The sequence below is a fragment of the Saimiri boliviensis genome, chromosome 2, assembly GCF_048565385.1.
Source record: "Saimiri boliviensis isolate mSaiBol1 chromosome 2, mSaiBol1.pri, whole genome shotgun sequence".
NCBI classification, from domain to species: Eukaryota; Metazoa; Chordata; class Mammalia; order Primates; family Cebidae; genus Saimiri; species Saimiri boliviensis.
Genome location: NC_133450.1, coordinates 74,111,332 through 74,233,227, shown reverse-complemented (window position 1 = coordinate 74,233,227; position 121,896 = coordinate 74,111,332). Strand labels below are relative to the sequence as shown.

The window sequence follows — 121,896 nt, the reverse complement described above, 5'->3', positions numbered from 1 at the left end:
TCTTTGTGCGCCTCCTGGCTGGCTGCTCAGTGTGTTTCTGTCGTGGGGGGCAGGGCCAGAGACAGGCCATGGCCCCTCAAGCACCTCAGATGGGGGTTCATTCGGGGCCCCTCAGGGTAGTTGGTGAGGCTGCTGCTCCTCCAACTGCCTCCGTCTCATCACAGGTGGGTTGGTTTCAAACCCAAGCCCGTGTCTGACTTCGGAACCTGTATTCTATGCACCAAGGCAGGCGCGGGACACAGGCAGGCAGCTGTGCCGATCCACCCAGAGTGCCTCGGGAGATGCTGGGGTTGGCTCTCTGGCCAGGCCTCTCCTGGATCCCCAAGGTCTGGAAGGAGGAAACGGGCTTCTGCAGATTTTGTAACCCAGGGACTGCAAAGGCCTGGAGCCCCACCTTCTACCCGTAACAAAGAAAGGGATAGTTTCACAACTGCTTTTATTTGGATAACTGACTGAAGGAGTCTCATTTGTAACCAAGATGGAATTCACAGTATGTTGTTACATTCACACTTAAAAAATATATCTCTATGTACAGGAATTTGCAAATAGATGTAAACATACATTACTTTCCAAATACATTTCTCCCCTTCTCCCTGGAGGAAAAAGAAAAAAGCCATCCAACAGGCAACCCCTTCAAAACAATTTTAATACAAAGGATGCAAACATCTATAAATGAAAAATGTGGTTCTTCTGACCCTTCTGGGTGTCATGGGAGAGAACGTCATTGAATGAAAATGACAACAGCTTGACTTCAGATGGAATTGGACTATTTAAAATTGAGTTTCCAGGAAAAGTAGGCACTGATTTCTAGAAGGAAATTAACTCCTTACCGAAGCTATTTATTGAGCCAATATGGCTGGTTAACATCTTCACTAGTATAAAGTAACCCAGTGCAGGACTCAGACGTGAGCTGAACCGAGTGTACACGGTCAGACTGCAAGGGCACTGATGAGGCTACTCTGAAAGCTGGCTGTCCCTGTCCTCCAGATGAGGACCACCCCATTCTATCCCAGGGGCCTGGTCCATTCCTCCCATACTGCAAAGTTCACGCATTACACAAGGTACCCTGCTGCTTCCCCACTTCAACTACTCTGCAAGTCGATTACAAAAACTTTTTTTTTTTTTTTTTTTAAAAAAAAAAGGGAAAAAAGGCTCACGTTATCTCATCCAGGCTGCCCGCCCCAGCCCCCCAACTGGAGGCATGCCGGGTGGGGGAATGGGTGGGGGCACAGGGGGCTGTCCTCCAGGGGGCACAGCAGGAGGTGGGTAGCTGGCTGGTGGCAGGCCCAAGCCTGGAGGCGGGTGAGGGGGCACTGCGTGGGTAGGGGGCAGGCGTGGGGGTGGGGGTGGGAAGTTGGGGTTATAGGTGGGTGGGGGTGGGGGGTAACCAGGAGTAGGGGGTGGGATGGCAGGTGGGGGGAAGGAGGCCGGGGGAGGAGGTACGGGTGGCGGGGGTGGGTTGGGCGGGTAGACGTGGGGGTGGTAGGGCAGGTGTGTGGGCGGGCCATAGGCAGGGGGCAGGGCGCCGTAGGAGGGCCCCTCGGCCTTCATCATGGACTGCAGGCTCTGGTAGCCCTCTCCAGACATGTAGGAGCTGGTGGTGGACATCCCCGTTATGTAGCTGGAGGGGGGTGGGGGCGGGGGCCGATGTGGCAGCGGTGGTGGCTGGTGCACAGGAGCCGGGTGGGCCGGAGGAGGAATCTGGACTTTGGGGAGGTCAGTGGCATCCACAGGGCCTGGCGGCTCAGCCTCACCTAAGGCAGCAGCGAGGGGAGGCTTCCGGTCTGCAGGAGAGAGATGCGTCAGTGCCTGGCCTCTGCCAGCAACGGCTGCTCTTTCAGTGCCTCCCGGCCCTTCAGGGCCATCTTTACAGAGGAACAGGGAGCAGCTGCCACCTCTGTGGCCCAACGCATGGGCCCGTGCCCCATGTCCTGAGGCCACCAGATGTCTCCCCATCATCTGTCAAAAAGGCCCTCCACTCTGTCTGGGATGACCTGGGGTCTTCCTTCCCTCAGCCCCGACCACACCACCCACAGGCAGTCTCCGCAGCACGCAAAGCCCCCTTGTGCCCTGGCCCCGGTCCCCTCTTCCTAGTGCAACAAGCGTTTTTCTGCCCGTTTCTGCCTTCAGAATCTGAGCCCAGGAGTCAGGACCATAATGAACTGCTGTCTGCAGCACTGGCATTTTTCAGATAGCCTAGACGTAGTCAGATGAATTGATGGCATTTAAAACAACTCTGTACAAGCCTCTGACACTCCCAACATATCCATCAACGAAGCAATTCAGGTTCTACTCTACTCAAGACGGGCTAGATACACCCCACTTCGTGCTCTCAAGAGCAGTCTCCTTGAGAGAAGTGTGTCATGCGTGCTGTGTCTGCGTGTGCAACGGGGACAGGTGGTACCAGGTGTCAAGCACTCCTGAGATACCTGTGCTCAGAACCAGCCACAGGCCCCTCCCGAGGTGCCTCCCAGCCCAGGAGCCCTCAGGCCCACTTCCACCAAAGCCTTATCTACACGTTTTGGCCCGTGATCCCTTGGTCACCATCAGACCCCTGGAAAATGATGTCGATACACCCCACCACAGAGAGCCAAACAGAATGAGTGTCCTTTCCCAAGGCAGCCCAAGAGACAAACCATAGGAGCAACATGAGAAGAACATATGGCTCCAGAGAAGAGCATAAAGCGGGCAAAGGCCATCAGAGGCTTCTGTTCCCCAAGCACTTGGGCTGGGCAAGGCACAGCATGGCGTCCTGGTTGTGTAGACACGAACACTGGTGCACAACCTGTCTGATCTCGTCAAAGTGAGCATGAGCAGGATTTCAGGTCGGCAACAGGTGTGCCACCGGGGGCTGCCTGTGCAGACCAGTGCCCCCCAGTCCACCAGGTCGGAAGGTCAGACATGCCTGACCTTAGAGAACTGGCTTCGGCTCCAGGTTGGGGCCAGGTGCCCTGGGGTTCTGGAAGCTGACTAAAAAAGAGGTGCAGAAAAGTGCCAACACCCTTTAATGCTTCCTGGGTGTCACTCCACAGCCACCTGCGCCCACAGGCCCACTCCTCCACGTCGCAGAAGCCAACTCTTCCAACACTCAACCCCGAGGCCTAAATCTTCACGTCACCAGTGCGCCCGCCCTTGTCCTTTGCCACTGAGCTGGAACAGCAAGTGTGGGTCTCCCCTTGGCACACCATTCCCTCTCTACACACTTGCTCCTGACCCAAGTGCCACAAACGGCCACCAAACTGCCCCCTAAACATCCCTCCTGACCTGAACATTTCTTCCCTCAGCCTAGGCCTCCCAGGAGCTACGCTTCCTTCCCTTCGTTACTGCCCAGCTTTGCTGCCTCCACCTTCGGAGGCGCCGTGACTCCCAGGCCCTGCTCTCTTCCCCATGGCCTCCTGGCAGTGGCTCTGGCTCCCAGGTCTTATTCAATCAAGTCTAGGCCCACTCCTGGCCAACTGTAATGGGGGAGGGAGCAGAGCTCTGAGGCCTCCACAGCAGCTACTCAGGCCCTGGAGGCAGCAGCACCCCTCTGGCCGCCCTGGGCTCCCCACGTGAGCCACCTGTCTGTCTCCTCAGTGCAGGGGCAGCCTGACTTGGACCCGGGGAACGGTCCCTGGTGAGGTGCTCCCTAAATACTCCATGAGCAACAGCAGGCGCTGTTTAAAGTAAGGTTCACATTGAATTGGGGGTTTTGGGATTTGGCCCAAAGTAGAAAATGACACCTCTGTCTTCCCAAAGCACAAACGCTATCATGATTGAGTAGAAACAGAAATGTCATCTGTGGCACATCTGTTAGGGACACACGGTGCTGTGAGCCCCAGTGTGAGCCATGTGCACCGACCAACAGTGAGTGCAGCAGGTGGCAGAAGCCGACAGAGGCTCGGAAGCCTCCGGAGTATCAACCACCTTTCGGAAAGAAAGCACAGGTCACTCCGGCCTTCTCTAGTGCTTCACCTTCCGAAATGGTCAATGGAATGGCCACAGGCAAAGAATGCCATCTGCTTTCCAGCTTTTCTCCTCTATTTCCACTGGGATCGGAGAGGCTTTCCGGCGTGCCACCCACCTGTGGAGAACTTCTCACTCTTTCATTTACTCTGTACAACTGCTTCTTCGTCCAAATGCACTAGAACGACACCCTGCCGACAGGAAGCAGGTGTGGGAGGCTGGAGCCTAGCACCCACAGTAACCCTGCCTCCATCTGGATAAACGCTCAGCTGGCAGGGTTTGGCTTTCTTTCTTTAAACTGATTCTAATACAATGTGTAGTTTAGCATTTCTGGATGTGAGAGGTCGGAGAATAGTCAGATATACTTAACAATTTACAACATTCTCAAACTATCTGGTGAAAATGAGAATTTTTTTTTTTCCTTGAGACAAGAGTCTCCTCCTTACCCAGGCTGGAGTGCAGTGGTGCCATCACAGCTCACTGTAGCCTCCATGCCCAGGGCTCAAGCGATCTTCCCATCTCAGCCTCCTGAGTAGATGGGACTACAGGCGTGTGCTACCACACCTGGCTAATTTTTTGGACAGGGTCTCACTTTGTTGCTCAGGCTGACCGGGAACTCCTAGGGTCAGGTGATCCTCCTGCCTCGGCCTCCCAAAGTGCTGGGATCATAGATACAAACCATTGTGCCCAGCCCGAGAACAATTTTTCAGATTCCTGCCCATAGCTGACGCTGTAAATCTGGCCCCACAGTCCCCCTTTTCTAAGCTCCCAGGACCTGCTGTGTCCATCGTTCAGCGGCAATGTGCACAGCTGGCCAAGCTGCCTCAGCAGATGCTTACCTGGAGGTGGGTGGGCTGGAGGCAACGGTGGGTGAGTGGTCTCAATCTTGGGAATTTTAGGTGGTGGTGGTTCTACAAAAAAAAAAGCAGATTAGAAAACCACTCAGACTTCTTTACACAACTAAGCATGTCATAAAGAAAAATGTACTGGCAGAGATTTCTTTGGGAGAAGAAGAACAGGGATGAGCAAGGCTTTAACTTGAAGAAGGTTCTCAGCTAAACCATTATGCATGAATCCTGTTAACAAATTAAATACTACCTCCCTCCACAAGAACTGCAAGCTTCCCGCAGGCAGCCCGTTCTCCACCCCTACCTGAGTTCCCTTACTGACCACTTCACACAGTCCCTCCAACAATGTGAGGCCAGCACAGTGACCTCTTCATGAGCACGTATTACCTACCTGGAGTCCTCCCTGGTACAGAGACACCAAGAAAGGTCCAGAGTAGCAACATCATGTCACTCAGTTCCCTGGGGGTTCACAAGAGAATCTCTACCTTTTTGTAATTTATTTACTCTCTCCCAAATACTGACTTCCCGTTGGCAGCATGTCAGAAGCAGCGCATTAACTGGGGTCAGAAGAGCTCTGGAGGCTGACATGCTGATGGCAGGAAGAACGTGCTGCTCATAAAAGCCCAGCAGTCGGGACCCCCTGAGGGAAACAGCCCACCCTTCCAGGGTCAGGCAGCGGTACGCAGCCAGGATCCACAATGGCGGCACTAGGCCTCCAAGGCAGCCCACGAAAGTCCAATCTCTTCCATTTAAGAAGGCAGCGTGCACATCCCAGCCGAAAAACAACCTGTCTTTCTGTTTACATGTGGAGGCTTTTTCTTCCTGAAATGTACTTTCTTCTGGCTTGTACACCACTTAGATCTGAGTCCCCTCTCTGGATTTCCTCCATCTCAAACACAGGCTTGATTCAAGGTCCAGGGACCTCCTCTCTCCTCACCCTCTTCCTCAGGGTCCAAAGGTACTCTAAGTGGACAACTACAAACCTACCTTTCTAGTGTCTATCTTGCTACCAAAACCACGGCCCACCCCTAGACCCATGGACCAGCACCTCACACTCTACCTTTTCCCCTGCCTCCTGTAACTGGTATTGCTCTCACCTCAGGAACCTACCTCCTCCCTTTTTCCACAACTGGGAATAGGTAGCTGCTGCTGTCTACATCAGGGCTGTCCAACAGCAATATAACTGAGAGCCACGTATCTACAATTTTAAACTTTCCAGGAGCCACTTTAGTTTTTGAGACAGGGTCTCGCTGTCACCCAGGCTGGAGTGTAGTAATCATGGCTCGCTGCAGCTTCAACCAACCAGGCTCAAGGGATTCTGCTGCCTCAACCTCCCAAGTAGCTGGGACCACAGATGCGGCACCACCACGCCCAGCTGATTGTTAAATTTTAGGTAGTGATGGGGTCTCCCTACACTATATAACATTCGAGGCCCAGGCTGGCCTCGAACTCCTGGACTCAAATCATGCCTTGGCCTCCCAAAGTGCTGGGATTACAGGTGGGCCAGGAACCACTTTAACAAGTAAAACACTCCAGCCTGGGCACCAGAGCAAGACTTTGCGGGGGGGGGTGGGAAGTGAAATGGATCAAAATTTATTTAACCCTACAGATCTAAAATTTTATCTCAACATGTAACCAATATAAAGCTTTACTAATGAGAGGCCTCACACTCTTCTTTCTTGGAAATCTCTGTGTATTTTGCGCTGATGGTGCTTTGGAGTTCGAGCCAGGCTCATTTTGAGTGCTCGTAGCCCTCTGCAGCCAGCGGCCTATACGGCACAGCACAGCTAAGCTCCATGAAGCTGCCTCTGGACCCACCCTTCCTGCCCTGCAGCCAGCACGCTGAGGCCATCATGTTTCACCATGCTTCCCGTGGGTGTCAGCAAGCTTCTCCCCATTCCCAACCACTTGCTGTATTTACTGCTGCCAGGGGACTCGTCCTCAAATGAATTTAGATTCTTCCATTTCCCTGCTACATCTGCAATGGCTTGCCCTGCCTCCGCAAAACTCATAGTCCTCCAGGTGAATTCTGATCTGGTCCTAACCCACATTTTTGACCCTATCAGAAGCTATTGCCTTTCAATCTGTCGCGTTCCAGGAAGACTCCTCTCCATTTCCCCAAGGTCCTCAATTCTTTTGCTCACTTCCGTCCTTCCACCTTACTGCTCCATCCATCCCCTCTGCTCCCCTGCCCAAAGGCAGCTCCTCCTTCAAGGTCACATGCAGCTTGTTTCCTGCCCCACTGACAGCACATCAGCTCATCTCAAATGCATCCCACGTGGCACGGAGCACAGCCCATTCTTGTGTCTCACATTTAATACCTGTCAATTTGAAGCTAATTAAAAAATTCACCTGTAGGTCAGGAGCAGTGGCTCATGCCTGTAATCCCAGCACTTCAAGAGGTTAAGGAAGGCAGATCACCTGAGGTCAGGGGTTCAAGACCAGCCTGGCTAACATGGAGAAAACCTGTCTCTACTAAAAATACAGAATTAACCGGGAGTGGTGGCACAAGCCTGTAATCCTGGTTACTTGGGAGGCTGAGGCAGGAAAATCACTTGAACCTGGGAGGCGGAGGTTGTGGTGAGCCGAGATCACACCATTGCACTCCACCATGGGCAATAAGAACAAAAGTCCATCACACATTCACACACACACACACACACACACACACAATTCACCTGTACCTAACTCATCATTCCCTCATATATACTGGGGAAAAAAAAAAAAAAAAAAAAAAAAGCTCTATCATAACTGGAAGATGTCACAGCAGTTTGATGAATAATTCACTGGAACTAAGAACCAAGTAACAAAGAAACAGAAATGAGTCAACCTGGTCTGTGCCTTCAAAGAGTTCAGTATGATGGGTGGACTGACCCTATGACCAAACATTTCTAATTTTCTGTTCTGTAACTGTTCCAATGTTGCTCACTCCTTCTGTTTATTTCCAATACAGACATGAACTAACTTTGGGTTCTAGACTTCTGACACCCCCCTCGACCCAAGTGTGTTTAAAAGAGGCCTGGCCTGCATGTGCAGCCAGGCCGGGCTGGGCCGTGGCTCTCTGGGCAGCACACCACCCACCTACTGTGGCTTAGTGTTCGGGAGAGGACTCTGCTGCTGTGACGGGGTAACTAATCTCTAAAACGAAAACTGCAACAACAGTTCTCCTACACCCATCATTTTATTTTTATAGATGTTACTGAGTACATTTTTATTGCCAATAACGTTTTCTCTATTGACGGCTTCGTAAGAGCACAATTTTAAAATGTATGCTCAGGTGATAAACAGACAATGCAATTTTGCTGATGAAAAAAAGTTCTGGATGAGCCCTAAAGTTAAGACTTAAGGCCAGTTTAGATCTGAAAGGAAACAACATTGGCGAAGAATTTAAAGTTTTGCATATGAACACATACAACTAAAAACAAAACATCCGAACAGGAAATTACCTGCTGCTTTGTTCTCTTCTTTGGGAGACACAACCTGTTATAAAAGAAATATACAACTGTTAACTGGGATCCTGAATATAATGAGAAAAAATGGATTATCCAGGTACCACCAGAATCAGTGACAGTAGTCACTGTGAACAGCCTCAGACAAAAATTATTTCTGGCCTAAATGCTCAGGGCAAACCAGGGCACCTACCAGATTGTCATTTCTGCTCCCTTCCTCTTTCCATTTACCAATATAAGACAGAATAACTAGCTTTCCTGAATGGTGATTTCCAAATAACAGTAAGTTTCAGGACCACTTGGGTGCAGGAAACAGGAGCCGGCCAGAGGGCCCTCCTGGTTCTCAGAGGCAGCCTGTCCTTGGAGCACCTTCATTTTCAGGCCCCCCGCCGACACACAGACTGTGAGTCTGGGTGGATCACCCCTGCTTCGGGCATTCCCTGCGCTCGCTTAGAAATGAGAACAGTGCTCAGGTGTGGCTGCCACCTGGAAAGCCCGCCCTGCTCAGGGCCTACCCTGGCCTACTCACCACGGCTCGCTTAACCTGTCGGGGAGAACTGGGCTGTGGAGAGGGTTTCTTGGGCTGTGGGGCTGGCTGCTGCTGCTGGGCTGGCTGCTGGGGGTCCTTCTGCTGGGGCTGGGCTGGTTCGGAGCCTTGAGACGGCTGTGACGGCTGTACTTGCGGCACTTGAGGTGTAGGCTGAAGAGACGGGGGCTGCTGCAGCTGATGGGGGGTGTGATGAGGCATCTGTTGTTTTCCTTGTGAGTAAAGATCCAGGATTTGGTGGCATATGTCTAAATGATAGCCAACAATTACATTTGACACAAATTGGCATTTTACATAAAATTGTACCTGGATAAAGAATCAGTTATAATATCCCCAGGAGGACCCAGGCATGAATCACATCTGCAACTCACCCCATCTTGGTTGTGCACAAGACTGGTGTGCATTTTTAGTTTGCCAAAAGATTGCGTTTGGACACTCTTTTCAGATAATTTAATTAAAGATGCTTCTGAATTATTGCTTATCTATGTCTATTTGGAAAGATCCACTATTGGGACTCAGGGTACACTTGGAAGAATAAGCTAAACATGGAACACACTCACAAGAAAGCTTAGCATGCCTGATACCTTCCAAAACGTCGACTGGGACATCTTGAACAAACTGCTCCCACCATCTCCTATACATGGGTTTGGAGGTCCATTCTTGTATTTCGAATTTGCACAAACGTCCTGCGAGATACATCACTGCTACTGCTATGATCTCTGGTTCCCACTGCAGTGACAAGGTGGTGCAGAGACTAGTTCGACAAGAACAAAAAAGGTTGGATTATACGATCTGACATTTATCATTAAACCAGTGCATGAAGATGTCATAACTAACCATTAATTTGCTCATTTGCCCCTAAATTTAATTAAAGTACTATACATAAAAACACTCAAGTCTTTAGTCTCCTAAAGGTACCCAAGTTACTTTAACCACAGTTAGTAATGTATCTATTCCGTAAAGTATCAGAAAAATTCTCTAGCACATCCAAAAATTGCTACATCATGAAATCCAAATGAAAATGTCTTATGTTATTTAAACTGTTGAAGTCCTAGCCACTCAACTGCTTCTTCAAATGAAAGCTTACGGGGGAAGTCAAATGTGAGAGAAGCTTCACTGACTGCGGTGGGATGGGGCTGACAGCCACCCTATCCACAGGCATTCTGTTTCCCACCATGGTACCTCATTAGATCCCTGGCCTCTAAAAAGCGTGTCAAGGCTCCACATTTTTTATACCAGGAAGTATATTTTTGCAGAAAATATACTCTAATACTTTGCTTTAAGTATTTAGTTTTCAAAATTTTCCAGTGTATTGTTTTGGACTTCTGTTTCAGACTGGTGATAAAATTTCAGCATCTCATACCGTGACACGGCAAGGGAGAAGGAAACCCTCTGCTGGGAGCCCCAGCTCTGCCATTCACTGGCTCTTCAAGCCAGGGCCAATCAGTTTCTTCCGACACAAAATGAGGGGTTTAGATGAAATGGCCCATGAAGTCTCTGCCTATTTTAAAATACTATAATTAAACAACATTTGAACATGTATACCTGTCATTTACAAATGTCCATGCCATTTGAACCAACTTTTGAATTTTGTTTTTATCACCTAGAAATGGGGGGAAAAGAGGTAAATTAATAGCAATAGAAAAAAATTCCTAGGCAGAAGCAAGTATTTATTGAAAACCTACTACGTGTTCAGCACCACTCAAATACACGGCAAAGAGCTTTCAGCTGGGAAACAAGGATGAATGATGTGGGTCCATGTCCTGCCCCTTCTTCTTCCTCATGACCTATGCCGAACCACCATGTATGGAAAACCTGGCTCCAAGGCTAAGTTTATTAGGCTATTTAAAAAATTCTGACTCATTTTCCTGCCTCTCGTATCACTCGGCAACTGGATAGCAGAGCTTGTTTATACATAAAAGGAAACAGCATTAATGGCTGCAGTACTGAATTGACTGAGCAAACCAAGTCCTTGGTATTTTACACACAAACTTTGTTTCCTCTTTTGAGAAGTGTAATCTGAGTGTCATCAAATTCTAAAGACTTGATTTCAGAATGAAAAAGTTCTTCTGAAAATTTGGCTTCTTACCTTTGAGTTGCTTTGCATATTTGAGTAGGAACTGGTATGGATGTTCCACCTGTAAATCAAACTTGATGGTCTGCAGTAAGATTCTCTCCAGAACCATTACTTCCTCCTAAAAATCGACCACATGTTAGGACAGTAATTACAATCACAGGTCTCAATCAGCATTACAAAAGTGAGCTTTCCCATCTATTTATTCTCTCTTGAACTTGTATTTTAGCAACTGTTTTTCATTCCTTTCTCTTCCATTCAGACTTTTAACATGCTCAGAGACACTGATAAATTCTGAAAATATCTCAAACAGGAAGACAAATCAGAGGGTTCATGTAAGAAAATACTGAAAACAAAATAAAAGATCCTTAAAAACATTATTATCTTCAATACATACAAGAGTCTCCCTTTACAAAACAGATCTTTATGTTATTGATAATTTGACTAAACTGTAATTTCTTTCAAGACCTCAAATTTTAAAAATGCAATCTTTTAGGAATATTCACTGAAAACATTTTAAGCAAGAAAGAGTTTATGATAGCCTCATGAAAACTCAGAAGGAGAAGTTGTACCAGCGTGTTATGTGTGTGTGTTTGTATATACACTCATACTCACGTACACATATAGTGTATTATGTGTCAATAGGGGCAAATCAATTTTGTGCTTAAATCTTTATTTGAAATAAACTGTCCCAACATCACGTACTGAATGATCATTTCCAATTTTATTTAAAATGCCACCTAAATCATCTCCTAAACTATGTGTGTACGTCTGCATACACACACACTATCTTTTCTGTTCACTGATCTGTTTGTCTACTGCTGTACCAGGATCAAAGGGATTTGGGTGGAATACAGTAACTCCAGTATTACTTCTCTTTTTCAAACAGTTTCTTGGTTCTGCATGTCCCCCTCGCCCAAATTCTTGTAGCCATTTTACTTAGTATCACTCCAGAAAACATACATGCTACTAATATTCTCACTGGGAACTCACTGGATTTACAGAATAATTAGGGAGAATGGAGATTTTCAACGATATTGAATTTTCCTTCCAAAAATTTATTAATTAAATCTTTTCAGTCCTTTAGTTGTTTTAAAGTCCTCCCCACCCTACTAACAAGGTTTCCACAAGGTTTATCCTTGGATATTTTACTGCTGCTATCATTAATGAAATGTCCTCTTTGATGATACCCTCTAACTAATGTCTTGAACTCAGCCTCTGTAGAGAGGAACTGTACCTATAACTTAAAGACAACGTAAAGCACAATCAAGACACTGTGTGGGAAGGACAATTGCAGAGAATTCCTTGTTTGGCATCAAAGAAACGGCACTGCAGAGGACTGTAAATCTCATCAAAAAGTGCACAGACCTATAGGTCACTAGCTTTCTTTAAGAGCATGGTATTATTTATAGGATATGGAGGTAATTCTATAATGATTTATTATTTCAAATTACATGGCAAGATTAAGGTTTTTCAACCCTAGTTTCCGAAGCATTTTCTCATGAAAGTTTTAAAAAATCTTAGAAACTTCCACACAGTATAAAAAAAAATTGGGCCAGACATGGTGGCCCATGCCTGTAATCCCAGCACTCTGGGAGGCCAAGGCAGGTGGATCACTTGAGGTCAGGAGTTCAAAACCAGTTTGGCCAACATGGTGATACGCCGTCTCTACTAAAAATACAAAAATTAGCTGGGCGTGGTAACATGCACCTGTAGTCCCAGCTACTTGGGAAGCTGAGGCAGGAGAATCGCTTCAATCCGGGAGGCAGAGGCTTCAGTGAGCTGAGACTGTACCACTGCACTCTAGCCTAAGTAACAGAGTGAGACTCTGTCTCAAAAAAAAATTATTTTTTTTTCTTTGCCTGTCATTGTCACCACCTGCTTCCCAGAAGCTTCAGCATTTCCTATAAATTTAGAAAGAATTTTTTTTTACCAAGTGTATCCTTAAGTACAGCTTGCCACCAATGGGCTTGCAGGCTGTAGCCCATATACTGCTACAGGATAGCCCAAGGCCTGCCTTCCCTCTGTGTTCCAAATATTCAATGAATAGGTCATTACAGGTGTTTGAGCAAACATCATTCCTCAGGAAAGCTTTCCTTCAGCCCCATATTTATCTGGGGGGCTTGCCTGGGTCCCTGGGTGGAATGCTATCACAGCACTTAAATGATCTTTTATAGTGTGCATCACAACCAACAATCAAGTAGTTACATACTTATTTGATTCAAATGTATCCTGACACTCAGCTGTGAAGTCCATGAGAGCAGAGACTGTGTTCCTGTCTCATGTCTAGTGCCTAACACAAAGGCTGAAACAAATACTGAATATTACAGGGAAAACAACACAATTAAAGCAAAGCTAATGAAGGCAAAAAGTTTCATGTGACTCATGATCTTATTTTTCCTAATTACTTATACTGCCTCCCCAAAATAACTGCCCTCCTCTCTGCCAAGGAAAACATTTTCCACAATGTCTTCACTGCTCCCAGGTCCAGGGGGTTTTCCTTTGGCTCCTGCGCTCCAAATCATGTCAGGGAAGACTGCACGAGATAGAGAGGCAGGGGCAGGCTGCAAAGTCCCCCTCGCCCATTCAGGTCTAATTGATATGGTGACCCCCTTTTCTTATTTTCTGGGGCACAGGGGCTGCAGAACCTCTACTTCACTGTGCCTGGATCGGGGCTTGGTTTCCTGACTTCATGGTACAGTGGGTAAACGCTGAAAATAAAGGGGGACTTCTCCAAGGCACCCCGGGATAGCACAAACCAGCAGCTGCCATGATTCCTCACCCTGCCGTGGTCCCAGATCTGTGTGATGCCTTATCCTTAAGCACAGCTTGCCAGACACAAGGTTCACCTGCCAGTGTGACCAGGGCATGACTGAGCTACAGCATGTTCCTACCATCGGACTAATCACATCAGGACACAGGGCCCCACTACTCAGTAAAAATCAAATACTCATGTGCATTGAAAACATTCTCTGACGGTGAAATTGTATTTATAAAACTGCATTTTCGGTTACTGTTACTATGAGTTTCTAGTAGGTTCAAATTTTTATAAAGAGGTTGATGGATTTATAATTAAGTTCAAAGGAGTTACTTTCATTGGCAATACTTACAAAATATTAGTGTTAATCACAACCACAATATAAAAGTGTTCTGGGCCCTTGTTAACTCCTCGAAGCAATGAGGATGAGTATACATTTTGTATATACATCCATACTGCTCGGCGAGACGAAGATAACTATTGTGAGACAATACAAGCTAGTTAGAAAAAACATCACCATGAACGGTGCTGAACTTCATCGCTTTAGCTTTCCTTTAACTGATTTAGAAATTTCCTCTTAACAATAGTTTGACATTTATTCCACAAGGGCTTGTTGAATGCCTACTCTGTCCTGCCACTGTAAGAGGCACTAGACAGACAGTCTTTGCTCTCATGCATCTTACAGCTGAGAAGGGGAGGGAGTTATGTGTGTGATAATTTAACAAAAATCTATCTAATGGATGCTACTATCTAAATGCATACCACTAAGTGAAAGAGACCAATCTGAAAAGCTACATCCTGTATGGTTCCAATTCAATGACATTCTGGAAATGGCAAAGCTATAGAGACAGTAAAAATATCAGCTTGTGATATTTTTACGGTCTTCCCCACTTTCTTACAAAAGCACAAGACTGGTTGCCAGCGGCTGGTGGGGAGAAGGAGACAAAGAGGTACAGCATAGAGAATTTTTAAGGCCATGAAAACAGACTACATGATATTATAATAGCGGCTACATGTCATTATACTTATGTCCAAACCCATGGAATGTGTAACACTGGAATGAACTCTAATGTAAACTTTGGACTCTGGGTGATGATGTGTCAATATAGGCTCATCAGTTGTAGCAAACGTACCACTCTGGTGGGGGGATGCTGAAAATGGGGAAAGCTGTACATGTGTGGGGTAGGGGGTACATGGGAAATCTCTGTACTTACCATTCATTTTTGCTGTGAACATAAAACTCCTCTAAAAAAATAAAGTTTTTATTTTCCCCCTGAGAAGGAGTCTTGCTCTATCTTCCAGACTGGAGTGCAGTGGTGCGATCTCAGCTCACCGCAGCCTCTGCCTCCCAGGCTCAACCAATTCTCCTGCCTCTGCCTCCTGAGTAGCTGGGACTATAGCTGCATGCCACCCTAGTAGCTTTATGCCCAGCAAAAAGTAATGCATACTTCATGCCCAGCTTAAATAAAGATTTTTTTTTAAAAAGAAATATTAATTTTTTCTTACATCATACAGATGTGGTTTCACTATGTTGCCTAGGCTGGTCTTGAATTTCTGGGCTCAAGCAATCTGCCCGCCTTGGCCTAAATAAAGCATTTTTGAAAATCTGTTTAATTGCAAACTGTGATAAATGTTATGAAGGATAATTAACAAGCCCTACAGGGATTGCAATGAGGGGAACTTGATGAGAATGGGAGTGGAGGAACACTGCCATGGGTCCCTAAAAGTGGTATTTTAAATATACAATAAAAGAATATGTACAATTATTTGAGCACCACATGCTGACACTGGCGTGAGTTGTATGGAAAGGACAGGATGGGTGGCATGACCAGTATCAAGCTCTGGATGCACAAAAATGCTGCAAATGTTGATACTTTCCAACACTGTTTGGAAGTAAAAGACACACAGCATACATAGGCATGTGTATGTGTACACATAGCACACGCACATTTGTTTGACCGGGAAGCTAGCCGGAGTTGTAACTCTGCCATTGCCACTGCACCTAAGAAGTAGAGTCCTAATGGTCATTAAGGGGATTTCTGCTCATAACCATGAAATGTGTCATCGCCCCAGAGTGCTCAGAATACTGTTGGGCACATAGGGAAGCACTGAGTAAGTGGGGGCTACACGGTCTTCCCCACCTTCTTACAAAAGCACAAACTATCTTCTACAGAAGGCCCTCCTAGGAACTCAAGAGACTGTCAGACACAGGGGCCACAGGCATTGCGAACATGTGGGACAGTATCACAAGGCTTCCGTGAGGAATTAAGACTTGAAGGCAGAAGTTATTGTTCTTACCTTTGGGTCATCTCCAAACTGGCCAAACTGTACATCATTTAATAAACTACGAGCTGTTTTGATGATATCTTTACATTTTTTTGGTGTTTCTTCTACTTTCCCAGCCAGAAAGAGGCAACAGGCTCCTGTCACCTAAAAGAGAAACAAAAGCTCTTGATTTTTGTTATCAAAAATCACATAGAAAAAGACAAAATAAATTTCGGCCTTCATAATGAACTGGTCTTCCTCATTCCTCTACTTTCCTTTTTCTCATTCACACACAGTCTGATACTCTATAAGCTTGAAGGAAATTTTATACATATAAATCCCCCAAAACTCTGGCTTCATAAACTATTTAAAATTGAGTTTTAACAAGATGTCATGTAAACAAAGAAAACGCCAAAAAGGAATACAGTCACATAAATAAATTTTCTTCTTATATTCCAATCTGAAATTCACTCCCTAAACAGCCAGCTTTGCTGTGGAAAAAGAAAGAGCACAAGTAAACGCAGTCCTGTGGAAGTCATCTCAACACTGCTCCCCGTGCTTCCTTTTCTTTCTCCTCTGGTCTGAATGTTTACGTCCTAATTCCCAAGATGGTGGTGAGGCCTTTGGGAAATGATTCTGAATGGGATTACTACCTTTCTAAAAGTGGCCTAAGGGGCTTGTTCCTCTCTTCAACCATTTGAGGATGCAGCAAGAAGGAGCCTTTCTGAGGAACAAACCCTTACCAGACAAGGAATCTGCCAGCACCTTGATCTTACACTTCCCAGCCTCTAGTACTGTGAAGAGTTAAGTTTCTGCTGTGTGCAAATTATTGGGTCTAAGGCATTTTGTTATAGCAGCCTGATTGGATGAAGAAACTGTCTCTCCAGTTACCTGAACCTTAGCTCAGTCCCTGTATCACTGGGGGCCGAGCTGCTCTGTCTTCAGCTTCTCTTTGTCTGCTTCAATCCTTCCTACATGCCACTGTCCTCACATAATCCTGATCACACCAGATGTCAGACACTCTGCCAGGGGTACAAAACTGATTCCAACATGGCCTCCTTCTTCAAGAACTTCACAAACAGCGAGGAAGACACGTATACAAATCTGACTAAAATCTCAGCAAATAAATCAACACAACGATTTTCCTGTTAAGTCTGTCATTTTCACGAAACCTTTTAATAACTGGAATGATCACCCACTAAAGTCAAATTTCTAAAGTCCGACATTCAAGGCTTATCCTGCTCTGACCCAGTCTATCTTTTCACCCAGGGTCTCATCATTCCCTTCCTGTCAAATGCAGTTCCTGGCTGAGCTGACAATATGCCACATGCTTCCCCCTGCCTCTGCTCATGCTAGCTTCTCCTGGACCACTGACCTAGCCCATCACGGCATGGCTATGCCCTATGTATGTTTAAGGCTTACCTTACTGCTGGCACCTCCTTCCTAGCACTTTCCCTGATCTCTCCAAGATGTTAATTAATCTCCTCCTTGAATGCCACAGCTCTCTATCAGTATTTTCCAACGCCCTCACTTTCGATCATGTGTTCTGTGAATGTCATACCACTTACCCTAGACGGAAAGCTACTCTATTTCCCACAGAGAGTAAGACGTAATGCATGTCCTGAGGAGTGACCAAAGAATGAGTGATATGGCACAGACAACTTCTGTTCCATTTTGCTTTCTTGGTTCTTTGTTGAGTCTCAATTATAAGCCTAAATTTATCTTGGGAAAGGTAACAAGGGAGTAAACTTTCACACAAAGTACAATATGACTATGGTCCATATTAGCCTAAGTGAACAGATTTGAACATGGCTAATTGGAATAAATAAAGTGCAAACTTGATTTCATTTATATACAGTATATACTGTATAATAAGAAATACTTTCTGGAAAATATGAGAAAAAGAGAGACTACAACTAGTCCAGCAAACCATGTGGAAATAATAACATATGACAGAGAATTACAATAAAATTCAAATACTTACATATCTTGGGAATTGCTTGAAGGAATGAAACATATAGAAGCGATGAAAATAAATTATTCCAGTTGCCAGGGTATCATAGTGTCTGTTCTGGTTAAGGACGCTAACCAATAACTTTTACAGGTTATATTCTTAGTTAAATGTAGAAAAATAATAAAGACAAACAACAACAAAATCAGTGGTAAACAATATTAGCGGCAAAGAAAGGAGATGGGAATCTCAGAGTGTCAGAATTCTGGCATGAGAATTAGCAGGTTGAAGTTTATACTTTTAACACCCTTTTAGAAACATTTCACTGTGATCTTTTTTTTTTTTTGAGACAGCATCTCCGTCACCTAGGCTGGAGTGCAATGGTGTGATCTCAGCTCACTGTAGCCCAGGCTGGTCTTGAACTCGACTTCAAGGGATGCTCCAACCTAGGCCTCCCAAAGTGCTGGGATTATAGGCATGAACCACTGTGCCCAGCCTCAACTGTGATCTTAATAATGGGTGCCTCATATCCTCCTGGCTGGCCCCACCTCCTCAGTGGCAAAGTCTACACCTTTAAAATGACAAACCAGAAAGAGAAAACTCCCCACCAGAACAACATTCAAACAAAGATATTTAACAACTGCTCTAGTATGGAGAAATTACTATCTGTTTTGTCTATAGAATCTAATTATTTCTTGGTGGTGGGTGCAGAGCCTATCTGTAACAGATTCCAGTGAGAATCAGGATACAGCCCCAAACGTGTGCCCACATCGAAGATGAACCGAGCGCCCTCTCGGCGGTACCGGGCCTCAGTGGCTGGATCAAGTCCTTCAAGTTGTGAGGGTGTATGAGCCAAGTCTTTCTTATCCCAGTACCAACATGGTTTTGTGTGGTCCAGGTTTGCTGAAGTTACTGAAGGGCTTGAATTTTCTTTATTCTCCTTCATTTATTGAAGTAGACTTGTGCTTTCCAAAAGGTTCTCTGAAAATGTTAGAATCCTATGAGAAAGAGAAAAACAAAGTTGGAAAGGAATACTCTATACTATAAGCAATCTACAATCACAAATTGTACCTGGTTTGGGATCAATATTTCCTATAGGAACTATACTGTCAGTTGCCAGTTAGAAGCCCAGGCTAACTCCGGAGCCAATTGAACACAATACTGTAAGGTGACCCCAGTACTGATATTAATAAATCCCAAATTTCATGGTAATTTAAAAAGAAGAGTATATCCCCACCCTGAGATTAAAGGGTTAAACCTATCTGACAAAGTTTTGGAAGAAACCAAGTACATGTCACTTTCTTCTGGTTTTTCTTCATTAGACACACAGGCCCTCTAATGATGGTCCAGATTCCTTTCTTCAGTAAAACCCAGGCCTGTCTTAATCTTTGCAAAGATTTATGTTCCAAAATTAACCATCTCTTCAATCCAGCACTCCTTTTCAGTTTATTCCACGTAGGCACTTTCACTTAGACAAGCCACGGGATTGACTTAATTCACATCTGCACAAATCACTGAATTCAGTGATGTAAACCAAATGTGCATATTGTGATTTGGGAGTGGGTGGACGGAAGTGGTCCATGAGAGAAGGAACTCCTTTAAACTGTTCTTGCTTTTTCATCCTCTTCCCTTTCTTTCATTCAGAATAAAGACATTCTCCAAAAGCTCCATGCTGAGAGAAAGAAAAGAAAAAACCACCAAACCAAACCAAGGATCTCATCTACAGGCACTGTTACAAATAAGTCATTCATAACCTGGATCAGAGACAGCAGAAATTTTCAAATGAAGGTTCCAAAAGAGCTGGCTAGACCCACGTTAGTCTGGTTGGCAAGAAAACAGCAGCTCTGTGGCCATGTTCTGGGCCAAGGCTCCCACCAGTTCATCTAGAAACCTAACCTTTTCTGTGTACCTGCCTCATTTCTGGTGGGGAAGGTGACATGGTGGAGCTGAGTATTGTCTTCCTTGCACCTGGTAGCTATGAAGGAAATCTGATCTTTCCTCCAAGAAGAAGAATTAAGTACCCGGAGAAAAGCCTGAACTAATAATTTACATTTTTCTGTGTGATTGATTAAACTAGGCACTTTTCAAAGGGCAGGGGGGAGACCAGTTAATTAAAACCTTAGAAAATATAAACTGTTCATAATCAGATATCACACTGAGATGCAATTCTCACCTATTGGATTGGCAAAAATCCCAAAGTTTGACAATGTATTCTGTTGGCAAGGCTACAGAGAAATAGGTGATTTTATGAGCTTCTGGTGGGAATACAAAATGGTCCAAATCTCACAGAGAAGTTGACAATATCTAACAAAAGTACACATTCATTTGCTCTTTGACCTAGCAATCCCACTGCTAGGAATTGAAATTCTGAAAATACTATCAGAACTACGAAATGTCACAACCATGAAACAACATGTGCACTAGGTTATTCACTGTAGTGTTATTTACAATGGCAAAACTATAAACAACCAAAACGCCCATTATCAGGGAACTGGCTGAGTAAAATACAGCAAGCAGATGTAGCCAATACCATATCCCACAGCTGTTAAAAAGAGTGAGAAAGATCGTTAAGTACTGGACGGAGAGATTTCTAGATGAGCAACGTACATATAGCACAGTGTACACAGTATGTTAGCATCTATATAAGAAAGGAGGGGAGAAAACAGATATCCCTATTTTTTTAAAATTAAAAAAATTACCAGTAGGAAATGGGGAAAAACAGGATGAAAAAGACAGGAATGGAAACAAGACTTCTATATGTATCTATCTTTTTATACAGCTTTGACTTCTTATGAAAACTTTTACTTTAAACTAATTGTAGACTTACAGAAGAACTGTGAAGATAAATGAATTTTTGTCTATACTCTTCACTTAGCTTTCCCTGATGTAAATGTCTTTCATAACCATGGTTCACTTATCAAAAATAAGAAATTAACTTTGGTATAACCACTATTTACACATCATATTTGGGTATAGGTGGTATCAGAACGACTTACTACTGGTAACCATTATCTCTTGGTTAAGATGGAGCCTGCCAGGTTTCTCACTGTAAATTATTATTTTTCCCTTCCTATTATCTATTCCTGAGATGCAAGTCACGAGGTCCAGTCCATACTTAAGGGCAAGAGAATTAAGCTCCACTTTCTGGAGGGAGAGGTATCAAATAAAATTGTGGACATATGTTAAAACCACCCAGTGGTAAGTAAATATTTTGGGGGAAATATTTTACAATGCAAAATACTATACAAATGCTGGTTTCTCCTTCAAGTTTCATCTACTAATTTTAGCACTCACTAATGTGAGTACTAATGTTAGTACTGGGGTGTTCTAATGGTGATAACCTTCTATTTCCTTCACTGCTTCAACATTTATTATTTGGAATAGTTTTGTTAACATTTGTTCTTTCTCTCCCATTTATTTATTTTAGTATAGACATGTACTTTATTTTTTGGTTTATAATCCAATATTACCATTATTTATTTTGTTGCTCAAATTATTCCAATGTGGCCATTAGGTGCTCTTTCTGCTTGACTACCAAGTACTTTTATAATTTTTGATGTTTGAATCATGTAAATATTTAACATACTCATAAACTTAACTAAAAATAAAAAAGCAAATCCTAAAACTCAAAATAAACCAAATCGGCAACAAAACCACATAGAAAATTGCTTCAAGTAATTTCTGATCTTGTTACATCCTTAGTGAGATAAATCCTAAGGAAAAAAGGACCGAAAAAAAATTTATTTATTTATTTATTGAATCAGAGTCTTGCTCTGAGATATATTCTATGGACAAAAAGAACTGAAAAGAAACCTATTTCATTTGTGTATTTATTGATTGAGTCTTGCTCCATCACCCAGGCTGAAGTGCAGTGGCATGATCCTAGCTCGCCACAGCATCAAACTCCTGGCCTCAAGTGTTCCTCCTGCCTCAGCCTAGCAAAGTGCTAGGATTATGGGTATGAGCTACCATAGCTGGCCCCAAGAAAGCCTTAAAACTTCATTAATATACTATTAGTAGTGTCACTAATTAAAACCAAATGTTAAGAAAAAAATCTGTAATGTTAAATTTTAACCAAAGATATCAAAATAAATCATGGTTAAAAATACATCCAGATATATCCCAGTTCCCTCCTTTTCAAGCACCAAGAAGCAATGACAATCCTAATGCTGAAACCTTAACTTTTTCAACACCATTACCCTCTAAAAGGAAGCAGGGTTCTTTCCAGTCTGGGGTTGGAGCCTGCCTGGAACGTACTTAGACTAATCGAAGCTTGTCAAGACATAGGACTGCTGAAGGAATGATTTGCTAGGGAAAAAAAAGACATAGGAGCCATCATGATGAATGCTCATTGGACAAATGCAAGGTAATCTGAATAGTAAAAAGAAAAATGACAGTAGTTGATCATAAAATAGTGAATATACAATCCATGTGTCCAAATAATATTAATATATAGAGAGAATAGCCCTTTGTTGGCACTGATAATAAAAGCTACTTTGCTAGCACTGATATTAACTACTGTGAAATAAAAAATACAGTTTATCCTTAACAAAAAGATCACACTTGACAACACTAAGGGTGAAAATCTGTCATTATGTAGCTTCTGATGCGATGTAACATGAAATAAATATCACCACCCTATGTAGTCTTATTGTCCCCCAAAAGCTTAACTTAAATTCAAGCAAACCTTAGACCTAACTTCCAGTTTACAATAAATACCGGAGGTAGAAGAGTAAGTGAAATAGCACAACATGGAAACTATCAGTCACATCCGAAAGATAAGACACTCTACTGAAAAATTCACTGGTCTCTTCAAAAAAGTCAGTGTCATGAAAAAAGAGAAAAGAGAGACTGTCTTAGATTTAAAAAGGCTAAAGAGGCCTAACAACAAAATGCAATGTGTGAACCTTGATTAGATCCTTTAAAAAAAATTTCAAACAATTAGGAAATAGTTAAGTATGAATTGTATTATCATAAGATATTAGGGAGGGAATTACTGTCAGTTAATTTTCTTTGGGGCTAACAATGACATTGTGATTACACAGGAGAATTACTTTATTCTTAGCAGATGAAGGCTGAAGTATCATGATGTCTGCAACCTACTTTTAAATGGTTCAGCTAAAACACAACCACATGGTAAACATGGCAAAAAATTAACATGTGTCCATAGGTAAACAAGTAGTTACTGCACTATTCTTTCACATCTTAAAAAAGTCGGGGAAAAAGTCAGATGAGACTGCATAGGAGACCAGGAGGGCTTCTTATATCCTTAACTTCATCAAGCCCTCAATAAACAAAGAATACTTGCCTAAGTGTGGGTAGTAGTTTCATAAATTAAGACATTAGCTTTGAATTATAGCATACAGAAAGAAAAGTGCACTAACTATAAGTGTATGGTTGATTGATTTTCACAAAGTAAACACACCTGTGTAACACTATTCAGCTGAGAAATAGAACAGCACCAACATCCCAGAAGCTCTCTTCATTCTTTTCCTAGTCACCACCCTCCCAAAGATAACTACTGTGACCTCTATTTCCATCAGTTAGTGTTGCCTGTTTTTGAAGGACTGTGCGATGACACAGTACCACTCTTTTACATTTGGTTTCTTCTGCTTGATATTGTGTTTGTGGGATTCATTCCTGTTACTGCATAAAGCGGTATTTGTTCATTCTCATTGCTGCATAGCAGTGGTTTCCAAACCCAGGACAATTATGCCCCAGACAGGACATTTGGCAATGTCTGAAGACACTTCTGGTTTTCCTAACTGGGGGTTTGCTGCTGGCATCTAGTGTGGGTAGAGGCCAGGAATGTTGCTGAACTTCCTTAGTGCACAGAACAATCCCCCCATGGCAAGACATTACCTGGTCCAACATGTCAATAGTGCCAAAGCTGAGAAAGTCTGCTGTATGGTACAGTTTTATCCTATGAATATTAACACACTTTAACCATTCTACTATTTGGTTACATGTTTGGGCATGTAAAATGTTTCTGGTGTTTGATTATTAATAAGTGTTAAACATGCACTACATTCTTATAACAGAAGGCAAATGGACAGTTGGCTGAGGGAATCAATATCTTAGCACAGTTTAGCAATTTATTTACAGTTGGGAATTGTTACTTTAAGATACATACACCTAACAGTTTTCCATGTACTTTTTCATTTAAATATTTGCTGAGCATTTACTGTCAGCCAGGACTTAATGGCATGGCAGGGAACAAGACAGGCAAGGTCTTTGCCCCAGGAAACTTACATTCTAGTGGGAGAGACAATAAGAAATAAAAATATGAGTATCTGTCAGGGAATGGTAAGTGCCACAAGTAACAATAAAGCATGGTAAGGGGAGAGAGAGTCATGGAGTAAGGGCTGTTTAGAGGTATGCAGAAAGAGGACCAGTTAGGAGACTATAGTAGCAGTTCAAGTAATGTCTAATACATACCTGTCTCTACACAGTGGCAGTGGGAAAAACAGGTGTGTGTGTCATAATTGGCCACAAGGCAAAGAATGGAAAAAGATGACTTCAAGTTTGACTGACACAGAGGGTGACAACCAAAAATACAAGAGAAAAAGCTGGTTTTGATAAGGAGGGAGGAAAAGAAGATTTCGGCTCTATAAATACTAAGCTTGAAGAACTTTAAGGTACTTTCGTGGAAATATCTATCAGACAAGAGAAATAGGTCAGTTCAAGTATCCAAAGAACATACCTACTTGGGATTCATCTATACAGAGGTGACAACTATGAAGTCATCTTGACAGATGGAGCGAAAAGAGAGTGAAAAAAGGAGTCTGGGTACAGAACTCTGTCAATTTGCACTAAGTAGGAAGAATCACCAAAGGAGAGTGTTTGCCCAATGACAGGAAGGTAAAACAGACTTGAATGTGCTTATGATTTATTCATTTGCAGAACTAAGAATCACCAACTTAGAGAAAGGGAAACAGACTGGTCCAAGAGGTAGGAAAACCTGTAACCTCAATTGCAAAAGAAACCAAGGGATGTCAGCTTTAAACCAGAGATCGTAGTCAACAGTGACAAATGCTAAAGAAAAGTCAAAGAACAAGGGACTGAGGAAAGTTTACTTGAATTGGTGATTAGCTATTTATTAGAGAAAATTGTGATGGTTGCACTACTTTGAAAATACTAAATACTACTGACTTGTACAGTTTAAGTGGGTAATACGTATGGTATAGAATTACATTTCAGTAAAATACATACACACACATATAAATAAAATAACATTTTTAGAAGTGCAATAGGGCAGAAGGTGTAGAAACCGTAAAGAATAAACAAGCTAGGAAATAGGTTATTCTTTCCTAATTCATTTTTTAATTTTTGAGACAGAATCTCCATCTGTTATCCAGGCTGGAGTGCAGTGATGCTCACTGCAACCTCTGCCTCCTGGGTATAAGCGATTCTCCTGCCTCAGCCTCCTGAGTAGCTGAGATTACAGGCATGAGCCACCACGCTTGGCCGGAAATAAGCTATTCTTTTGAGACATCTGTTCTCAAAGAGAGTAACAAGGAATAGCAAGAGTAGGTTTTGTTATTTTGTTATTCTTTGGTTTTTATTTATTTTTCAGCATAAAGGAGAATGAAAAACATCTGCAGCTAGGGAAAAAAAAAAAAAAAAAAAAAAAGGAATCACCAGAGGAGTCAGAACAAGGGAGGGTGACTGGTCAAGGGATAATAAAAAGCACAGTAAAAAAGTTTATCTTAGAAAGAAAGCTCGCTCCTTCCCTGAGAAGGGAAGAAAAAATTTGAGAAAGATATTATTAAAGAATCTGTTAGGGGGGAGGAAGTAACTAAAAAATCTCAAACTACCGCCATATTATCTAGGAAGTGGAATGCCAAGATATCTGTTGAGGGGAAAGAGGCAGAGTTGGGAATAGTATTAGAAATAACTCAGTAGGGACGTAACTGGAATGGAAAAGAATCTCAGTCTACAGGTGGATAAATCATAAGTATATTCAATATTCTGTTTTACCTTCTGTCACTGGCCAAACTCCTGGTCCCTGCAGATTCCAAGGCAGAATGAACAAATTCGTGAAATGCAGTGAAAATATTACAGACATAAACAGAATAGAGACAGTCCTCAAAATCGTACAACTCCCTGAAAAAGGTCTTGCCTCAGTTCTACAAATCTGTTCCCTATTCAATTATTTTTTCACAAGACCCTAAACTTATAAATTTTCGCATTAGCAGCTCGTGATTATTGTGAAAATGACTGAGATTTACGAACTCTGCAAAATGAAAATCCATAAACGAGTAACCTGTCAGGATGTTTTAGCAGCACCTTTCAGAAATGTGCTTCATAAATATCATCTTATATCATAAAAGATTAAATATATTCTCAACATTTAGAATTATGGAAACAATAGTAAATGTCACTACTCAAATCTCTCACCCAATATTGAAATCCCCTCTTAGTACTATTTGGCCACTTATCAATGAAATCTCATTAGTTTATAAAACAACCTATGCCATTGCTGGGTATCAATAACTGGTGTTCACATAATTCCTGTATTCCTATGTTGATTTTTATCCGCTCTGCTCATCCCCTAGATCTGCTACACAGATGGCATAAAATAATGTATGAATAAAATCTACCTTTTACCAACTCTCGAACTTCCACCAGGGTCCCTAAACCAAGCCTTGAAAATACGCTTCCCTTAACTACTGATTGCCTTTCAAATAGGTAAAAGCAATTTTTACATTCTCTTCTCTTCTCTAGGGTAAACAAATCTAACCATTTTCCTCACCATGATTTTTTTTTTCAGTGTTTCAACTTCCCCCTAAATATTAGGAATCAAAACAGATATCATGTGCATAGTACATGGGAGGAGGGCAGTAACTAACACTCAGTAACGCATCCATTGTGTGTCTGCTGTGTTGCAGCATGTCTGCAAGTTTACTTATCTTCACAATTACTGAGAAAATGGAGCCAGAGACACAAAGCAACTTGACTAATTCGCAGCTAACAAGTGGCAGTCACAATTTGTCTTACTTTATACCAAGATACTGCCTTCCCTCAATCTAGACACTGCTCTGCTTCTGTAAGTGGAACATTACATCCTAGAACCACTTTTGTCAAGCAAGAAAAATTGAGTGTTTGTAAATTTAATCACTCCAAGTAAACTTATTTATTTTTAAATTATTATTTCTGTAGACAATCTTGCCTAGTAAATTTATATCTGGTCAGTTCTGGCCTATTATTATATTTCAGCCTTTAAGAACTCTTTGATTCCCGAGTGTCATCTAATGTGCTGGCCAATTATCACTACATGGTTTGAGTGTATTTACTAACTTGAGAAGCATGCTTCTTATATATTTAAAGTTGGTAATATAAAAGTGCTAACCAGGGTCAGGGCAAGACCAGAGTCCTGTAGTATATCTCCAAAGACATCTCCCCAGGCTTACATCAACCCATTAATCAACATTTTGGGTTTGGTGATTTGAATGGATATAATAAATCCATTTGCACCTAATCCAATGCACATTTAGCTCTTCTGTCTAGACACAGAATTATGTTCAGTGTCCTAAATAAACTTAAATGAACTTATGTCCAGCAATCCCCCATCACCACCAGTCTAGTAAACCATAACAAAAGGAAATATTTGTGTCACCTGGCTTTTTTTTTTTTTTTTTTTTTTTGAGACAGGGTCTTGCTTTGTCGCCCTGGCTGGAGTGCAGTGACACAATCACAGCTCACTGCAGCTTTGATCTCTCACAGACTCAAGTGATTCTCCTGCCTCAGTCTCCTGAGTAGCTACTACAGGCATGCACCACCACATCTGGCTGATTTTTTTTTTTTTTTTTTTTTTTTTGTAGTGACGAGGTCTCACTATGTGGCTCAGCATCATCTTTAACTCCTGAGCTTGAGTGATCCTCCAGCTCTGGCCTCCCAGAGTGCTGGTATAAGAAGCATGAGCCACTACCTCTGGCATCACCTGTCCTTCTCTTATGAAACTTTCTGCTGGCTTGAGGGAATCAGCTTTCCTTTCCCAAGTTCTTATAAACTTGTTGGCTCTTCCAACAAGATTCCAGAATAGATTATTAATAGGTTCCTAGCATCCAAGAGCCATCTAACGGCTCAGTGAAAACTGAGACATTTATCAGACACTAGTCTTCTATCATTAACTGCATTTTTAGGATTTTTTCAAAATCTATCAATAATGATTTTACAATGTCATCTGCAATTATTCTGGTAAACAATTTGAGCTTAAAAATATGATCACTCTGTAATCTCAATTACCTTGAATTTAATTCCTTCTAGATTTTTTTTGTCCTTAACCAGTTTTAAAGAAAACAAGCAGAAAACACTGCCCTCCCTCTTAGGCACTCAGCAGAGTCACTGCTTTCAAATGTAATCTCCTGAAATGAACTAGCTCATTTAATAAGCCACAAATATGACCAATTTTTCTTTATGACATTCAATTTTAGAAACAGCATTTAAAATTTAAGAACCTCATTAACAACTCCAATAGTTTTTGTTGCTTGTTAGTGCAAATTACATTTTCAAAATGGAACAAATTTAAACAGAATTTGCCCAGAAATCAACTTATAAGCATGAATAATGCATCACAATATAATCTAAATGAGATAAAAGGGGGTAAAAACCCCTAAAAGACACCAGTGGTAGTCACTCTGAATAAAACAATCTTGGATAATCACTATATTTACAGTCAGGATTATTTAACAGGTAAGCATCCTAATCCTGTAACTTTAATCCAAATGTCTGTCAATACTACCTATCACTACTATCATCTATCGGTTTTTTCATTGAGCAAGGCAGAGGATTTAATAAACGTCAGGCAGTGTTCTGGGCGCTGAAAGCTCCTCGCTTTCATTCTAGCAACATCATTCATACAAGTCTTTAACTGGCACCTAAAATTGCAAGGCACTGTGCTAGACATCTGTAAAGAGAGATTTAGATCGAGATACACAAACATCACCAAGTTTCCCTTAAAAACATAAAAGACCACCCTTAAGAAATGCTCTTATTAGTCGTTCCTGGCCGAGCGCTGTGGCTCATGCCTGTAATCCCAGCACTTTGGGAGGCCGAGGCGGGAGGATCAATTGAGGCCAGGAGTTCGAGACCAGCTTGGCCAATATGGTGACATCCCGTCTTTACTAAAAAGTAGCCTGGCCGCGTGGTGGCGCACGCCTGAAATCCCAGCTACTCGGGAGGCTTAGGATGGAGAATCGCTTGAACCCGAGAGGCAGAGGTTTCAGTGAGCCAAGATCGCACCACTGCACTCCAGCCTGCGCAACAGAGACAGACTCTGTCTCAAAAAAAGAAAAAGAAAAAGAACAAAAAGTCGTTCCTAACCTAAGATGACTTAGCGGAAGCTCCGCTTAACTGGCAATCTAAATTTAGGGAGCATTACCGAGCGTATCTTGGGCAGACAATAGTTTAGGAGCTGTCAGATAACCTCTAGACTTACGGTCCAATTTTCTAAATAACAATTTTTCTCATAACAAACCAAATTAACCACCAGGAGTGGGTCTGTAAAGACGATGTCTCCATGAGAACGAAATCTAATCGCGGAAGTGCCTTTTCCTCATTCCTAGTCGCACCCTCGTTACGTGGCTCTTCAAACTCCAAAGTCGGAGTACCCTAGATATGGAACAATCTCCAAAAAGTCTCAGACCTACTCAAGGTTGGGACTAATACGCCGCGAAATAATCGGGGAAATATGAGTACTCAGTGGCTATAAGATTGTGCGCGGGTGACACCCCGTCCCTTTTGCCCAAGCCCTAGAAAGTCCCCTAACTCTGACTGACCCCTACTGCGAGGGCCGCTACCAGTTCTAGGGTGCGCCCGGCTCCCTGCCCCGCCCCAGCGCCTCGGACCCTCTCTCCCGCCCCGCAGCCCCGCGCCGCCCGCTAAGTTCAATGTGTACGAGAGGTTAGCGGAGGGAGGCGGAATCCGAAAAGAGAGACTCTGCCAGTGGATGGCGGCGGTTAGCCATAAACTACTCCGACCTCCGGATACGCGGGAGATGGGCGGTGGTGGCCGCAGTCGGTGGGTCACTCACCCCTCGTTTCAGGCAAGCCCCTTAGCGACGTCTCTCCTTGCCGACCGCGGCCATCTTGCATGTGGAATGTCGGGGAATACGTCATCACGCTGCGTCTTGAGACAAAAACCAAGCGACCGGAGGGGCGGAGAGAGTAGGATGCCTGTCAACCAATGGGAAGAAAGCAGAGCTCTCAAAAGCGGAACGGGCCGCCTCATTCCTCCTCCCCCGCCCCGCTGGTCAGTGGCGGCTGCGTGCAGGGGGAGGAGCCAGCCACAGGGCGCATCCCGTCGGTCCCGCCCCCCGGGGCGAAAAAGATTCTGGAGCAACCGAACCTGCTAACGGAACTTGGGGGTGGAGGCGGGGTCCGGGTCGCGCTTCGTCCAATCAGAGCTGGGGCGGGGGCGAACACAGCCAATTGCGACCTCGGGGTTGGCGGCGGCTGAGCAGGCCTCTCTCGCCCCCGGGAGTCGCCAGCCCACTGGCTGGGGAGGACTCCGAACGGAACGCCGGCTTGGCGGCGGGGCGGGTCCGCGCCCATGCGTCCAAGGCGCGGACCAATGAGCGGCGGCGGCGGCGGCCTGTGGGCGGGGTCTAGGGCGGGCGGAGCGGTGTTGGGCCGCGGCGGCAGGGCCGTCTCAGGCTGCCGTCCCGCCCCTCCCGTCCGGCCGCCGCCGCCGCCACCGCCACTGCCACCGCCTGGGGGTTGGTTGAGGCGGACGGCGGGGTCCGGGCCGGAGTGCGTCGTTCCCGCTGCGCTAGGGGAAGCGGGCAGGTGAGTGCTGGCGGCGGTCTCTGAGCGCCTGCGGCCCGGGGGCTGGGAGAGAAACTCGCGCTGCCTCCCCGAGCGTTTACGAGGCCGCCCCCCGCCCTGGCTGGCGCCCCTCTGCCGAAGTCCGGCGCGCGCCCCCGCCCGAGCCCTGCCGGCCGCTCCGGGCCCAGGGCTTGAAGGGGCGGGTGTGAGCCCTGGAGCTGGGGTAGGGAGGGCCCTGCGGGGTCGGAGGGCGCGGGTCGGCCTCTGCCCTGGCGTCCTGCGGGGAGGCGCGCGCTCGCTGCTGCCGGTCCCTTCTGGCGCCCACACTCCCGGGCTCCGCGCCATCCGGTCCGGACGTGGTGGCAGGTGCAGGCAGCGCTCTCCCTGCGCTTTCCCCCCAGTCCCCGGCCCTCGCGCCCTCTCTCGGGTGGGGCCCGGGCCCCTCGCGCTGGTCTGCTCGGCTCTGCGTGCGGCCGGGTCGCGCTCTCATTTCCTTCTTTCCGTCACCCCGCTGCCCGGGAAAGGCTGTGCGGTTTTATGTTCCTCTCTGCGAGTCCTCGGTGCTCACCGGGGTGCCCGAGGACCAGCCCCCACCTCCCTTCCGCTCTGTCCAGTTAGGAAGACGGTCGTAGGAAATAGGTCGTCTTTCTTCCCACGCGACGCTGGCCGTGCTCCACACGCGCAGTGCCCTACTAGGGAGAGGCATTCCGTACTTAAGAGTTTGTCATTCCGCCGTTAAACTCTTCCTCCTCGTGGCTCCAGCCCGGCGATGCAACTCTGCCTTTCCCCCGTCTCGGCTCGGGGAAAGGAGCTGACAGTGACGCGCGCCCCTAGCTGCGGGGCTCACCCCCGCCGGGCCGGTGTTGGGAGGAGGTGTTTAAGTATTGCAGAGGCATTCACGCGTTGGGATCATTCGGACCGTGTTATTTTGCTTTTCGAAATAAATGAGGTGAGGTTTCAAAAGCAAATATACTTTTAAAGTATACCGACAAATTAGTTTTGCTTTTAAGAATCCTCGAAGAGTTAACTCTGTTCGTAGCCTGATTGTTGTGCTGGTGAGGTCACTATATATGCGTTTGTTAAAACTCAATGGAACACTGAAAAGTGTGAATTTTTTATCTCGTGTAAAAGATACCTCTCCCTTTCCCATTTTTATTCTTGAAATGAAGCCAGTATTTCAAAACTGAGCTAACCATAATAATCTCGGAGAAGTGTTCATTATTTTAAGTGAAAACATTTAACCCAAGAATATAGAAAAATAAAAGTAGTCTTGCTCTCCACCGTTAAAATTTGCCAAGACTTGTTTGAACCATGCTGTATAGACTGTGTTTATATGGGCTACCATGCGTGAAAGTCCGGCAGTACCAGATTAGTCCCAGGGGCTCCCGTGATTGATTCTTTGGTGAAATTCCAACAGTTTACGGAGGAGTTCTTCTCTGGCCTAAGAAAGTAGTTTGCAAAGCCAAGTTCTCAAACAGCTACAGAACAACCTCTTTATTGGGACCCCGGACAGCCTTGGATTTTAGCCTTTTGCTACCCCTTTCCTGTCCACCCTCCTTTCTGTGTGTTTAAGATTGTAAGTTAATATCTGAGATAGAACTTTAGTTTGAAGGAGTAAAATGGTTACTTCTCCAGTGTGCTAACATCTCAGTGCTTTTTTTCCTGGAATTGGAGTGATGTTGGACTTAAAGATTAAAACATCTGTATGTGTGTGTGTATGGTAAAAGCGAAAGCTTCTCATAAGAGCACGGTGAGACTGTCAATAAGAAAGTGATGGTTGCTGAGCTGCTCTTCCTTGCCGTGGACATTTAGGCCACATTTTAAATGATAATTAAACTTTTGCTTTAGAAGCCACTGCATAATGAGAAAAATGTGGAGGTTGTGCTCAGATATTTTTCCTATTTAAAGTTCAACCACTGGACAACTGTTTTTGTTTGAGAGTTCTGATAAACGGTCACAACAGCCTCGTTGAAACGCGGTACTCTCCTGCCTGGAGGAGAATGACAGGATAACAGCACTAGGGAAAATATGACCATCAGCGACAGAGCCTTGCTTGGAGTGAATATTTATTGAAATCAATGAAACCAGGTGCATAGTTTATGCTGTGTTTTAGTAAAAATCCTACCTCCGAGTCAGGGTTACTCTGAATGCTTTGTGACTAGATGTCAGTTTAGTTTGAGGCTTACCAGATTTCTTAAATGTTTGAATTACATAGTCTTTTTTCTTATCACAAATCCGAAGTAGGTTTTAGAACTGTAACTAATAATACTATTATCTTTCTTATGTGTAGTTGGACGCATATCCATCTCTGAGAGGTTATTTATCTTTAGAGACTGGTTTGCCTTTTCCCTGGCTGCTGTGTCTGGTGCTTCTGTTGTGGGTGGGGAGGAAGAGTTTCAAGTGTGTTTCCTTCCCTTGGACTGAACTCCTGCGAATGGAGTGGGGACTTTGTTCCCCCAAAGAGGACTGGGAGTCATTTATTACTATGGCATTAAATGTTTTTAACAGAACAGTGAACATATCTTTATTCTTATGTTACTGTGGATGTTGCTTGTGGCCAGTTATAATATTTTCTTTCTCAATTACCTATCATTATCTTTGGGCCCTTTTTTTAATCAGCAAAAAATCCTTTAATTAGCTGTGCATCTTTTCTCTCCTGCTGCAGTCACAGAAGTGTTTATCTGGGTAACAGTTCATTCTAGGTCATACTTACCAGTCAAGAGTGTTAGACTAGAGTCTTGCTTTTACAGTTTGCTACAGTTTTCACTTTTGTTTCCTTTACAATGGATTTCTGTCCATTGGATTTCTTTTTATCATCTGATTTTCCTATTCATAACATTGGAGAGCTTAACTGTTTTGATAGGCAAATAGAATTAATTTGCATAATATTTACTCTCAAGGTAAAAATAAATTTCTGTCAAAATATTAATAGATATGATGTGTTTTCCTATTACAAAGAAGTTGTGACTTGACTTTTTTTTTTTTTTTTTTTCTTTTCGAGACCAAGTTTTACTCTTGTTGCCCAGGCTGGAGTGCAGTGGTGCAATCTTGGCTCACTGCACCCTCTGCTTCCTGGGTTCAAGCTATTCTCCTGTCTTAGCCTCCCAAGTAACTACGATTACAGGCATGTGCCACCATGTCTGGCTAATTTTGTAAATTTTTAGTAGAGGTGGGGTTTCTCTGAGTTGATCAGGCTGGTCTCGAACTCTTGACCTCAGGTAATCCTCCCACCTCAGCCTCCCAAAGTGCTGGGATTACAGGTGTGAGCCACCACGACTGGCCTGAGACTTGGCTTTTTAAAAAGTCACTTAATAGTCTTTTGAAAAAAAAAATTAGCATCTGCAAGATTAAGAAGTCTTGCTTTTTAACTCAAGTCAGAGATGAGCTGTGTTGACACCATTTCCACTTGGGAGTCTCCTCTAAGTTTTGGAAATAAACGGATCATAAAAACAAGAGGTAAAAACACAGATACGGAACATTTTTGACTGAGATAAATTTGAGTGGAAGAAAACTGATTCCAAATGATTATAAAATTCAAATATCAAAGTTAAGACTTTGCAATTCTTTATTTTCTTATATCAAGTACTTTCCAAGTAGAAGTGAACTAGTAAGTCTAAACAGTCTTCCTTGACAATGGAAGACAAATCTGTCTTTGAAGGTAAGATTTTGAGAGGGATGTACTGATTACTAAGCCAAAAAGTGAATTCTTAGCCTTTTATAAGTCTAACATCAGTACTGGGACGGGGAAGTTGGGGAGGACACAGGGACAGAGCAGGAAGAATGTTTCCACTGTTTTTTAGAAGGACAAAAAAAATTTTCTGGAGAATGTAGATAATTAGGTGTTTCCACAGAACTTTTTATTTTTAATTTTTAATTGATAAAAATATATGATACACAGAGCTCTTAATAAAATATGCACCATCTTAGCTTTATCATTAACTATGATCTCTGAGTTTCACTTTCCATTTTTTTAAGAATACAATGCATTAGGACATAACAAGCCTAAGAAATTCTTCCTACTAAAATGGTTAACAATATTCAGTCTCAGAAAATAGACATGCCTTTTCAATATCAGCAGTTTTCTGTTACACATAGTTGAGAGAAAGTAAGGATTAGGGTTGAAAAATACTTCCTAAAGCTGCTTTTACCGTAAAATATTTACTAGTGTCTATAGACTAATAACACTTTTGATTTGTTGGTTGTAATTATTTAGCATTGCTACATATCATGATCACCTCACGGTTCTGTGTTTTTGCCCCACAACAAAAGTGTGGCATTGTGCTGGATTGGGTGGAAGCTCTTTTGGAAGTTTTGCCCATATCCCAAATTAGAACCAAATTTAATCTCTTCCTATGTATTTGGACAAAGACAGCAAAATAACTATTTTTAAAAGGCCAAGGAGATAACACTTTCACATGTGTATGTTTTACCTTGCAAGGGAATAGTATTATTTTGAGTATCAGAGATAATAGTGAACCTTTGGAGCTCTCATAAGTGGGTTGGTTTTGAGCTGAACTCATGAAATATTATTGAGTATCAGTAAGATATGTCGTTGAGGTGTGCTGGTGAGGCTCTGACACAAACTGAGTCTATCATTGTGCATAAATTAACCAGTCTCTGTAAGTGTCAGCTTTCTCATCTGTAAAGGGGGCATAATACCTATCTTATATTGTGTAAAATTCTTACCTCAGTTTCTGTTCATATAGTAAATGCCCAAATGACTGATTGTGATGGGGACAATTGTGTTGAGAACTGCCACAGGACACAGGTCATGGCAAGGATGGTGCTGAAATAAAGAACATGACAGCATGAATAATTGCATTTAGGTTCAAAAACTCAGTTGTTTGATTTATCTTGCTGAACATCACGAAAGTCTTTGATTACTGTCTTGTCCTAAAGAAAATGGGACCATGCTGCTTTCATCTTTTTATTTCAGATTAGATTCTCAAGAAATGTGCAGGAATGAGGGAATGAATTCACTTGGCTCATAGAAAAGCTAGGGCAGTCTTAAGAATATTAGTCGAATGTCTTTGAGTTCCAGGAAGGTGGTAGTCCATCTCAGAATACATCTGAAGGGTTTCACTGACTTTAAAAAACTGTTCATTGAAGTATAATATGCTTAAGTGGTTTTGCTCACTTTTGGGAAATATGTAGTAATAAGGGGTACATTAAGCCTGGAGAAGACAAAACTTTGGGGAGACATGAAAGCTGACGGGTCAGAGAGGATGGTGAACTTTTCCGCAATATAGTACTGGAGGGGCTGACAAGGCAGGAGGTTGCCTTGGAATTAAAGGTGCAGCTCTGCTGGCCACCTAAAGGCGGAAGCTTTGGATCTGCCCTTTTCACTTAACTGGCAATCTGCCTTAGGCCATGTGTTTGTTAATCAGGAATAACAAGCTGTGTCCTGCCTGTCTTCTGTCCTTTTCAGACTAGATCAGGTGAAGCCTGATCCTGACTGCTCCACAACGTCAAGCGCCATTGTCTTAAACGTGTGGGGTTGAGAGGTACTATAGGTAACCCCGGAGGTCACCTCTAATCCTGATGCTCCTTGGTTCTAGAATCCAGAATTGTTATGTTAAGGAATGTGGGTGATTTGAAGGTAATTTCTTGACAGATTATAGCTGTTTCTTCACACATAATATTGTCTTTTTTATTTTAGAAAGATGTAATAGGAAATTTCTATTCATGATACCCAATGAATCTTTGCTTTACAAAAGGCTTTTTTGGTAACTTCCATTAAATAGGAGCCTCATGTTAATTTATTTACAACTTCATTCAACAGCAGTTTAAAACTAAAACCTACTATGTAATGAAAAGTCAGAAATGGTTTAGTTATCTCTAAAATGACATTGTGAAAAGCAACAACTGTACTTTTATTTATTTATTCATTTTTGAGACAGAGTCTTGCTCTGTGGCCCAGGCTGGAGTTCAGTGGCACCATCTTGGCTCACTGCAACCTTTGCCTCCTGGGTTCAAGTGATTGTTGTACCTCAGCTTCCCAAGTAGGAGGGACTATTTGTAGTAGAGATGGGGTTTCACTATGTTGGCCAGGCTGGTCCTGAACTCCCAACTTCAGGTGGTCCACCCACCGCAGCCTCCCAGACTCCTGAGTTTACAGGTGTGAGCCACTGTTCCTGGCCAACAACCGTATTTTTAAAATCTTAAGTTATAATACTTACATGGGACAGCCCAATTTGTTTTGTATCAAGATTAAATTTTAATAAAATTTACAGATCTGTATACATCCTGGTACTTATTAAGTAGTTACTGAGTTGAAATTAATTCCGCCTTCTTCCCTGCCTGCTTGCCTTGACTTCTTGGTACTTTTGAGTTGTGGCATATCAGTCTTCTTTTATTTTTTACTTATTTATTTATTTTTGAGACAGAGTCTCACTGTGTTGCCCAGGCTGGAGTGCAGTGGCTGGTTTTTGGCTCACTGCAACCTCCACCTCCTGGGTTCAAGCAATTTTCCTACCTCAGCCTCCTGAGTAGCTAGGATTACAGGTGTGCACCACCACACCTGGCTAATTTTTGTATTTTTAGTAGAGATGGGGGTCTCACCATGTTGGCCAAGCTGGTCTTGAACTCCTGACCTCAGATGATCCACCCACCTCAGCCTCCCAAAGTGCTAGGATTACTGGTATGAGCCACTGCCCCTGGCCCAGTTCCTGTTCTGATTAGAAGATTAAAATGATAGGTGCCGGTTAGTCATGTAAACTGGTAAGAGTTTAGTATGGGATGGCACCGCTACGAGGCCCTGCTACTTTGCAAAGTCAGTACACATTTCTGGTATGTATGAGTTTCAGCTAACGTGGTTCCATGGCACTTGATCAGTATCTGCAGGAAAGGCAACATTGCGCAGTTAAATACTTTTCAATTTCAGAATGCTTTCATTTTCCTAACTCATCATCCTATAATTTGTGCATTTAATTCTGAATGTAGTAATCTGATCCTAATGGCCAGCAAAGTATTTTAGTAAGAGTGAGAAAAGAGTGTTTCCTATTCTTTCTACAGGAAGATTAGGCCCTCACACTCCCTCAAGTATTCTTTACAGCTGGGAGCTTGAGGTGGAGGAAGCCATCCTTAGGACCATTCTCTCCCTTAGTCAACCCAGCTGTGAAGTTGAGTCAATGCAGGATACATTGAAAAACAGATGCTGTGCTTGAGCTAAGGTTTCCTGGATAAATTGCCAGATAAGTGTAATCAAAAATGTTTATTCTAGTTCTGTTTAGTTGAAAGCAGCAATTTCAAGGGAATGCAAGAAATATAAAATAAATATCCTTTCCATTTAGAATGTTTGAAAAAAAAATGCAAGTGAATTCCATCCAAATCTGTTCATTATATATGAACTATACTTTGTAAAAATGGGTTAGATTTTTAGCACCTTTTACCCCACCTTCTCCCCCACTCCCCACATTAGCCAAGGTCACTAAATGTGCTTATTTCTCTTGACCCACTTATTCCACGATTCAGATTATATGGAAAAGAATCACTTGACTGACAGAGGTGGTGGTTTTGATTACAGATGCCCCTGTATATTATGTCAGCACTTTAAATAATAATTGAATATGCCATTCATTTCTCTGTCTTCTAAAGCCTTTCTTGTCTGTTAGATGAGGAGGTTATTGATGGACTTGTAAATGGTATATAGTGTTTTAAAGGGCCAAAGTTTGGAGATTCTGTACATTTTTAAAATATCTTGATGGTGAAGAAATGTAGATATGTGTGAAACTCTTGGCTTAGCTGTTCCTTTTTATAGATACCCCTTCCTCTGAGTGACTATGATTGTATAATTCATGTATCAATCCTGTATTGCTACTTTTCATAATTTATTTTGCCTTAATTATTATTTAAATCTTTTTTTGGTCCTATTTTTCTTAAGATAATGCAGTAAGTATTTGTAAATTATGCCTGATTTCAGTCTAAACTTTGGGGAAAAACATTGAACATTGTACCTTCTGGCTAATATTCGTAAGTGAGTGTGTGTGTGTAAACGTATCTATTTAATTTAGGATGCATTTATATTTTACTAATATAAATATTGGAAATAAATATTGAAAGTAAACATTTGGTCTTTGTGGGAACTTGATGAATGTTTAATAGATTTTTTCATGAAGAGCATGAAGGATGTTCAAAACACCTATTTGTTTCATTTGTTTAAACTTGTTATTTAGCCCCAAATTCAGCTGAAATGATTATGAAAATTATTCATTGTATGAAACAAACCTTTGAATCATAAATGAAAAGGGTAGTTATTTAAATTTACAAGGTTGGGGAACTTCCACAGAATGAATCTTTTTTGATAGCTAAAAGAAGGCAATGTGGGGTGAATTTAGGAAACCACACATACTGGATACTAACACCTTCTCAAACTGAATCTTAAAATTTAGTCATCCTTCTTGAATTGTACTTTATTCCTTGCCCTTCTATGTTTAGTTACTTATGTGTTTTAGGAATTATCCATGCTGCTTTATTTTGAGTGTGAGTCTTGGTTTCCCAGTCTCATCCTTGAGAACTGCAGGCCTGCCTGGTTCCATTAATTTTGTTGTCTTCTGCGACAGCAAACATAGTATGGGCACAGAGACGTTGCACAGCTTGTTTAATCAAGTTTGCCTGTAGAGTTTACCTATATTGCTGGAGCTAATGCAGGTTTCAAGTTGATGCTGTGGGTCTGCTGCTTGGCACCTGTGGTGTCTTGGCCAAGTCACAGCCCTCTTTAAGCCTCCTGACAACTGACTGTGGTCACTGCCGGCCTCAGTGGGCTGTGGTGGGAATGCAGGGAGGTCATAGGCAGATAGATGCTTGTGTCTTTGGTCATAAGTGCCCATGGAGCTGTTCCCTGTGTTTGGGCTATAGGCTTTCCTTTCCTTTTCTAATTCCTGCTTTATTGCTTTCTAAAGACCAATAATGCTTAAAAAATTCAAGTGTGTTTTTCAGAGTTTCTCTTATTAAATTTAATGTCCTAAAGCTTTTCTATCTAAAACTGGATTTTGAAAAGAGATTATCTTTCAAAAAAATTATTTTGAGACAGAATTTTGCTGTGTTGCCCAGGCTCTAGCCCAGTGGCTATTCACAGGTATGATCATAGCTTGCTGCAGCCTCGAACTCCTGGGCTCGAGAGCCTCCCGCCTCAGCCTCCTGAGCAGTTGGGATGATAGGCATGTGCCTCTATGCCCCACAGAACTGTCTTTTAAGCGTGATATTACATAAGCGTAACCCTAACCCCTGTCCTTCATGGTGTGGCCCATCTATCTATCATTATCTGTATCTCTACATATACATTTATATTTTTACTTTTAAGAATTACCATATTTCCTTAGTAGAATTACTCAGTAAATGTCTCATTTTGACTACTGTTTAATCACTGTTGGGAGGAATGTCAAAATTAGTAACACCAATATATTCAAGTATGCTGTCCAAAATTTTTTCTTTTAGTCAACAAGTATTTGACCTTCTGTATGTTTGTGGCACTATATTAGAACCTATAGATAACATAGAGATGGAAGCTTTGGGTTTTTTCCTGCCACAAGACAGTGGGTAGAAGAGTTTAGACCGCAGTAGGTGAGGTCCCGGGGGTTCAGGGCCTGTGCTGTGGAGGTGTGGGGCAGAGACCTTGCCAGTGAGGTGGGGTTTTAGCCAGGATTTTAGGTGGAGGACCCTGATGTACTCACCAGGGGTCAGGGCATTTAGGCTGAAGTAACAGAGCAAAGGCTGCCAGGGAATGACAGCCAGGCCAAGGGAAGGCAGGATGTGGGGAGCTGGGAAACAACAGGAAAGCCTGATGCTCTAGGGGTGAACGAAGTAAATGTAGGGTATCTGCCTTCAAGGTGCTTTGAGTTAGGGGTGTCCCACAAATACTAGTGCCAAATCATACTGAACCCAGAGTTGCACAAAGGAATCTCACAGACAGTGATGGCCCCAAGTTCATAGTAGGTAGGTTACAGAACTGGTACCAAGAAACACTTGCCTTCAGTGACTAAGTTCTTAAAGTCATGCTAAAGGCTGGGCGTAACGCTCCTGACTGCCTGGGATTCAGGGTACAGGGGACTGAGGAGAGCCCTCGTACAGGGTGGTCTCAGCCAATGAGGAGGCTTACTGGGAGAGCCCTGGAAACTCGTTTCTGAGTGTAACAGATTGAGGAGAGGGTTTGGGTCTAGGGTTCTGTGCCCTAGGGAGATAGATTTACTGGAAGAAGGATAGGCAACTCCTTCCCCAATCCTTAATTAAGACAAAGATTCTTTCTGCCTCACCTAGGCTAGCCACTTTTTCTCCCTTACAGCTGTATCCCTGTGGGAGGGAAACAGTCCAAAGAAGCTGCCAAAGACAGAATCCCAAGATAAGCCAAGCCTTTAGCATCTGTAATAACCTTGAATTTGACCCTTTCTTACTGACTTTGTTGGGCGTGAGGGTTGCATGGAGGAGTCTAGAGTTTCCCTCAAGGCAACGGGGGACATTTTGATAGAGCTTCAAAGTATGTGAAAAATCTTGCCAGGAGAAGACAAGGGGACAAGGCAGTGAGATAGCTGCATTCCAGAAAAAGGAAGAGGAACAGTCAGTCTCCTGTAGCTGTATTGTGTAAAGGTAGGATGAAACCGGACGTGTAAAATGGGGTGAGGTGGTTCAGTCCTCAAAGACCTTGCCGGGAGGTTAGGCATTATCCTATGAGCTGGGGAAACACATGTGAGCAAAAGAAACCTACAAAATGTGTAATTCCACCTATATGAAGTTTAAGAATTGGAAGAACTGATCGATGGCGATAGAAGTCAAAATATGGGCTACTGGGGGATGGACTGATTGCGATAAGGTTCATCAGGACTGCTGGCGATGACTGGTATGTTTGCTACCTTCTCCAAGGGTGGGGCCTTGCATGAATGAGGATGAGTCAATGAATTCGTGTACTATGTGGTTTATAGGTTTTTTTTTTTTTTTTTTTTTTTTAAATCAGAGTCTCCCTCAGTTGCCCAGGCTGGAGTGCAGTGACCCCATCACAGCTCATTGCAACCTCCACCTCCTGGGTTCCAGGGGTTCTCCCACCTGAGCCTCCTGAGTATCTGGGGATTACAGGCTTGGGCTACCACCCCCGGCTAATTTTTGTTTTTTTTTGTAGAGGCGAGGTTTCGCCATGTTGCCGAGGTTGGTCTCAAAGTCCTGGGCTCAAGCAGTCCACCTGCCTTGGCCTCCCAAAGTGCTGGGATTGTAGGCGTGAGTCACTGCGCTAAGCCTATGCAGTTTGTATTTTGTACCTCAATTTATTAAAACTAACTTGACATTGTGGTGGGGGAGGACTTGTAGGCAGGGAAATGAATCAGGAATGGATTGAAAGAGATGGAGATGAGGGTCTTAGCTAGGAGTGGCTTCAGTGACTTCATAAACATCATCCTACAGGACCTTTGAAGATTGCATTCTAGCATATCTCCCCTCCCAGGGGTTAATTTATTGGTGTGTTTTGAAGTTATACCTTTGCTGTATTTATACATGTATTACTCATTTCTAAAAGCCAGCAATTTTCTGGCTTAAAAAAGAAATCTTGAGAACAATTGGAGTTATAAGTACTCAACTGTAGACTGTAAATGGAATGTATTGTGTTTTCGAATCATTGGAGCCATATTTTTAATGGTCTTCTCTCACATGGAGCAGGAACTAGACATTTTCTGTCTATTCCAAGGGGATAGAAACTTGGGTAGAAGCTTCAGAAATGGAGATTGTAACCTGACCTAAGACCTGTGCAGATGCTTTTCCTGGGAGCTCAGAGTGGTATCCTCTGTGTAGCACCTGCCGTGTGCTGAGGCCCGGACTGTATGTTGGGGTTACAAATAGAAACAGGACGGAGAGGATGTCCTCAAGGAACCTGTTATCTGAAGGGAAGCTGGTATGTGAGCAAATCTTTTAGTACAATGGGGTCCTTCAGTATTGGGAGAACATACAAGTTGCAGGGGTGCAGAGAAGAGAAGATTGTGATTTGGGGGACCAGGTAGGCTTTAAGGGGATTCCTGGGCAGGATTTTTAGAGAAAACCAAGAGTTTGTGAATAAGTGACTAAAATACTACAGTCAAAAGGCAGATGGGGAGGCAGAGAGATAGGAGGTACATGACTATGTCTGTAGGGGGTTTGGGAGCCTCGGTGTTGTGAGAGGGTGGTGGCAGCGTGAGGGTAGATTTAAGCAGCAGGGACAGGCTTGGGCAGGGAGATGTCTGAGACTAGTGTTAGGGTCTAACCATGAGGATGAATTCAGGAGGTGCAGGAGGAAGTGGTTGGTGCTGCCCAGGTGTGGGCTGAGCGGCTGCTGGTGGGAGTGTGGAGGGTTGTGCTCCATATCCCATGGTGTTTGATCTGGAAGACCTCCTGCTGCCATGTACTCTTTTTATTTATTTTTTTAAATCTGTATTTAAACAGAGGCAATGTCGTAGTGGTTCTGGGTTCAGATTCTAGCTCTGCCTCTTTCCTGATCCATGACCTTGGACAAAGAGAAGGGACTTAACCTTTTTGAGAATGCTATCTGAAAGATAAGGATAATATCTACAGCCTAAAGTGTTTAGGAAGATCAAATGGAGAGCTGTGTCTTAGCCCAGCACCTGACAGGGTAAATACTGAGCTCCAGGGAACAGCTGCTGTTATATCAGTGAGCAACTGGAGTTGGGTGGATCTTGGGTGGATCGCTGAGGGAAGACTTTGGGGGAGGTGAGGGGCTGCCAGCAGAGCCAGTAGAGCCTGTTTTGTAGCTGTTGGTGGCACCCCCATGAGGGCTGGTTCGGAACAGCCCCACCGTCCCAGGCTCACTGTTAAGAGAAGAGAAAGGGTCTTGGAGCTCCTCATCAGAGTGATGTTCTTGCATCATTTACAGGCTCCCACAGCAGAAGGCCTTTGAGGCAGGGCCGAAGGGAGAGGCCAGCTAAGCCATCACTGACAGGATGCTTCTGCGTCTCCTCCTGCCACGCCAGCAGACCCACTATATTTGGAAGTGTGATTAACATCCTTATTACCAGACTCCTTGGTGGTTTTAGTTATTTTCAGGTTAAGTTCAGTGGTCCTCCAGATATGCCTTCGGCAGATGTGGGAGGCCTGAAATGCCCAGAAGGGTGGAGGTGCTCTCTCCAGGCTGTGCCCTTGCTCTTGGCTGTGAGCCAGAACCATGGGGAGCTTTTTTATCTTCTAAGAAGGTAGTCCTTAAGTATAGGAAAAATAGGAAAAGGGGCTTAAGCGGTCTTTCATCCTGCCCTCCCCTCACTTAAATTTTCTTTGGATCGCGGGAAAAAAATTCCTTTTGTTGCTGCAAAAGTTTTACGTCTTTTCACCAGTTTCCTTTTATTCCAGGATGACTGACACTGTGTATTTTACACTGATTTTTAGAAGACTTACTATAATAATGTGTTACACATTAGTCTTTATATATTAGGTGCATAAGAGAAGATACACATGTTAGCCTGTTAAATAATGTGATTTCCTACTATTTTCCCCATATATGCATGGATTCAGTTACAAAAGAATCAGTGATCATTTGTATAGTGGGAGAAAATGTTTTAAACCTTTGTCCTAGCCTAGTTCTTCACATGATCATAGTTACTTCTTTTTGTGAAAAAGAAATGGATCAAAGTCTGCTTTTTAATTCTCACTTGAGATGAAGTGTAACTGACTGGTCAGGGCTCCTGGAGGCCATCCTCGTGCTGGTTATTATTCATTAGGTTATGGATCGCTCTACCAGCTTCTTGGCTGGATGCTCCTGGGTCATCGTCTTAGCCTCAGACTCCTCAGGCAGTGACTCTCACCCTCTTTTGAGTGGCTGCCTTGCTGGGCTTCCCGGAGACCCCCTTCCAGATGGCTTCCCTTCCTCACTGTGCCTCTCTCGCGATTCTCCTCATCCTGTCCCTGTCTTGGAATTGCCCCGCTCGCTCTTCACACATCCACGTCCCTCGCTTTCTTTGAGACCTACTGTGTTAAAAACACTTTGAAGCAAGCGTTATCTCATAGGGGTCTTTACCCAGGACACCATGATGTGTCTGTGCTACATGGTCTCATCTGCCTGTGAGAATATGCTCCTCATTTCTCACGTGCCCACAAATGGAGGACCCGTTTGTGGCACACCGGAAGGCAATGGGAGGTCTTGTTCAAGTCTCAGGTCTGCCATCAGCTTCCCGTGAAATCCCAGGCAAGGCACTTGGGATTTCCCAAGGAACAAAATGTAGGAGTTAGACTAGCTCGCCAGTTTCTTCCAGCTGTAAAACATCTTCAGCATTTGCCCAGAAAATGTAATCAGTTGCCTATGATAGAGTTATGGTTAATGGGAAATGATTATTTTAAGGCAAAGTGGGGAGAGAATACATAGGTCTTTATGCTCATGCATATATGAAGTATACGTGATTTTTATCTCTCTAGTATCCTGGAATATGTTAGTATGCAGAATGAAATCTATATAATAAAAAAAAATCTAGAGTAAAATTTGCTTCTACTATAGTTTTTGTAGGTGAAAAAGAACGAACTTTTCTTCTGGAGACTACAAAGCAGATTTTTTTTTTTCCCATTTGACAACCACTAAATACTAATATTACACATTTATTTTTCTGGAAGAAAACTTCAGGATATAGCACACGTAAGGTAGGATCTTAGTTAGCTTCTGAAGACTAACACTGCCATGTATTAGACATGTTTTATTATTGATTTTGTTCTTTGGTAATGTAATTTTTTCTTTTTTCTTTCTCTTCTCCGTAGTCAGAAAATGGGTAAGAAGAGTCGAGTAAAAACTCAGAAATCTGGCACTGGTGCTACAGCAACTGTGTCACCGAAGGAAATCTTGAACCTGACCAGTGAACTGTTGCAGAGTAAGTCCTCCTCTGGGCTCTCCTCACCTGGATGCAGTGGCTGTGCCTTTTACTTCTTTGTCACAGGATGGGGAAGCGTGCATCAAACAAGCTGATATTCAGGTCTGAGCTTACTAGCTGTGGGCCTGGGCGAGTCACAGAGCTTCTCAGACTCGTAGTCCCTGTCTGTGAGCATGGAAATGCCTGTTGGAACCGTGTGGCTGTTAATGAGGCTCAGATGAAATAACAGATAGGAGCTTTCATAGCGCAGCCACCTGGAACCCTGGGGACCCAGGGGCAAGAACAAGCACTGCTGCTTTTCCACAGTGTGCCCCTTGAGAGATCACTGACCCCTTCTGAAACTCAGTGTTCTTATTGGTAAACATAGATAGTAACCATCTCAGGGAACGAGCCAAGGACCTTTTGAGATGTGGTGCGTGAAGGTGCTTCATGGGCTGTTAGCCCCAGGTAAGTCCAGCGTGCCTCTTGGAGAGCCAGCCTTCAGAGCTCTGCCTCACTGGGATGGCTCACCTTTCTTTTTGGTGATTCAAATGATAGTGCTTCTGATTTTTTTTTAGGTAGGGTCCTGCTCTCTTGCCCAGGCTGGAATTGCTGTGGCACAATCACAGCTCACTGCAGCCTTGACCTCCTTGGCTCCTTTCAGTCTCTTGAGTAGCTGGGACTACAGGCCTGTGTCACTACACCCGGCTAATTTTTTTTTTTTTTTTTTTTTGTAGAGATGAGGTTTTTGCCTTGTTGCCCAGGCTGGTCCTGAAGTCTTGGACTCAGGAGATCCCCCCACCTCTGCCTACCAAAGTGCTGGGATTACAGGCGTGAGCCGTTGCATCTGGCTTTGTTTCTGATTTTTACATGCTGTAGTTTGAGAGTTCTTGGTTTAAGGAAATGGAGTATCTATTAAGTGTCTGTACTTGTTTTAGTAAGTTAGTGTAGTTTGGTAACTTTTAAAAACTATGAATTTGAATTGGTGCAGTTAGTACCTTGGATGTAACTGGGGTCACTCCGTTGCCTTTAGCCCATGTTTAGGTTATGTGGCAGGCCAAACCTCAAGTAAAAATGCAGCTGTCCCTTCGAGACAGAAAGCAGGCTGTAGCCAAGTTGGAGTCAGGTCCCTCCTGAGTGTTCCCCTAGACCCTATGGGCTGCGGGACCGTGGCTGTCCTTACCATTCCTCGCCAAACTCCCCTGCCTATGGGCAGCTTGAGGACAGGCTCGCTGCTGCTTTACCTCTGAAACCTGTTCCAGGCTTATTGTTAGAAACTGAAGTGAGACTGGCTGCACTTCATAGTTAAGACTTGGCGCGTATCTAGTTATCGTTAGTTATTTGCCACATATGCTCTCTTAATAGAGAGCAAAGGAGCCCCAAAGGTTTAGCAGGAGCATGGGAAGGGGCTCTCTAAAGCAGTGCAGCTGTGTGAAAAGAAAGAGCTGCCAGTAGGCGGGGTGCCCAGTGTGCAGCCTTGCAAACCCACACCTCAGTCTCGGGTGTTGGTCTTTTGCTTCTGGCCCCACAGTGGAATCTTAGCTTCTTTTTTAGCAGTGACTGTGCCGTCTCATCTTGCAACTCCCCCAGAGTGCTGAATATAGTGCCATACACATGGATGTGAAATGTTTGTCGACTAATTGTCCTTATGTCCAATTTAACTGGTTTCCTTAGGAAATCAGTGTTATGGGGTTTAACTAAAAAGAAAAGTCGACTTTTACTATTAACTTCTTTTACCATATAGAAGAGTTTTGGGGGGATAGTTTGCATTTTAGCTTAGCTTTTTATTAGGGTTTCCTGTTAGTATATTCTAAAAAAAGTTGACTAAGAATAAGTTGGATGCGAGCTAGGTGTTTGCCCAGTGCCGTCTCTCGCGTACATTAAGTGAGGGGCATTTTTATGATTTCCCAGGGTTTGTCTGCTTTGGGAAGGGGACCTGCTTGTACTTTTCACATCATTATTATGGCTGTTGTATGTCTGTCTTTTAAAAATAAACCAACCAGAACAGCAACAACAAAGTCTAAATCCTCTTTCTTCCGCAGACTAGTAGGTTAAGTTGAAAGAAGTGTTTCAGTACCATACCTCTTACGTTACAGAATGCAGCAGTCCTGCGCCTGGCCCAGGAAAAGAGTGGGAAGAGTATGTGCAGATCCGGACTCTAGTTGAGAAAATACGGAAAAAGCAAAAAGGTAAAATTGCTAGAATGATAACCATAGTTTAATAGTGTCATGTAGAAACTTGGTTAGGCCAGAGGGTTGATGAGTAGTAAAATTCTCTGCATCATTGGTGTCACTCTGAAAGGTCTTGTAGTGGGGTTTGCAGACTGGGAGAGAGAGCAGTTAGGATTTCTCTCCTTTCTAAGATGCTATGACCTGCTTCGGAAAGGGTGAGAATGTTGAGCTTAGGAGAATAAAATATTTGTATCTGGGGGCTAAAATGACAAGATTGTATTTATTTATTTATTTTATGCAGTATTTATTTAAATCTGGTTTTTATACTGTTATTTCCTTTTGAGTTTCAGGACAGTACGTAATAGTATGTATGGTCAACACACAAATGCTGATTGGTTAATGCATTAGCAAGATTTTTGATGAACTCACACACATCTTAGTTAAATAAGAGGTCATATTTCTTAAGCTGTGTTTTTACAGGATGTATGCAGTAGCCATTGTAATGATTCTCATCCAGGCTGGCATGGGGCTAAGTGTGAGTTTGAAAAAGCTCATTCAGTATACCTATTGTTTTTTTTCTGTAAAGCACAGAAAGTAAAGATTATTATGCAGGACCACGTGGAAGGGAGAAGCAGAAAACGTCCTAAGGAGCATGCATTGGACTGTGGGGCAGTCTTCTGAGGCTCCCTTTCTTATTGTCATGAAGGGCGTCAGGAGGGGCTTGTTTCTTATTTGCTCTCTTAAGTAGTAGTTTCACTGCTATACCATACACATCTATAAACATGTGGTCTTCAGCTTAGATGGTCTCAAACTCCAAAATGGTGAGTTCGTAATGGGTGTTTTCAAACAAGTTCCTTCATAATGGGTTTATTTGCACTAAATGGGAGTCTGTGCTAATCCTTTGTCACCAAGTGGGTAGCCAAAAAATTCTGTAGCGCCTTAGTTTCTCTTCTGTGTAGATATTATTTGCTCCACCTGACACTGAGGATAGAGCATTTGCCCGTTCTCAAGGAGTGAAGAGGAAGTTCTGTCTTCGAACAGTCGTCATTCTGGTTATTTTCACCATTTAGCAGGTGTCTTTGTGTGCCCAGCATGCGCTCTTTACAAATCAGGTTGACTGTTGACAATGCTGTCGTCAGATGGCCATGGGCGGCTGAGCTACGCCCAGCTTCCTCAGAATAAAGTTCCTGTTCCTCTCCTTTAACTCATCCAAATAGAATGGCTTTTTCTATGCATGTCTTTTTGAATATTTCGGGCAGGCTGAAAAGTTCAGAAATTAATATAACGGATTCCCAAGAATCGACTACCCCAGCTGAGCACGTGTCACTGTGTATTCACATTGTCCTTTCTTTTTTTCTCATCCACTGGTCAGCTTTCCTTTCCCTTCCTCAGTCCTTGGTTTTGTTTTTGTATTTGTTTTTAACAAATAAAATATTATAGATACAGCTAAAACCTCACACATTCATCCCCTTCCATTCCCTACCTCCTTGTGGGGTGTTCATCTTCACTGTGAACTGCTTTGTAAGTAACCTCATAAAAATATATGATTTTAATTGATATTTGAAAATTTTACCTAAATGGTGTCATACTAGGTGATTTTTCAAAAACCACAATGTTACATTTAGTGTTAGACTTATGTTGATGCACACAGCTCTAGTTTATTTAAATTGCCTTACAGCCTTCTGGCTTAGAGCTCTACAGTTTTGTTCTCTTGGAATCAGGGCTTACCCATGTCTCCTTGCACACACATGTGAGCCACTCATTTTTGTTTTAACAGAAATTTTGTTAAAGCAAATGTGAATATGAGAGATGGCATGTTGGACTTTTAAGGAGAAAACTGCTCTGTAAATCATAGTAATTGTAATAGACGCTTTCTTCCATTTGCCATTATATTACCTAATGTACCTAATAGCCAATATTTATATTACCTAGTGTCAGTATATATTTCACTGTAACTGACAGGGAGTTTAGGATTTTAATTCTCCTTTCCTGTCACGAGTTAATTAAGGTATGTACTCTGACCATCTGGTGATTAGTGTTGATTTCAAGATTGCCGTGTTAAGACACTTTCCAGTGTTAGTTATGGCCTGTTTTTATTTTCTGAGAGACGTGTGAATGATATGTGTCCTAAAAGTAGCTCTTGTTTTCTAAAACGTGGATTAATATAGGTCTGTCCGTTACTTTTGATGGAAAAAGAGAAGATTACTTTCCTGATCTAATGAAATGGGCCTCTGAAAATGGGGCTTCTGTCGAGGGTTTTGAAATGGTTAACTTCAAAGAAGAGGGCTTTGGTTTGAGAGCAACAAGAGATATCAAGGTGAGTTTATAAAATGTTGGTCTGAAGGGGTCTATGTGTGTTTGAACTGTGGTGTGCCCTAGAGGGCGCAGGGTGAGGAGGTAGACGTGTGGTCGGGGAGAGCTGGTTCTGAGCCCTGTGGGCAGATAGGCAGCCTGGAAGGGCCTCAGGCTCCTGTTCTAAGCCGCCCCTCCTAGCTTATCTTCCTGGGGAGCCAAGCTGCTAACCAGTGACTGGACAAGTCAGTTCACATTTCTGAGCCTCTGTTAGGAGGCCATAGAACATACCTCACAGGATTTTGAGATTTACTTAAAGACAAGGAGGTGGACTCATGGTTTGGAGAGAAAGCACACAGGATCTTGTGACTTACTGGAGGTGAGTGGGTGGAGGACTGGTGGTATGGGGATGCCTGCCAGTGTCTAGAATGGATGACTGTGAGGCTGAAGGTACTAGGAACTCACTAAAATGGCAACACCAGTGGCAATAGGGAGAGAAGAGAGAATCAACCACCTGCTGAGGGAGAAGGGCTTTTTCTCCCCTCTTGGTTCTTGGTTCTTCCTTCCTCATGAAGGGAGCAGCAGTCACTGGACATGCCCGGCCTCTCCTCATCCCTCACTCATGCCTCTTCTCAAGAGGAGGCACTCCTTAATCTCTTGGCTGAGTTTGGGGGAAGGAACTGAACTTGGCCTGTTTCTCCATGAGAGCTGGTTGCCCGTACGCTTTCATTCCACTCTGCTCTCCGCCCTGGAAGCTTTGCAGGGGCAGGCCACACGTGGGGAGGGCAGTGGGGATCCAGCTCTGCCTGTAACTAGGTGGGGGAGTCTGTCTAATTCTGGGATTCAGTAGGTGATATTTTGGGTGACCATCTGTTGTATTCTCTCTCTCTCAGTTGCTTCAGAACTTGGGTGGAGGAAAGGGTGTTACTTGGGCCCCCTCAAACCTCCAGCAACATTTTTGGCTAAGTTGTAATTAACCTTTCATTGATATATTGATAAATCACATGCTGGTATATTAGATACCTGTTAAATGTCTACTGTGTGAATGGTAGAAGTACCTTGCTTCCAAAAAAAAACCAGTCTCTTCCTTCATGATGCTTATAATCTGTATAGTAAGGGACAAGACACATACAAATAATTCAGTAGTTGACATTGGTGAAGGCAAGATGCCACATGTTCTCTCGTATCAGATTCAAAGCAGCATTTGTGTGGATGCTGCCCAGAAGATCCCAGCTGTAGACTTTTCTCACTATGTGCTTTCGTGGGGTGGTGAGGACTGGGGAGGAGGTCTTAAACAACAGACATTTATTTCTCACAATTTGGAGGCTGGATGTCCAAGATCAAGGTGCTGGCATGGTCTCTTCTGGTGAGCGCATTCTTGGTTTACAGGCAACTGCCCTCTTGCTGTTTCCTCACATGTTGGAGCACCATGTACATGTTTTATGCAGTGAAGATACACAGGACATAGCAAAAGGAAGCATCCTATATTGCCAAAAAATGAGATAATGCTTTGGGAAAAAAATGTGTAAACCACTGTTAACTGTTGTGCTTTAAAGATAAGTGTATAGAGGAAGGAATGTTACTCTGGCTTCAAAACTCAATAGTAGTAGTAATTCACACTGACAGATTAGGGTTTTTCTCGGAGGCAGGAATTTTGTTTTGTTTTGGTCTGGTTTTAGAACTTAAAAGTACAGCAAAGAATAAAATAAACACCTTTATGCTCTATTCCAAATGTTATATTTGCTTCAAGTTAAAGTTGAAAGTCCCTGTTTTGATTATTATTTCCTTCTCAGTATATGTAGGTTTTAGTGTTTCTGTTGGAGACAGGGTTTTAAGCTCTGCTTCTGCTCATTTAACTGTAATGTCAATGCTTACATTTTAAAATATATTTGAATATTTATTTGAAGGGCTGCTATGCAGCCTTAAGTTGTACTTTCTGTGTGATTGGATTTCTGACCATAGATATAGTTGGATTAAAGACGATACCATGTTTTGATGATTCTCCTATTATTTTCTCTCCCTAGGCAGAAGAATTGTTCTTATGGGTTCCACGAAAATTACTAATGACTGTTGAATCTGCTAAAAATTCAGTGTTGGGTGAGAATAATTTCTGACTGTTCAAGGCAAAGTACAAATGGCAAAAATATATAAAATTTTGTTTTATGGCACTAAGGATTATACTTGGTTTTCTCGACTGCTGAAATACTCCCTCAAATATGCATTAAGTGTTTCTCATTTAATGTTATAAAAAAAATGCATATGACTTCTAATCATTATTAATTTTTTTTTTTTTTGAGTTAGGGTCTCATTTTGACACTTAGGCTGGAGTACAGTGACACCATCATGGCTCACTGCAGCCTTGATCCCTTAGGCTAAAATGATTCTCCTACCTCAGTCTCCCGAGTGGCTGGGACTACAGGTGTGCACCAGCACACCTGGCTGATTTTTGTGTATATGTGTATGTATGTGTTTTGTAAAGACAGGGTTTTGCTATATTGCCCAGGCTGGTCTCAAACTCCTGAGCTCAAGCAGCACAGCCACTTTGACCTCCCAAAGTTCTAGGATTACAGACGGGAGCCATTGCACCAGCCTGTACCTGACTTTAAATGTTACAAGACCTTTTTAGTTTGTCTGTAATTTGTAAATGCATATTTAAATGAAGTTTTAAAGAAGTTTGTGGAACTTACACTGTTAACTTCTGGGTTAATTCAGGGCCTTTATATTCTCAAGACCGAATCCTTCAAGCCATGGGAAACATCGCACTGGCCTTTCATTTGCTGTGTGAGCGAGCCAGCCCTAACTCCTTCTGGCAGCCCTACATTCAAACTCTCCCCAGTGAATATGACACTCCTCTCTACTTTGAAGAAGAAGAAGTTCGGTATCTGCAGTCCACACAAGCTATACATGATGTCTTCAGCCAGTATAAAAACACAGCTCGACAGTATGCCTACTTCTATAAGGTCATCCAGGTGAGGTGCTGTTTGCTGTTTATGTTTCACAGAGTGGGAAGAAAGAGGAATTGAGTCCATAAGTATTCCACTTGACATCTTATTAAGGATACTTAAACATTTGCCTTTTTAAACGGAAAATATAAAGTACATTTTATCGTTTCCGTTCTTATAGAAATATCAGTGAAATATGGTAATATGTATATCTGATTTTATCAGTGCCCAGTGTTGATAACAAGCAGCAGTTGTTCCTGAGTTATTGAAATCACTAAGTTTTTTTGTAAACAAAAGATCACAATGAAATTTTAAAAACTACAAAGCATATCTAATACAAAAAGTCAATCTGTTTAAATTTTTTAACAAAATGAATGTTAATTTTTTCTATATATGTTAGTACAAAATATTGACATTTAACTTAGCAAATTATAATATTTATGTTTTCAAGGTGTACTGTGTATTAATTTTAATTTGTTCTCAGTAAAAGTTCCTCACAGAAATCTCTATAAGGCTGCAAGTACTTGAATTACCTGTGATGACACCTTTCTGTATTTTGGTGGTTTGGCCACCGTTATCTTTCATTTGCAGTTGAACGGCAGTCACAAGGAACAGGGCCGGTGCCACAGTCCCTGCCAGGTCTGAGAAGGGATGTGGCTCCTACTCCTGACTTCGCACAATCTAAGTCACTCAAGAATCAGCTCCTGGGCTGCCGTTCTTGAGATGGGGCAGGAGGGCAAGTGAACTACTTGCTCACTTTCCTTTTCTTTGGGCAGTGTGACAACCTGAATTAGGTCTGATTTGGTTGTTCCTTAAATGGTCTATCCCTGCTATGTTTTATTTGCAAGAAGTGGTAACCTCATTTCATTGCTACAGGTGATACTGTTTTCCATTTATTATTTTCACTTTATAGCATGCTTACTGCACAAAAATGTTACACTCGAAGTTATATCTTCTTCTCCACCAAACACTTCAAATATGTCAAAAATTATACATGACTGTTGTCTTCAAGTCGAAATTAATCACTTTGCTTTTCTAAACGTTAGAACGTCCTTAAGAATGGGTGTACAGTGTATGTATATAGCTTTTATTTCAAGTTGGCTTAATTTAAAAACTATTGATGAAGCCAAATCAAAATTTACTTCTTCCTGGAGTGTGCTCCTACAGTCCTGCAGTCAAAGGTTGGTTTGGCTCTTCAAGACCTGGAAGGGTTATACTTTTCTTCTTAGTTCTCAATGGCGTATCTTTTTGACTAAAAGTTAAACTGACTTTAGTAGGTCTAAGTATTTGTCATTTTCTCTTGCTGGACAGTGAACTATAACCTAGCTCTTTTCACTAATGTGCCTCCCAAATTTGAGCTGTTACTAGTTTGCAAACGCTGGTAGCCTGCTCTGAGAGGACTCTCTTCTTTTGGTAGGTTGGAGGGTCTAGGATGGTGGCAGGTCTTCAGATAACTGGCTTGGTGTGAATGAGCTTTGGATGTTTCATTGTATTCACTGGTCTTTTTACTTCCGTATTAACTAAGCAGTGTGTACAATATCACAAACATTTGCAGATCATTTGGTGGGGTGCTCTGAATTCAGCAATCTCATTTGCAATTTTTATCTGTGATTTCCCATTTAAAATAATTTTCTTGGGGGCCTGTACCAAACTCTGCATCTGAATTGAAACCTATTTTTTTTTTTTTTCCAATCTGCCTGCTGTCTTGGAGGTCTACAGGCTATGGCTTGCAGCCCCTGTCTCTGGGTACTTTGGGAGTGACAGCAAGCACAGTTCAGTTCTGTGCATCCCCAGTGGTGATCCTGGTTTTTGGGAGAGGATCATGGAGAAGTGACAATAGTCCATTCATCCTTACAGCTTGCTTCAGGCTTTAGGGTTTTTAATTCTAAAAGCACCAGTACTAACTTCTGGTATTTGTAAATTTCTTTAGATTTCTCTGTATTGCATTTTTTATTTATTGTTTTTCTCTCTTTGGTGGGTGGTTACCTAAAAACTAGAAAAATAATCTCCTGTCCTCTGTCCTCCCAGCATATTCCCTTGATCCAGGACCTTTTAGTGTAGGCACTTAGTTCGGATTGCCTTCTGTCTTTAACTTGTTTTTATAGCTTGTTTAAAACAAAGTCTTGGGCCAGGCATGGTGGCTCACACCTGTAATCCTAGGACTTTGGGAGGCCGAGGCGGGCAGATCACAAGGTCAGGAGTTTGAGACCAGCCTGGCCAACATGGCGAAACCCCATCTCTACAAAAATTACAAAAAATAGCTGGGCGTGTGGTGTGTGCCTGTAATCTCAGCTACTCGGGAGGCTGAGGCAGGAGAATTGCTTGAACTCAGGTTGTAGTGAGCCGAGATTGCGCCACTGCACTCCGGCCTGGGTGACAGAGCAAGACCCTGTCTCAGGAAAAAAAGAAAGTATTTCTGGGCCCCTGCTCTTCCTCATCTGTGTGGTAGGGGCTTGGACTTTACAACTTTTGAAGAGTTCTTTCAGTTTTTACATTGTAAAATGTAAAACACCTGTATGAACACCTGAAGGATACATACAGTGTATGTCAAACATTTTCTTGGCATCTCCTTCATGAGATGTTTGACATACACTGTATGTATCCTTCAGGTGTTCAACAGATGATAGTGGGTAGCCAGAAGCCTCAAGCGCCAGGAATTCTGAGAGCATTCCTCGTATTGAGATACAGCACCTGGGTCAGGTGCGGTGGGTCATGCTATAATCCCAGCACTTTTGGGAGTCTGAGGTGGGAGGATGGCTTGAACCGAGGAGTTTGAGACCAGCCTGGGCAACATGGCAAAATCCCATCTCTACTAAAAATACAAAAACTAGCTAGGCATGGTGGTACACGCTTATAGTCCCGGCTACTTGGGAGGCTGAGGCAGGAGAATCACTTGAACACAGGAAGTTGAGGCTGCATTGAGCCATGATCATGCCACTGCACTCTAGCTTAAGTGACAGAGTGAGACCCTGTCTCAAAAAAAAGAAAAAAAGGAAAAGAAAAAAGATACAGCACCTGCTGGTGAAACATCATACTGCAGCTTGATGGTTGACGAATGTCAACGTCCAAACTCCAGAAGCTAAGTTTAGAAATTGTGGCTGAGCCAAAGGCTAGAAGAGGCTAGTATGAAATGGGGCTAAAATTTATGTCAGTTTGTGAAACAGAGGCCGGGAAAGAAGAGAGGGCTCATGATGGAAAGCTGAATTTGGCATTTAAAACTGTTGCAACTTTAATCCTATAAAAATCCTAGCAGACCAGAACATACCAAAGTTCAGCTCTAAGTTCAGACTTTTGCATGGAAATGGATGACCAGTTTTGTGATAGAAATCAGTGGAAAAGTAGGGTTTGGCTTAAATCCAGCTTTGAAGTAGTATAATTGTTTGAAAGTGAAGTATAGCCTATCAGATTTTACTTACTTTAACATAGTTGAATGATTAGCTCAGATGTTTTTCACCTATGTCAGTGAAAAAGAAATTAATAGACCCTGTGAATGAACTGCTTGTTTAATTGGTAATCAGTGCCATGTAATGGGCCTGGTGCTGGGACATGGGGTGCCAACTTGTCTGAAGATTAGCTTATCTTAGAGACATGTAAATTTTTCTATGTTGTTGAGATTGAATGTAATGCTTTTAAGTAAAAGCAAGCATACAGGGTTTAACAGAATAGAGGCATATCTATTAAATTGATTACTACTATTTTTCAGTTGATCTCGTCACTTAAGTGATTTGTCACACCTTACTTGGATTTCTTCTTTTGTGTTGATCCAACCATTTGAGAGGTGCAGGGGGAGGTATGGAGAGGGAGAAACTCATTTGTGCATCAAATGCCGTGAATTTTGTTTCAAGGCAAGCATCCATTGCAGCAGCCTCCTCCCTTTTCCTGCCTTATGCTTCAGAATGGAGTAAGGCAATTTCAAGTTGGCCATCTTCCTTGAATAGGCAACTCCTACCTAGCCAGGGCTGAGTGGCAGAAGAGACAAGCAGCCATGTTCACAACTTACTGTTGCTGCAGCCTGTCTCTGAAAATAGGGCCCGCCAAGAGGCAGAGGAAGATGTCACTTTTGGTTCTTGGCATCCTGTGGCAGTTGTGGCTAAATACAAACATTTCCCGCTGTTCTACTTGTCTCTGACAGAGCTACACAAGAATAGCACAAGATGTGAATTTCCAGAGATGTATTTAGCCTATGTTTTCATAAAGCTCTCATCTACATTTAGAAATCTGATAATACATAAGGCCTTCAGGAATGTGTACCAAGTTAAAATGAAAACCTCTGGGCATCAACTTAAAGATCCCAAGTCCCTGACATTTACGGAAAGAGTTTAGATACACAGTTGCATACACTGTATATAGCTACATGTCCTTCAGCACTGTAAGAGAAAATACGCATATGCTTTATATAACTTTGACTTCTGTGGTGGCAGAGGTTGGGTACAGGAGTGTCCCAGTTTATGCGCAGATTGTATTCCAAATTGTCACTTTGAGTTGGCATGGGACTTCTCTCCCTATTCAGCTTCTTCCATTCCGTTGATTCCTCTTAAGTGTGAGGTGTCACACCAGGGCTAGGGACTAGTATTTCTGGGGATATGCAGTCTTTTTTTTTTTTTTTTTAAACTTTTTATTTTGGAATAATTCTAGACTTACAAAAAGTTGCAAAATTCGTTCACAGAACTCCTGTATACACTTCACCTAACTTCACTTAAAGGTAACATCTTACACAGCCTATAGTGTAATGATCTGAACCAGGAACTCAACCTTGTACGGTACTGTTAACAATCTGCAGACCTTGTTTGAATTTCACCTGTTGTCCTAGCACGAATGTCCTTTCTTCCTGCCTATTTTGCATTTAGTTGTCAGATCTTCTCAAATCACTTCAGCCTGGGATAGTTCCTTGGTCTCTCCTTGTCTTCCATGACCCTGACACTTTTGTAGAGTATTGCTGGCCTGGCGGTTACTTTTTAGAAGTCCCTCAAAGCTTGTAGAAAGATTCTTTGAGACTATGCAAATATCCTGTTTCTCCCCATCTTTTCATTCACTGATTTTTGTATCTATCATGATTTTTGTCTGTAATAGTTACTACGGTAGTGTTTGCCAAGCGGTGATTTTCTGTCTCTGTTATTCTTCTGCATGTATTCATTGGAGTTTTACTAAAAGGAAGAGCTGTCCGTTCTTCAACATTAATTTACTTATTCAGCTATTCATATCAGTATGGACTCATGGATATTTATTTTATTTGATAGATTATGTAATATATCACTATTTTTTTGATACAAAAATTGTTTTAGGTGGCTCTTCATGTAAAAGATACCTGATTTCCTCATCACGTATAATTTGAGAATATGTGTCTTATGCAGTATATGCTGTAAAGTTAAATGCATGGAGGTACTTAAAAAATTGCTAAAACTGATTGATAACACAGCAGATCATTTATAAAGTTCACTTGGCCTCAGAGTTCAAAGAGTGCTTCCTACTTGCCATTTTCCTGACCTCAGTTTCATTTAAATGTTTCCCTAGAGGCAAACGTGTTCTATATGTGGCATTTTTTGTTGTCAGCCATCTTCATGGTAACATTGCTTCTGCTGACTGAGGGGTATGAGCTACAAATTGAGGAGGGATGGAATAGAGTCAGAGATGATGGTGAGGGTGCGAGGGGGCCAGATTCGTAGGCTGGAGGTGTTGAGGGTGATGAGTAGTGATTCTAGATTGAATCTTTGCATTCTATGGTCATGGGAACTGGGCAGATATTATGGGGCATAGGAGGGAAAGAATGAGGTCTGTTTTCAGGTTGTTCATCTGGGTTGGCTGGAGGACTTTTCCAATGTAAGTGGCATTCTTCACAGTGTGCCCTTGGAACCGTTTTGTGGGAGTGGCTCTTTTACACATCATAGGAAACCCATGGCTGCAAGTGGAAGACACTGCATGAGAAGGGGGCCGAAGCTGCGCTGAGAGCTGCCAGACTGAGCCTGTGCTCCTAGCCCTGGGATCTGCGGACTACTGTCTTAGTCTTTAAAGTTGTTTCTCATCTTAATTTGGGAACAAAGAAATAGTGCAGTTTTAAGGGCAGAGCAATCTTGTTTAAAATCTCCCCTCTTGAGCTGGTATTTCACAGAAAGCTTGGGTGTGGCCCTGCTGGCTGAGGATTGGGTGCTTGTTAGGCCAGCCTGCGAGCCTGCTGACAGTCTCTTCTGGCTCCCTAAAGGAGATTGCTCCAGCTCTTACTTTTACTCTGTGTTGAGATTGAAAGATACTCGTTCCTAGAGGAAGTGATAAGCCTATTTGCTTTCTTCCCCCAAGCTATGAGGAAGCTGGTTGTGCTCTATTTTTTTTTTATTGTTATTCTTACCAATTCAACTTCTAGCGATATAAAAACTGAAAAAACTAGGACTTAGGACATCAGTCCAGGCTTGCCTGATCTTTGGAGAGTTGCTGGTGCCTTTATAAAGTCTGGTTGAGCGGCTGGCTGTCTTGGTGAAACGCCCTGACTCGTGTCCTTGCCTGTTCGTGACAGCTGACCTTGATCGTAATTTGTGTTAAATGTGTGAGCACTGTCTTTATTGTGTCCTACTTAAGGTTTTCAATTTTGTGAATTACTCATTCTAAACATGTATCTCATTTTCATCATTTCCATAAATGAAAACTGTAGATATGTCATTCGAAAAATCTGTGCTTTTAGCCGTGTTCTTGTTTTGTTAAGTTATAGATCACATGGAGGCTTCACCTTCTGAGAATTTAGTACTCTTCATTTTTTCTATTTTGTCTAGCTTTAGTTCTAGTGGCTTTTGGAGGACTGAAGAAATGAAATGGGCCAGGTACAGTGGCTCATGCCTGTAATCTCAGCACTTTGGGAGGCTGAGGTGGGCGGATCACCCGAGGTCAGGAGTTCGAGATCAGCCTGACCTACAGGGTGAATCCCTGTCTCTACTAAAAAATATAAAAATTAGCTGGGCATAGTGGCATGCGCCTGTAGTTCCAGCTATTTGGGAGGCTGAGGCACGAGAATTGCTTGAACCTGAGAGGCGGAGGTTGCAGTGAGCCGAGATTGCACCACTGCACTCCAGCTTGGGTGACAGAGTAAGACTCTGTCTTTAAAAAAAAAGGAAAGAAAGAAATGAAATGCTTTTTCTCTGTATTTGGGGTTCTGCCCGGCCTCGGTGGTGTGTGTCCCTGCCTTGGAGTCTGGGGGAGGGTGCCTGTAGAGTACACTGGGGTATCCACCTGAGGCAGCTGTGAGTTCCCGGGTCAGATGCCGGCACCTCCAGCCTGCCCTGGGGACTGGCGATGCTTCTGCTCTGTCTTCCTCGCTGACCCTTCTCACTGGAAGCCCTCCTGCTAAACCGTGGCCGCCTTCCTCCTCCTTATCTCTTTACCTAACTATGGTCCTTGGCCCCTTTAGGAAAACTTTTGCTTTTGTCAGTCAGTTTGGGAACTGATGTCTAGCAAAGTGATGCACGTTGTCTAAAAGCTTTGCACTTTACCTGTGACCCAGGTGGTTGCAGGCACCCAGGGAGTAGAGGCACCCATAGGGGCACAGAAAACAGACTTTAAGGGCAAACACTTACCATGGAGTCCCGAGTGATGGGACTTGGGGCTGGCATCCTAACCAAGGAAGGAAAGAAAGTGACTATGTATGGCAGTGCCTGCTATGTGCTGAGCACTGTGAGACTTTTCTTACTTTCTAGTCTTATATAAGGAGGCATCTGGAACTACACCTTCCTAGAATAATCTCAGACAGAATTAATCAAATTAGAAGAAACCTCCAATACCAGGTCTAGGCTTCGCTGATACTTTAATTTGTGTACCGAGAAATCAGAACAGAGGCCAGAAATACAGGGCTTCCTTCTAAGACAGTGTTGATCGGCACTCCGAATGCCAGTGGTGGGCTTAGGGCCCTAACAGAGGCTCCCTAACCCTCACCATTCCTCCAGAACTGGGCATTATCCCCATTTTATAAGCGAGGAAGCAGGCGTAGGAACAGGAAAGCTCGCCAGAGCCACCGAGTAGCCCAGTCAAGGCGGAAGCTCAGACCTATCTGACCCTTGACACAGTTTCTCCTCTCTGTCTCCTCTGTCTCCACAGGCCTGTCCTGTTCTGTGAGTCCTTCTCTCTCCTACTCCAGCCCCAGCTTTACTCATCCTGGGTCTTCCCTACAAGTCTGATCAATGAGAACTTTGTGAAAATCCCTAGAATTTATAAACAAAAGAAACTTCAAAAAATTCCTTTTTGAAACCTGCTTTAAAACAGAACCTAAGATCTTCCCTATCCTCTGGGACAGAATTTTTAGACCTTATTTTTAATCTGTGTGATAGAAGAAGGAACCTGCTAATATTTTTGAGGTGACCCTGAATAAGTACCCTATGAGAACACTTCCATGTTAAACACATTTGTAATCACTCACGTTTGTTAATATTGGTGTGTCCACACTGGTGTCCCTGAAGAACTTTGCTGTTTTTGTCATTTCTTATGATCTAAATGATTTAGACTGCAACCATCCCATGGCCTCCCTTTGTAGCTATCATCTACTCTTAGGGAAGAAAACAGAGGTGATAAAAGCATAAAAAGGAGGAAGGGGTAGAGGAACCTCCAGGACATCAGTTATTATTAATATCTAACTTTGAATCTGGTGGAGTCAGGGACCTCTTAGCAGCCCAGTGTGAATGCACAGTTATGACTTTTCACCCCTACTGCATTTTAATGTCAAGTGGCTTAACTAGTTGAACCTGAGTGAATTTATAGTGAGTTGGTAAAATGATTGCCTTAACAGAAATGGTGGTGCTTTGTAGACAGAGAGTGAGGGCATAGCATATTCTGTTGCCGTTAGTTTATAAGGTGCCATTGATTAGACCATGTTCAGGTCCAGTCTTCCTGACTTCTTTGAATTTGAGAGCCCAAGTATTGGTGAGTCTTGGCTGCTGGTATTCAGTTGGGATATTTGCAAAGGAGGATTAGATAACTTTCTGCATTTGCATCACATTATCACCTTTACTGGAATTGATATGGCCTGAACACTATTTTTGAATATTTTTTGCTTAATTTGAATCCTTGTGGGCTTAGAGTCTACTCCAGGTGGACCATATCTTTTACCATCATGGAAGTTTTAAAAACTTTCCTTCTCTTATTTTTTCATTTTTTCAAGATTATTAAAAACATTTTCTTTAAAGTCTGGCTCTATTACCCAGGCTGGAGTGCAGTGGCCCTGTCTGGGCTTACTGTAGCTTCTGCCTTCCAGGCTTAAGCCATCTTCCCACCTCAGTGCATACCACCATGTCCGGCTAATTTTTATATTTTTTTTGTAGAGATGATTTTTTACCATGTTGCCCAGACTGGTCTCTAACTCGTGAGCTCAAGCGATCCGCCCACCTTGGCCTCCCAACGTGCCAGGATTACAGGTGTGAACCACCGCACCTGACCCCTGGGTGGTGTTTTGATACATATAATGTATAAGATCAGATCAGGATAATTAGCATAGCATCATCTCAAACGTTTTCATTTCTTCGTGTTGGGAACATTCAGTATCCTCCTCCTTGCTCTCTGAAACTATATAATGTATTACTGTTAACCATGGCCATCCTACAATGCCATGGGACAAAAATATGGAACTCTTGACTAGTTTATGTGTCATCCATGTGCAAGTACCATGTTCATCTTCCTGTTATTATTCCAATTTTAGTATATGTGCTGCCTAAGTGAGCACGGAAATTCATTTTAGCTGTAAGTTTTTACTGGGCAGATTATCCAAGAAAAGTGCCCATGTAATCCAATAGTTCTGAAATAGCCTTGTGAATGGCAGATCCTCTGACCTCTCTGTCTGTTCTGCACCCAGCCTGCCAGCTTTGGCTTTTCCACTTAGGTTTTTTTGGAATGCAGTGGACCCCAGAACAACAGGACTTTAGATTTCAAGCTTGTGACCCAGTAGCTCAGTCTGGCCAGGTTAAATTGGAATCTTAGATTCCCTGTAGAAAGGGTCTATGAATGTCTGCCAACAAGGCTGTGTGGGAGTAAAGAAGGTGATATCCGTGATGGGCCTAGCGTTCAAGGACTGAACCCTGTACTGATACAGGAGCTGTGTACTCCTTCCAGAAGTCATGGCTCCACTCATGATCTGAAATTTTGCAAGGCAGCCCTTTCCAGTGTGAGAAGACTATAGTTAGAAAGCAGTTCCTTATGTAGAGGCAAACTAGGCCTCCCTGTAACCTTCATCTTATAGTTTTGTTTCTGGCTTTTAGAGCAGGAGAGTGAATCTCATCTTCTGCAGCATGAGAGTTCTTTTTACTCACCAGCTGAAGCATTCATAACCTCTGTCAAGCACCTGCTTGGAATTGCACGTTTATACAATTAATCAGAATAAGTCCTGTATTCTGTTGCTCACATTCTAATCATCTATAATTAATTCAGCAAAAAGTGATATGTCAGGACACAGATTAAAAACAAACTCATGGGACCTGGCACAGTGGCTCACGCCTATAATCCCAGCACTTTGGGAGGCTGAGGTGGGCGGATCATGAGGTCAGGAGTTTGAGACCAGCCTGGCCACATGGTGAAACCCCACCTCTACTGAAAATACAAAAATCAGCCAGGCATGTTGGCGTGCGCCTGTAATCCTAGCTACTCAGGAGGCTGAGTCAGGAGAATTGTGTGAACCTGGGAGGCAAAGGTTATAGTGAGCTGAGATCGTGCCACTGCACTCCAGCCTGGGCTTCAGAGTGAGACTACATCTCAAAAAAAAAAAAAAAAAAAAAAAAAAAAAATCATGGGAGTTCAGAGAAGGAAGACTGCTTTTATGGAGAAATTTGAGGAGGATGTTTTATTTTTGTTTTCAAATGAAAAAAAGTGGCATTTGGAGAAAATTTTCATGATGTAAATAATAACCCACATTTGTTTAGAGCTTTGTAAAATGTGTTCATATCCAGCTTCACAGTTCGTCCTCATGATAACCTTGTAATATAGGTATGTAACTCTCAGGAGATAAGAAAGTGAGGCTCAAAGCGGTGACTTGGACAAGGCAGATGGGGTCTGTGCCACAACATCAGAGCCCCTGTCCATGTCAGGGTGTTTGGTCGGTGGGCGTTCTTTGGGCCGTTGTTCAGTGTCTTAGAGATGTGCCTGGGTATTCACTCCCCTCTTACCTGGCAGTCAGTACCTGTCAGCATGTACAGCTGACTCTTGAACACCCCATGCAGTTGAAATCCATATAACTTCTAACTCCCCAGAAACTTAACTACTAATGAATACTGTTGGCCTGAGGCCTTAGCAATACAGTACCGCCAACAGTTGATTAACACATATGTTGTCTGCTAAATGTATTTTATACTGTATTCTTGCAATAAAGTAAGCTGGAGAAAATCATAAGAGAAAATATATTTTCTGTTAATTAGTGGGAGTGGGTTATCATCAAGGTCTACATCTTCGTCATTGTCACATTGAGTAGGTGTAGAAGGAGGAGGAGGAGGAGAAGGGGTGGGCCTTGCTGTCTCAGGAGTGGCAGATCTGGAAGAAAATCTGTGTATAAGTGGACCCACTCAGTTCAAACCCGTGTGGTTCAAGGGTCATCTGTATATTCTTTCATTTGTCTGACTTCCCCGTTTGAATGTAAGCCCACCGAGGACAAGAACTTAGCTTTTTTCTCATCTAGAATGTGCCTAACACAGAGATGGTGTCCATGATTGTCTGTTGAATGAATAAATCAGTCAGTAGCCAAACAGCAAACAACTAATATTTGATAAAACTCAGCCAGAAACTGTGTATTTCATTTCATTCTTTTAATAACTCAGTGAGAAAGTATGACTACTTTTCTTTTACCGAGGAACTGAGACTCCCTGAAGTTTCTCAGCCAGGAAGTGGCTAGGTTGGGGATCCTTCAGATCTGATGTAGAGCTGGTGTGCTCAGTCAGCATGCTACGCCCTCCACGGTTGCTTCATACTCAGAGTTCATTCCCTGGGCATCTGCACACTAAAGGTCATGGTTTTTTGGTCCAGAGAGATTGGGAATGTTTAAAATGCCTGGGGGCTTTCTTACCATGATTTCTGTCACTTTAGATTTGTTTTCCTTAGCCATGACTCTGTCACCCAGTCCTGGCCACTCTTCTCTCTTCCAAAGGGTCTCTGTGTTCTTGATGTCAATGTGGCATCACTAAGGGGCTCTTTTTGGAATATAAATGGTGGCTTTTCCTTACACTTAGAACAAACTCAGAGGGCTGGGCTGCCCGGATGGCTGTGCCCCTGCTCCGGTCTCAGCAGGGGCTGCGGCCTCAGCAGGGGCTGCCTCCTCCCTCACTGCAGTCCACTCCTCCCTCCGGACACAATCAGGGTCCAGGACTCCCGAGCCTCTTCTGCCTCAGGGCTTTGCTGTGGACTGCCTGCCTGCCTGCCGCAGGCTTATTTGTGTTCTTCTAGCCTTGGCATAAAGTCTTTTCTGACCGCAAAGAAGTCCCCCTGATGTCTGTGCTAGTGTGCTATTTTGTCCCTTTACAGATGTGTCACTGCCTGTGATTGCTTTTGTGTTTGTCATCTGTCCCCTTCCCTGGAGTTTGAGGTTTACGAGTGGGGCCTTTCTCTCCTTGGGCACCATGGTGGCACTGCTGCCTGGCCTAGTGCCTAGGAAGTGGACTGCCTTGAGGGAGGAGGCAGCACCTGATGAGGCCGCAGCAGGGGCACAGCCATCTGGGCAGCTCAGCCCTCTGAGTTTGTTCTAAGTGTAAGGAAAAGCCACCATTTATATTCCAAAAAGAGCCCCTTGGTGGCACCTCACACAGGAGGGCTCAGGCAGCACTGGTTGAGTGGGGAACCGACTGCCTTGTTCTCCACGTGTAAGGCATGCTCTCTGAGGGCGGTGAGCCCTCTGTGCACACAGAAGCGCCTGATTAGGTCCTGTGGTTCAGTCATGCTGTAAGGAGATATAAAAGGAGTGAAGTCCAGTCCATCCGCTGCACCCCATGCTGTGTTCCCACCAGGCTGGGGCCTCACAGACAGACAGCTTTTCTCAGGTTGTACAGAGGTCCCTGTTGGACACTTTTGTCCCTCTATGATGGTTTTACCCCTACTGGGATGAACACTTAAACCTGAGAGGATCTCCGAGAAGCAGCTTAGGTGAGGATTGCTGAGGGTGTGACAGTGTACTTTCACTCTGCTCAGAGACCTCTTTGGCACTGAGCATCAGTGTTCCTGCCCTTTCTTTCTCTGTCTTTCAAGAGATGAAATCCACAGTGAGGGGGGAATTTATCAGATCCTCAGCTTTTAGCAGATTTAATGGAGCAGCTCTCCTGATAACTGGTTTGTGTTCTTGTGGGCTATTGTATTTTTCTCTTTGCTTTTTTTTTTAAAAAGTGCTTTCTATATTCTCCAAAAGATGGGGTGATATGAAATATACTTAATTTATATATAAATATATAAAACACATTTAAATTTAAACATTTATATGTATATTTCATATATTTATATAAATTTTTATATTGATATAAATACATTTTAGAATATATACGTAATGAGTTTTGCTGAATGGTTCTCCTGTGGTTCAGTCGTAGGTGCTATAAGGAGATAAAAAATCAACATGAGGTCCTTGCCTTGTAGAAGTTTACCATTGGAAATAGAAGGAAAACAAGCAGGAAATGTTGAAGAGCAAAAATGGTAAACAGAGGCAGTGCTCTGCTGTCTGATCTCTGTGAAGCATGGGGCAGTCAGGTGGGACCTGAGTGGGGCTTGAAAGGCAAAGTTGTCTGGTTGGGGGAAACATGGGCAGCAGAAGTCTGGAGTTGGGGATGAGAAGGGAATGTACGGAAGAGCGTGAGAAGAGCAACCTCCGCCTCGCAGAGGGCACAGCCCTGTAGCTGAGAAGCCAATTGTGAATTTCCAGCAGGAGCCTGCTCCCGTGAGTCTGACGCCTGAATCTCCCAGGGATGCCTGGAGCTCCTGTGGCTCCAGCCAAAGTTGGGATGAAGTGGCTGCTGCATTAGCAGTTCTCTTTGTGTGACACCTGCTGAAGCCACTCAGATGCCCTGTGTCTCAGTTTCCATATTTACAGTTTACCCTCTCTAATGGACTTGCAAATGTAGCTTAGCTATAATGAATATAAATGTGTTTTTTAAATGTAATCTTTCTTCTAATGCAATTAACCTGAAGCTGGATATGAGCACCTTCCTATGATGTTGGAAAGCAGAGTCCCTGTATTGGATATAAAAGGCAAGAAGATCAAACAGAAAGGCCTGTTCACAGTGAGGGGGAGAGGACTAGGCCCTGAAGAGCCTTCAGCAAGCCTTGCTAGGCAGTTGGGAACTTAACCTGCAGGGGACACATGGTCAGGCTGGCACTGGTTTGTTGCTTGCTTAGTGACAGCCCCAGCAGCAGGGAGGTGGAAGATTTGGATGCCACAAGACCAGTTAGCCTGGTGAATCTGAGAAGCACCTACAGGTAGAATGACAGGATTTGGTGACAAACTGGATGTGAAGAGTTTAAGAGATGAGGATGATCTTGAGGATTCTGGAATAAATTGGTTTTAAGTTTATCTTGCTCATAACATGTCTCTACTAACCTTTCTCTGTTTTGAAGCTTTATGGTGTAGAAAAGAAGTCTTCAGTGCTAAATTCCTAGCTTATTCTAACTTGTCTAAACCCGAGACACACGCGAGAAATCTGTGCTTTGCATCTGAGCTTTCAGTTCAGACAGGTTTATTTTATTCTTCGGAATATATATTTGAAACCTTTTGTATGCAAAAGTAAATCCTGGAGCAAATTTTTATTGTTAAATTACAAGCTTCCGAAAGTGAAGGTTTTAATGCAAGTGCTCACCCAACCTTAACCATAGTGACACACACATAGTAGCACATCTGAACGAAAAGCTGTCAGAATGAGCAGATTTTAATTTAAATATATCAGTGATTTCAAGACCAGCTCTAATGAGTTTTAAAATCTTTATGTCAGTCTCATGTTTTTTCCTTAAATGCTCTGAAGTCATCTAAAATTAATAAGCCAGTTTTTATTTAATAGAGTTTACAACAGAAATGCTGCCATCAGCTTGGAAGTCCTTGTTCTTGTGTGCTCTTTCTTTCGGTTAAAGTGAGTTAGTGGTTGTGGTTTCTGGAACCAGAAGGACATTGGCTTCTCATTAATGGGCAAGTAGACTGACCTGAGGGACTACTTAGGTACAGTTAACTGGTATCTAAAAGCAGACACTGCATCAAGTGAATAGAGATGATACAGTGACAAAGGAATTTCAGTAAATGTAGATGTGAAGTGGAGTATCTTTGAGTTACTGAAGTGTCGGGCCAAGTTACATTGAGGCTTTTGGAATAGTATTCCAAAACTGAAAGAGATTTATTGAGAAGAATCAATCTTTCTCTGTGTCACACACACACACACACACAGACACGCACGGGCACGCATGCACACACACACACATCGTATCACACAGTCACACAAGTCTCACTGATCTAGTGCTTTTTCTTTTTTGGCAGTACCTACTATCAAGCACCACTGATGTGTGAAGAACATTGTTAAGTACTGGAATTGCAGAGAGGTGCTGGTGTAGTTTCCGTTTGCAAGGAGCATTCAGTCTAGTGGAAAACCCAGTGCAGTACATGATGTAATTGCACTGGGAGGCGGTGGGGGGAGTCACCCAGAGGCAGGGAAAGCAGCAGAAAGAGGGAGTCAGGAAGACCTCACAGAGGTAGGACTGGTGACTGAACCCTGAAGATGACATAGGAGTTAGCCTGGTGGAGGGTGGAGGGCGCATCACATGGCTACACAGTGGGACTGGAGTGTGGGGTGCACAGGGAGGTGGCAAGGTAGACGTGGCTGGAAGGCAGGGAACGGAACTCTGGAGGTAGCACTTTACTCAATGCCAAGATCCACACTGACACAATTCCACTGAATCCTCCACAGGCCTGTGAGGTCTGGATACTACTGTTCTCACTTGCCAGTAAGGAAATTGAGGCCTATTTGCTGTCCTGTTTCAGGACTTCAGTTCATACCTGGTTGGTGATAACGCCCAGACTTAATCTCATATCTAGCTGAACTATCTTCGCTATCCACTGTACTGTGCTGACTTCATCATGTAACCATGGGAGCTGGTCATTCATTTCATAAACATTTACTGAGTACCTTCTGCTCACCTGCTACCGATTTGTATTTCAACTCAAGCTGTAGAAGTGTTTTAAACAGCGGAGGGAGGTGCTCACGAATCCTGCTACAATGGAAGGCCCTAAACCAGTGCTGGCACATAGTAAGAACCCAGGGAACACTCATTGGATAAAAAAATACATCTGTGCGGGGTCATGAGTAGTAGTGACTGTGTTTGCAAAGTCAGCACTTTTCAACACAGTGCTAGATTTCTTTCTGGTGTGTGGGTAGGTTCTTCCTTCCTAGAGAAGCTGCCGAGAGGAATGAAAAGCACCCTAAGAATACGATAGTGGACCCCAGCAAATTTGGGTTAAGGAAAGGTCATTCCAAGCCAAACTCACTTACTTTTATTATTTTGAATTTAAGGGAGTGCTGCTTAATCTCAGCATAACACTTCTCCCTGTGCTGTAATAGAGAATGCCGTCCGAGCCTGTCTAGGGAGTGCTAGTAGATGCTGTCGGGCCAGTGAGGTGCTTGTGGCCATGTCCAGGCTCTGTCCCTTACCTTGTCCTGCCTAACGCTTCTGTCAGGAATGCAGAAGACCTGTTTCTGGATGATGGAACACTCAGGAGAGCTCCTATGTAAACCAGGCCCTTCTGGATTTAGAAAAGGTCTGTTTGACACTAGCTGTTTGAACTTTCCCAGGAGTCATTTGGAAGGCAGAAGTGCGGTGGTGATCCGGTTAGGCTTTGTGTTTCCACCCACGTCTCATCTTGAATTGTAGTCTCCATCATCCCCGTAATCACCACATGTCAAGGGAGAGACCAAATGGAGGTAATTGAATCACAGAGGCTGTTCCCCTGTGGTGTTCTTGTGATAGTGAGTGAGTTTCTTACAAGATCTGATGGTTTTATAAGGGGCTCTTCCCCCTTTGTCTGGCCCTTCTCCTTCCTGCTGCCTTGTGAAGAAAGTGCCTTGCTTTCTGTTCTTCTTCCACCGTGACTAAGTTTCCTGAGGCCTCCCAAGCCATGCTGAACTGTCAGTCAATGAAACTTCGTCCCTTTTTAAATTACCCCGTCTTGGACAGTTCTTTATAGCAGTGTGAGAATGGACTAATACAGGTGGGAAGACTGATGACCAGACATTGGAGTCCAGGAGTCATCATCTTTCTTTGTCAGTTATTCACTGTGTAACCATGGACAAGTCTCAAGCAATTTGAGCCTTGGTTTCCATACTTATTAAAAAAAAAAAAAAAGGGAAACCTGCCTTGTTTCTCCTACAGGAGTGTGAAGCCAGCTGTGAAATGGAAGGAAAGATAATTCTAGATATAGAGGATTTTATAAGTGCATGTTTTACAGATGAAGCTTCCTGTCATGGCCTTTTGGGTGTGTTGAAGAGTGGATTCTTGGACTAGGGTGTGAAAGAGGTTGATGGCCTGGGATAGTTCTTCCCAGTTCAGTGTACTATTGAATAACTGTTATATTCAGGGCACTCGTGGATGTTAAAAGTACCAGCTTCAGCTCTGTTTTCTTGAATCCCTAGTTCACAAGCTATTGGGAAGTAAGACACATGGAGAGAACCTAAATATCAATAAAACACTTGAATAACAGCTGATCACAACAGAGGATTTCACCAGTAGACAAAGGATTAATTACCAAAATTCTAGGCAGAAATTGCTAAGAAAACCTTAGAGGCAGGAAAGATTCAAATGATTTATGAGTTTACTAAGTTAAAAAAAAATAGCTATACTTCAAAGCAGGAAGCTATTAACGATGGCTTCCAAATATAGAACATCATAAACTTTTAAAGTAAGGTTTATTCATAGTCTATCCAGACAGTATACATGGCAAATAATACAAAAGGGTAAAAATTTGTGCCTGGTGGTAAATGGTATCAGAGTAATAACGAACAGGCTTTTGACTACTTTGTTAATTCTTTTAAGATAGCCAGTATTAATAGAATAAAAATATATTAAAAGGCTGGGGCCAGTTGGTAACCTCCTGTAGCGAAGATGAGCCCATTTGGGGAATTTTATGTCAACTTCTAATTTAAAAAAATTTGAGATTTAACTTGCACATAATGAAGTACATGTGTATTAAATATAGGCAGTTTTTATTATCAAGTAGCACAACCCAAATCAAGACATGGAACATTTCTAGCAACCTGGAAAACTCCCCACTGTTCTTTCCCTGTCCGTGCAGGGAAAGCACTCTTTCCCTGGGGTAAAGTGTCAGAGGTGAGCACTCATCTGATCTGTGGTCTTCAGGTGCTTTGTCTCCTCGTGGACTTTGTGTCAGGAGGAACATGTAGTAGAGGCCCCTTGACCTCAGGCTTCTTTGGCTCAGTCACTGAGATTCACCCATGCTGCTGGATTTAGCTGTTCTGAAAATTTCTGTATAGTTTCTCACTGTATGAATGTACCACAGTTTTTTATCCGTTTCTTCTATCAACGGACATTAGAGTTGTTTCCAGTTTTTGGCTATTACAAGTGAAGCTGCTAAAAGTAATCTTATGTTTGTCCTCTTGTGGACATTCATTTCTTCTGGGTATTCTCTTGGGAGAATTACTGGGGTATTGGGTGGTTATATGTTTAGCTTCAGTAGATGTTCATAAACTGTTTTCTGAAGTGGTTAAATCAATTTATACTTGCACCAGCAATCCACAGGCATTCTAGTTTCTCCACTCCTTCATTAGCGCTTGGTGCTTTGGGATATTCTGATGGACATGTAGTACTATTTATGATAATTGATTTCCATTCTTTGATGGCTAATGGTGTTGAGCATGTTTTCGTTTGCTTTTAGCTATTTAGATATCCTCTTTTGGAAAGTGCCTGTTCAAATCTTAACGGTCATTGAAGAACTTTAAAAATATATTTCGTTTAAGTCAAGATAATCTGAAATAGCTGTTAAACATGTAATCAGTATAAAAATTATTAATAGATTTTACATTATTTTTTATAAAAGTCTTTGAAATCCAGTGTATATTTTGGGGACGTATATTACATTATTAATTTGTAAAATTGTAAAGCACACATAACATGAAATTTGCCATTTTAACCATTTTTAAGGGTGCTATTTAGTGTCATTAGTTGCATTCACAATGTCGTGTAACCATCGCCACCATAGTCATCACCTCAAGTAGAAACTCTGAATGTTAAACATTAACTCTCCATCTCCCCTCCCTGCTACTGCCTGTCTTTAACTTGGCTTTTTCTTCTGGATGTGTGTCCTTTACAAGATACATATTTTGTGACTATCTTCTAGTCTGTGGTTTGCCTAATCACTTTCTTAATGATATTATTTGATGAATGGAAGTTCTTACTTTTAACAAAGTCTAATCTATCAGTTTTATTTTTTAAAGATAGTGCTTTTTGTGACCTTTATAAGAACTCTTTGTTTAGCCTGCTAGTTCTCCACCAAGAATGACTGATCCTTGAGGGAATAGAGATGTTTTAGCTGTCACACCTGGACCTGGGGTGCTGTAGACCCCCTGCAAGGCACAGGACTGCCCCACAGCAAAGAGCTGTCTGGCCCAGAGTGTCAGCAGGTTGAAGCCGGGAGCCCCCCAGCATGAGATTGTCAGGGCATTCTTGTGTGTTCACTATTAGAAGTGTTGTTGCTTTGTGTGTCACTGTTATGTCTGCATCCATCTCCTTTTAATCCTTGTAGATGTCATGAGAGGAATTTGAGAGAAATATTGGTCATTCCACATCTGTGCCCTTAGACTTTTATTTGAAACAAAACTCAATACATTAACTATGGGAGCTTTACATGGAGCATATTAACATATGGAACTAAAGTTTTGCTTTTTGGTGACTTAAAAGCAGTACTTAAAGTATGAATGTAAATGGCTTGTCATTTGCAGAAACCAGATATTTTTTCCACCTTTGCTTCGATTATTAAGAACTGGATTTAGTGTTTTTGTCATTGTTGCCTTTTAACTTTCAGATTAGAATTGTAAGGAAGACTGAAATACTGACTTTTTTCCTGCACAAAATATTCAATTCAGAAAATAAATGGACTCTAAAGAGTGCTGTTTGTTTTTATCAGGACCAGTACTGGTTCTTTGCACTTCAGTGCCCGATTAACTAACTAAATGGACATTTGCCAAGTAGAAGGGAATTTGTTCTTTAGTTTTTTTCATGTAATTCAGTTGTATTTTCACTTGTCAGATCTCCCATAAAACGGACCATTTAAATATACGAATCTTAGTAAAGTAGGTGGTGGCATTTCAGGGTAACTGGAGGAGGGGGAGCAGCGCTTTCAGAAGAGGTGTTCCTGAACACATGGGTAGCTGTCATTGCAGACAGATCGTGATGGAGAAGTGTTGTTATGAAAACTTCTCTGTATTCATGACCATATCAAGCAGATTCATAGTATTCTTGAGTTAAAATTGACTTCTGATAAGAATTTGTGGCTGTAGAGTGATCATCCAGTGTGTGTTGTGGGATGGCAATTGCTTTGCTATGTGAGAATGACCCTGGCAAGGGTATCAGTTGGTCTAGGTTTAGACCAGGCGTCCCCAAAATTTTTACACGGGGCCAGTTCACTGTCCCTCAGACCGTTGGAGGGCCGCCACATACTGTGCTCCTCTCACTGACCACCAATGAAAGAGGTGCCCCTTCCTGAAGTGCGGCGGGGGGACGGATAAATGGCCTCGCAGGCTGTAGTTTGGGGACGCCTGGTTTAGATGCTAGGGTCTTGTTTTAAAATTCCTACTAATGCCTGTTGCTATTTTAGGTCACTGCTGGCTCCCTCCTGTACTTTTCTCTGTTTGTATGAATGGTGTGCACTGGAAGGAGTGCCAGAGTTTCTTCTGCGTTTGAGTTGTAGCTCTGCTGGTAAATCACCAAAAGGGTGGCACGGCACTTGGCTTCAGTTTCTCCATGTGGTGACGGGGGTGCCAGTCACTGCCTTAGGTTGGTATTGGAAAGATTGGATAAGTATGAGAGCACTTCATGAAGTATAAATGTTCACAAAAATGTAAGGGAGCCACTTTGTGGATCTGCCCATTAAAAAAAATCCCTATTATGATGTGTGTTGTATTTGTGCAGAGACAGCACTTGAGGTGGTTAAGTGAAGGAGTTTGGAATCTCTTGTATTTTCTGCCTGGATGACCTGGGACAGGGTTTTTCTGGGCCTTTTATCTGTAAAGTGGGAGTGATGGCCACTGTATGGTTTACATTTGTTAATGCATGCAAGATGCTTAGGACATTTTATTGTGTCTGGCACACAGTAGGCACTCAGTGTTCATTGTTATTTTTATTGTTACTGTGAGAGCTGATTTGAATGAGTGAAATTGAGGACCTGCCCCATTTCTGCACATACTGACCAGTCCTCAGGACTTAGGTGAGATTCATCCTGGAATGTTTAGTCCTGGTTGCCAGCCCTCTGTGGACAGGTGGGCATGGTGCTCATGGAGGATCTGCTGTGGGAGGAGAAGGTGGCGCCTGAGCTCAGCAATGCCAGGTTCAGTCAATCGCTGATGCAGCACCTGCGTCCTCTCCCTCATTTTCCTCAATGGTGCCACATGGGCCCCTAGAGGCCTGAGAGCAGACTCTTTTCCTTTTTGTTGCTACACTTCCTAGCCTAATGTTTGGCACTTGACAAACGTCTGTTGAATAAATGTTCATTATTTGCAGGTCAGGTCAAAATGTGTATTAGATATCCTGAGGAAAAAGTAATTAATACAGCTGGAGTCTTCAGTGCTAGTGTCACAGACTTTTGACTTTTTTCCCTATTTTAAAAACATGAAATTATTTTTGAATTTTAGGTCATATATGCACAGAGTATAAAATACTGGAAAACATAAACTAGCATCAGGTAGAAAATAAAGCTTCACATACTGTATGACAGGGTTTCAGTGACCCAGAACCTCAAGTGGGCAGATCTGGATGGGCCAGAAGCACTAGTGTGAAATTCAGCTTCTCCCAGACTCCACCCGCATTGTGATGTGTGTGTATGTGCATATCTGTGCACCCAGGGCAGGGAGGGCTTTATTCAGATAGCAGAGATCTTTCTTCACTCTTGTCGGTGGAAGTCAGTGCTAAACCTGGTTCCTGGATTCAACTTGAGTGAGCATAAGTCAACCTGGGAAACTTACTAAAATGCTGTTTCCTCTCTGAGCCGATCAGTCTGGCTCACGGCTGGGCTGGGCTGGGCTCACTTTCCCCCTCCATCCGGTTTAATGGCTGAGGGTAGTGAGTGCTTGTTTTTGGACCCACTCCAGAATATCTTACCATTTCCTCTGTACTTCACAGTTTTCATCTGTTTCAAAGAACGAAAACAGGTGTGTGGAATTGAAGAGACCAAAATAAATCCTTAAGCATATAAGGTAGGCCTTATGGAGGCCTTAAAATTACTTGATTTTCATGAGTAACTTTGGGACTTAAAAAGATTCAGATGGTTTCTATATTGGATTTGCTTCTGTTCAAGACTCCCGGTGTAGAGGCACCTCTTCCTCACGTTTTAACTAGCCAGTGTCTTTGTTTGGAGTATAGAGCACATGTTTCAAAGAACTTGGATATATTCAAAAGCCATAAATTTGGGACTGAAATAGGATATTAGTTCTCAGATGATTGATTGAATGCTGAACGTAAGTGGGAACAAAGGAGACAAGAAATGATATAACCACATTAATGACAATCAGGAAACAGACCAAATGCCTCGCACCCTAAGCAAAGTCTCTTGCCTCCTATTTGAAGAGAATCGGGGTGCTCTGTTTATGTTTTGCTTTCTTGGCTTCTTTTCATCCCATCTCAGTTTCCCCTGTGCCTTACCAGTGCTGCTTTGCTTTGCTTTTCTTGTCCAGCCTATGCTTTTGGTGATATGATGCCTCCTGTGTCTTTGTTCTGTCACTTACTTGCCTTCCCTTGTGTCTTTCTTTTTTCTTCAACCTTTTAAATCTTTTTCCCTTTTTCCTGCAAATATGTTCGGTTCCTGTGAACAGAACAGTTCAGTCAGTGCAGAAAGGCACCAACATTTACCAGATGCCTGAGTCTTGGAGTAGAGATTCCCTGGAGCAGAGGCACAGGCAGCGCTTAGGGAGCACACAGTGAGTGAGAAATGACTCCTGGCTGCTTTAAGCCACAGAGACACTGAAGACACCATATTATGGCAAATTCCAGCCAATCTTGACTATTAAAGAGTTGTATGTTCATGTGAATTTTTTTGAGAACTACACCTGGAAGTTCATAATTGGAAAAAAAAGTTTTCCTTTGCTTCTTAGAGGCTTAAAACACAGATTTATTATCTTGCCGTTTGTCTGGGTCAGGAAGTCAGGCATGGCTTAGTTGGGGTCTCTGCTACTGGGTCTCTCTCAAGGCCGCAGTCTGGGTATGTTCTCATCCGAAGGCATGACTGGGCAAGGGTGGCTTCCATGCCTACTCCTATGATTGGCAGCAGGCTTTAGTTCCTCAGTGCCTGGGTTTCTTGCTGGCAGTTGCTGGAGGCCACCCTCAGTTCCTTGCCACATCAGGCCCTCAGATTTTATCAGATTCTCAAATCTCACCTACCCCTCTCCCCCCATTTTCCCACTTCCTCCATCACTTGTTTTGTTTTTCTTTCTTTTTTCTCGAGACAGGGCCTTACACTGTCACCCAGGCTGGAGTGCAATGGTGTGATCTCGGCTCACTGCAACCTCTGCCTCCTTGGCTCAAGCAATCCTCCCACCTCAGCTTCCCGAGGTGCTGGGACTACAGGTGTGTGCCACCACACCTAACTAATATTTGTATTTTTTGGTAGAGATGGGGTTTTGCTGTGTTGCCCAGGCTGGGCTCAAACTCCTGATATCAAGTGATCTGCCCTCCTGGGCCTCCCAAAGTGCTGGGATCACTGCACCGAGCCCCTCTACCGCTTGTTTTGATTCATCCTCTGGCAGATGACTTTTCCTAAATGTTGAAGACCAGGGGTGCTCAGTGTCTATGAAGTCCTTGTTCTTGGATGGATGCTAACTTACTGACACCTCTCAAGTGCCAGCAAACTCTGGTAGTAGGCGTTGTCTTCATTTTACGTGTGAAGTAACAGACCAGATGGGTAGCGCTGGTTGGGCCACACAGCTAAGACTGTAGTGCTCCTACTGTGGGCACTGTGCCATCCTCTGCAGGGCCTCATGTTTTGGGACTGCACTGGAGTTGCACCTTTTTATCTACTCCTCCCCACTGTGTGCGTATTGATTCTGCAAACCTCAGCTGCTCAGCTGCCCTGAACAAGCCCTCCTTTCCCTGCGTCTCTCATTTGCAGTCCTCTCTGTCTGGGATGTCTCCCTTCCCACATGGAAAATCCTGCCCATCTTTAGAGTCCTAACTGACATGCCACCTCCTCTGTGAGTCATTGCCAGATCCCTCTCTTCCTGACAGTGGCTGCAGCCTCTTTTCTGAATTACAACACATGTCATGTATCCTGGTGTGACACGTCACAGTTTGCCTGTCTGGGCTCCCAGCTCCAAAGTTCCTATCTCCTTAAAAGCAGGGAACTCATCCTGTTCATTGCACCCCCCCCAACCCCTAACCCGCCATGCCTTGCACACGGCAGACAGGCAGTGCAGGTTTGGGGAGTAGATGGACGAGGCTTTGCTAGAAAGCTTTAAGATGAGATTCAAATGGCTCTGAAGCTGCAGAAATGTGTGTGAGTGCATCGAGGATAAAATTATACCACTTTATGCCTTGGCCTCCTTTATTGTTTTGTATGAAATAGTAGCTGTTTTACTTTGATAACTTTTCTGAGGTTAAGAAAAATCTTTCTTGAAAGTTTAACACCTGTTCCTTCTACTTTTTTGCGGATATAGTTCATCCTACAGTTTTCACACTTATAAGAGTAGCACGGTAAATACTACATTTATTTCATGATGTCCTGTTTTTTAAAACATGGACATATATTTTAAGCAGTTAAAGGCTAAAAGATGTGGTTATTTTGGTTATCCTTATGATGGGGTACCTTACTTTCACTAAAAGTCTGGGTATTTTCCAGTCAAACGGAGAAGCTGTTTCATAATCCAAAGGTGTGTTTTCCTTGTCAGCATCACGTGCACCATTAAGTTACTTTGAATAATTTAAAGTACTCAGCTGTATTTTTCAAGCTAAAAGGTTAATTTGCAAATTGGCCACACTTGGGAAAGTTAGCAGCCTAGTCATAGGAACGTGACAGGAGGTGCTCCGGATGCTCCCCAGCTGCCCCCTGTGCTCCCAGCTGCCCCCCACACTCCCTTGCCTGCCAAGTAAAACTCTCACATCACCGCCTGCTTCTCCCTGTGTCCCTGCTGGAGTTACTGTTAGGAACGCAGCACGTTGGACATGCGGTGTTGGGGAGGCAGAAGCGCAGGGAGAAGAGGTAAATCTGAAAGGCAAGTCCTCTGCCCTCCTTGGCCACGCGAGGCATAAGTGGGCACTACAGAGGCTGGGATGATCCTGAACCTAGGATCTGAGCTTGGCGGCTTTTCTGGCATGAATTTAAATGTGCTCTCACCTGGGAAAGGATATCTTTAAAAATAAATAAATTAAGGGCAAATTTAAAAGGAAATCTTCATGCCTGTAATCCCAGCACTTTGGGAGGATGAGGCAGGTGGAACATGAGGTCAGGAGTTTGAGACCAGCCTGGCCAATATGGAGAAACCCCATCTCTACCAAAAAATACAAAAGTAAGCTAGGTGTGGTGGCACACACCTGTAGTCTCAGCTACTCAGGAGGCTGAGGCAGGAGAATCACTGGAACCTGGGAGGCTGAGGTTGCAGTGAGCCGAAATTACACCACTATACTCCAACCTGAGCGACAGAGTGAGACTCTGTCTCAAAAAACAGAAGGAAATTTGCACAGTGGTCAGTGATCACTACTAGATGGGCAGTCTCTTACTTTTCTTCCAACCTATGATTATGACTTCTGAGGAAAACAGGAAGTGGCAATGGTGAATATGGAGTCAGTTTGTGTTTATCAGCACCTTCTGTTTGCCAGGTCCAGCAGGAGAGCTAAGGACACCTCCTGCTGGGTCCCCTTCTGCCCTTTCCCCTTCTCTGCATGCCCCAGGGCCTGTTCCCTGTCATGCCCCCCCACGTCCCCCGCCCCCACACACACCGTTTACGACTGTTTGTTAGTATCTACCAACCAGCAGATGGGAAGATCTGTGAGGGCAGAAGCCAGATCTGTCTCTGCCTCCTTGGTTTTCTATTTCGCTCAGAGTGGACCCTCTAAATATTTGTTGAATGAGTGAGTGATGAATAAAATCCATGAAGCAACTCAGGAGCAGTTTCATGTAGCATAAACCAAAGTGCTATATGGTATTTTGTAGACTGCATGGGTCAGACAGTTAGAGGTCACTGGAAGTCATATGAAGATTTGAAGGCAAAGGGATCTTAAACCTTGTTTTAGGATTTGGCTAAGTGAATGGGGGGAGCGGGGATTATTCCAATAACTAGATTATTATTCCAGTCTGGAAAGTTGTGAAAATGTGTGTGTTGGTGCGGGAGGGAGGGAGGTTTGAACTGTTTTCCACATTAAGTTTTTTAGGGATTAATAATCTAAGATTAATACAATAGCTTGTGTTTTTTTTAGAAATTAAAAGGTAAATAGGAAAAATAATGGTCATTTTGCTGAGCATAGAGTCTTAACTGACAAAGCTAATGATCTAGAAAAACCTATGGCGGAAAATGTCACTTTATTGTAAGTGTCTGGAAGTGCAGATGGGAAAACAGATTTTTTTCTTTCTGCAGTAGATTCATTAAGTGTTTAAGAAGAGATTCTCTTCTATACCATCTTCTACAGCCCGAGTAATTGAAGGCTAAATCCAAACTCCACATTGTCTCATGTCTTTTACAAAAGAGGTGGCTGGCTTGCTATTTTCTAACACTTAAATGGAGGTCCATTCCTAGGCCTGAAGCAAGGCATCTGCCGGTGCCTTGCTGGGAGTGAGATAATCCCCTCTGCAACTGCCGTGTACAAAGCGAATATGGCAGAAACTAAAGACGAAAAACAGCTGATACCTTCTGAGTGCTTACTGTTTGCTGAGGATGTTCCGCTGAGCACAGAAACCTTAGGCACTTGCTTCAGGTCTTCCAGGTTCAGAGCTGGCGCTGGACTCTGCAGGGCTAGTTGCCAGGCAGGTGGTCTGACCACTGTGCTCTGCCGGGCCACACAGCAGCTCCCAGTGCCCATTGGCAGGCCTTCTGTGTTCTTTCATGCACCTAAGCCCTTGTGGCTCCTACTCTAGGAGAGTTCAATACCAAGGTGTGCACCTAGATGGTAGAGTTCCTGCTTGACCCTCTCACCTTGGAAAAGTAATCGGCTAACCATCTTGTAGGGGGTAGGACTTCTTAATTCAGCAAACCTGCTGGAGTGTTACTTGGTGTGCTAATGTAGAAATTAACTATTATTGTTTCTAATCCTGTTTCTTTTGGTTTGGTGCAGTTTAATTTAAAAGAATTAGGGAGAAGTGGAACTAGTTTGCTGTGATTTAGTCCATCACCCCTCCCTTTGGACTGCCTCATCCCTCCTGCTCCATGGGTCACCCTCCGTAGCATCCTCAGGTTTCTCACATTTGACTTGACCGCATATGAGGTCATTGACAACCCCTCGTCCTCCCAACCATCCCCTTTCTCAGCTTCTGTTCCCGGGCACTGAGCATTGTGAAGTTTCCAGGTCCATAACAGTTAGTGCAAGGTGAGTCTAGCCTTCTCAGCCTGGCTGGTGAGCCTTGTTCCTGCCTGGAGACACAGGCATAGTTGTGTCTTACTGGCTTCTCTCTCACTTCCCTGCGTACAGATTCAGGGTCTTTGTGTTTCAGCTCTTTCTGGGGTCCCCTCATTTCCTGCACTGCTGAGAAAACTGAGACCATGTGACAAGAACTTCCTTTCCTTTTGTTTCCATCTGAGTTTCTTGAGTCCTCCTCTCCTCCCCTCCCTGTAAGGAAGGGACCCCCCCTGGAGCTAAGGGAAGCCCTGGGACCCTGTCAGGAACTCTGGTCAGAAGCTTGGCAGTGCGGGCCCTGTGTTTTCACTCTTTCCTTCTGTCATGGCTTTATCCTCTTGGTTTACAGACAGCCTCCATGCCTTTGAGATGATGTGCTGTCTGTCTTCCACTTTTAATCACAACATTTATCAAGAACGTTCCACACCAAGTTCTCCAAGCCCCAGTGGCCTGATTCTCCCTGCCCTGAAGTGTGATGCCCTCTGGGAGGGCCCTGGGGCTGGCTTCTCTCCCTGCCCAGTCTCCTTGTCCTCCCCACATTCCTGCTTCCTCCTTCCTGCCCTTCTCCAGGCTTTTCTGATGCTACCATTCCTGTCTCCTGAATGTAAGAGCTCCCCAAGTTTTGGGGCTCCAAGTAGGGAGTCAACTGACCTGGATTTCAAAACCCAGTTCTGAAGTCTTTTCTCATCTATGACTATAGTCAAAACATCTTGTAGTAAAAGATAGCTTAAGTCAGTCTATTGGATTTCCTGCATTTTATTCCAAGTGGACAATTTAATAATTATCTGTTTTCTAGGTAATACTTAAAAGATATGCACTGATTAAACTATTCTTTCATTGAAAATTTGTTTTCTGAAATTGACTGCTTCAACAAAATGATACCATTCTTACTATGCGAGATAGTATTTTTTCTGGGGGAAAAAAGAGAGTAAAATCTATTTTATAACTATTGATTAGTAAAGCTTTAATTAAGAAAACATAAGGCCAAAGTATGATTTTTATGAAAAAGGAAGTAATCAGACTTGAATTTTCTAACTTGTGCTACTTGCGTAGCCCTTGGCTGTTCTCAAGAGAGAGTCCAGGTACAGCTGGGTGTGCTCCCTGTGTGATTTGGCCTTGCTGCTTTGTTCTTCCACATTTTACCCCCGTTCAGTTTAAAACAGAGTGTCACTTTAACGGTACTTACGGAAGTATTGTGAATGACTTTTTTCCTAACATATCTTAATGCTAATGGAGAAATAGCAAGTACTGATGGCATCTTAGTGCCTGCTTTTTTAATTTTTATTTTATTTATTTTTTTTGGTATAACAGTGCTTAAGAGCCTTCTGGTACCTATTTTGGACTCCTAATAAAATAAGAAAGGCAATTTTTAAAAATCAACTGAAGGTAATAAATAGTTTTGCTTAATAACAACAATGACAACAAAAACTTCAGGTTATTCTACCTAAAGGTATGGAGATTTTAAATTACATTTGGTTATACAAGTGCCTTGACTTACTATAATATTCTATTTTGACTCTAATAAATTATAATCCTATAATTCAGTTTGTTGCAGTTCTAATGGGGCATTTTACTAGTAAATGTTAAAATACTTGTTTTATTTGTCAAACTTCAGGATAATTTTAAGGGTTCCCTTCTCAGAAGATACAAAAAAAGGTTACTTAGATTTTGAGAGCTACAGCTCTTTCTGAGTGACTGCATATTACAAAGAAGTTTTGTTACTTCCCTCTGAAAGGCCTTTGCACCTCTCCACTGTAGATGAGAACATTTGTAATTTGGCTGTATCTAAAACAACCCAGAGACAGTGTCGTGGATTTTGTCTTTGATTGGTACCTGTTGAACACTCTTTCAGCATGGGGGAGGGGGGAGTAGAGAAAAGGAGGGGATATGAATAACTGGAAACTGCTTCCCTCAAGCAACTAAGCTTCCTGAGATGGAAGAGCAGAGCCAGCGCATCTGCGACTGCTGGTGTCCACAGACCCTCTGTACCCAAGTGCCCGGGGTTCTACAGAGCCGCACACTGAGCCTTTGATGGGGCAAGGGGCTTTGAGCTGTGTTTTCTTCCCTGCATCCTCACTGCCCATCCCCTCCCTTTGTGACCAGCAGCCAGGCGTGGTGCAACGGGGACCTTTACCTTAGATTTTCTTATCAGCAAGATTTACCTAAGTAAACTCATGGCAGCTGGTGACAAGGCGGTGTATGTGATGTATGGATTTAGATGATGCTCTTGAGAATGTGACTGTCTCAGGCTCAATTGTGGCAGTCCTCCTAAATCAGCGGGATTGATCATCAGGATTTTGCTTGTCTTTGTCAGAACCCCAACAGTTTAATAGAGATGGGTTTTCAGATTCTGTGGTGCACCCCTAGAGCTCATTTCTCATGAGCTACTCATAGACTACTCAACTTCCTTTAGGCTGAAAGACAGAATGTTTAAGGGACCAAAGTTCACTTCCCTAACAACATGACAATAAGAAGTGTTGAAAGTAGCCAAAAAGATAATGCCAGTATAATAACTTTATGTACTGGTTTAATGATTGGCAAAGCCGTGGGGTGTCTTTGAGGCTGTTAAGAGTTATAAAAATGATAGGAATTCCAGATGATAGAATATTAGAAGTTGTTGGGACATAAATGTGGTACAATTCTAGTGAAGAAAATGCCAAATGTGACCTCCCTCATACATGTATTTGGTACGTAAGTTTTCTGGACTGAACTTCGCCATGTGCATGGTGAACAGAATTAGGCCAGATAATCTAGCGAGGACTGAGATTTTATGACTGAAGACTTACAACTAAACATGGTATTCTTTCTGGTGTTGTAGGAAATAATAGACTCACTGTGCTAATATTACCTGCCTTTAAACATCATAATGCCTTTTATGATACCTCTATGGTGAATTTTAAATGATTTATTTACCAAGCATTTTTCTGGGATTCCACCAAGCAAAAATATATTGATTTTATAAGACTTCATAAGACTTTATTTATAAAAGTAGGACAACTAGATATTCTTTGCCTTGAAGTAAACTCCAGAAAACTTGTGTCTGGGTTTTTACCTAGCCTCATCATTTATTAACTGGGCAAACTTGGGTATGCTTTTAATGTCTCTGTCCTTCAGTTTTCTCATCTGTAGAATGAGGCTAATTGCCATTTCGTAGGAATTGAGATGATTAAATTATATGCACATAGAGTTCTCAACAGAGTGCCAGGGACAGAGTGCTCAGCAAATGGTGACTGCTAGTGGCTGTCTCCTTCTCCTACTCTTTTCTCATGGAGATGACAGAGAGCTTTCTTAGATACTAAGCTGAGGTCATGCCTTTCTAGGACAGGAGTTTATATACATGCTCTGAATGTCAGTTACCTTCTAAAGGAAGATGGTTTTATTATAGTGGTCATAACGTTCTTCCCTTGTAAATGACTGATTGCTCTGATCATGCTAGATTGACTCATTTAAACAGAGTCCAAGGTAGTTATCCTGAATTATTGAAACCCAAAATAGCTGAAATTAAAACTAAAACAATATATTATGAAACTGATTATTCTAATTCTAGCCTGCTTATAAAATAATTACTTTTACTGTTCTGTTTATTTCTCATTTCTTTAATGATTGAGGAGTTGGATCTATATATACCTTTTGAGTAAGCATTTGATCACTTGGTGGAGTTGACTTTTTGCAGTCCAGAGAATGAGGCTTGATCATAGTTTAGTGTTTTCTTAAGTCAGTCAGCAGATTGAGGTGTTGGCGGTGGGGGGTGGGGAGACAGGTAGTGTCAAAAGGCAAAGAAACGAAGGATTTTTAATATCTTAAAAGAAAACAGCAGTAGCTTGTCTGCCCCCATTTTCCGATGAGGAAATGGCAGCACAAGGGGATTGGGTGGCATGCTGCGATGACCTGGTAGGTTCCTGGCCTCACCTCTTCGGAGGGTGTGTGCTGCATGCTTGGGGTAAATTGGGGGTGGTGGGAGCTTTGGTGACCATTTGGTACAGAGGACTGGTGGGCTAGATCTATGTCGTCTCTCTTTGGATTCTTAGAATAGAGCTTTCTCAAATGCATTTAAAGATAGATTTGGGGGGAAAAAAGGGAATATTCTATGACCCCTAGATGGTAGAAAAATATTCTGTTCATAAGAGAGGGAACATAGGACAGACAGATGAGACAGATGTGGAAAGCTGTATTTTTTTGAAGCGTATGATCACATGGGCTGGAGCTTTCTGAATAGGAATGTGGAGACCAGATTCCCCTGGAGTTGCCAGTCCCTGGTGTAGCCTCTCAGCACCTTTGGAGTCACAGCTCTCCTCTGCTGTCCCAGGAAAAAGGGCAAAAGTGTGTCTTCTCACTTGGAGAAAGATTTTTTTTTGTCCCATTCCAGCAGGTGTAGTTAAAAATGCATTTAAAAATTTTGAAAAAGAAGAAAGAGGAATTCTTTGAATGAGGCACTGAGTAAGGCACTGGAGACTCACAGGGGGTCAAAGAAGACATAGTCCCTGCCTTGCTGAGCCTACCTGTGGGGACCGCAGGGGAAGAGATGCTAACCAAATGACCACAGGGCATGCAGTTATGAGAGGTGGACTGAGGCCAGTGTGGGAAAGGCAGGAACGGGGCAGGAGGATCAACAGGGACCTGGAGATTGAAGCAGTTGGCCCAGAAGAGGATGTGCACGACCTTCCGTACCGTCCTTTTGTGTTTTTTTGGTTACTTATCCATCTTTGCTGCTAGGCATTACGCCCGATGATATTAGTGACGTACAGTGCCTTCCACTTCAGAGATGCTTAGGAAACAAAGTATGTGTGGAATGAATGAATTTCTAGTCTTAACCTATCTTCAACTTTTTTCTAAGTCAATAAATGTTTGTTGAGTGAATAGATAATTGACAGTCAAAAATGTTGATTGATTATGAATAAATTTGCTTCATAGTTGGTTGCCCATCACAGAGTATACAAATGGTGGCTAATAAAAAGGTTTTTAAACAGACATATATTTTGCCATGTTTCAACAGATAAATTTAACTGGTTGTAAATTATAGATTCGGTGTCTTCCTATGGGAGAAAAAGTTCTTCCATCATGAAGTAATTTTATAAATTTATTGAATAATGTTATTTTTCCACTAGTTTCATTTTCTTAACTTAAAAATTTTAAATTATAAGGCAATACACATTTGTCATAGAAAAATTACATATAAGTGAAAAGCAGAAAATATTAATTCAGTGTGTATTGATGTATTTAAATTTTTATTTCATCATATCGAGTGAGTTCAAGTAACTCTATGATGAAAAATTCCCTGAAGAGTTGGATATAATCTGTGTTTAAAAACAGAAGTCTTAAAAATTGATTTTTTTCCCCTCAAGAGCTGAATATATGAACCATGTTTTGATTCTGATTTATGGTCATCAAAACAAAATTTTGATTCAAGAGATTTTGCAATTTGTCATTCTGTTAAACTGTATTATGGCCACTTAGAAAATAAAATACTGGCAGGCGGGTTGATCAGCCTCCTAGAAACTTGCTGTCTTGCATGCTGCTCCTTATCAGTCTTCATCTAGGGGTAGAGAGGGGAAATCTCGAGGCATTTAGTGAAAAATTTTCTCCTACCTGCCATCTTTTCTATCTTTCCAATATTCAGCTTTCTTCTTTTTGTTTCTCTTCTCCCATTTCTCCTCATTCTGCATCCCTCTTTTCTTCTAACTCTCGCTCTGGTCCCATTCTCCCTCTGATTGGTGCAGTATTGCTTTGAAGAGGAAGCGGGTGGTCTCTCTAGGCCTATAGGATGGGCCCATGGAGCTGCCTTTTGCATCTCCTCTTCCTCCTCAGTTTTTTTTTTGTTTTTTTTTTTTTTTGAGACGGAGTTTCGCTCTTGTTACCCAGGCTGGAGTGCAATGGCACGATCTCGGCTCACCGCAATCTCCGCCTCCCGGGTTCAGGCAATTCTGCTGCCTCAGCCTCCTGAGTAGCTGGGATTACAGGCACGAGCCACCATGCCCAGCTAATTTTTTGTATTTTTAGTAGAGATGGGGTTTCACCGTGTTGACCAGGATGGTCTCGATCTCTTAACCTCGTGATCCACCCGCCTCGGCCTCCCCCTCCTCAGTTTTTACAAAGTACATGGCATTTGCCAAGGCCATGGATCCTCAGTGGTCCTAGGGAAGATGCCACAGGCTTTCCAGCCCAGGAATTTGTCAGACCAGAGGTCTCTTGGTTATGTGAGATAGGGTCATGTTTCTGAAACTTAAAAATTGCATCCACCCCAGAAGGTCAAATGCCAGAGTTTGTGACTGATCTCCTTCTTGCAGAAGGAAGGAAAATGAAACCATCACTGGAGTTAGGTGTGTCTGTTGCTGGCTAATTAGCCCCTGACTATCGCTTTTAATGTATACTTAAGAAATAAAGCAAAACATGATCCAGCTGGATGTTAGTCAGAAAAATTTAATTGCATGATATTAGGGTTTTTTTTTTTTTTTCTATCAGAACAAGCTAGATACAACTTCTCAATTATATTTTGTCATTCCTGATACTACAGAGTCATCAAATAGGGCAGAGTCGCTGAACTCTACCATAAATATATTTGAAATTAGTAATTATGCATTATGGCAGGATGTAAATTCTTTAACATACAGTATTTAGAAGAGTCATTTTTATGAGCAGCTTTCCTTTTTGTATACTTAAATGCCTCATTGAAGAGAATTATTTAATATATTTAACTTGTTTTTCTTTAAATAAAAATGAATCTAGGTAGAGAAGAATATTCTTTAGAAAAGTAAATATCTGATTTTAAGAAATGTTTGTGTTTTAGAGTCCACTTGTGTGTTCTGATCTTTTTTTTTTTTCTTCAGAGCATTTTGAATCAATCTTTAGGTTAAATATGGTCTTTTGAGAATTGTTTTCTGAAATACCTCTTCATGTTTTATGGAAATACTTACCTTTATTTTATTTGTAAAAATGCTTATTGTTAAATGTTTAAAACACATGGAAAAAACCCCCCTTAACTCAAGTGTATTTTGTTCCTGTGCAGAGCTGTTAATGTTTCAAAGCTGTTTCACGGACTAGATGTTTCTGAATTAGGGATTCACATAATCATGAATTCTGCTTATTTTGGTTCTTCACAAAGGTTTGTTGTATGAGCTTAAAATAAGACTGCAGCTGATTTGTGTAGCACATATGAACTGTTTGTTTAGTTGAAGTGCTTGCCTGTATCTCTCATTTCTGATCACCCTGCAACATTTGCATGCCGTGCGGCAGCCATCTTCTTTTATACTTTATTAAATATCTGTCAATTATAAATATCAAGGTTTTACATTAATGTCAAGATAGTACATCAAAAATTCATGGAATATGTGACTTTTTCCAAGGGTATTTAATACTTAATGCATTTGTGTCATTTTTCTTTCCAGAGATATTGACAGGTTTTATTAAGTGTTTGTTAGGGAGATTTCATTTTTATCAAGGGACTATAAAGAGAAGCTGCATGCTAAATCAATTTTTTAAAGCCAGAATATTGTTCATTTTTTCGTCTTCAAACACTTATAATCCATAGGTTTTATTTAAATTTCTTCTTGGTTTATTTTTGTTTTATGTGAGTGATAGTTCGAGATAGAACTTTAATAAGGATCAAATATGCTGACTATAGTGGTTTTTAATTTCCTTAAGCATAGCTACCAGGCCCATGCAATATGGTAAATTCTTCAAAATGTCATACTTACATATTTAGCAATATTGCTTCTTTTTATTGAAGCCGAATAAACAATTTTAGATATTAATCTTTCCCAAACATAGTGATTATTTTGTACTAGGTACAATATTACTGTGTCTCGCATGGAATGCCTCCTTTGGCTGGAAGTGGTAAGGGAAGAGCGCTTCCGTGGGTTGCCTCCCCCCATAGTGCTTCAGGTCTGATTATGAGCCACGACAATTGTTCATTTCTCCATTTTCATAGATTTATTGTGCTCAAGGAAGTAAAAATAATCACTTCAAAAATCTGGAGAAAATCCATGGCTAGTTTCTCTGCCTGTATTTATTGGGAGGTGTGGGCTGAGGGATGTTAGCACTTCAGAGACCCCATTACCTGCTCCTGCTGGGCCCCGTGCCTGAGAGGCCCTCTCACTGTCCTCTGACAGTGGCAGGTAGAAGCTTCTCAGCGACCCTCCTCACCCATCCCATGTCTGTGTCTTGGAATCTAGTTAACAGTTGGTTTGGAAGCTAAAACCAATTTGGCTGCAGAGAGAACGTTTTCTGTTTTAATTCTACGTTTTTATTTCTAAAGTGCAGGCTAGGAATGTCTTCTATTGAAAAGGCTATCGCAACCAATAAAACCTTTATAAGCACCACTTTGTTTCACTAAGTGAGGAACGTTCAGTTATTCTCTGCATAACGTATGAGCTTAAAGATTTCATCTAAGGATATTTAGGAGCTTTCCAGTAACTTCAGATTAGTAATTTTTTGGCAGATGTGTTTTAACTTGGTCTTCAACAGGGAAAAGGTTTGGTATTTTTTTAAATACAATCGTTTAGAGCTTAAATGAAGATTGTTTGGAATAGACATTTGTCTTAATCCTTGTTCATTTCTTCAGAATAAGTAAAACCATTTATTTTCAAAATTAAATTTTTTTTTACATATGAATGTTTTTGATATTTGAATGTCTCAACATTCTTATAAAACTGTTACATAGTTTTTAGAGGTAGTCGAGGTTTTTTTTAAATAAACTAAATTTTACTTGAGTAAAGCTGAAGTAGTAGCTGTTTTTGCTAAGCCCAGTTTTGGTTTACAGTAAGTTGCTTTAGGCCTTGCCCTGGGAAGATCAAGAACTCCGCGACTGTAACCTACTCTCTCAAGATGCCAGTAGGTGGCGGTAGTGTCACAGTAGTGAGAGCTCTGTGGAGGGAAAGTGATTTCCTTTTTCCCTTAGTGTCACATTTTGCTTCAGTGTCACTGTTAGGTGCATGTGTCAGTGGTGGAAATTTTTTTTTTTAAAACCAGAATTATGTACAGTGGGTACACCCTATTTCTTAAGAAGGTAAGAACAACTATTTCTAACAGATTCTGCAAATATTATGTAACTACGCAGCCAAAATGATCTTCAAAATTAGTGCTGCCGAAGTTAATTTTGAAGAATGCATTGATACTTTTTTTTCTTGAGTTTTTTTTTTTTAAATAATTTCATCAGGACTGTGAGCATGGACTTATATGTCGGGTAAGAAATGTGTATGAATAGTAGTAAGAGAAACATTTTGAACAGTTAATTGTCCATCTCTTGACTGAGATCACCTATGTTTGGATAGTTGTGTAGGGTCCAAAGCTACTTAAAGACATATATTTGAGAGTTACAAGACACTTCAGGTTATTTTTAGATTCAGCATTCCAGTTTTGAATTGTCATCTTTTCTACTGTTTAATAAGTCAGACTTCTTGGTGGGGGTTTCAGATTTTTAGACCTAGAGATTTAGCATTGGAACTTACTAACTTTCCACAGTTTGATTCTACAGTTTAAATGAATTAAAATGTGTAAAAATAACAAAAACAACACTTTCCCACTTCCTAGAATATGAAAACAGGCAGGATGTGCAAAGTCCCCAATTGATCTGGTGATGCAAAGTTTCATTTTATTGTAAGTGAAAGGAAATTTTAGCAATAGAATTCCTTTTCATTATGCTTTTGAAGTTTTTTTTTGTGCTATTTCTTGTGATCAAGTTAGTTTTTGGGGGGAAGGGTAGTCCTTACGTGCCAGTTTGCATTTTAGTAAGCAAAGACCTGAACACTGAATTGGTTAAGTTTAATAACTAAATGGAAAATATTTTTAGGGCTGTTAGAACATAACCTTGCATTTCATCTGTTAGAAAGAAAAGGGAGTGAGAAGCTTCAGTCCTGTGGGATTCTCACCTGTCTTCACCATGTTGATGATCCTCCACACCCCACATAGGATTTCCCCATTTTCTTGTATCAGCTAGAAGATGCCCCTGGACAACATGTTATTTTATATGGTGACTTACAATATGCCTGCATTAATTTCATTTTTGTTATCACAGAACATGTTTTAAAAATCATGTGAATATATTTTTATATTTCAACATTTCTTCCAAAGGGTTAAAACTGGGCTAATAGACTGGAGGGGAGAGCCGGACACCTGGGAGCTAACACCCAATTGGCAGGCTTTTGTAATACATAATTTGCCTAAAATTGCGCACTGAGCACGAGCTTTTGTTTTCTAATTGATTTACGGTTTGAGGCACTTTTACCTCATCCCCTACTGTCCTGCATAGGGTGCCAGGGAGTACATTTACAGTGAGCGATGATAAATTACAGTGCACTTGTGATGCCAGTGCGTCCGGAGTGAAGACTGCAGGCTACACGGAGCTTCGTGCATTAACAGTGATGTGGAGACCCTGCTTCAGCAGGATTTCATTTGTGTCTCAGAAATAACCATTTGTTCATTTGATCACTTACTGCAATCTGTCTATCAGACTGTAATTGAAACTGAAGATTAAAATTATGCTGTTACAGCTTTTAATTTCTTAATTGAGACAAAGTTTTTAAGTGCTTGAAAGGTCTACGAGGCGGCGGGGGGACATGGTGAAGAGAGAATACGAAATGTATATAATTTTCTTATTAGTGTGAAGTTTTAGATATTTTTACCAAATTTTCTTTTGTCCAGGAAAAAAAGTAAAATTTAAACATGTGGATCTGTTTTGTTATCCTATGTGTTTGTGAAGTTTATTTTATAATATAGACCTGTATTTTTCTTGATTTTCCATGATTGATCTGCATTTGCTGTGTATATGATTCATGTACAAACAAGTTGATTCCCATCAAATGACTTAAGTCAGAGAGAAATGAAAGAGCTTTCAACTGATTAGAGTGCCTTTAATTGTTCCTTTTGTTGACATGGGGTTTGAATCCTCTCAGAAGGCCTGTGCAGTACATCATGGCATGAGGTGCAGAGCAGGGCCAGGATGGACCTGGCTTGGGCAGCTTCGCGTTTCTGCTTAGATCCAGTGCTCATCTTGTGGGTGTGCCTGCCTTTTGTAAAGTCGGTCCACCTTAAATTGTGTTTTGCGCGGTGTCTGTGGGTGCTAGTATCGAAATACGAAGAAGCAGATTTATGGCGGCTGCTGGGCACAACAAATTAAGTTGACAGTGATGTATGAGAGCATAACAGCGCGATGATCCCTCCGTAGCGCGGCTGGACGCCGCCTGCTTCATTTGGCTCTTGTTAGGATCTGTTAGGCAGCTAAATAATGAAATTCTGCTGACTGATTTCTGTTTTCCCTTTTTCTCTTTTCACCTCTGCTTTCTGAAACTTCTAATTCTCAGACCCATCCTCATGCCAACAAACTGCCCTTGAAGGATTCTTTCACTTACGAGGACTACAGGTTGGTGTGGGCTGTGTGTGTGCCTGTGTTGGGGGTGGTTTCTCAGTGAAGTGGGATCCTGGAAGGGAGGGAAGGCTTCAGTGCGAAGTGACCTGCTGTGACCATGAAAGCATCAAAACAGAGATCGGTTTTCAGAAGTTATAATGAACAGCCTGGATAAGTATCGGCATTTTAATAGCCACGTAGAAATTGCCATTAACCTGTCGTAGCAGGGGATTAGCCTAGGTAGCCAAGTGCCACTTGATATTAACATTAGTGTTGGGTGGTCCTATGGATTTTTTTTTTCCTATTTTAAAGAATACTATGTTAGTGTAAAATGCAGACTTTTTTTGAACGGAGAGATTTAATTCACTGCACGGTGTAATAAAAAAAAGTCACATTTTTCATTTCATATAAGTCTTAGAGGATTTCTGATCAGAAAGGAGTTTTGTGGTTTGCTTTTCGATGAGGCTTAAAATAGGTGCAGAGTCAGCACTTGGGCCAAAGAGGCTTGGGTTGGGGGTATTGGGAAGGGGGTTTTGTGAGTCCTAAAGACCCAAGAAGGGGCCTGAGCCCTGCCCCGAGCCCTCCTCCGGCTCTTCCTCTTGGGAACAGTCTCCTTAAGCACTCACTCCTGCATTTTCCCTGGCTCTTTTTAAAACCCTAGGTTTGCTTTTAAATGATGAGGAAGGCCAAACGTTACCTTTGTTACTTAGGAAAAGACTTTGAACGTTTGTGAGAGGTCAGACCTACATTTTTGGTTATGTTATTTCTTATTGCAATTGACTTTTAAGTGTTCCAACCTTAAATCACCATTCGTCTTGTTATAGGTGGGCAGTCTCTTCTGTTATGACGAGGCAAAACCAAATTCCCACCGAGGACGGTTCCCGGGTGACCCTGGCTCTGATTCCTTTATGGGACATGTGTAACCACACCAACGGCCTGGTAACAATCTCTTCCCCTGTGTTGTGTTGAATCTGGGAGGCTGTTTTTGCTAAGCTTTGGAGGGGGTATTCCACCCACCCATCATACTCTCCCCTGCTGCCTTCCTCCTGAAGGAACAAACAAAACCAAACCAGCCTCTCCTCCCCACTGCCCACAAATAGAACCTGCTATTTTTCTTTTACTGCATTAACTAATACTGAAAACTGGGAGCTTGAATCTTACACCATTTTTAAAAGCCACAGTGAACTACATGTATTTGCTAAGCCATAATTTCAGCCTAAACATTCATTTTTTTATCTTATTGTACCACAGACTAAACCAAAATTTCCTTTATCTTTTTCTCTTTGAAATGCTCACTTATTGGGGAAAAAATCTATTTCTCATTTTCCCTTTTGTGTCTATTTTCTTTGCTGACTCTCTGTTTCCAGTTCTGTACTTGTGAGTCTTTGTGGTTCCTTCCCTGGTGGGCTGGCGAATCCCTGGCCATGTTTATGAACCTGTGTTTGTTACTCGATTTCCCTGGTGCTGCGGGGCGGGAGGAGGGGGCTGGTGCCTTCGGCTCCTCACCCTTGGATGCAGGAGTCAGCTGGCATCATCACACCTGGGAAGCCTGGGGAGGAGGAAATTGTATTATTATGGTCTCCCACAGCTGGAAGTGGAGGTGGCAGGCTCTGTTTCTCCACATTCTTCGGATTCCAGGCGGCAGCATAGGTGCAGCACTCCGTGCTCTGTGAGAGGGTTATCTGAGAAAGATTTTCTGATGTTAGTAGGCAGAAATATGATACATTTCAGATCATTTTGAAATACACATTATACTAGTATTCTGGTTTGATTAGGTTTTGTGTTCATCTTTTCTCAGTGTCAGCTTCCCTTGTTATTAGCAGTATTATAAATAGAATAAAGAAATGCCATAAATAATTATTTCACGTTGAATTCCCCAAAATGGCCAGAACACACGTAGTGTGTGCCAGGCACTGAAGACAGAATATCAGAGTGCTAATTTGGGAAGGTCTCTTAACAAGTATGCTCTCGAATCTTAAAAGTATTTAAATTGTGGCAAGAAAGAATAGTTCCATTTTTATAATTACATTTTTGCCTTAATTTAGATATGCTTAATTTGTAATACTGAGACATGGTAGCATGTTTTATAACTTATTTTCATTAATGAATATAATTTTTCATTTTTTGGTTTTTTTTCTTCAGAGGTATTTTAAACTGATCATAAGGTTGCAATTTTAAAATTTTTCCAATAGCTTTTAATATCTGACTGCAGTATTTTCCTTTTTCTTTTTTTGAATTAGTTCTCAAACTCTCATTGGTTCTCAAACTTAATTGATTATTAGAGTTCTTTTTAATAAAATTAAAGCAATAATGCTTGGTTTTACTCTAAACAAACAAAAAGAATTAACACAGCCTCTGTAGTAAGATGAGCAGTGCCCTACCCCCAGCCCCATGGTCCACCTGATGCTGTCGAGGCCACCACCGGCCACCGTGATCCCTAGCAAAGCTTTCATCCATTGGCACCGCACACACATATGCACACTGATTTTTGTTTTGCTTCCACATTAATGGGATAAAACAATTCCTTTTCTCCTATCAAATGTTAAAAAAAAAAAAAAGGTTTATCTCAAAATAAAAGTAATCAATTGATGACAACCAATGCTGTATTTTCCCTAATCCTACTTACATACTTTTTAACCTACCACAGTCCTGGAAGAAATTTTGCTAACCTGTAGAAGGTTTATTCGAGATGCTGGTACTTTGTCTTCTAGTGGTTATATTCCTGACATTCTTCACTCTGCACTCTTGTTGAACTGTTTCCCATTGTAATTATAAGACTTCATGGGAAATTTACTGGGGTAGAATTTAAGACATTGTATTTTAACACTACAAAGTTGTATATGATACATATTATAGTTACTGTCTTTTTAAAAATAAAGTCTTGAAATTAAGGCTTGGCTTTTAAGACAAGAGATTTTCTTTTTTTGTGTAAGTCGATCCTGACGATCATCTTCTTGTCAGTCTACCCTGACTATCACTCAAGGAGTAGGTAGAATTTGTAACCCAGCAACGCTGTCTGCTTCTAACAATATCCCAAAAACCTGATGATGGTAGTAGGAACAGAAGAATCAAGTCTGTAACAGCAATTCCAAACCAGTGACAGCAAGGAAATGCTGAAGAACGGAAGAGGCTGATGAACACCTAGGCTAGAGATTCTGGTGAATATGAACTAATTTCCTAGCCACTCAGAGAAATAAATGTAGAAAGGATTATAAGGTGTGATACTAAGCTATAAGAAACAACATATCTTTATATCTTGCATGATTTGTTCAAACTTGACATAAGCAGCAGGTTTCCTTTCTTGAGGGTTTTTCAGGTGATGGGAGAAGGATACTTGTAAGTGACTGATAGACAGCTGTGTTAGTTCCCATACTGAGAGTTATACTGAGAGTATGCTAGAAAAATGGTGCTTGCATTTGAATATGCGACTCTACCGGGTGGGATGAAAGGGCGACTGGAAATTCAGGCAGAACGGAGGGAAGTTCTTTTTCAAGGACCTTCTGTTTGTGTATTGAACAAAAATCTAAAACCTTTAGATTTAGATGAGTCTTACAGCCTCAAAAGCCCATTTTTAAAATAGCAGACAAGTCTCTCCGCACAACCTGTCCCCCCTACACCCTCTATGCACACAGATCTGACTCACCTCTGGTTCCCTGCTGCTCTTCAGACACCAGCAGATTCCTTCATTCTTGCTGTTGCCTCTGCCTGAGACCCCCATTCCTTAGGCACTTAGGGGGACTGGCTCTGGCTCATAGACCTCCTCCAGCGAGGCTGCCCGGAGCACTCTGTGTAGAATGGCCACGCCTCCAGCCCTCCGCCCTCTTGCCCTGTCCTCCTGCGTTTCCCTCTGGTGTCCAGATCCTCTGCTTCCGCCTTTTAAAAAACATATTGTTGGTTCACTCCCCACCCCCCATTAGAATGGAAGATCCACGAAGGCAGGGTGATTTTTAGGGGATCTGTTTGTTCATCGCTATATCCCAGTGCCTGGTATTTTTTTAAATGAATTCATGAGAGGTGAATAAATAAATGTAAAAACCCCACGCGTAGGAAAAACGATCAGAAAGAAAGAAACCAAAATGTTAACGATTGTGATCTTTTTTTCTTTGTTTTTAAAAAATATTTTTCAAATTTTACTTAACGAGCCTGTATTACTTTATCCCTCCCACCGGCCATGAAATCAACATGATACCTATTTGTTGAAGAAAATTTGAAAAACACAGAAAAGAGAATTTTCCCCTTCCTGCTGGGCTCTTCCTCCAGCATTGCCAACAAACTCCATCCCCCAGGCACACTTGAGGCTCCACGTGCTTTTTATAATTGTTTTTTTCTTCCTGGGTCTCTTTGCCACTAGAGGTCCCTATGGGTGGGGTCTGAGACTTTTCATGCCATTTCCAAGTGTCTAGCTTAAGGCCTGGCATAGAATGGCAGTCAGTATTTGTAGAAGGGATGTTAGCTGGCAGGATGGGAGGCAGGAAGCAAGGCAAGGAGCTGGGCAAGGAGGTGGTGGGAGGACCCTGTCCTAGCTTGACATCTGGAGGTTGCCCCTGGACTAGCCCTGGCCCTCCGAGTCCCAGACATACTTTTGATTCCATCCTAGAGGAAATGTTTGGCGGTGCCACTCGGAGAAATTAGACACTCAGCCTCCAAACATTCTGACCCTCACTGAGAAAGGGCTGCAGACTGGGACAGGGACCCAGCCTGTTTGCTTGTAAGGGCTGCTGTGGGCACATTAAGCCAAGCCATTCGAGCTTGACATTTGCTGAGAGTGGGCAATATCTGTAAAATACCCTTAGACACCCATAATCCTTTCTCGGCGTTCTCCTAAATTTCCTCTTCATTCTTCTAAGTTCCCTCCTGTTTGTGCTGCTGGCGGGTCCCTGTGTGCCTGTACCATCAGCACCCTGGGAGTGCCTGGACTCCTTCCTGGGATTCATGATATGGGCAACTTCTCATTCCCCTTTGTTGTCAAGGTGATGTTTTGGAGTCAGAAAAGTACATCTGATGTTGGGCGGGAACTTCATGGAGTTGATTTTAATTCAGTGGAGGTGTTTAAAATGCTCCGCAAGTGAAATGTTCTCGAATACTTGGCTTCATTTATTTCTCATTGCTGCATATTTCTCATTGGTCTTTGCAAATAAGAAACGTGAAGGGCTCTTAGACATATGGTTAATAAACCATATTTATTCTTGGGATATTGGGTTTAAAGAGTGGTGTTATGTGTCCTTCTATCCCAAAATGCCATTCCCTAGACTCAAAAGTAATCTTTTGAATCCAAGCTGTTGATGCCTTTATTAGGAAGGAACACTTGTACCTGCTTTGAATCTTTGATTCTCCAGGATAAAATGAGTAGGTCAAAAAGTAACCAGTGAGCATCGACAGACAACCTAAGAGATTGGCAGCTGCTTTAAAAGACAGGACTCTGAGAAGGAGCTTTTAATATAAGTTGGGAACCGTTTCCTTTCCCCTGGGGGTTCATGCATCATGTGGATATTCCCAAAGGCCACTTCAGGTTTTAGGTTCTGTGTGCTGTGCACTCTGGACACAGAGATCAACAAGGGGCTCCAGCTTCCACGCCTGACTGATGGGGAGGCAGGTGCACAGTTATGTGACTTGGGCTGGAGGGAGCAAGGACTATGGGAGTGCATAGGAGGGCAGGGTGAGGAGGGGCTTCCCCCAAGAAGCTAGGCCTCAGCCAGGTCTCCAGGGTACAACAGGAGTCAAAGGTAGCATCAGGCAGGAGGGAACTGGGACGGGCCTGGTACAGCAGAGTGGCAGTTCCTGAAGCTGGAGGGAAACTTGAGCCTCCTCCTTATTCAGCTGTGCTCAGGAACTTGGGGTTTATTCTGAAGGCAGAGCAGAATCATAGGAAGATTTCACATAGAAGGGTGACATCGTATAATTAGCAACTCAGGAAGGACAGTATTGGATTTTGAGACTAGGTTCCAAAACTTGTAAGGTTTTTGCAAATAACAAGGTAGGTGAGAAGGAATAAGGACTGTAGCCATGTAGAGAAATGAGGAAGAAAGTCATCCAAACAGTGTTTACAAGATGAAATGCTGACCAGGTGAGACGCAAGGGTTTCCATGTAACTTGCGTGCTGAGACCATGACATGGGCCGACCTTCACTAAGACGGGAGAGCTTAGAAGGAGACGAATGTTTGGCGTATAGTTATCGAGGATTTTCTATATCTATTTGTTATGGACTTAGAACTGCTCACATTATCTCTCTCAGCAGAAAGAGGGAATAAGAAACAACAGTTATTTTATTTTGCCTTTGCATACTGGGAAGTTTTAATTTCTCTAATTCAGGGCATATATCCATAATTCAGAAATAGAGCATTTCTTTTCCCCGATTCTTTATCGAATGGAAAACCCACTTTGATTTCTTAATGGCCAAACATTAGATAAAGATAATACCTGCAAATGAATGAGAGTAGTGCAGATCATCAGTGAACAGAAAGGAGGCTTATGTGCGCCTGTGGGAGGCATGGTCTGCGGGCTAACTGGCCTTGCCGCCATTGGGGAGTCCCAGAGGCAGTTACATTGTAGTAAGTGATCATGTTCTGTTGAGTCCAGCAAGTGATAATCTGTACAGTCTCTTTTTCTGACCCTACTTCCTTTATTTTAGGTATGTAATTTTCTGTAATCATCTCTGGTATAACTAGAGTTAGCCTCAGTGCTCAAGCAGTTCTTTGCCCCATTTTCCAAAGCATTCAGTGCACCCTTTTGAGTACCTTTGGATCCCTTTGATCCTCTGTCAGAAATAAGCTCATGATTGAGATGCGCATGTGTTTGCCTCACCTTCATTTCCTTCCTTCTCCCGGGGCTAGATCACTACTGGTTACAACCTGGAAGATGACCGCTGTGAGTGTGTGGCTCTGCAGGATTTTCAGGCTGGAGAGCAGGTGGGTCTCGTGACATTTTACAGAATATGAGCCAGCCAGTGGGCACTGGGTTAACACTGTCCTGGTGGTAATCTTAAAAAGGATCTTAGGGGGAAAAAAATGTGGAACTCACATTTAGGATTGTTTTTTCTGGAACACATCTTGAGACCTGAACCTGTAGTATACATACTCACTTATTGTGCTTTTCGTTGTGCTTTGCACAGAGAAAAAGATTTAAACACACTTATTTGCACAATTGGCTTAATATTTGTCAATATTTGTAGCACTGCTAACTGAAAATAAAGTGTTATGACACTATTTTTAAATTTTTAAATTTTTTTAAATTTCATAAACTGCATTGCCTTTATTTTTTCTGTTAATTAGAACCTTCTTTATCAGAGACAGTATTTAAGGGGTAAAAACAAGGGAATCTGTTGTCTTATACTTTCATTTTAATTGCTTGATTTTTTAATCTAGTAATTTAGGTAGGAGGAGGGAAAGCCTTTAGGTGAATTTGAAAATACGTATCTATAAATTCCTACTTTCTACCGGTTTTACACCCAAGTAGGCAAAAGAAACATAGAGCTCACATCCGTAATTGACATTCCAGTTGAGACAAAATGGAAAATACTTGTCTAGCAAAGTACTCATCTGTTCCTTCTTCAGAAGAGTTTATAAACCCTTCTGCTAGGTGCAGGATTAATTGCCACAGGAGCTAGAAATAAGTTTCTGACAGATACTGCTTTACAGTTCCAGAAAAGACTCTGCTGTATTAAAAGAAGAGAAAGAACTTGGTGAATTTTAAAGTGCAGTCTTATAGTAACAGCCTTGCTGTCCCTTGGAAGGAAAAGAGGATTATAAGAGAGGCTTGGTGACCCTAGGGCACCTGGGACCCTTTGAGTACTAGTAAGGCCCTTGATGGGTACTTTCTCCTGGCCTCCCCGCTTCACATGGTGGTGGAAGTGGGTGCTTGGTCTCAGACAGTTTGGGAAGTTGGGAAAATTGCACAGCTTCATCCTCACAACCTGTACCAAACAGGTATATAATTACTTTCAGGTGTTTCATGTCATTAATGTGAAGTAGCATTAAATATATGAGCAGGAAGCCTTTGCCCTGCCCTGTGTTAGGAATGCATGCCAAGTTTGTTTAACACCCTTTTCTTTTTTCTTTACTGCATCTCAGATTTACATTTTTTATGGCACTCGATCAAATGCAGAGTTTGTGATCCACAGTGGTTTTTTCTTTGACAATAACTCACATGACAGAGTGAAAATAAAGCTTGGAGTAAGTAAAAGTGACAGACTCTACGCCATGAAGGCTGAGGTCTTGGCGCGTGCCGGCATCCCCACGTACGTAGAAAAACATTGGTCGGCCCTTTCTTGCAGTACTTGAACTATTTCCAGTTGCATAGTGTTTAATTGGTGTGTTAATAAAACTTCTCTCCAGTAGTTTGTCTTAATCCCTTTATCCCTGTGGCACAGCAAATTTAAGCCTTGGTGACGCTTGGTGATTTACCAGCGTTTTCAGATAAACATAATTGTGTCATTGGGCACATTCACAGTCAGTTCTGGGGGATATGGCCTGAAATCCTCATTAAGTTAAATAAGTACTTTCGTATCATTCATGCTTTTCACCTTGAAAAGGTTAATGACCTGGATCAATTTGTTTCATTTAATTCTTTGCCACCATTAGTTTCTGTAATGAAGTCATGATCCTCAGTGATTTCAAGAATTTCCAGTTAAATTCTTTAAGATTGTCTTGCATTTGAGGTATCAAATGATAAAGAAGACAGGAATTATGATTTTTTAGTTCTCCAGGGAACGGAGGAACCGTTCTTAATGAAAATGGATTATCCAGACCTTTTTTTTATTGAACCTGTCAATATTTGACTAATGATTAAAGTGTGAACTCAACATGAATTACTGGTAACATTTTTTAAAAACCATATGTATGTTTATTTTTTTGAATGTATTGTGTGCGACCTGAGATTATAGCTGCTAGGCCCTAGGAAAAGCTGGTGAAGATGGACTCCAGTTTTGCCTGTTCACTTCCGTTAACCCCAGCCTGTGGCCTTTTGCAAGGGCTGAAAATTGTACTCACAGTTCAGATGAGAAGCTGGAATGACCCATTCCAGGCCAGCTCTCCTCGGGGACAAACACACGTGTTCTAGACTTAAGGGATTTCACTTTGGAGCAAGTGGGTAACCGCAGCAGGGTGACTGATCTTGCTTTCTGCTTTTATCAGTTCCAGCGTTTTTGCGTTGCATTTTACGGAGCCGCCCATCTCTGCTCAGCTTCTGGCTTTTCTCCGAGTATTCTGCATGACTGAAGGTAAATCATTTCAGGAAAAAAGGGATGTTGACTTTTTTCTTTTTAAATCATGAAAGTGTAAAGCATAGGGATTCAGATTAAAGGTAAAGTGGATTAAAACCACAATGCTTTTGGGAAGAGGTAAGATGGCAATACTGGAGAAAGAAGAAATTGATTTGTTTTACCCTGGAAATGTTCTACTAAATCCTCGATGTGTTGTCAGTATTGATTTGTAATACGTAAATAATTCTCAACTACATTAGAAGAAAACTTATTATCTTGGATCGGTTAAATATATTAAAATTCTGTGTAGCCTGACAGCCTCATTTCACTCATAGGGCACTAGTCTTTTTCACTTCGAGCACTTCAGGATCAGTTGATGCTGTGATGTTGTATAGTCAGCTGTGGCGTATGTGGACCGTAGGACTTTATTTGTTAACCTAGACTGCATTCTAAATCTGAAGTTGCCAGCATTTTAATGCCAAGCATCCTGTTAAAGTAAATAACATTACAAACAGAATCTATGTAGAACACAAAATGTTCCTGGCTACAGCCTCTTATTTCAGGCCTAGAAAGAGTTAAATAAGTATATGTATTGAGCATCTACTTTTATATTTGCTTAAAACAAATCATTTGGGGTTTCCTATACTGAGATTTGACCTCTTGCGGTTGTGTTTTTATTTTTCATCCTAAAATGTATCTTACACATTTCCTGTTCCTGAGGTTTCATTTTTAAGTGTGTGTGTGTGTCTATGTGTGTGTGTGTGTGTGTGTGTGTGTGTGTGTGTGTGTGTGTGTTTGTTGCTGTTGTAAGCTACCTTAAATCCTGTGCAGAACAGATTGAGCAGGAATGAGTGAATGAGTGTTTGACTGAGTGAATAGATGCAGAAGTGTTCTGGGAGGAAGCTGCCCAAGCACTTCTTCGGGTCAGAGGAAGCAGCTGTTGTCCATGCAGAGGAAGCCGCTGTGCCCAGCTGTCACTGGCTTTGGGCTTAATGTCTGTATCGAGGGCACAGTGCTGCACAAGTCCAGGCTTGACTCCATACTGGAGGCAGAAGAAACATAGTCCCAAAACATAGAGAGGCACTTCACACACCAACTGCAGAACCCAAAGTGAGATCCAGTAATTGTTCCTTAGAAGCAACCCTGTCACCTAGATTTACAGTCATTCAAGTGGGAGCTTTTGGTGATTTAAATTTGTACTTTGGTAATGATTCATCAATTCAATTTCATGAACTTGAGTTAAGGGGTTAACTGTGAGCTTTTCTTGCATATATATGGATACAAAGTTGAATGCTGCATTCATATCCTCAAGGAATTTATAATTAAGAGAGATGATAGTGATGATATTCCTAAAATTTGCGAAGCATTCACTGTGTGCCAGGTATGATGCTAAATGTGGTACGTGCTTAGTTTTAATCCTGTTAGCCTTGATTGATAAGTGCTCCCATCTTACTGATGTAGAGACTCCAGTTCAAAGAGGATAAGTCTTAGCTGGGCGTGGTAGCACGTGCCTGTAGTCCCAGCTACTTGGAACGCTGAGGTAGGAGGCTTTTTGAGCTTGGGAGGTAGAGGCTGCAGTGAGCCATGATCTTGCCACTGCATCCCAGCCTGGTCAACAGATCAAGACTGTCTTTCTTAAAAAAAAAAAAAAAAAAACGGGAAAAACCCAAAGAGGATAAGTAACTTGGCCAAGGTTGCTCAGCAAGCAATGACCCTGACTTAGAACCCAGCTCTGTTAGCTCCAGAGCCCATGCACAGGACATCCCACATTGTTCCTGCTGGTTCACAGATAACACAGTGCATGGAAGAAAGTCTTAGTGCTCTAGGGGTCTGGAGAAAATGGCATTTGAGTTAAACCCTGGAGCTCAGTTAAAGTAAGTAAGGGCAAGGTAGAGCAGGAGAGAAGGGGTATGACTGAAGAGGCTTAGCAGAGGGATGAGCTTGAGCAGAAGCCGGGAGGAGGGTGGAGGGCGCTGGGCTGTGTGCTGTCCGGGGTGAGCACATGCCATGGTGGGCCAGCATGAGGTGCAGGGTTAACTTGCCCACCCTTCTGCCTGCTGCAGAAGCTCCCAGTCAGCTCCTGTGTTCCAGACAGGCCACATGCTACATTTTGTCTTAGTCCCCTTTTTGTAGGCTTTATTTCTCCAGGAATGTGAAATGAGTCCAGTTTCACTTTTAAAAAGTAGCAGAGAGAAAGCTCTCCTGCACGCCTGCAGCTTCCATCATTGTAGAGCGCAGCTTGGGCCGGTTGAGGAAGGAGGTGAAGGAGGAAAACAGTAACCTTCATATTGGGGGGCTGCTGAAAAGAACCTTCAACCACTAGAAGGCTTAAAAAACAGAACTTCCTTGTATACAAAGAATATAAAATAAAGACTCAGAACTGAAAGTGCTGAATTTTATCGTGATCTTTACTAAGGAATACAATGGAATCAACTTCTTTTTTGAACATTAGATAACCTGTTTTCTTAAAACTGCTTGAATCCTTTTAGGTCTGTTGATTCTCTGCAGTTTCTCTCTAGTCATAGACACTTTGTCACGTCAGGACAATTGCTGGATCTTTGAATGACTCTAATACTAATAAAAGTTTGGTTTGCTGGCAGCCTTAGTTCTTCAGTTTGAATGGTAAATAGTGACAGCTGTGGGGCATTTTGCTCTGAAAGAGACACTGTCTCCTAATCACATAAGAAGCATGGGTCTATTTCTTGAGCATGAATAGGATCGGCATGTTTTGGTTTTGGAGATAATGTGCCGGGAGATGAAACGCCAAGAGCAATTGCTGAATTCTTTCCTCTTCTTAAAGATATTTGAAGATAATTGAGATGTTCACTTGTGTTTATTTGTAATTCCTATTTAAATTCCTGACAAGTGAGAGAGCTGGGCATATTTTTCATTAACTAAGATTTTGTTTCTTTTTTTGAGGCAGGGTCTCACTCTTGCCCAGGCTGGAGTGCAGTAGTGTGATCACAGCTTACTGCAGCCTCTACCTCCTGGGTTCAAGTCATCCACCCACCTCAGCCTCTTGAGTAGCTGGGACTGCAGGCATGTGCCACCACATCTGGCTAATTTTTGTATTTTCTGTAGAGATGGGGTTTTGCCATGTTGCCCAGGTTGGTTTCAAACTCCTTGGGCTCAAATGATGCACCTACCTTAACCTCCCAAAGTGCTGGGATTACAGGCGTGAGCCACTGTATCCGACCCATTAACTCGGATTTTTATGGTGCTTCTTATGGTAGTACTATTTGATTTAGGCTCTTACTTCTTTCAGTTTGTGGCTTGTTACAAAAATGGCTTAAATAGCTTGGTCAGGTCACCTGCTAGAATAAGTGCCAGTCAGACTTACAGTTACGGGCTGGTGGGGTTGTTGTGGCCCTTGTTCCTTTCACTGTTTATATCGTTCACCTAGATGTCTTTTTTGACCCTATTGTTGTGACTGAGCTCATGGCTAGCAAAAAGGATTTTTTTTTTTTTTGGGTCAAAAAAAGGGGTACGTGGCTGTAGGTTGTCTTAAAAAAGTATCTTAAGTATCTTGTGAAACTATCTAAAGGGTCTCAGTGTCCCTCATAGAAAAAGTGAAAACTAGAGTGCTACCAAGGCTTGATCTGGATTCCAAATGAAGAAGGCCTTACCTGTGTTTCTCTGCAAAACTCAGCTCTGCTCTACTTTGGAGAGTCTTGGAGTGGCCTGGCCGATTGCATAGGGACAGCTTTTACTATGGGAAAATGACGTTGTTGGAAAAGATGTTTTCTAAGGTGGATGGCTTGTTAAAATGAGAAGTAGTGCTGTGTTTTCCGCCTAACAGGTTGCCATTTGTATTTCTTGTAGAAGAATTGAAAGAACACTTGCTGGGAGACAATGCTATTGATAGAATCTTCACCTTGGGGAACTCTGAATTTCCTGTTAGCTGGGACAATGAGGTCAAACTTTGGACATTTCTTGAAGATAGAGCTTCACTTCTTTTAAAAACATATAAAACAACTATTGAGGTAATTAGACTAAATAAATGAGGATTTGAGCTTTGTTTTATAAAGATGTTTATTTAATGAGAGATTGCTTGTTAATTGTAAACAACTGTAATACTTTACAGTATTAAAGTATTGTGTATTTGAAATTTTCCATTCGACATATTACTGTTTTTCTGTTTAACATGTTTACACTTAACCAAAAAAAAAAAAAAAGCCATATTTAGGTATTATTAGAAGATACATTTTAAAAATTATTTAATACTTTTTTATAATTTGTAATTCATATGATTTCACAAACATGAGTTTTCATTTTTGCTTATTAAGTTCACTACTGAGCCACTAACTTCAGATCCGTCTTTCTCATTCATTTGTTCCTTCTCTGCTGCCATTCGCCAACGTGCTGGCCTGGGGCGACATCACTTCCCAAGACGGACAGTGAAGTTCCCAGCAGCTGTGGTAGCACTGTTTGATTTAGCCTCTTCTTTCTTGTTTTGTAACAGTTTCATTGAGATGTAATTTATATACAATAAAAGGCACACTGCTGAAGTGTACATTTGGATGTGAGTGTCTCATCATGTGACTACCTGCCCAGTCAAGTGTCAGCACCTCCCGTCACCCCGAAAAGTTTATGTCCACAGCCACAGCCGTTGTGCCTTCTGTCTCTATAGTTTTGCTGGTTTAGATTTCTGCTCTTTTTTGTTTTCTAGGAAGATAAATTCGTCTTGAAAAACCAGGATCTTTCTGTTCGTGCAAAAATGGCCATCAAATTGCGCTTAGGTGAGAAAGAGATTTTGGAAAAAGCAGTAAAGAGTGCAGCTGTCAACCGGGAATACTACCGCCAGCAGATGGAGGAGAAGGCTCCGCTTCCCAAATATGAAGAGAGTAACCTTGGGCTGTTGGAGAGCAGCATGGGGGACTCGAGGCTCCCCCTGGTCTTGAGAAATCTCGAGGAGGAGGCTGGAGTGCAGGATGGCTTGAACATCAGAGAGGCCATCAGTAAAGTAAAGGCCACAGAAAACGGGCTTGTAAACGGTGAAAACTCTATCCCTAATGGGACCAGGTCCGAAAATGAAAATCTCAATCCAGAAGAAAGTAAAAGAGCAGTTGAAGATGCCAAAGGGTCTTCTTCAGACAGCACTGATGAGGTGAAGGAGTAGCACCAAGGTGAAGCTGGGTCGGGGGTACCCAGTGGAGCAGGAGTTGACGGACGGTCCGTTCACATCGCTGTGTCTCCCTGTTAACATATTTCTTTCTGCAGAGAGGAAGATAATGTTTTTGCTGCTTTATATAAAAATGGTTTTTTTAAGTTATTTTAAAAATCTAGCTTCCCTTTTTGATTAAGATTGCCATCTTGCTTTTAGGCAAAACAAACAAGTTAACAAACAGCAGTAAGAAACAGGGAAGAGGTGCCTGTGGGAGATTTGCAGACCCACTGTGGGCAAAGGTATTTTCTTCCTGGGGAAGAATTCAGTTCCTCTCTCAGCTGTGCTTTTGTGGGCCTGTCATCTTGACGACCAGAATGAAAGCTTGCCCTGCCTCCTGCCAGCCAGAGCTGGTGGCAGGACTTGGGTATTCAGCATGAAGGTGGGGAATTGCACAGCAGAAAACAGAATCGAAGTTGGGAAACTTTAGAGTCTGGGTAAAATCTTTGGTTTTTCTCCTTAGAAAATAACACCCCATTACCAAAAGAAAAGGTAAGGTGGCAACCTTATTTTTAATAGTTTAAATGTTGATGATAATCCTAATTATATAAAAAAATATATAAACACACACACATATATATATATCTAGTGATTTCTAAAGATTTGTTTACTTTCGTGTTTTGTTTTACTGTACTAAGAACTTGTCCTTTCTCCTTGAATCAAAGTAGGACGTGCATCATCCTCCTAATTTTAAATGTTGGCTCTGATTTTAAAGTGGTGCATTTGATTCCAGCCTTGGTAATGGAGAGTTTGCAAACACACAGCGGCCCACAGCTTCACGTGGTGGTGTGCAGTGTGAGGCAGCTCCCTGGCTTTTCTGGTTTTCACAACAAGCTAGAGATTTTCAAAGCTACACTTTTGAGTAAAAGCCCTTATTAAAAGAAAAACATGATGAATATTTTTGTCTATTCCTTTTTTTGGGAGTGGGACAGGCCCTTTGAGTTTAACTTTTACACAAACCATCTTACTGCCCAAGCGTTGTTTGAACCTTAACCTCATGCCCTGGGCTGTGCTAATCCGGGGTGCTAATCTGTGCTAATGAGGCAGAGGAGAGAGCCCACCATGGGGCCCAGAGGCCTGCAGGAGCCCCCTCATCAGCCTGCTCATCTATGAGGGCAGCAGAAACACAGGAAAGGGCATACTTAGAATTTAGGGGAAGTAAAAGATTGGGACTGTGTCTTTGGGATGGAAGAGGGATCTGTTTCCAGAAAGCCGCCAGTTTTTAGGTTAATGATACCCGTTTTTCGTTACCACAAATTTTCACTTTGTCTCTGATATCCTGAGTATACTCCTGATTTTGAAAACGTGTGAATTACCCAGCGGTTTGATAAATGCTGCTGCAACACAGGCCGCCTTAAGGATGTTCTGGGAGTTTCTCTTGGGGCAGACATAGCTCTGCAGATGCATTGCCGAACCGGTTCCCAGTGGCAGTGGAGGTGGCTTGAAGGCATTGCCTGGGTCGCTGAGCAGGTTAGTTTGCCTGCTGCACTGGGCTCTAGAGGCAAGCTTCATCTCTGCGTGAGGCTGGGACATTTCCTGGTGTTGATGCCTGTACCTTTCCTAGGTTGTTGATGTGTGCCAAGAGGAGGCATGTGATTGCCACCTCTCATATCAGCCTTACACCTGAGATACCAAAAATACTAAATAGTCTGTAAAGCTTACATGCTAATTTCTAAAAGGCAGTAGGATTGTAGTACTTGAGTTTTCTCCTCTAGAAGCCCCAGAGCCTTCTAGAACTTTCACGACCAATTTGTCCATAGAATTATCTTCTTAAAGGATTAAAAATTTTCAAACCTAATAATAAAAATCTTTTTTTGAAAACATATACACAGTTCAAACATAAAAATAGCATCATGAGACAGCTTGGTTTTCAAACTATTTCCTGGCAAAGTTCGAGTTCCAGTGGAGCTGGGATAGTGCCAGGCTGGAGTTGGGCTCCCAAACTCCCATTCCAGCACCACCTTTAATGGATGTTGTGACATCGGTTCCTGGGACCCAGTTTCTTCATTTACTTGTGAAATGAAAGAATGGTACTAAATTGCCCGAAGTCCCTGCTTAAAAATTTAGTAGCAACTGTTTTTTCTGTCACGTCTCCGTTGACAGACTTGTTTGTTAAGGTTATCGGATCAAAAAGAGATGAAGTATGCTTCCAGTTGAGCACAGCCTCTGCACGACATAAAAATGGCACCCACAGGAACAGAACTGTTCTGATGTCAGAAGACGGTATCTATTGAACAGCATCGCTTTCCTGAGTTGGGTAGGATTGCCCTAGAATGACTCTCGAAGGCAGGCGAGAGCACAGCACACATTAGTCATCCTCGCTGCCCCGCTCTGGTTCGGCAGCTCTCGTGCTGCCTGCACAGACACTTGGAGCTACAACTTAAGCATTTGAAAATTGAGGGAAAGTGATTAAATTGGCATTGAAGAACCCTCATTGCCATCTGTCATGAAAATAGACCTTTCTCTCAAATCATTTTAAAGTTTACTTTCTTCTGAATGCTTTTGAAGAGGCTGTTCAGGCTAGTTATTGGAAGCATGCCAGGCTCTGCTTCTGTTTCATTAGCTTTATGTGTTATTTGTATAAATAGTTAGCAATTTGATTTCACCGGCCTAGAAAAACCTCCCCGTTTTTCATGTAAACTGGTAATTGATAGGTGGTCTTTCCCCAGTAGTTTCTAGAATAGGCTCACTAAGTGATGTAAATTTTTTTTTTTTTTTTGAGAGATTGGGTGATTAAAAAGAGTCCCAGGTTCCCAATATACAGGGTTATTGTAAATTAAACCTCCACTTAAAAATGAGGGCATCAATTTGCTGTAAATCATCAGTTATTACATTTTCTTGGGGACTAATACGTACATTGTCATAGCAAAAGAATAAAAAAGCCAGTCCAGAGAAAGTGCATGTGACTCGAGCTCAGAAGTGAAATGGCACTAACTGTGAAGAAAATCAGTAATGATAGTTAGTGGTGGTTGGTTTGGGGGTACTTTGCAGAGAGCCCAGATCTGACTGTTGACGGTAACCCTGGCTGCCCTAGCAGCAGCTTCTGCACCTTGCTCCTGTTATTGATCTGGCAAAACAAATGCGTGTAGTGCAGGAGAGCTGGTAGCCTGACCCAGGAATTTGACTCACTTTTATTTAAATGTCAATTTGAGGTGGGTGTAGGGTAGGATTCAGTAATGTCATTAAGGGTCACCCTACTATTTTAATCAGCAGCCCCTTATCTAATGTATTCTTAAAATCCTGTGTGTAAATTGAATTTGAATGACTCAAATTGTATTTAAATGCACTGGCAAATTTGTTATTTAAATGAAGCTGCCCTGCTGGTCCTGGGTGTTCTTGGGCTGGAGAGAAGAAGTCTTAGCGGGATGTGATCCTGTCTTCACAGATTTGAAGAGCTGTCGCTGAAGGAGGGGTGAGACTCACTGCTAGGGCCAGGGGTTAGGTGGCAGAATTCAGCCAGGGGAGGGAGCACTCCCTAAGGCCTGCTGCTCTGGAGGTGAGCAGGTGCAGCCATCGCGGTGTCTGGACCACTCAGACCTGGTTCCAGGTGTGGGATCCTGGGCCAGTTGTTGGGAGCTTCTGTCACCTTCAGGGAGCCTGATGCTTTCCACCTCAACAGTGCTGGGTGCGTCAAAAAGCCGCATGCAGCATCTGCCCATGCTAAGTGTCCAGTACATGCTCATGATGACCATCTTCTAAGCTGGAGCCACTCTTGGGAGTTAGGAAGTGTTCCTGGGACTGGGGATAGCAAAATCATCCATGCTCTACCAGCAAGCAGCATGCATCATCTGTCCATTGATTTGGGAACCTCAGCCCAGGACTAGCAACAGTTGTGTTCTTAGTAGAACGTAGATTCTGTGGATAATTCAGAGACTCAAGAAGCCCTGCCCTCGAGGCACCAAGGCAGACATCCAAACTATAGGCATGGCAGAGCGTACCAGGCTGCTTGAGAGGGTAGACATAGGCTTTGGTGCTAGAGGTGGTGGCATGTGGCTGGGTTTGGGGCTCCGTGAGACGTGGAGATGGTGTGAGCCCGAGTGCCGGGAGGGAAGCAGGGAAGAGCCAGCCGTCTACAGGAGGGACTGAGAAGTTCAGGCCTCTGGGGGAATCCTGCAAAGATGATGGTCACTGGTTCCTTGCCACTGTGCTGGCACCTCGATGCCTGCAGGGAGAGCGCGCCTGCAATTGCTTAGATCTTGTAATGAATGGACTTCAGGAGGGTGCATTCTAGTGTTTGCCTCTCACTTCACAGATGCCAAGGTGAAAGGGCTGGGGAGCCCCTGTGTATGGACCCAATAGCAGAGTTTCTGGAGTTGGAAACCTTATCTCAGGTCATCACACCACTGTCCATCAGCTCATGCTCTTTATGTAACAGACATTTGATACCCTCTCACTTCTGGGCAGCTTTTCTTGGCCCAAACTCAGGCATATCTGCGTGCACATGTGTGTCACCTGTATACTTTATATATAAACCTACATTGTATATATGAGCACATACTTACACACATGTGAATTCCTATAGACGTGTGTGTATAGAAAACTTTCCCCAAACTCCTGTTCTTCCCCTTCAGGACACACAACAGCTATTCAACATGGGTTAGGCCAAACTTGACACGAAGGTGAACCTGGAAATGCTGGTGCCAATGAGGCCCTGTGCTGCCCTGCCTGGATATTTGGATTCCTTGAGCCTTGGGCAGCTCCTGGTGCAGAGCTCGGGCTCTGGGGAGGCTTCCAGACTGACGGAACAATCACAACCAGGTGGGAGCCCGTGTGTCTCTGAAGTCGCACTCCTTTGTTCTATCCATTTGCCCGCCCTCCTCTCCTCGCTTCGTTTCTGCTGCTTGTACCTGACTCCTCAAGATGTCCTGGTAGAAAAGGGTCGAGTTGTGGCTTGAACCTCAAACATCCTTCTCCACCTTATCGAGGTTCTGGCAGAGCTCCTTGTAGGATCCCGGGGTCAGCTTGAAGTCCTAGGAGGGCACTTGGAGGCTGTTTGCGGGTGGGCTTCCCCTGCTGGCTGTGCCCCTTTTCTGCAGGGTGTGCAGAGCTTCCCACCTCACTCTCCACCAGTCATTCATGCAAAACTCACTCTTCAAAAAGAAACCAATGAGCAGACCTCACTCCAGTGTCTAGTCCTTGAAGAATGTTTGCACTTCAGCCCATACACAAGATTTCAGCCCAGAGAAGCAGCTCATCCCAAACACAGGCTTTGAAATCAGCAGACCTAAAGTAGAATCCTGACTCCCCACCTTCCCTCACCATCTGTGACCCATAGCAAGTCTCTTGATGCACAGGGCCTAGATTTTCTCATCTGCAAAGTGGAATAGCCCCAGAGGTTGCTATAATAGATGTAAATCTGGCATAGTGCCAGGGACATAGGAGCTAGCCAATGGCTGGTTCCCACTGTGACTGGCTGAGCAAAGGCAGTCAGCCCAAGACCTGAACTAATGGCAGACATTCTGAGTTGGTTTGGGGGGATGTGGGTTCTTTGGATGATGAAATAGTCCCATCAGCTCTGTGGCTTCAGCATGTGGACCTCCAGTCCCTACTCCACTGTCACATTCTCCATGCCTCTCCCAGATTTGGCATGTATCTCAAACTCAAAATATTTGGTGACTTAATTTATATATGCATACATATATATTTCAGTATGAGCTACTACCCAACAGGCACCTGTGAATTTCTTGGCTTTAAGTTTTCAAGCAGCTCCCAACAAACCCTTCCCTAAGTGTAACTGCAAATGACAACTTATTGAACAGCAAGAGATGGCAGTTATGATTGTGTGCCACCCCACCCAGCCTAATTTTGGAAATATTACTGTAGCTGGCACCAGGAAATAATACTCTAGCACTGGAACATGTCGTCAAGTGAATCCTGAAATGCATCTAGAAAAACAGTTCTTGCATTCTCTTATAAAAATGAAAACGTTTTATTTTGGTCATCGGCAATTGTCAACTAGCCTTGGGCTAATGTTACCTAATGTAAATGTTGACACCATTAAGACTGCAGTATAATTAGGAAATGTAGTCATAACACTCGGATTTTAAAAGGACCAGAATGGTGTTATTGAAAAGTTGTTTGAGGAGAAAAGGAAAATTGAATTGTATTCCCTGTTCCGCGCTTGCGTGATGAGTATCAGGCTGGATCAGACTCGGTGGTTAATAGCCTCCTCCTCTTCTTACAGCCCTATTCTTAAAAAGCAGTTGCTATGATAGAAATCCTGACAAACTGCAGGCTGTCACCAAGGTGTGCTTTACATTAAAACCCTTTACAATGTTATTTTTGCAAGACTTGGGCCCTGAGTGGATGCTGAGTGTGGAGCAGCCTGGTTTTGTTCCCTTTTGCCACATGTTGAGATGCCGTGGGAGCCGGTGACTCACGCTCCACCGACATTCACAAAAGCTCCCGGCTCGGAGCAGAGCATTGAAGGGAAGGGTCTGGCTGCTTGGTGTAAGTTAACCGGGTTGAGTACTCAGTGTGTTAAAAGCCAAGCTGCCTTTGACTTCGAGCTTTTACTTTGTGGTGACAGAGGAGGGGGTCTCTTTCTTCAGGGGCTCACTCAGTGCTGCTGGATCTGAAGATGCCAGGGAGGAGGGCGAGTGGTGAAAAGGGCATCTTAAGGCAGTGTGTGTCTTACCACGGATGGGACACAGTGGCCTTGCCAGCCCACCTCATTGTCCTCGGAGGCAGAGTACTGGGGATCTGAGACCACTAAGGTGCAGATCCTCCCCCAAGGATCTAAGCAGGTGGTGGGCTGCTGATAGCTCCTGCCCACAGCCAGTGGGGGGCAGAAGCCCTGTTCCACAGGTGACAAGTGTCGGTCTAGCCACCGTGTTTAACTAATGGGAAAGTGAGACACAGTTTCCACATGGTCTTATCTGTGTTTTCTCCCCAAAACGCTTAGAATTAGTGATGACATCCACTGATTTACTCAGCACCCAATAGCATCTCACATGTGCTGGGCACCGTGCTAGGCTCGGGGGCCAAATGACAGGATTCCTGTCAGCCAGGAGCTCGTGGAGGAACGGGACGGCCTCCTAGGGCGAGCTGTGCCCAGGCTAGCTCTTGGCGTACGTTCCACTTTCCCAATCTTAATGGAAAGCAGGCTGGATAGGCTTTTAATCTCCACCTTATACAAAATTGAGGACTACCTGTATGTTCTCTTAGTCTGACTTTTATCTTTTCTCCTCACAGGAGTCGATTTCTATTACCAAACAACAGAGACGTGTCTGATGCCCCCCCCACCCCCCGCCAAAGCTAGGATCACCTTTATGTTTGTATATACTACATTTCCTAACATGCTGGGATCTCCCAAATGAGTGATGCACTTACAAGGGGGAACCTAGGCATCATAGCTTTGGGGTGACCCCTAAGTGACAGTGAAGTCCCTGTTTTGCTGAAACTGAAGCCTGTTACGAGATTGGTGTCCAGGACTAGTCCCATTTCCCAGTTCTGGTTTGCAAACCTTTGTTTTTAAAGTGATGAATTTTAAAAACCATCTCTTACTCCCATTTGGGGTTCAGTTGACTGTCAGCCGGAAATCACCCCAGCTGCACCTACCTCAGTATACCTTAAATGGGCAATTCACAAGGAAAGCGGAAGATCCGTTTCCAGTAATGACCACACCTGAGGGTAGAATCTTGTCTTCCGTTTCTGTGTCATTCCTGTGACAAGTTTTGTTTACTGCCTGAGCTGCCTGTGGCCAGAGTAGCTGGGATCTCTGTCCATGAACATTTTAATGTTTAGAAATCCAAATGAACAAACATAGAATGACTCCTATAGGCATCAAATAGTTCTCCAGGCTATCTCTAAGGAAGCCAGGATCTCCAGCAGCAATTAAATTGCATGATTGGATGCAGGGAAAATTTTATAATTGCTCACAGGTAGCAATTTATTAGGATAGATGTTACTTATGACATGTGTCAAAAAGGTCAAAGTTTATACTTCCTTGGACATTAACCTAATCCTCGAGACTCTAAAAGTTACACTTTTTGGTCATTAATTTTTTTTTACAAGCAGAGATTTTGACAATTAACCCAGTTAATAAAGGTCAAATTTCAATTTTTTTCCAATTTCTGGAGCATTTAAATTATTCCTTTTTGAAAATGGAAAGATAGAGGATGATAAATAGTTATTAAATGAGTACAAGGATGTAGTTCTGCTGTCAGGGTGATGATTATAAAACAGCTGATACTGGAAGAATAGAATTGCTGTGTATCTGATTGGGAGGAAAGTAGATTACAAGCTGAGGAAATAGAAAAATTAAGCCCAAATAATGTGTGCAGTTAGCAGGATAATGTGAGTATATGCACTTGTTAAATCATCTCAGGATTCTAGTCATTCAATTATGTAGACTTCAGGCTTCAACTATTGAATCTTCACATTTTAAAATAAGTAATTTCTGCAAACTTGCAGCAAAGTACAACTTGGGTTAAAATCCAATTGCCGCCCAGCAGGCTGCATCCCTCAAATGAATGTAAAGAGGGGCAAACAGAACAGTCAGTGCTGGTGGGGAGGTCCCACCTCACAGCCACCACAGCCCCCAGATGGCCTGGGCAGCTGTGTGGTTGAGGGGTTTTTGTTTTTTGAGATGGAGTTTCACTCTTGTTGCCCAGGCTGGAGTGCGATGGCATGATGTCGGCTCACTGCAACCTCCACCTCCCAGGTTCAAGCAATTCTCCTGCCTCAGTCTCTCGAGTAGCTGAGATCTCAGGCATGTGCCTCCACACCTGGCTAATTTTGTATTTTTAGTAAAGATGGGGTTTCTCCATGATGGTCAGGCTGGTCTCCAACTCTCAACCTCAGGTGATCCACCCACCTCGGCATCCCGAAGTGCTTAGATTACAGGTGTGAGCCACCCTGCCCGGCCAGGAAGGGGGTTTTAGAACCTGTCATGTGTGGGAAATGGTCAAGAAAGTCCACAGATCCTTCCTCTGCCACTCCAGCAAGTCAAACCAAACCTCCCTGTCCACCCTGTCAAATGACCCACATGCCCTCCCTTTATCCCCGGGGAGCGCCCCGGCAATCCGCATATCCCTGCTCCTATCGAGCCCTCTGGTGGCAGTGCCGCCCTCCACCTGTACCGCCCAGGAGCTCTAAGCAGAGGCCTTGGATCACACTCCACTAAGCAGGTACCTTCCTCGACCCAGCCAGAAACTTGAGACAAGAGGGGGCTTTTTGTTTTTTCAGACAGGGTCTCACTCTGTTGCCGAGGCTAAGTGCAGTGGTGTGATTGTGGCTCACTACAGCCTCGACCTCCCAGGCTCAAGTGAGCCTCCCACCTTAGCCTCCCAAGGAGCTGGCAGGCATGCACCACGCCCAGCTAATTTTTTTTTTTTTTTTGTAGAGATGGGGTCTTGTTCCGTTTTTGGCCTCCACCTCCCAAAGTGCTGGGATTACAGGCGTGATACTTAATGCAAACAACACCACTCGGCCAAGAGCTGACTTTCTGTTTGCATTGAGCGCGTTTGGGATTTCTTGCTGCTGTGGTATTGCATAAAGGCTCTGCAGCATAGGTGTGCTCTGCATTAAATAACCAATATATAAAACAAGCTTGTGCTGCATCTGTGTATCCAGCAAGCACAAGGAGCCAGCACCTGCCTCCTCTGCCCCTGCCCTCTGGACCAGCCCGGTTCTCTGTGTTTAAACTCTGCCGTGAGGTCCCATGCCACTGCATGGTGTAGTGCCCTTGTGCTGATTTTGTTTTGCAGGTGACATTTGAGGCCCTGTGTATCACCAGGGTTGTGTCCAACCTGGCTCTGTGATGCGGCTATTCCTTGCACATAGTTGGTTCCCAGAAAATGCTGAAGAAAAAAGACCGTCTGGTCAGGTACAGTGGCTCACATCTGTAATCCCTGCACTTTGGGAAGCCGAGGCACGCAGATCACCTAAGGTCGGGAATTTGAGACCAGCCTGACCAACATGGAGAAACTCCCTCTCTACTAAAAATACAAAATTAGCTGGGCATGGTGGCACATGCCTGTAATCCCAGCTACTCGGGAGACTAAGGCAGGAGAATCGCTTGAACCTGGGAGGCAGAAGTTGCGGTGAACCGAGGTCTTACCATTGTACTCTAGCCTGGGCAACAAGAGCAAAACTCCATCTCAAAAACAAAAAAAGAAAGTCCAAGCCATTCAGCTCAACAAGAACCCTTGAGGCTCTTTGTGAACCAAAAAGAAAAAAAGAAAAAGTCTTTAAAAGTATGCAATTTGGGACACTGTTAGAATGGTGACTTTGACCATAATACCTGACTCTCAACAATTCCATCAGCATTATGCATGAGGACAGCTGCCTTGAAGGATGGGACACAGGGTGGTCACTTATTTTTAGGAAGGATATATCACTTTGGCAAAGATTCGTAGTCAGGTGGCAAAAATGGGATTTGGGTCACACAACTGTTAGCAGCAGGTCTTGGCAGCTAGTGCTGCGTGCCACAAACATCACCTGCTCGAGGACACCACGGAAAGGAAAAGACAGCAGCATCAGTGGCTCCTGAAACACCCTGGACGCTGCATCCAGTGTTAAACCCGAGGACGCCTTCATGGGCGTGGTTAAAACAGGCTGTCATGCCTTAGCTAGAAAAGCTGTTCAAAAAGGTGACTTTGACCTTGCATTTTCCTTCCTTTTAACCTTCACCGATTCATACAGGATCTGCTCCAAAGTCTGCAAGAAGCCGCCTTCCTAGCTCCTTCTGGAGCTCTCTCCGCATATCATCTTCCCTTCCTCTTCTCTCTGGCTTCAGCTGCCTGATGCGGTTTGGCTATGTTTCCACCCAAATCCCGTCTTGAATTGTAGTTCCCATAATCCCCTTCGTGTCATGGGAGGGACCTGGTGGGAGGTAATTGGATCACGGGGATGGTTACCCACGTGCTGCTGTTCACGTGATAGTGAGTGAGTTCTCAGGAGATCTGAGGGTTTTATGAGGGACTTCTCCCCCTTTTGCTGAGCACTTCTCCTTGCTGCCACATGTGAAGAAGGACGTGTTTGTTTCCCCTGCCACCATGACTAAATTTCCCAAGGCCTCCCCGGCCCTGCAGAACTGTAAATCAATTAAACCTCTTGCTTTATAAATTACCCAGTCTCGATTACGTCCTTATAGCAGCATGAGAACAGACTAATACCCGCCCTTCCACCCTGCCCATGTCCACCAAGGCTGTTCTTTGTTACTGCATCGCTCATCTCCCTTTTCAGGTATTTTATTGTATCTACAAATTTGCTCCATGCTCGTAGGGGCCAGACTCCCCCAAACGGATGGGCTGGTCTGGGCACATCAGTGGGACAAGTACCTCCCTTGGGGGCACCTAGGGGGAGGAGATGTGGGAGCCTGGCCCCAGCAGACAGCAGTTTTCCCGGTGAGTAAGGAAGTAGGGCAGTGCCTGGCTGTGCTGAGGCTGAGCTGGGGCTGAGCTGAAGTGGAGAAGGAACCTCCTGAAAGAAAATGGAGGCTTATTCCAAATCTCCCATACCAGGCAGGAGCAGCTTGGCTCTTCCTATCTGGGGCTGGGCGTGGGGGCTCACTGAATTCCAGCCTGATCTTTGTGGGGCTTTACACAGTGTATTAGGGGACTAGGCTGTCCTGGGGAGAAGTCCAGGTGTCCCACCCAACAGTGGGCCCTGGGGGAGGTGGGAGGCCCAGCCTTCCAACAGCACACACAAAAAAGGGCATGCCTGAGAGGAGGGTGGGCTGGCAGGGCCCAGGACCATGTGGGCCACAGTGTGGGGTAGGGATGCCGTGATCCTAAATGGTTTGAGAACGAGGAACAGGTTTCCTGGGGAAGAAATAAGCACCCTTCCCCACCCCTGCAAAGCCAGCGGGTTGCAGTGACGAGAGGTATGAACCCTGAAAGAAGGTGGGCTCATGCCAACTCTTTCTTCACTGCCTTTTTGATGTTTGCAGGGTTATTTAATTGCACTTCAGTTTCTCCGTCTGTAGAGTGGGAGTGCAGTGAAGGAACATGAAGTACCAGGGCTGAATCTACACACTTGAATATGACCCTTTCCCCCTTCCCTGACTGTCCCTCTGTGTACACAAGGGAGGAGCATGGCCTCAGGAACTCGCCTTGACAAAAATCCCCGTCTTCGTGAAGCAGGGTGGTTAGCTGAATTTAGGCCAGACTGTCCACATTTTAATGAGCCGCCTGTGTAAGTGATTCCCTTTACCATCCCTTTGGGTGTTATGGTGAGCTGGCCCCGTCTTGCATTTCCAGCAGAGCCTGCTCTGCCCTGCCCGGGGTCTGTTTGAACTAAGAACCACATCCAAGCATGGGAAACAGCTTTCCAACCCGTTCCTCGAAACCCAGACGCAATAAAGTTGAGTACATTTGACTATGTAAGTTTTTCAAAAATTCCATGACAAAAAACTCTATTGTAAGAAAAGTGACTTTTTTTCCCAATAAACTTGGAGAAAATATGTCTATCACAGAAAAAGATTAATGTTTTTACAGAGAATTCAACTGAGGGACAAAGGCATTGAAAACTGCAGTTTAAAGCCACACAGAGAAACCATTTGCCACCTGTCAGATTAACGGAAGTGAAACCACGACCACGCATTCTGTTAGCAAGGCAGCAGGGAACAGGTATTTTTTTTTTTTTTGAGACGGAGTCTTGCTCTGTTGCCCAGGCTAGAGTGCAGTTGTGCAATCTCGGCTCACTGCAACCTCCGCCTCCCAGGTTCAAGAGATTCTCCTGCCTCAACCTCCTGAGCAGCTGGGACTACAGGCACCCACCACCACGCCCGGCTAAATTTTGTATTTTTAGTAGAGATGAGGTTTTAACCATATTGGCCAGGCTTGTCTTGAACTCCTGACCTTGTGATTGGCCCACCTCGGCCTCCCAAAGTGCTGGTTTTACAGGTGTGTAAAACCACCCACCCAGCTGGTAACAGGTATTTTCTTGTGCTGCTGCTGGAGATGCAAATTAGTTCAAGCCTTTTGAAGGGAATTGGGTGATACCAAACAGCCCCACACACATTCACCTTTCAGTGTACCAACCTCACTTCTAGGAATCTATCCTGAATCTATACCTCCAACAAAAACAGATACACACAGGTTATCTATTGCAACACTATCACTGGCAGACATCTCTTGAACCAAGCGAATCAAGGTCAATGTCACCAGTGATAAGGTGTTGGAACCATGAACCCGCATACGGGGCACTGAGAAGAACTCAACATTACCTCTGTGGGATTCTTGCCAAAAATGCACAACTTCCGTCCAAAACAGAACATCGGACAAACCCAAACTGAGGGATATTCGACAAAGTCACTGAAAAATTGTCTTCCAAAGTGTCAGGGTCACAGAAGACTAAGACTGAAGAGCTGCCCCAGATTGGAGGGGTGAAGGAGGCATGCTGACTGAGCAGTGCGGGGTCCCAGACGGGATCCTGGGAGGGAAGGAGAACCTTCGTGGGAAAATGGACACAATCCGAGTCGGGTGTGCGGTCGAATTAACAGTATTGCACGTTGGTGACATCGTGGGTTTGCTGATTATACTCGGGTTATGTAAGCTGTGCACTGGAGGGGGCCTGGGGGAGGGATATTTGGAGAATCTGTACTATGTCTACGATGTTGGCAACAAAATTTGCTGGAAACAGATGTTTGGTGCTGCAAAAAAAAAAAAAAAAAAAAAAAAGCACTGAGACAAAGGATTTTTCAGCAACGCAATTTTTACTTCCTGGATTGCAGGAAGGGTACTCTTACTAGCTATCTTGCCACAAGAGAACAATGAACAAAGGAAAACAGACATATTTATCCCTTACGCGTTTGGGGTTGTCCTTGGCTGCTGTCTCTGATCTCTGTTGGCTAGAGCCAGACCTCACAATCTAAACTAAAACCTGATTGGCTAACAACTTAAAACTTTTCTAAACACGTAAAAGGAATGGAGAGCTGGAACATGCCTGTGAGCACGTCCAGCACAGATATTTTGGTTAAAGTACAAGGATACAGAATGTACTATGTGCCTGTAAGCATGGCATGTCTAACAGCTACATAGGATAGGGCTTAACAAAGAGTTATTAGCACACATTCTTTAACAGGAAAGGAAACTTTAAAAAGGAACTTTTACTTCCCATATACAGCTTTTCCAACAGTCTAAAATTCTGAAAGTCTAATTTTATGAAAGTCTAAATTTTCTGAAAGTCTAAAGTTCGGAAAACAAAACATCACAGGCCAGGCATGGTGGCTCACACCTGTAATCCTAGCACTGTGGGAGGCTGAGGCAGGCAGATTACGAGGTCGTGAGGTCGAGACCATCCTGGCTAACATGGTGAAACCCCGTCTCTACTAAAAATATAAAAAATAAGCTGGGAGTGGTGACACGTGCCTGTAATCCCACTACTTAGGAGGCTGAGGCAGGAGAATTGCTTGAACCCAGGAGGCGGAGGTTGCAGTGAGCTGAGATGGCACCACTGCACTTCATCCTGGGTGACAGAATGAGGCTGTGTCTCAAACACACACACACACACACACACACGCACGCACGCACACAGACGCACACACACACACATCACGTGCCTTGGCCAAGCCTGCCTGGGTTTGAATCCCTGCCCTGCTTGTAAAACGCCCACTGTGCATCCAGGTCCTAGTCCTCCCCTTTACGCGGGCTGGGGAAGCTCCAAGGACAGGACCCAGGGCTGGTGGCTGTCTTCTAGGGGCACTGGGAAATCAGCTGCGAGGCTGCACAGAGTTTTAACATTTCTTTTTTTTGAAGTGCAGCAAGAACTGCAGACAAATCTGTATCTGTGCATAAGGGTCCAAGTGTTGCTTTGTTTTTCAAATGAAATACTGTGAGTCTGGTAGACCACACAAAGAAAGAGGACAGGGTTTTGCAGGCAATTTTTAAAACGCAGCCAATAGCAACACAGGCTGGTGCTTCATCTCCGAGGGAAGGGGAGGAACATGGACCGAGCCTTCTCTGTGTGGGGGCTTTGCAGGTGCTGGCCCCTGTTCCCAACCAGGCTCAGGGGCAGGTGGGGGCTCCAGTGCCCCATCCCTGCCTCCCTCTGCCCTGGAATGCCCTCCCACTACGTCTGCCTGGCCTCCTCTCTTTCCAACTCTGGTGATCCTCTTTTTTGCTGCCTGAGCCCTTCCCTGTGTGGGTCCCACTAGCTCCATAACCTTGACCCTGCATAGGTGCTGGTTAATGGAGTCTCCTTCCAAGCCTGCCCTTGGCCATTGGCAGAGATGGGAGGAAGAAATAATGGGTTAGATTTCCAAGTGCTGAACTACGTATTGGGCATTGACCACATGCCATGCACCTGTCAGAGCCACTGCCATGGTCTCTGCTTGACAGATGAGGAAGCTGAGGCCCAACAAGGTTACTGTGTGTGTGTGTGTGTGTGTGTGTGTGTGTGTGGGTGTGCGCACGTGTGAGCATGTGGCGGGGACCCAGCCAGCCGGCTACAGAGCCAGGCCTTCACCACGTGCACCACGGGCTCCCTCAGCAACCCTGCAAGCCACGACTTCCGTAGAAAGAACTGGGCCCAGATTGGCTTACGACTCGCCAAGGCCACAGGCAGCCCAAAAAAAGGCTGGCAGCGCTTCCCAAGCAGTGGGTCAGCCCTGGTGGTTTGGGAGCAGCCCTTCTGACAGGACTGGGAAGCGCTCTGCATGGTCCGGGCCTGGGTCCTTTTCCAATGCAGGGTGTGGCTCGGGTGGCACTTCCTCAAAGTTCGTCGTCCCTTCCCCT

At 43.1% G+C, this 121,896-nt stretch overlaps 2 protein-coding genes and 1 non-coding gene across 3 annotated transcripts; 1 reads left to right on the top strand and 2 right to left on the bottom strand.

Annotated features, from left to right (window-relative positions):
* Positions 1-247: 247 nt before the first annotated feature.
* On the bottom strand, positions 248-29,968 carry CCNK (cyclin K). Its single transcript, XM_010339477.3, has 11 exons — positions 29,872-29,968; positions 18,587-18,835; positions 17,871-17,952; positions 15,920-16,051; positions 10,879-10,984; positions 10,335-10,392; positions 9,374-9,543; positions 8,772-9,037; positions 8,240-8,273; positions 4,785-4,856; positions 248-1,784 (listed from the first exon to the last, which is right to left on the bottom strand). Exons 2-11 carry the CDS (start codon positions 18,781-18,783, stop codon positions 1,159-1,161), a joined length of 1,743 nt encoding a protein of 580 aa, XP_010337779.2. The 5' UTR covers positions 18,784-18,835; positions 29,872-29,968; the 3' UTR covers positions 248-1,158.
* Positions 29,969-30,447: 479 nt separating this feature from the next.
* Positions 30,448-107,109, top strand: SETD3 (SET domain containing 3, actin N3(tau)-histidine methyltransferase). The gene is made up of 13 exons (XM_003928842.4): positions 30,448-30,625; positions 45,308-45,417; positions 47,493-47,585; positions 49,736-49,884; positions 51,884-51,956; positions 52,572-52,828; positions 91,810-91,868; positions 92,678-92,792; positions 98,684-98,758; positions 99,920-100,086; positions 100,982-101,067; positions 104,872-105,032; positions 105,719-107,109. The coding sequence occupies exons 2-13, from the start codon at positions 45,315-45,317 to the stop codon at positions 106,166-106,168; spliced, it is 1,788 nt and encodes a 595-aa protein (XP_003928891.2). The 5' UTR covers positions 30,448-30,625; positions 45,308-45,314; the 3' UTR covers positions 106,169-107,109.
* LOC120364117 (U6 spliceosomal RNA) lies at positions 62,383-62,489 on the bottom strand. The gene has a single exon (XR_005579469.1). It is a non-coding gene; the product is annotated as a U6 spliceosomal RNA (small nuclear RNA).
* Positions 107,110-121,896: the final 14,787 nt, after the last annotated feature.

Excerpts from the sequence above, each read along its gene's own strand:
- CCNK (XM_010339477.3), bottom strand. The coding sequence starts at position 18,783 with ATGAAGGAGAATAAAGAAAATTCAAGCCCTTCAGTAACTTCAGCAAAC. Across the intron at positions 9,544-10,334 it reads TGGACATTTGTAAATGACAG|TCTCTGCACCACCTTGTCAC; the intron begins GTATACATGTTC and ends TTGTCGAACTAG. Across the intron at positions 8,274-8,771 it reads GACAGGTTAAGCGAGCCGTG|GTTGTGTCTCCCAAAGAAGA; the intron begins GTGAGTAGGCCA and ends CTTTTATAACAG.
- SETD3 (XM_003928842.4), top strand. The coding sequence starts at position 45,315 with ATGGGTAAGAAGAGTCGAGTAAAAACTCAGAAATCTGGCACTGGTGCT. Across the intron at positions 47,586-49,735 it reads AATACGGAAAAAGCAAAAAG|GTCTGTCCGTTACTTTTGAT; the intron begins GTAAAATTGCTA and ends GGATTAATATAG. Across the intron at positions 49,885-51,883 it reads GAGCAACAAGAGATATCAAG|GCAGAAGAATTGTTCTTATG; the intron begins GTGAGTTTATAA and ends TTCTCTCCCTAG.